Source organism: Eleutherodactylus coqui, chromosome 13, assembly GCF_035609145.1.
Source record: "Eleutherodactylus coqui strain aEleCoq1 chromosome 13, aEleCoq1.hap1, whole genome shotgun sequence".
Lineage (NCBI taxonomy): Eukaryota > Metazoa > Chordata > Amphibia > Anura > Eleutherodactylidae > Eleutherodactylus > Eleutherodactylus coqui.
The window spans coordinates 22852823-22997001 of NC_089849.1; the positions used below are offsets into that span (position 1 = coordinate 22852823).

At 44.0% G+C, this 144179-nt stretch overlaps 2 protein-coding genes across 2 annotated transcripts; both read left to right on the forward strand.

The window, feature by feature from the left end:
- The first annotated feature begins 36742 nt into the window (after positions 1-36742).
- On the forward strand, positions 36743-39367 carry LOC136587334 (cAMP-dependent protein kinase, catalytic subunit-like). The gene is made up of 2 exons (XM_066585901.1): positions 36743-37007; positions 37791-39367. Exons 1-2 carry the CDS (start codon positions 36743-36745, stop codon positions 39365-39367), a joined length of 1842 nt encoding a protein of 613 aa, XP_066441998.1.
- A 15895-nt stretch (positions 39368-55262) lies between these two features.
- On the forward strand, positions 55263-108369 carry LOC136587335 (translational activator of cytochrome c oxidase 1-like). Its single transcript, XM_066585903.1, has 6 exons — positions 55263-55735; positions 55816-55964; positions 56969-57021; positions 84190-84367; positions 106758-106935; positions 107973-108369. The coding sequence occupies exons 1-5, from the start codon at positions 55498-55500 to the stop codon at positions 106788-106790; spliced, it is 651 nt and encodes a 216-aa protein (XP_066442000.1). The 5' UTR covers positions 55263-55497; the 3' UTR covers positions 106791-106935; positions 107973-108369.
- The last annotated feature ends 35810 nt before the right edge of the window (positions 108370-144179 follow it).

Genomic DNA, 144179 nt, shown 5'->3' on the forward strand with positions numbered 1-144179 from the left:
ACAGCCCTTCAGATATTTGTGGACAGCTATTAAGTCTTTTCTCAGTCTTCTTTTTTGTAAGCTAAACATTCTCAGATCCTTTAACCATTCCTTATAGAACATGGTTTTGCAGACTGCTTACTATCGTGGTAGCTCTTCTCTGAATTTGCTCCAGTTTGTTAAATTGGGGTGCCCAGAACTGGACACAGTACTCCAGATGAGGTCTGAGCAAAGAGTAGTAGAGGGGAATAGTTAACTCATGTGATCTAGACTCTATGCTTCTCAGATACATCCCAGAATTGTGTTTGCTTTTTGCTGCTGCATCACACTGTTGACTCATGTTCAGTCTGTGATATATTAGTATACCCAAGTCATTTTGATGACGTGATGTAGAACTTTGCATTTCTCCCTGTTCAGCCTGGTTTAGACACAATGATTATCGATCAAAAGATGTATTTTGAGCGATAATCGTTGTGTGCATTCACAGGGCAAGGTGATCGCTCAAACGTTGAGCGGTCACTTTGCACTCCGAGCAGGGTATGCAGGAGACAAGTGGGGGGGAGCGCATGCTGAAAGAGACCGATCAGCGACTGGTTAACAAAAACTGCACGTTGTCAGTGCAGTTAGACAACGATTCTTGTTCAAAGACGGTTTTGAGCAATTTTTGAGCGAAAATCGTTGTCTAAATCAGCCGGTAAATACCATTCTATTGGTCCACTGTTCAAGTTTGTCTAGATCTTTTTGAATCCTCTGTCTCTTCCCTAGTCTTAGCTATCCCTCCTAGCTTTATGTCATTGGCAAATTTGATCAGTTTCCCATCAATTCCCCCCTCCAGATCATTTATAAAAATATTGAACTAAATTGGGTACTCCACTTGAGACATTTTTCCACAGGGGTGTGCAGCCATTTATGACATTTATGACCACTCTTCGAGTACGATCACCCCGCCAGTTGTGAATCCTCCTAACAGTTGCCTTATCAATCCCTTGTCAATTTTTTTCAATAAGGATGGTATGAGATACTTTGTCAAATGCTTTACTAAAGTCAAAACATACTATATCTAATGCACTTCCCTGATCAAGGCAGTTGATGATTCTATCATAGAAGGAAATTAGATTAGTCTGGCATGACTTGTTTCTTACAAACCCATGCTGGCTCTGGTTTATTACTCCATTCTCATCCATACATGCATTCACTGGGGCAGAAATAGTCCAGTAGTAGTGTATAATGCCCTTCACAGATTAGACTAATTAAAACTAAACTTTATTAAGACTTTGAAAACTAGGGCTGTATGACAGACACCCAATGAAAGGCGATAATTAGAAACCAGCATGCCTAAACAGACAAACACAAAACCAGTGGCATATAAACCCACCTTCTAAATGCAGGTGTATATATATAATCAAAGGGTAATAAAAAGACTCATAATCCCCTCATACAATGCAAGAAGGATGAGGGCAATAAATCTTGCCAGCTTCTTAATGCTTGTGCTCAACAACATTTACAGGAGCCACAAAGAACAGACTTTAGAGTGGGTGCCACCCCCTGATATGAAAAAATAATATATTCTAATGTGATAGTATAGTAGATAGAATAATTCTTAATTCAGGCTAAATAGGTCCTACGTGTTTCCCTGGAGGTCTCAGTTCATCAGGGACCCTAATGTCTCTCACAGGTAATAATATCAATCTCTCTAATAGAAAATAACTCAACTATGTATCTTTGATGAGAAAATAGAGAAAAAAGGTCTCACAGTTATAGAGGGAGTAAAGTCATAAATAGCTAAAAGATTACTAGTCCCCCAGAACCTATAGCTGACCACCTGCGCCTGGGTCTAATTACCCCCACACTATAGAGATACTTTCAGATGAGGAGCAATAATAAGTTAACTAGCTATAATGAATTCAATCATTCACCCCCAGCTACAGGGCTACCAGTAGGTAAAGACCTAGCTAAAAGCACCAATGGATTAACTAATGACTCCTAGATAAACTCAGTTGATTCTAAGTTGGCTAAAAAGATGAGCCATAAAAGATTTTCCTCACCATAACTCACTAGAATTCCCTTGGCGTAAGTTATATTCCTGCCTACAAGGCTATCTCACAATCAAGAACCAAAAATAAATCAATAAATAAATGATGAAAATACCAGCAGCCCTGATGGTGGACTGCTGGCATGTGTCTGACTGCATTGTGCAGTCTACCTTTATAGTCAGTCACCTGTTAGTACCTCCCAAATGGAGATGTGTGCGTTCATATCAAATGGGCAATCCTATCACTGTTAGCCACTCATAATGGAAATGTACTCCAGTTGTCATAGTGACGGGGACACTTCCTGCATACAGTGCATCATTATTAGTGATAATTAAAAGGATCTCTAAGCCAAAGAGTCTGTCATATAACCCTAGTTTCAAAAGTCGTAATAAAATTTAGTTTTACTTGCATACATGTGGTTTAATAATCTATATATATAAAATTGAATGTATGTCTGTCTGCGTGCGTGCGTGCGTGCGTGCGTGTTTGTCCTTTATGCGCTACTACACCATTCATCCGATCGCCATGAAACTTTGGGAAGTTGTTGAGTACACTCCTGGGAAGATTATAGGCATAGTACAAATATCCTACGATAAATGGCGCGCGAGCGTCGTCGAAAGTTACGCCCCACCCCCCACGTAGATCGAATAAGTAAGCCACCTGCTATTGTGATGTCATCACTGATGTCATCAACATCGGACGCCCTTGAACATGCCCCAACATCTATATATATAAAATTGAATGTATGTCTGTCTGCGTGCGTGCGTGCGTGCGTGTTTGTCCTTTATGCGCTACTACACCATTCATCCGATCGCCATGAAACTTTGGGAAGTTGTTGAGTACACTCCTGGGAAGATTATAGGCATAGTACAAATATCCTACGATAAATGGCGCGCGAGCGTCGTCGAAAGTTACGCCCCACCCCCCACGTAGATCGAATAAGTAAGCCACCTGCTATTGTGATGTCATCACTGATGTCATCAACATCGGACGCCCTTGAACATGCCCCAACATCTATATATATAAAATTGAATGTATGTCTGTCTGCGTGCGTGCGTGCGTGCGTGTTTGTCCTTTATGCGCTACTACACCATTCATCCGATCGCCATGAAACTTTGGGAAGTTGTTGAGTACACTCCTGGGAAGATTATAGGCATAGTACAAATATCCTACGATAAATGGCGCGCGAGCGTCGTCGAAAGTTACGCCCCACCCCCCACGTAGATCGAATAAGTAAGCCACCTGCTATTGTGATGTCATCACTGATGTCATCAACATCGGACGCCCTTGAACATGCCCCAACATGTTCTATAAAGCTGCATTGTGATGTCATTAAGGCTCTATTATGACACGTACAGCTTGGAACCACTAGAGCACGCCAGCCAATTACCATTGGAGTTGGAAGTGGGTAAACAAGTACTAGGATATCTTCCTAAGAAGCCACAGCAGCCGGATAAATTGTATGTTCCACCCAACGGCTATTTTATTCAGCCTGCAAGGGGGAAGCAGCGGCCTACAAAATCTAATTCTCTCATTTCCTGATGTCATAGATAGATAGATAGATAGATAGATAGACTGTATGCAATAACCCTGATAGATAGATAGATAGATAGATAGATAGATAGATAGATAGATAGATAGATAGATAGACTGTATGCAATGACACGTACAGCTTGAAACCATAAATACTAGAGCACGCCAGCCATTTACAGTCAGTCTCCATTGAAGTTGGAAGTGGGCAAACATGTACTAGGCCAGTGATGGCGAACCTTTTAGGGACCGAGTGCCCAAACTACAACCCAAAACCCACTTATGTATCGCAAAGTGCCAACACGTCAGGGGGCGGGGCTTATCACAACGTATGATTTTACCCCCGTCGTTCTAAAAAGGACAAGGCTGTTTCAGAATAGACCGGGTGCAGATTCTGACTGCTTTTTGGACGCGGAAATACTGCAGAATGTCCTCAGCGGAGATTTCTGTGGAAAATTCTGCAGCATTTCCGCATCTAAAAAGCAGTCAAAATCTGCACCCGGTCTATTCTGAAAGAGCCCTGCCCATTTCTGCCACATGTACACATACCCCAGCGGTAATAGTGACACCTTCACCCCAGCGATAATAGTGACATCCCACAGCAGTAATAATAGTGACACTCCCCCCATTAGTAATAAGAGTGACATACCCCAGCGGTAAACCTCAGTGGTCGCTGCTGCCGTCATCTAGATATATAAAAACGTAGTATGTATGTATGTCTGTCTTCGCAGCAACGCGCGAACATGCCCCAACATGTTCTCATAAGCTGCATTGTGATGTCATTAAGGCTCTATTATGACACGTACAGCTTGGAACCACTAGAGCACGCCAGCCAATTACCATTGGAGTTGGAAGTGGGTAAACAAGTACTAGAATATCTTCCTAAGAAGCCACAGCAGCCGGATAAATTGTATGTTCCACCCAACGGCTATTTTATTCAGCCCGCAAGGGGGAAGCAGCGGCCTACAAAATCTCATTCAGGTAGGTAGGTTCAGTTCTTGGAGGTTGGGGAATGCTTATGGGCAAGGCCTTATGTCTCATCCCAACTCGATTATTCAATTCTAAGCACAAAAGAATTAGCGTCCAAATTTTATGTACGGAATTTAATTCTCTCATTTCCCAATGTCATAGAAACTTGAAATTTGGCTCGAGCATTGATTATGTCATAAATAGGAAAAGTTAATGGGTCCCAACTTGATTATTCAATTCAAAGCGCCAAAGAATTAGCGTTCAAATTTTACGTACGGAATCTAATTCTCTCATTTCCTGATGTCATAGATAGATAGATAGATAGATAGATAGATAGACTGTATGCAATAACCCAGATAGATAGATAGATAGATAGATAGACAGACAGACTGTATGCAATAACCCAGATAGATAGATAGATAGATAGATAGACTGTATGCAATGACACGTACAGCTTGGAACCATAAATACTAGAGCACGCCAGCCATTTACAGTCAGTCTCCATTGGAGTTGGAAGTGGGCAAACATGTACTAGGCTATCTTCCCAAGAAGCCACAGCAGCCGGATAAATTGGATGTTCCACACAACGGCTATTTTATTCAGCCTGCAAGGGGGAAGCAGCGGCCTACAAAACCTCAGTGGTCGCTGCTGCCGTCATCTAGATATATAAAAACGAATGTATGTATGTCTGTCTGTCTTCGCAGCAACGCGCGACGGGTACGCTAGTCCTGCTATAGAAGTCAGGCTCACAGGCCTGAAGTTTCCTGGATCTACCTACTTTCTTAGGGCCCCCTGTCCATGACTGCGGGGGAGAAGGGTGGAGCACTGACAGGTCTCCGAGATAAGCCTATCTAATAGATAGGCTCACCACGGAGAAGAGCGCAATCGAAGCATGCCCCGATTTAAATCCCACGAGCGGAGAATCGCTATGATTCTCCGCTCGTGGACACCGGCGCTATGCTTTCCATAGTAATTCTATTGCAAGCAGATCATCGCCCTGTGGACAGGTAGACTAAATCAATTTGCACTGATACCTCAAAGCTGATGCAGCCACATAGAACCGGTCCAACATAACCAGATTTGAATTGCAAAATCCGCGATCGTCACCCACGTGGACAATCTGTGCCATTCTTCTGCATCCATTCAAAGGATAGAACATTCGCATGTGCTCTCAATTGAGCGGACAGTAATTGCAATTTCCAGTTGTGGAATCCTAAAATCTGTAAAAACAAACAACACTTACATTTTTCATTTTGGATGTCAGGATATGAAGAGGTCGCTGGTCGTGATGGAGACTCCCCTGAAAACAAAGTAATACCTCATGAGACAAGCTGGTTCTAACGTCAAATAAACATCTGTATGAAAAATCTGTTATTTGACTTCTCGGTTGGCATAAAAATCTAAGGGCAATGACCTATCTTCCATTTACTCTTCTTACTTCTTGAATAACTTGGTGAACTGTTTGGATGTTTAAGATTATTTCTCTGTGATGACAAGATAGATAGATAGATAGATAGATAGATAGATAGATAGATAGATAGATAGATAGATAGATAGATAGATAGATAGATAGATAGATAGATAGATAGATAGATAGATAGATAGATAGATAGATAGATAGATAGATAGATATGGGATAGATAGATAGATAGATAGATAGATAGATAGATAGATAGATAGATAGATAGAAAGATAGATAGGAGATAGATAGGTAGATATGGGATAGATAGATAGATAGATATGATATTAGATAGATAGATAGATAGATAGGAGATAGATAGATAGATAGATAGGAGATAGATAGATAGATAGGAGATAGATAGATAGGAGATAGATAGATAGATAGGAGATAGATAGATAGATAGATAGATATGTGATAGATACATATGAGATAGATAGATATGAGATAGATAGATATCAGATAGATAGATAGATAGATAGATAGGAGATAGATAGATATGGGATAGATAGATAGATAGATAGATAGATAGATAGATAGATAGGAGATAGATAGATAGATAGATAGATAGATAGATATGAGATAGATAGATATCAGATAGATAGATAGATATGAGATAAATATGAGATAGATGAATATGAGACAGATAGATTAATAGATATGAGATAGATAGATGTGAGATAGATAGATAAATAGATAGATATGAGATAGATAGATATGAGATAGATAGATAGGAGGTATACTGGAAAGGTTCATGTAGTTGTTACAGATTAGATGGATGTTCTGACATGCCCTGCCGGCGCTTGAAACAGCAGGCACAGCTCCCACTGACCTGAGGATAGATTATTAATATCATTTTGACTGAAAAATTACTTTAAAGTAGCCCTGAAAAAAAATCTAAACGTAGCCACATGTAGCAGCATCAATAATGATGGTGTAGACACACTATGCTATTTGTGTGCTACTGCCGCCATTCACTCTAAATGGTCAGCTGCATTATACAAACAGGGATGCCACTAGAGGTGAACAAGCATGCTCGTTCAAGCATGCAGCTCAATTCAGTATTGCTATAGCCGAGTAAATTCTTACTTGACAGCATGGGGGGGGGGGGGGGGAGAGAGAGAGATATAGGGAACGCTATTACTACTGAGGACACTCTACACGTGGCGGCATACCTGGAGAACACTTAAGTTATGTTTGTACGTGGTAGAAATACAGCAGAATGGCAAATTCCACAGCATATCCGTATTCAAAAGCAGTCCAAATCCACACCATTGGTGGAGATTTTGACTGGAAATCAGCTGTGTAATACCCACAGCTGATTTCATACTATGCGGCACTCCCCTCACCTCCTCTGAAGGTTTCCCGCTGTCAGTGCTCCCCAGCTTCTGGTTCCCAGTGGTCTGATGAGGTCTGGCATCGCTGGTCAGGTGTGGTACTACAGGCTGCTGGGAACTGGGGAGTCAAAGCAGTGGTGTAGAAAGGGGAGTGTGGCAGGTGCGGGCCGCCCTGGGTGCTCTCACTGAGGAGGGTGATAGCAGAGGCTGGAGGGAGCAGCAAGTAATGGGAGCAGTCTGCAGAGGAGAAGCATACAAAGCAGTGAACCTGAAAGTATATCTATTAGAGATGAGCAAGCACACTCGTCTGAGCTTGATGCTCGATCGAGTATTAGACTACTTGAGATGCTCGGTACTCGATTCGAGCACCATGCAGTGCTCGAGTAAATTTCATTTCCCTTCCCCACATGTTTAGCACCATTTTTTAGCCAATAAACATGCGGGGAAGGCTTTACCACTTCCTGCTGTGACGTGCCAACCCTCTGCACATCTACAGCAGTTAGTGGCTGGCGGGATCAGGTGACCGTCGAGTACTTAAACTGGTGCCGCCCTCAGACGCATGCTAGCAGAGTTTAGAGATAGAGCTGCTGAGATAGGGAAGGCGTTAGTGTAGGGATTAGGTTGCGGTTAGGCAGGAATCCTGACTACAAGAACTCAACAGTCCTTTTTAGGAGTACTCCTCTCATTGTGTGCATTAGCATTCTGGCTGTCTGGGACCAGTAGTGCACCAATTTTTTTATCAAACATCTTGGCTGTATTCTGCCCTCTGTTAGAGGTTTTATGCAGTGTACTTCCAGGGGTGTACACACAGTACGAAGCAATTTACCAATGAGCAGGGTGCATCGCGTGTGCGCCCATTTCAGGAAGTCCACACCAGTGTACACACTGCTTGACCCACGGTATAAGGAGAACCTTTCCACTCTCATACCCGAAGAGGAAAGGGGTTCGAGAGTGATGCTATACCACAGGACCCTGGCGGACAAACTGATGGTAAAATTCCCATCCTACAGCGCTAGTGGCAGAAGGCGCAGTTCCGAGGGCCAGGTAGCAGGGGAGGCGCGGAGATCAGGCAGCATGTACAGCGCAGGCAGGGGAACACTCTCCAAGGCCTTTGACAGCTTTATGGCTCCCCAGCAAGACTGTGTCACCGCTCCCCAGTCAAGGCTGAGTCGGCGGGAGCACTGTAAAAGGATGGTGAGGGAGTACGTAGCCGATCGCAGCACCATCCTCCGTGACGCCTCTGCTCCGTACAACTACTGGGTGTCGAAGCTGGACACATGGCCTGAACTCGCGCTGTATGCCCTGGAGGTGCTTGCTTGCCCTGCGGCTAGCGTCTTGTCAGAGAGGGTGTTTAGTGCAGCGGGGGGAATCATCATGGATAAGCGTACCCGCCTGTCAACCAACAGTGCCGACAGGCTTACACTCATAAAGATGAACAAAGCCTGGATTTCCCCTGACTTCTCTTCTCCACCAGCGGACAGCAGCGGTACCTAAACAATACGTAGGCTGCACCCGCGGATGGAAGCATCGTTCTCTATCACCATAAAAAATGGGGACCTTTTTGCTTCATCAATCTGTGTATTATATTCATCCTCCTCCTCCTGCTCCTCCTCCTGAAACCTCACGTAATCACGCCGAACGGGCAATTTTTCTTAGGCCCACAAGGCTCAGTCATATTACTTTTGTAAACCATGTTTATACGTTTCAATTCTCATTAGAGCGTTGAAACTTGCACCTGAACCAATTTTTATTTTAACTGGGCTGCCTCCAGGCCTAGTTACACATTAAGCCACATTAACCAAAGCGATTCACCTGCCCTCTTGGTTGGGCATGGGCAATTTTTCTGAGGTACATTAGTACTGTTGGTACACCAATTTTGTTTGGGTCTTCGCCTACAGTGTAATCCTAGTAGTTTTTATGGGCTTCGCCTGCACTCATGGTACAGCAAGGTGTGTGGGGTTGGCCTACACTTTTGCTACATAAATGTAACTGGGGCCTGTCTTGACTGCAACTACTACTGAAATGGGCGGTTGGGCAGCATGTTACCCAGGAGAAGTGGCAGCGGAGTGTCATGCAGGCAGTGATTGTGCTTTGTTGGAGGTAGTGTGGTGCTTAGCTAAGGTATGCCTTGCTAATGAGGGTTTTTCAGAAGTAAAAATTGTTGGGGGGGGGCCCACTCTTGCCGCTATTGTGGCTTAATAGTGGGACCTGGGAACTTGAGATGCAGCCCAACATGTAGCCCCTCGCCTGCCCTATCCATTTCTGTGTCGTTCCAATCACTTTCTTGAATTTCCCAGATTTTCACAAATGAAAACCTTAGCGAGCATCGGCGATATACAAAAATGCTCGGGTCGCCCATTGACTTCATTGGGGTTTGTTACTCGAAACAAACCCTCGAGCATCGCGGGAAGTTCGACTCGAGTAACTAGCACCCGAGCATTTTGGTGCTCGCTCATCTCTACTGTCTACACATCTCCACATACTATATACACTTGTCATCAGCATAAGAGTATTCATCGGGAGCTGGTAGAAGTCTGAGAAGCTGCCCATGAATGCTGCCATCCAGTAGGTGATGCTGTAGAGGTATTTTTCCATCTAGCTATACAACAGCTGAGCACTCCGAGCAGAGAACAGCTGGATGCAGAAGACAAGCGGACCCCTTTGTCTTCTGCATACCCGCTCTGAGGACAAGGTGATCGCTCAATGTTTGAGCGATCACCCTTGCCCTATAAATGCACACAATGATTATCGCTCAAAAGTCGCTCAAAAGACATCTTTTGAGTGATAATCGTTGTGTCTAAACCAGGCTTAACCCTTTCCAATCCAATTTGTATCCTGGTTTTCCTAGGGGGCTTACGCTTTTTCTGCCATTATACAATGGCAGCTATCTGCTAGCTAAAGCCAGTACTGCATGAGGTGACACATTGGATAGGCTCTGACAGCAGAGAGGCTGGCAATATACAGTAAGAGAACCCCGACGGACGTCTTCCAACATTGGAGCTGTACAGCGTTGAATCATAATATCTTCAGAGGTCAGACAGTGGATTGGAAAGGGTTAAGTCTCCTTACTCATTTTCTACATGTTCCCACACCCCTCTTGGGTGCTCTCCTTGGAAATCCAACAAATCTGTGCTTTTAACAGAGTCTTCCAGGTACCCGGAGCCGCCCAGACCCTTGTAAGATCTCCAAGGGACAGAATGAGGTAGAAAAAGCCCTGCAGCGCCGAAATTCAGGGAAGGGATGCCATGGGTGAGGCCTAGCTGGGCCGTCCGAGGCGGGGATTACATTTCTAGACACCAGCAGTCACGATAGACCGCGATGCTCCAGAAAATGATCAGAGCATAGCGCTACATAGAGGAGTCCCTTCACTCCTCCAACCCATAGCACCCACAGCTACTCAATGATTGGCCGAGGTGAACGAAATGCGTAGATACGAGGAGTTAATGAGCTGGGCAAATAGATCCCAGGAGACATTTTGCAGTATCTGGGGGCCTTGGTTAGGAAGATCTTATACATCTACCACCCAAGTACAGGACCAACTGGGATCATAGGCATCCTCGGTGCTATATGGAGTCAATCATTGCCATTCTTCTTCCTCCATATTTCAGGTGGCGTCTCTTACAAAATTTAAGTCACATGACCTCTTGTAATACACTGGTCTCCCCCCGTACCCCCCTACCATGCCCCCCTTTCCTATACCCCTGTAAAAGTGTAAAATCTACTTTTGCTATCTACACCTAAGATGTCTGTACAAGTTGGTATTTGCAATGTAACAAATGCTGAAATTAACCTGTAAACTTGTCATCTTACTAAAAAATAATAATTGACAACAAAAAATGCACTTTAGGCGACTGAGTTCTTCACCAAACAAAGTACTGTGCAAAAGTTTTAGGCAGGTGTGGAAGAAATGTTATAAAATAAGAATGCTTTCAGAAATAGAAGTGGTAATAGTTTATTTTTGTCAATTAAAGGGATTGTACTAAGGTCCAATCCTTCTGTCTCCTCATGTAATCCCAGACAGACTGGATGATGTGAGATCCGTATCATCACTTCCACTACTCTTTATTCTTCTTTACACTTAAGATAGTTCTTAATGACATTGGTCGATGTTTGGGGTTGTTGCCCTGCTGCAGAATAAATGTGGAGCCAATCAGATGCCTTGTTGATGGTATTACATGATGGATAATTATTAGAGATGAGCGAACGTACTCGGCCACGCCCCTTTTTCGCCCGAATACCGCGATTTTCGAGTACTTCCGTACTCGGGCGAAAAAATTCAGGGGGTGCCGTGAGTGAGTGGGGGGTTACAGCGGGGAGTGGGGGGAGAGGGAGAGAGAGAGGGCTCCCCCCTGTTCCCCGCTGCTAACCCCCTCCCACCCCGCGCCCCCCGAATCTTTTCACCCGAGTACTGAAGTACTCGAAAATCGCGGTGCTCGATCGAGTAATTACTAGAAACGAGTACATTCGCTCATCTATATATATAAAATTGAATGTATGTCTGTCTGCGTGCGTGCGTGCGTGCGTGTTTGTCCTTTATGCATTACTACACCATTCATCCGATCGCCATGAAACTTTGGGAAGTTGTTGAGTACACTCCTGGGAAGATTATAGGCATGGTACAAATATCCTACGATAAATGGCGCGCGAGCGTCGTCGAAAGTTACGCCCCCCCCCCACGTAGATCGAATAAGTAAGCCACCTGCTATTGTGATGTCATCACTGATGTCATCAACATCGGACGCCCTTGAACATGCCCCAACATGTTCTATAAAGCTGCATTGTGATGTCATTAAGGCTCTATTATGACACGTACAGCTTGGAACCACTAGAGCACGCCAGCCAATTACCATTGGAGTTGGAAGTGGGTAAACAAGTACTAGGATATCTTCCTAAGAAGCCACAGCAGCCGGATAAATTGTATGTTCCACCCAACGGCTATTTTATTCAGCCCGCAAGGGGGAAGCAGCGGCCTACAAAATCTAATTCTCTCATTTCCTGATGTCATAGATAGATAGACTGTATGCAATAACCCTGATAGATAGATAGATAGATAGATAGATAGATAGATAGATAGATAGACTGTATGCAATAACCCTGATAGATAGATGGATAGATAGATAGATAGATAGATAGATAGATAGATAGATAGATAGACTGTATGCAATGACACGTACAGCTTGAAACCATAAATACTAGAGCACGCCAGCCATTTACAGTCAGTCTCCATTGGAGTTGGAAGTGGGCAAACATGTACTAGGCCAGTGATGGCGAACCTTTTAGGGACCGAGTGCCCAAACTACAACCCAAAACCCACTTATGTATCGCAAAGTGCCAACACGTCAGGGGGCGGGGCTTATCACAACGTATGATTTTACCCCCGTCGTTCTAAAAAGGACAAGGCTGTTTCAGAATAGACCGGGTGCAGATTCTGACTGCTTTTTGGACGCGGAAATACTGCAGAATGTCCTCAGCGGAGATTTCTGTGGAAAATTCTGCAGCATTTCCGCATCTAAAAAGCAGTCAAAATCTGCACCCGGTCTATTCTGAAAGAGCCCTGCCCATTTCTGCCACATGTACACATACCCCAGCGGTAATAGTGACACCTTCACCCCAGCGATAATAGTGACATCCCACAGCAGTAATAATAGTGACACTCCCCCCATTAGTAATAAGAGTGACATACCCCAGCGGTCCCCCAGCAGTAATAATGCCCGCTCCCCCCCCCCCAGCGGTTCCCCCAGCAGTCATAATACCCCCCCCCCAGTGGTCCACCAGCAGTCACAATGCCACCCCCAGCTGTCCGCCAGCAATAATAATACCCCCCTCCCCCCAAGCGGTTCCCCCAGCAGTCATAATGGCTCCCCCCCAGCGGTTCTCCTGGCAGTCATCATGCCCCCCTTCCCCCACAGAGATTTTCTTGGCAGTCACCATGCCCCCCCTCCCCCCAACGATTCTCCCAGCAGTCATGCCTCCGCTCTCCCGCCAGCGATTCTCCCAGCAGTCAGAATGTCTCCCACCCCCCCCCCCAGCGATTCTCCCAGCAGTCAGAATGTCTCCCATCCCCCCCCCCAGCGATTCTCCCAGCAGTCAGAATGTCTCCGATCCCCCCCCCAGCGATTCTCCCAGCAGTCAGAATGTCTCCCATCCCCCCCCAGCGATTCTCCCAGCAGTCAGAATGTCTCCGATCCCCCCCCAGCGATTCTCCCAGCAGTCAGAATGTCTCCGATCCCCCCGCCATGTATGTCTGTCTGCGTGCGTGCGTGTCTGCGTGTCTGTTTGTCCTTTATGCGCTACTACACCATTCATCCGATCGCCATGAAACTTTGGGAAGTTGTTAAGTACACTCCTGGGAAGATTATAGGCATAGTACAAATATCCTACGATAAATGGCGCGTGAGCGTCGTCGAAAGTTACGCCCCCCCCCCACGTAGATCGAATAAGTAAGCCACCTGCTATTGTGATGTCATCACTGATGTCATCAACATCGGACGCCCTTGAACATGCCCCAACATGTTCTATAAAGCTGCATTGTGATGTCATTAAGGCTCTATTATGACACGTACAGCTTGAAACCACTAGAGCACGCCAGCCAATTACCATTGGAGTTGGAAGTGGGTAAACAAGTACTAGGATATCTTCCTAAGAAGCCACAGCAGCCGGATAAATTGTATGTTCCACCCAACGGCTATTTTATTCAGCCCGCAAGGGGGAAGCAGCGGCCTACAAAATCTCATTCAGGTAGGTAGGTTCAGTTCTTGGAGGTTGGGGAATGCTTATGGGCAAGGCCTTATGTCTCATCCCAACTCGATTATTCAATTCTAAGCGCAAAAGAATTAGCGTCCAAATTTTATGTACGGAATTTAATTCTCTCACTTCCCAATGTCATAGAAACTTGAAATTTGGCACGAGCATTGATTATGTCATAAATAGGAAAAGTTAATGGGTCCCAACTCGATTATTCAATTCAAAGCGCCAAAGAATTAGCGTTCAAATTTTACGTACGGAATCTAATTCTCTCATTTCCTGATGTCATAGATAGATAGATAGATAGATAGATAGACTGTATGCAATAACCTAGATAGATAGATAGATAGATAGATAGATAGATAGACTGTATGCAATGACACGTACAGCTTGAAACCATAAATACTAGAGCACGCCAGCCATTTACAGTCAGTCTCCATTGGAGTTGGAAGTGGGCAAACATGTACTAGGCTATCTTCCCAAGAAGCCACAGCAGCCGGATAAATTGGATGTTCCACACAACGGCTATTTTATTCAGCCTGCAAGGGGGAAGCAGCGGCCTACAAAACCTCAGTGGTCGCTGCTGCCGTCATCTAGATATATAAAAACGAATGTATGTATGTATGTCTGTCTTCGCAGCAACGCGCGACGGGTACGCTAGTGTTCTATAAAGCTGCATTGTGATGTCATTAAGGCTCTATTATGACACGTACAGCTTGGAACCACTAGAGCACGCCAGCCAATTACCATTGGAGTTGGAAGTGGGTAAACAAGTACTAGGATATCTTCCTAAGATGCCACAGCAGCCGGATAAATTGTATGTTCCACCCAACGGCTATTTTATTCAGCCCGCAAGGGGGAAGCAGCGGCCTACAAAATCTCATTCAGGTAGGTAGGTTCAGTTCTTGGAGGTTGGGGAATGCTTATGGGCAAGGCCTTATGTCTCATCCCAACTCGATTATTCAATTCTAAGCGCAAAAGAATTAGCGTCCAAATTTTACGTACGGAATTTAATTCTCTCACTTCCCAATGTCATAGAAACTTGAAATTTGGCACGAGCATTGATTATGTCATAAATAGGAAAAGTTAATGGGTCCCAACTTGATTATTCAATTCAAAGCGCCAAAGAATTAGCGTTCAAATTTTACGTACGGAATCTAATTCTCTCATTTCCTGATGTCATAGATAGATAGATAGATAGATAGATAGACTGTATGCAATAACCCAGATAGATAGATAGATAGATAGATAGATAGACAGACTGTATGCAATGACACGTACAGCTTGGAACCATAAATACTAGAGCACGCCAGCCATTTACAGTCAGTCTCCATTGGAGTTGGAAGTGGGCAAACATGTACTAGGCTATCTTCCCAAGAAGCCACAGCAGCCGGATAAATTGGATGTTCCACACAACGGCTATTTTATTCAGCCTGCAAGGGGGAAGCAGCGGCCTACAAAACCTCAGTGGTCGCTGCTGCCGTCATCTAGATATATAAAAACGAATGTATGTATGTCTCTCTGTCTTCGCAGCAACGCGCGACGGGTACGCTAGTCTCTAATAATTATCTGCCTGAATTTCTCAGCACTGAGGACACCATTAACCTGACCAAATCCCCAACTCCACCGCTCTCCACCACACTTCACTGCTGCCTGCAGACACTCGTTATTGTATCGCTCTCGACTATGCCTCACTGCTGCCTGCAGAAACTCAATATTGTACCACTCTTCACCATGCTTCACTGCTGCCTGCAGACACTCATTATTGTACCACTCTTCACCATGCTTCACTGCTGCCTGCAGACACTCATTATTGTACCGCTCTTCACCATGCTTCACTGCTGCCTGCAGATACTCATTATTGTACCGCTCTTCACCATGCTTCACTGCTACCTGAAGACATTCAATATTGTACCGCTCTCCACCATGCTTTACTGCTGCCTGCAGATACTCATGTATTGTCTCATTCTCCACCATACTTCACTGCTGCCTGCAGGTATACATTTATTGTACCGCTCTCCACCATGCCTCACTGCTCTCTGCAGACACTCATCATTGTACCACTCTCCACCATGCTTCACTGCTGCCTGCAGACACTCAGTATTGTACCGCTCTCCACCATGCTTCACTGCCGCTTGCAGACACTCATTATTTACCGCCCTCCAGCATGCTTGATTGCTGCTTCCAGACACATTATTGTACTGTTCTCCAGCCCTACGGCAAACTGCCTTCTGCTACAGCCAAATATTTAACATTATGACTCAGTGCAGAGCTCCTGCTGCATTTTTCTGCATCCTAGTTCTTATGTTTTCATGCATAGTTGAGGCACTTGGCCTTTTTTCTGTATTTAAAGTATGACTTCTTCCTGCAATTCTTCCAGGAAGACCACTTCTGGCCAGACTTCTCCGAACAGTGGATGGGTGTTATTTGTTGTACTAAGTTCCTTGGCCAACCACGTTGTCTACCGTTCTCAGCGTAATCCGTTTCTTTGTGCTTCTTCCGAACAGCGAATCTTAAAACCCCAAGTCTGTTTTGTAATCTTTACCTGGGAGAGACCTTGCTGATGCAGCACAACTACCAAGTGTCTTGTTGCTTCCATTAGAATAGCAAACCCGTGTTATAATACAATGGTGCCACCTAGTGGTCACACAAGTTTTCTAAATTCATTAAAGGAGATGTCCCGCGCCGAAACGGGTTTTTTTTTTTTTTAAACCCCCCCCCCCGTTCGGCGCGAGACAACCCCGATGCAGGGGTTAAAAAAACCACCCGCACAGCGCTTACCTGAATCCCGGCGGTCCGGCGTCTTCATACTCACCTGCTGAAGATGGCCGCCGGGATCCTCTGTCTTCATGGACCGCAGGGCTTCTGTGCGGTCCATTGCCGATTCCAGCCTCCTGATTGGCTGGAATCGGCACGTGACGGGGCGGAGCTACACGGAGCTACACGGAGCCCCATAGAGAAGAGGAGAAGACCCGGACTGCGCAAGCGCGGCTAATTTGGCCATCGGAGGGCGAAAATTAGTCGGCACCATGGAGACGAGGACGCCAGCAACGGAGCAGGTAAGTATAAAACTTTTTATAACTTCTGTATGGCTCATAATTAATGCACAATGTACATTACAAAGTGCATTATTATGGCCATGCAGAAGTGTATAGACCCACTTGCTGCCTCGGGACAACCCCTTTAAGGAACCAGACTGATGTACAATGGAGATAGTAAGAATAAGCTACTAGATACAAACTACAATTGATCTGTATGGAGTCGACCTCTTCACACGGTGTAAATGACGGCCCAGCAAAAATGATTAGCAAAAAGCCGCTATTAGATGGCGAACCAATCTGAAATGACTTACCTGCAGCTGCAATCCTTATAGTTTCTCCTCCTGCTGAAATATGGAATCTATAGATGCATCAATAACATCACCCGGCCTCCACTGCTGGAGAAACTTGGTATTACATGCTGGGTGAGCTCCATGTGATACCAGCCGAGTCCTCCAGAGCAGGAGCTCCAATCTGATTTAGTGAGCCTGAGACCCTCTGTTATGATGTCCATATGCCCAGCTACACTTCACATATCTATGTCAAAATTTATCATTTCCTTGGAGTTTACAAGATCTCTGCTTGCTGTCATTCATTGAAAACCTTTATTGTAGCTTCATTTGATACCATTTTTATGGTTTTATTAATTACCATCACTTTTTATAGTATTTTTAGGCATGAAGATGAATGTCAAACAGCAATTTCAGAATAGTTTCTTCTCTCCTTTAAGGCGCTCACTATACGGGATAACGGATAATGTGGAATATTTACTATTCAAAACATTTAAAATTGCACCAGAAAACTATCTTATGTGATTTGCGCCATATTTACTATGTATTTTTAGAAAGTTTTTGAACAATTTTCCCAACTTGTCTTATAAAGGGGCGTGGCCTAAATTGTTCCCAAACCTCCACAAAACCTTTGATACATTTTTTTGTCATAAACTAAGCTAACTAATAGCTATTCTAAACTTAGACCAGGGCAGCCTTAAAGTTTGACAGATTGATCATTAAGCAGAGTCACTTTGATAAATGGCGGTGTGCCTAAGTTTGCCCTGTCCAACATTTGGACTGTGCTAATAAATAAGCCCCTCCAGTCTTAAAACTTGTCTAAAACAAGTCTGACCACACACCTTTTATCAGCAGCAAAAGCACTAATACCCTTAACATGGCTCCAGCCTCAGGCACCAACCTACGCGCAATGGATGGCAAAGGTAAATGAAATACGCAGATTCGAGGAACTAACGAGTTGGTCATGCAGGACACATGCACAATTCAGGAAAACGTGGGAACACTGGCCAGGAAACCGACCTTCACCACACAAATAAAACAGCAATATACCTGGACCTTACTCTCTTACTCACTAGTACAGCCCAAAATCTCAAGCCACAGCTCTTCTCTTTAAAGAAATCTAGATTGTAAACCTAACATACCTGCCCACAGGTGTGAGACATCGTCAGATATAAGATATAAAAGATGCTTTTCCTTCCTTCTTCACCCCCCCCCATACCCATCCCTTCACATCCCTACCCTCTAAAAACTTGTTAAAATGTACTAAACATTGTACAACTATGTTTTGCTCAATATTGCATTGTAATGTGATTATAGTTGATTTTCTGTATCTTTCTACTATAATAAAATAAAGAATGAGAAAAAAAAATCTGTCAGCTTGTCAATGTGGATGGTAAATCTGTTAAATTGTTAGACTTTAGTTTATGCCAAAAATTGCACCTAAATTAGTACAATTTTTGGCACAATCTTGGCTTCACCCTTTTTTAGACAAGTCGGAAAAAGTGTTCAAAAGTGTCTAAAAGCACAATAGTGAACGTGGCACAAAGCATATAGGACAGTTACCTGAATAATAAATCTGCCCTAAAAATGATGTGACCTTATTTTATGCTTTACCTAAAACATGGTAGGTGTTCCATATAATACCTGGGCGTCTTATACAATGCTATACATTATGTGATGTCATCAACATTGGACGTACTTTAACTTTCCCCAACATGGATATAATAAATAAGCAGTATATTTATAGAACATGTTGGGGCATGTTGATGACATCACAATGGCAGTTATGACATCACAATGGAAGTGATGAAATCACAAAGGCATTTATGACATCACAAAGGCAGTTATGACATCACAATGGCAGTTATGACATCACAATGGCAGGTGGCTTACTTATTCTCTTGCACAGCCCATCAGCGTTGCATTCACTTGCTGCAGCCACGCAGAGAACAAGTGAGAGCTACACCCCCGCGGATTTCGATATCTTCTATACTTTGTCTTTGCGATAAAATGAAGGCGATAAAGAAGAGAAATCATTTGGAGGAAGAAGCAGAAAAGATTGAGGAGATACAAGAAGAACAGAAGGATGGTGCAGATGACGGCCAGGACAAGCCTGCTAAAGCTAAGAAAACCAGAAAGAACCGGTTCTTAGCGCGCCTGCGAAAATCTTGGGCGAGGTTTGCTGGTTGTTGCAGAAGCTGCATTTGCATCCGGAAAGAGGGAAGTTCTGAAGAACTCCCAGAACTCAGCGGCATTAGTATGGCGGACAGTAAAGGTAGGACATTATGTAATGGCTTAAACAGCCAAGGTTATAGTTATAGTCACCCCGTGTTACTGCCAATAGGATCCCAGTGACACAGCAACTAACTAGTAGACATATTTGGGAGAGCGCTATAAAAACTGGTTGCTTTGGGCTTCTCCGCTGCTTTTCCTTTGTGCCAGTTTAACCCCCCAGTTTAACACTTTCAAAAAAATCATAGCTGTTTTCCTTTCCAGTAACAATGCTACATGAGGGCTTGTTTTTTGTAGGATGAGTTGTATTTTTCAATGGTGCCATTTAAGGTATCATGTAAAGTGTTGGAAATCTTTCAAAAATTTCTTAATGTGCAGAAATGTGAAAAAATGCAAATGCACCATTTTGGGGGATTTGAACTTACGATGTTCACAGCGCAGTAAATATTACTTGTTAGCTTTATTCTGTGGGTCAGTATGGCGATTACGACGATACCAAATTTATGTCGTTTTTTTTTATGTTGTACAAGAAATGAAATATGTTTACAAAAAATTGCATTCTGCCGCCATCTCCTGACTCCCAAAACATTTTTATTTTTTTGTCAATCAGATTGCACAATGCCCTTTTTTTGTGCGCTAACCTGCAGTTTTTATTATTAACTTTTTGGGGTAGACAGGACTTTTTGATCACTTTTTATTCAATTTGTGTCTTGGATACGGGGTAACCAAAAAAGTCCAATTCTGGCATTGTGTAAATTTTATTTCTGATGGCATTCACCATAGTTGATGACATCACAATGGCAGTTTACAAGGTGACATCACAATGGCAGGTAGCCATTATATTTTAACGTGTTATTTTGTTTTCCTACAAACAGCCGCTTCATCTAAGGAGAAAAGTGACATTATAAACAACAATGAAGAGAGAGAAGACTGTAGAGCTGAGGAGTCAAGCAGAATTGGCTCCTCTCTAGAACTGGAGACATCAGAAGAGCTCTACAGAACCGCCAAGAACATTCAGAGCGACAGTAGTGACTCTAAAACTAATTACTCCTCTCTAGAACTGGAGACATCAGAAGAGCTCTACAGAACCGCCAAGACCATTCAGAGCGACAGTAGTGACTCTAAATCTGATTACTCTTCTCTAGAACTAGAGACATCAGAGGAGCTCTACAGAACCGCCAAGACCATTGAGAGCGACAGTAGTGACTCTAAATCTGATTACTCTTCTCTAGAACTAGAGACATCAGAGGAGCTCTACAGAACCGCCAAGACCATTGAGAGCGACAGTAGTGACTCTAAATCTGATTACTCTTCTCTAGAACTAGAGACATCAGAGGAGCTCTATAGAACCGCCAGCACCACTCAGAGTGACAGTAGTGATTCTAAAACTGATTACTCTTCTCTAGAACTGGAGACATCAGAGGAGCTCTACAGAACTGTTCAGACCATTCAGAGCGACAGTAGTGACTCTAAATCTGACTACTATTCTCTAGAACTGGACACATCAGATGAGCTCCACACATCTATCAAACCCTCCCAGAGCGACAGCAGTCATGATGAAACACCCACCACAAGTGATATCTCTTTGGATGAACCTGACCAGTCTGACGAGGAAAGATCTGGCACAGTACCCCTATCACTAGAGTCCTTCACTTTCCATCAGACACTGGGAGTAGGGGCCTTTGGAAAAGTCTTCCTGGCAAGAGATCTTATTCGAAAGGAATGTGTTGCCATTAAGGCTTCAACCAAACGGAATCTAACATGGACCAGGTCCAATTACATAGAGCGCCATATCCTAAAACTGTCCCATGAGAGTCCTTACCTCATTCACGGCCTGGCCGCCTTCCACACGCTAAGCTGTGTCTATTTTGTGATGGAATTCGCCAATGGAGGGCACCTCGATCATTTTATATTTAATAACTTTCCTATTGATTCCACCACAATAAAATTCATCACAGCAGAAGTGATCTGCGGCACAGAGTTCCTGCATAAGAAAGGCATTATACATCGGGACCTGAAGCCAGAAAACATTCTTCTGACCGCAGACGGCCATGTCAAAATAACTGACTTTGGCATTGCTGTAGTAGTGAGTGGAAATAAGAAGATCAAATTTAGGTGTAGAGGTACACCTGGATATGCAGCCCCAGAAATGGTGATGGACAAGAAACATGGGCGTGGGGTTGATTATTTCGCTATTGGCGTCATTCTGTACAAACTATGTACAAGTACAAGACCTTTTCCTGGATATCGTATGAGCGATATTCAGCATGCTGTCATCCATCATACTCCACACTACCCAAGGTCTCTGAATCGAGTCACACGGAACATCTTAAAAGGGCTGCTGTGCAAAAATCAGTTCAAGCGGCTGGGAGTGAAAGGGGATGTCAGAAAGCATCCATTTTTTGATGGCACAAATTGGGAAGATGTGGAAGCCAGGAGAGTGGTACCACCAGCAATAATGATAGCAGATTCTGTTGACCTGAATATTAACCGAACTCTGGACTATGCTGAACGGCCAAACAGAAGAATTACTGTAGACCCAAAGATCTTCAAAAGATTCAGCTTTGTATGTCCAGAATGGTCACGACACTATCATCCGGTCATCATGAAGACCACAGCTTAAACATCCAAGCAGTTTAGCAGGCATTCAAGAAGAAAGATAGGTAAGTGGAAGAGCTCCTACTTATGCCGTATATATGTGAGGAGATGATTATTCTTGTAAAGATTACAGGATGTGTGATGTGTTTATTCTATGAGATGCTGATCTGGACACTTGTATCTTTCTTTTTACAGTAACAACCAAATTCAACTAGACTTTCCTATTTACAGGGCTTAACAACCCCACCAAACATCCACCACTTAACATCCATGTAGATTCGAGCTCCAACAACCCAGGGATTGATTCCGATCGCCATATTTGGGGTCAGGGAGGAATTTTTTTCCCTTTATATGAGGATAAACCAACATTTAATCCTCAGGGGTTTTTTGCCTCCCTCTGGGTCAACATAGCAACTAATTACAGGTTGAAATAGAAGGACTTCTTTCAACTTTGCTTGCTATGTAACCATCTAAACCTCTCATCTACAATGTGGTGGCAACAACAGAAGGAAGCTGCTCAGATTTGAAGCAGCTCCTTCAATCATTGGAAATGACAAACAGAAGGCCCAAAGGCTGAACCTGGCGTGTTGCAGTTAGAACATTCTAAAGGAACTCAGGAAAACGTTACCTATGTGTGATCTAGACCTGGATTTCCAGAAGCAACAGAAGAGTTGAACCTGGCGTGTTGCAGTTATAACATTCTAAAGGAACTCAGGAAAACGTCACCTATGTGTGATCTAGACCTGGATTTCCAGAAGCAACAGAAGAGTTGAACCTGGCATGTTGCAGTTAGAACATTCTAAAGGAACTCAGGAAAACGTCACCTATGTGTGATCTAGACCTGGATTTCCAGAAGCAACAAAGGAACTCAGGAAAACGTCACCTATGTGTGATCTAGACCTGGATTTCCAGAAGCAACAGAAGAGTTGAACCTGGCGTGTTGCAGTTATAACATTCTAAAGGAACTCAGGAAAACGTCACCTATGTGTGATCTAGACCTGGATTTCCAGAAGCAACAGAAGAGTTGAACCTGGCGTGTTGCAGTTAGAACATTCTAAAGGAACTCAGGAAAACGTCACCTATGTGTGATCTAGACCTGGATTTCCAGAAGCAACAGAAGAGTAAGCCAAGGCCTGAAGAGCGGACTCACCATCATCTGCTCCTTTCTATTCACTGCATGATAATTACATCTTTTATGCATTAATAATAAATATACAAAAGATCTATAGAGAATTTGTCTTCGTTATTCCACCATACAATAAGAGATGTTTGCTCAGAATTAGTACCAGGGAGAGTCAAAAAATATAAGGGAGGGAGGCGACGGGTATACACTGACACCTGCCAATAAATGCAACCAAGGAACTGGCAAACCAACATAATTATCTGTCATGGAGTTGTCACAATTACCATTTCTGTTCTGAAATTATTAGTCATACTATGTGTGGCCATCCTCACAGGATCCTGCCATGTTCTAATTAACACCATGCCACCCAATAGGTACTTTCATTTGATGCTGCTCCAGGGTCATCGGGTCCAACCCCCTGCTCAATGCAGGATTCACTAAATCATCCCAGACAGATGTCTGTCCAGCCTTTGTTTCAAGACTTCCATTGAAGGAGAGCTCCCCACCTCCCATGGTAACCTGTTCCACTCATTGATCACCCTCACCGTCAGAAAGTTTTTTCTAATATCTAATCTGTGTCTCCCCCCTTTCTCAATACGTCTCAGTGGCTGACTGAGGCTGCTGCGGTCTTTTCGGAGGGCGAATTTAGGTCCACATACCAGAATCATTCCATTGAAAAGTGTTTCAAAGATCTCACATTTTCATATCGCGAATATATAAGAAATTGGTGGGAGGTACAGGGTCTACAGAAATATATTGAGCATCGTATTGTCCCTAGGGGCCTACGGAACCCGATTGTACCACCTAAACGTCTCCAAAATCCCACATTCCTCAAAAAATGGGAAGATGAATCTACTCTAGCATCTCTAAAGTTTATCAATCTTTTACTAGACAAAGAAAAATCTACGCTTGAAACAAACCAGAAAAAACTAGAAGAACATATAGAAAGAGCGAAAACCTTTAGTGCAGATCCCGAGTATTTAACAAAAGAAAAAACTTTACATCTGAATATTGAAAAATTTACGATCCAAATTAAAGATCGTAAACATACACAGTTCAGTCGAGATCTCCTTGATTTCAAGGATAATCGAGCCTATACCAACACCTTAGGCCGATCTGAAACTGAATTTAGCTCTTCAGATTTCTCAGAGAGCGAGTCACTTCCTTCTAGTCGTTCAACATCACGTCGTTTCAAAACACGTTTCCAACCTCGCAATAAAGGTCGCGGTAGAAAACCGCAGGAAACGGTTTTTGCAGAGCCTCCCATCTCCCAATATTTTTTGAGGGGGAGACGCGAAGGGCCTGACATCCTCTACTCTGTCTCTTCCCCCAATCTCTCACCCGGACCATAGAGACTACATAGGAACGAACTCGAACATGTTACCTACATCTGAGACGGACCTAATTCCCATTGAGGACAAGTTGCAAGTTGTCAACTTGTCTGATTATAATCTTACACCACAGGAGCTGGGCCTGTTGGAGAGGGGGCTGTCCTTCGTCCCCACGACCCGGTTTGACCCGTTCGTGTGGACGAAGGACATCTCCCTCTTCACCCGCAAATTAAGATGGAAAAAAATTTTTGCCATCAAAGATAAAGAACGACTCAGAGAAATGGGCCTGGATTTGGCTGATCTTCAGGGCCTTCAGATTCTACAGGATCTCGAGAATGAGAATATGAGAATTGAAGGCATGGGTCCTTTTACGGACCTTAAACCTTCCTGTAGAAACAACCCCCCGGCACTACATAGTCCGGAAATAGACATCTTCGAGAGATTGGTAAAAAATGATCTTAAAACTTTGAAAACCTTTTTAGGTCCACGTTCTAATCTGACACAAGGGGAAACTAAGGCACTTAAAAATCTTGAAAAAAATCCTGCGATTATTATAAAGCCAGCTGATAAAGGCGGCAATATTGTGATTCTTAATAGATCACAATATATTGACATGTGCTGCCGACTTTTGAATGATCCCTCCACCTATGGTACTCTCTCATGTGACCCAACAAATTCATTTTTGGTCCTACTGCGTGATCTTTTACAACGGGAATTGGCTGCCGGAAATATTGATACCAATGAATATTGTTTCATGTACCCTCCAACTCCAACCATCGCTACGTTTTACGCACTGCCAAAGGTGCATAAGGGTACTAACCCTATTAAGGCACGTCCTATCGTATCGGGGGTAAATAATCTCACCCAGAATGTTAGCATTTACATTGATAAGATCTTGCGCCCATACGTTCTATCATTGAGATCGTATGTTACAGATATGATGGACGTCCTGCGTATTCTTGATGGTATTACAATCGATTCCGATGTCATCCTAGCATCATTAGACATCAAAGCACTGTATAGCTCCATCCCTCATGACGGCGGTTTGACAGCAGTGTCTTCCTTTCTCCAACAAAGGGGTGCACATTACAATAGCCATAACCAGTGTGTCGTTGACCTACTTAAATTCATCTTGAAGCACAATTATTTTGTGTTTGACTCCGAGTACTTCCACCAGCTCAGGGGTACAGCGATGGGGACGCCATGTGCCCCATCTTATGCTAATCTGTACCTGGGCTGGTGGGAGGAAAGGGTCATCTATATATATAAAATTGAATGTATGTCTGTATGCGTGCGTGCGTGCGTGTCTGTTTGTCCTTTATGCGCTACTACACCATTCATCCGATCGCCATGAAACTTTGGGAAGTTGTTGAGTACACTCCTGGGAAGATTATAGGCATAGTACAACTATCCTACGATAAATGGCGCGCGCCAGCGTCGTCGAAAGTTACGACCCCCCCACGTAGATCGAATAAGTAAGCCACCTGCTATTGTGATGTCATCACTGATGTCATCAACATCGGACGCCCTTGAACATGCCCCAACATGTTCTATAAAGCTGCATTGTGATGTCATTAAGGCTCTATTATGACACGTACAGCTTGGAACCACTAGAGCACGCCAGCCAATTACCATTGGAGTTGGAAGTGGGTAAACAACTACTAGGATATCTTCCTAAGAAGCCACAGCAGCCGGATAAATTGTATGTTCCACCCAACGGCTATTTTATTCAGCCCGCAAGGGGGAAGCAGCGGCCTACAAAATCTCATTCAGGTAGGTAGGTTCAGTTCTTGGAGGTTGGGGAATGCTTATGGGCAAGGCCTTATGTCTCATCCCAACTTAATTCTCTCACTTCCCAATGTCATAGAAACTTAAAATTTGGCACGAGCATTGATTATGTCATAAATAGGAAAAGTTAATGGGTCCCAACTCGATTATTCAATTCAAAGCGCCAAAGAATTAGCGTTCAAATTTTACGTACGGAATCTAATTCTCTCATTTCCTGATGTCATAGATAGATAGATAGATAGATAGATAGATAGACTGTATGCAATGACACGTACAGCTTGAAACCATAAATACTAGAGCACGCCAGCCATTTACAGTCAGTCTCCATTGGAGTTGGAAGTGGGCAAACATGTACTAGGCTATCTTCCCAAGAAGCCACAGCAGCCGGATAAATTGGATGTTCCACACAACGGCTATTTTATTCAGCCTGCAAGGGGGAAGCAGCGGCCTACAAAACCTCTGTGGTCGCTGCAGCCATCATCTAGATATATAAAAACGAATATATGTATGTATGTCTGTCTACGCAGCAACGCGCGACGGGTACGCAAAAATAAATCAATAAATAAATGATGAAAATACCAGCAGCCCTGATGGTGGACTGCTGGCATGTGTCTGACTGCATTGTGCAGTCTACCTTTATAGTCACCTGTTAGTACCTCCCAAATGGAGATGTGTGCGTTCATATCAAATGGGCAATCCTATCACTGTTAGCCACTCATAATGGAAATGTACTCCAGTTGTCATAGTGACGGGGACACTTCCTGCATGCAGTGCATCATTATTAGTGATAATTAAAAGGATCTCTAAGCCAAAGAGTCTGTCATATAACCCTAGTTTCAAAAGTCGTAATAAAATTTAGTTTTACTTGCATACATGTGGTTTAATAATCCTGCTATAGAAGTCAGGCTCACAGGCCTGAAGTTTCCTAGATCTACCTACTTTCTTAGGGCCCCCTGTCCATGACTGCGGGGGAGAAGGGTGGAGCACTGACAGGGATAGGCTGTATAGATAGGCTCACCACGGAGAAGAGCGCAATAGAAGCATGCCCCGATTAAAATCCCACGAGCGGATTTATAGAGCTTTATAGAGCGTGATCCGCAGGCGATTTATTGCAAGCAGATCATCGCCCTGTGGACAGGTAGACTAAATCAATTTGCACTGATACCTCAAAGCTGATGCAGCCACATAGAACCGGTCCAACATAACCAGATTTGAATTGCAAAATCCGCGATCGTCACCCACGTGGACAATCTGTGCCATTCTTCTGCATCCATTCAAAGGATAGAACATTCGCATGTGCGCTCAATTGAGCGGACAGTAATTGCAATTTCCGGTTGTGGAATCCTAAAATCTGTAAAAATAAACAACACTTACATTTTTGATTTTGGATGTCAGGATATGAAGAGGTCGCTGGTCGTGATGGAGACTCCCCTGAAAACAAAGTAATACCTCATGAGACAAGCTGGTTCTAACGTCAAATAAACATCTGTATGAAAAATCTGTTATTTGACTTCTCGGTTGGCATAAAAATCTAAGGGCAATGACCTATCTTCCCGGTTGGCATAAAAATCTAAGGGCAATGACCTATCTTCCATTTACTCTTCTTACTTCTTGAATAACTTGGTGAACTGTTTGGATGTTTAAGATTATTTCTCTGTGATGACAAGATAGATAGATAGATAGATAGATAGATAGATAGATAGATAGATAGATAGATAGATAGATAGATAGATAGATATGGGATAGATAGATAGATAGATAGATAGATAGATAGATAGATAGATAGATATTAGATAGATAGATAGATATGATATTAGATAGATAGATAGATAGGAGATAGATAGATATGAGATAGATAGATATGAGATAGATAGATATCAGATAGATAGATAGATAGATAGATAGATAGATAGATAGATAGATAGATATGGGATAGATAGATAGATAGATATGATATTAGATAGATAGATAGATAGATAGGAGATAAATATGAGATAGATAAATATGAGACAGATAGATAAATAGATATGAGATAGATAGATAGATGTGAGATAGATAGACAGATAGATAAATAGATAGATATGAGATAGATAGATAGATAGATATGAGATAGATAGATAGATAGATAGATAGATAGATAGATAGGAGGTATACTGGAAAGGTTCATGTAGTTGTTACAGATTAGATGGATGTTCTGACATGCCCTGCCGGCGCTTGAAACAGCAGGCACAGCTCCCACTGACCTGAGGATAGATTATTAATATCATTTTGACTGAAAAATTACTTTAAAGTAGCCCTGAAAAAAATCTAAACGTGGCCACATGTAGCAGCATCAATAATGATGGTGTAGACACACTATGCTATTTGTGTGCTACTGCCGCCATTCACTCTAAATGGTCAGCTGCATTATACAAATAGGGATGCCACTAGAGGTGAACAAGCATGCTCGTTCAAGCATGCAGCTCAATTCAGTATCGCTATAGCCGAGTAAATTCTTACTTGACCAAACAGCATGCGGGGGGGGGGGGGGGGGGGGGAGAGAGAGATATAGGGAACGCTATTACTACTAAGGACACTCTACACGTGGCGGCATACCTGGAGAACACTTAAGTTATGTTTGTACGTGGTAGAAATACAGCAGAATGGCAACTTCCACAGCATATCCGTATTCAAAAGCAGTCCAAATCCACACCATTGGTGGAGATTTTGACTGGAAATCAGCTGTGTAATACCCACAGCTGATTTCATACTATGCGGCACTCCCCTCACCTCCTCTGAAGGTTTCCCGCTGTCAGTGCTCCCCAGCTTCTGGTTCCCAGTGGTCTGAACGCTGGTCAGGTGTGGTACTACAGGCTGCTGGGAACTGGGGAGTCAAAGCAGTGGTGTAGAAAGGGGAGTGTGGCAGGTGCGGGCCGCCCTGGGTGCTCTCACTGAGGAGGGTGATAGGGAGCAGCAAGTAATGGGAGCAGTCTGCAGAGGAGAAGCATACAAAGCAGTGAACCTGAAAGTATATCTATTACAGATGAGCAAGCACACTCGTCTGAGCTTGATGCTCGATCGAGTATTAGACTACTTGAGATGCTCGGTACTCGATTAGAGCACCATGCAGTGCTCGAGTAAATTTCATTTCCCTTCCCCACATGTTTAGCACCAGTTTTTAGCCAATAAACATGCGGGGAAGGCTTTACCACTTCCTGCTGTGACGTGCCAACCCTCTGCACGTCTACAGCAGTTAGTGGCTGGCGGGATCAGGTGACCGTCGAGTACTTAAACTGGTGCCGCCCTCAGACGCATGCTGGCAGAGTTTAGAGATAGAGCTGCTGAGATAGGGAAGGCGTTAGTGTAGGGATTAGGTTGCGGTTAGGCAGGAATCCTGACTACAAGAACTCAACAGTCCTTTTTAGGACTACTCCTCTCATTGTGTGCATTAGCATTCTGGCTGTCTGGGACCAGTAGTGCACCAATTTTTTTATCAAACATCTTGGCTGTATTCTGCCCTCTGTTAGAGGTTTTATGCAGTGTACTGCCAGGGGTGTACACACAGTACGAAGCAATTTACCAATGAGCAGGGTGCATCGCGTGTGCGCCCATTTCAGGAAGTCCACACCAGTGTACACACTTCTTGACCCACGGTATAAGGAGAACCTTTCCACTCTCATACCCGAAGAGGAAAGGGGTTCGAGAGTGATGCTATATACCACAGGACCCTGGCGGACAAACTGATGGTAAAATTCCCATCCTACAGCGCTAGTGGCAGAAGGCGCAGTTCCGAGGGCCAGGTAGCAGGGGAGGCATGGAGATCAGGCAGCATGTACAGCGCAGGCAGGGGAACACTCACTCTCCAAGGCCTTTGACAGCTTTATGGCTCCCCAGCAAGACTGTGTCACCGCTCCCCAGTCAAGGCTGAGTCGGCGGGAGCACTGTAAAAGGATGGTGAGGGAGTACGTAGCCGATCGCAGCACCATCCTCCGTGACGCCTCTGCTCCGTACAACTACTGGGTGTCGAAGCTGGACACATGGCCTGAACTCGCGCTGTATGCCCTGGAGGTGCTTGCTTGCCCTGCGGCTAGCGTCTTGTCAGAGAGGGTGTTTAGTGCGGCTGGGGGAATCATCATGGATAAGCGTACCCGCCTGTCAACCAACAGTGCCGACAGGCTTACACTCATAAAGATGAACAAAGCCTGGATTTCCCCTGACTTCTCTTCTCCACCAGCGGACAGCAGCGGTACCTAAACAATACGTAGGCTGCACCCGCGGATGGAAGCATCGTTCTCTATCACCATAAAAAATGGGGACCTTTTTGCTTCATCAATCTGTGTATTATATTCATCCTCCTCCTCCTGCTCCTCCTCCTGAAACCTCACGTAATCACGCCGAACGGGCAATTTTTCTTAGGCCCACAAGGCTCAGTCATATTACTTTTGTAAACCATGTTTATACGTTTCAATTCTCATTAGAGCGTTGAAACTTGCACCTGAACCAATTTTTATTTTAACTGGGCTGCCTCCAGGCCTAGTTACAAATTAAGCCACAGTACGCTAAGCGATTAATGGGTTTCGCCTGCCCTCTTGGTTGGGCATGGGCAATTTTTCTGAGGTACATTAGTACTGTTGGTACACCAATTTTGTTTGGGTCTTCGCCTAAAGTGTAATCCTAGTAATTTTTATGGGCTTCGCCTGCACTCATGGTACAGCAAGGTGTGTGGGGTTGGCCTACACTTTTGCTACATAAATGTAACTGGGGCCTGTCTTGACTGCAACTACTACTGAAATGGAACTAATACTGTGCTCCCCCTATACTGCTGCTTTGGAATTGTTACTGTGGCCTGTCTTGACTGCTACTATTACTGAAATGGGCGGTTGGGCAGCATGTTACCCAGGAGAAGTGGCAGCGGAGTGTCATGCAGGCAGTGATTGTGCTTTGTTGGAGGTAGTGTGGTGCTTTAGCTAAGGTATGCCTTGCTAATGAGGGTTTTTCAGAAGTAAAAATTGTTGGGGGGGGGGGCCACTCTTGCCGCTATTGTGGCTTAATAGTGGGACCTGGAAACTTGAGATGCAGCCCAACATGTAGCCCCTCGCCTGCCCTATCCATTTCTGTGTCGTTCCAATCACTTTCTTGAATTTCCCAGATTTTCACAAATGAAAACCTTAGCAAGCATCGGCGATATACAAAAATGCTCGGGTCGCCCATTGACTTCATTGGGGTTTGTTACTCGAAACAAACCCTCGAGCATCGCGGGAAGTTCGACTCGAGCAACTAGCACCCGAGCATTTTGGTGCTCGCTCATCTCTACTGTCTACACATCTCCACATACTATATACACTTGTCATCAGCATAAGAGTATTCATCGGGAGCTGGTAGAAGTCTGAGAAGTTGCCCATGAATGCTGCCATCCAGTAGGTGACGCTGCGAAGCTGCCCACGAATGCTGCCATCCAATAGGTGACGCTGCAGAGGTATTTTTCTATCTAGCTGTACAACAGCTGAGTGCTCCCAGCAGAGAACAGCTGGATGCAGAAGACAAGCGGCCCCGTTTGTCTTCTGCATACCCCGCTCTGAGCGCAAGATGATCGCTCAACGTTTGAGCGATCACCCTTGCCCTATAAATGCACACAATGATTATCGCTCAAAAGTCGCTCAAAAGGCATCTTTTGAGTGATAATCATTGTGTCTAAACCAGGCTTAACCCTTTCCAATCCAATTTGTATCCTGGTTTTCCTAGGGGGCTTACGCTTTTTCTGCCATTATACAATGGCAGCTATCTGCTAGCTAAAACCAGTACTGCATGAGGTGACACATTGGATAGGCTCCGACAGCAGAGAGGCTGGCAATATACAGTAAGAGAACCCCGACGGACGTCTTCCAACATCAGAGCTGTACAGCCTTGAATCATAATATCTTCAGAGGTCAGACAGTGGATTGGAAAGGGTTAAGTCTCCTTACTCATTTTCTACATGTTCCCACACCCCTCTTGGGTGCTCTCCTTGGAAATCCAACAAATCTGTGCTTTTAACACAGTCTTCCAGGTACCCAGAGCCCCCCGGACCCTTGTAAGATCTCCAAGGGACAGAATGAGGTAGAAAAAGCCCTGCAGCGCCGAAATTCAGAGAAGGGATGCCGCGGGAGACGCCTAGCTGGGCCCTCCGAGCCGGGGATTACATTTCTAGACACCAGCAGTCACGATAGACCGCGATGCTCCAGAAAATGATCAGAGGAGTCCCTTCACTCCTCCAACCCATAGCACCCACAGCTACTCAATGATTGGCCGAGGTGAACGAAATGCGTAGATACAAGGAGTTAATGAGCGGGGCAAATAGATCCCAGGAGACATTTTGCAGTATCTGGGGGCCTTGGTTAGGAAGATCTTATACATCTACCACCCAAGTACAGGACCAACTGGGATCATAGGCATCCTCGGTGCTATATGGAGTCAATCATTGCCATTCTTCTTCCTCCATATTTCAGGTGGCGTCTCTTACAAAATTTAAGTCACATGACCTCTTGTACTACACTGGTCTCCCCCCGTCCCCCCTACCATGCCCCCCCTTCCTATACCCCTGTAAAAGTGTAAAATCTACTTTTGCTATCTACACCTAAGATGTCTGTACAAGTTGGTATTTGCAATGTAACAAATGCTGAAATTAACCTGTAAACTTGTCATCTTACTAAAAAATAATAATTGACAACAAAAAATGCACTTTAGGCGACTGAGTTCTTCACCAAACAAAGTACTGTGCAAAAGTTTTAGGCAGGTGTGGAAGAAATGTTATAAAATAAGAATGCTTTCAGAAATAGAAGTGGTAATAGTTTATTTTTGTCAATTAAAGGGATTGTACTAAGATCCAATCCTTCTGTCTCCTCATGTAATCGGCCACGCCCCTTTTTCACCCGAATACCGCGATTTTTGAGTACTTCCGTACTCGGGCGAAAAAATTCAGGGGGTGCCGTGAGTGAGTGGGGGGTTACAGCGGGGAGTGGGGGGAGAGGGAGAGAGAGAGGGCTCCCCCCTGTTCCCCGCTGCTACCCCCTCCCCCCCCCCCTTGCACCCCCCAAATCTTTTCACCCGAGTACTGAAGTACTCGAAATTCGCGGTGCTCGATCGAGTAATTACTAGAAACGAGTACATTCGCTCATCTCTAATAATTATCTGCCTGAATTTCTCAGCACTGAGGACACCATTAACCTGACCAAATCCCCAACTCCACCGCTCTCCACCACACTTCACTGCTGCCTGCAGACACTCATTATTGTACTACTCTCCACCACACTTCACTGCTGCCTGCAGACACTCGTTATTGTATCGCTCTCGACTATGCCTCACTGCTGCCTGCAGACACTCATTATTGTACCGCTCTTGACTATGCCTCACTGCTGCCTGCAGACACTCATTATTGTACCACTCTTCACCATGCTTCACTGCTGCCTGCAGACACTCATTTTTGTACCACTCTTCACCATGCTTCACTGCTGCCTGCAGATACTCATTATTGTACCGCTCTTCACCATGCTTCACTGCTACCTGAAGACATTCATTATTGTACCGCTCTCCACCATGCTTTACTGCTGCCTGCAGATACTCATGTATTGTCTCATTCTCCACCATACTTCAATGCTGCCTGCAGGTATACATTTATTGTACCGCTCTCCACCATGCCTCACTGCTCTCTGCAGACACTCATCATTGTACCACTCTCCACCATGCTTCACTGCTGCCTGCAGATACTCAATATTTACTGTTCTCCACCATGCTTCACTGCTGCCTGCAGACACTCAGTATTGTACCACTCTCCACCATGCTTCACTGCTGCCTGCAGACACTCATTATTTACCGCTGTCCAGCATGCTTGATTGCTGCTTGCAGATACATTATTGTACTGCTCTCCAGGCTTCGGCAAACTACTTCTGCTACAGCCAAATATTTAACATTTTGACTCAGTGCAGAACTCCTGCTACATTTTTCTGCATCCTAGTTCTTATGTTTTCATGCATAGTTGAGCCACTTGGCCTTTTTTCTGTATTTACAGTATGACTTCTTCCTGCAATTCTTCCAGGAAGACCACTTCTGGCCAGACTTCTCCGAACAGTGGATGGGTGTTATTTGTTGTACTAAGTTCCTTGGCCAACCACGTTGTCTACCGTTCTCAACGTTATCCGTTTCTTTGTGCTTCTTCAGAACAGCGAATCTTAAAACCCCAAGTCTGTTTTGTAATTTTTACCGGGGAGAGACCTTGCTGATGCAGCACAACTACCAAGTGTCTTGTTGCTTCCATTAGAATAGCAAACCCGTGTTATAATACAATGGTGCCACCTAGTGGTCACACAAGTTTTCTAAATTTATTAAGGAACCAGACTGACGTACAATGGAGATAGTAAGAATAAGCTACTAGATACAAACTACAATTGATCTGTATTGAGTCGACCACTTCACACGGTGTAAATGACGGCCCAGCAAAAATGATTAGCAAAAAGCCGCTATTAGGTGGCGAACCAATCTAAACTGACTCACCTGCAGCTGCAATCCTTATAGTTTCTCCTCCTGCTGAAATATGGAATCTATATATGCATCAATAACATCACCCGGCCTCCACTGCTGGAGAAACTTGGTATTACATGCTGGATGAGCTCAATGTAATACCAGCCGAGTCCTCCAGAGCAGGAGCTCCAATCTGATTTAGTGAGTCAGAGACCCTCTGTTATGATGTCCATATGCCCAGCTACACTTCACATATCTATGTCAAAATTTATCATTTCCTTGGAGTTTACAAGATCTCTGCTTGCTGTCATTCATTGAAAACCTTTATTGTAGCTTCATGTGATACCATTGTTATGGTTTTATTAATTACCATCACTTTTTATAGTATTTTTAGGCATGAAGATGAATGTGAAACAGCAATTTCAGAATAGTTTCTTCTCTCCTTTAAGGCGCTCACTATACGGGATAACGGATAATGTGGAATATTTACTATTCAAAACATTTAAAATTGCACCAGAAAACTATCTTATGTGATTTGCGCCATATTTACTACGTATTTTTAGAAAGTTTTTGAAGAATTTTTCCAACTTGTCTTTAAAGGGGCGTGGCCTAAATTGTTCCCAAACCTCCACAAAACATTTGATACATTTTTTTTGTCATAAACTAAGCTAACTAATAGCTATTCTAAACTTAGACTAGGGCAGCCTTAAAATTTGACAGATTTATCATTAAGCAGAGCCACTTTGATAAATGACGGTCTGTCTAAGTTTGTCCTGTCCAACATTTGGACTGTGCTAAAAAATAAGCCCCTCCAGTCTTAAAATATGTCAGCTTGTCAATGCAGATGGTAAATCTGTTAAATTGTTAGACTTTAGTTTATGCCAAAAATTGCACCTAAATTAGTACAATTTTTGGCACAATCTTGGCTTCACCCTTTTTTAGACAAGTCGGAAAAAGTGTTCAAAAGTGTCTAAAAGCACGATAGTGAATGTGGCACAAAGCATATAGGACAGTTACCTGAATAATAAATCTGCCCTAAAAATGATGTGACCTTATTTTATGCTTTACCTAAAACATGGTAGGTGTTCCATATAATACCTGGGCGTCCTAGAGCCACTTTGATAAATGACGGTATGTCTAAGTTTGTCCTGTCCAACATTTGGACTGTGCTAAAAAATAAGCCCCTCCAGTCTTAAAATATGTCAGCTTGTCAATGCAGATGGTAAATCTGTTAAATTGTTAGACTTTAGTTTATGCCAAAAATTGCACCTAAATTAGTACAATTTTTGGCACAATCTTGGCTTCACCCTTTTTTAGACAAGTCGGAAAAAGTGTTCAAAAGTGTCTAAAAGCACGATAGTGAATGTGGCACAAAGCATATAGGACAGTTACCTGAATAATAAATCTGCCCTAAAAATGATGTGACCTTATTTTATGCTTTACCTAAAACATGGTAGGTGTTCCATATAATACCTGGGCGTCCTATACAATGCTATACATTATGTGATGTCATCAACATTGGACGTACTTTAACTTTCCCCAACATGGATATAATAAATAAGCAGTATATTTATAGAACATGTTGGGGCATGTTGATGACATCACAATGGCAGTTATGACATCACAATGGCAGTTATGACATCACAAAGGCAGTTATGACATCACAATGGCAGTTATGACATCACAATGGCAGGTGGCTTACTTATTCTCTTGCACAGCCAATCAGCGTTGCATTCACTTGCTGCAGCCACGCAGAGAACAAGTGAGAGCTACACCCCCGCGGATTTCGATATCTTCTATACTTTGTCTTTGCGATAAAATGAAGGCAATAAAGAAGAGAAATCATTTGGAGGAAGAAGCAGAAAAGATTGAGGAGATACCAGAAGAACAGAAGGATGGTGCAGATGACGGCCAGGACAAGCCTGCTAAAGCTAAGAAAACCAGAAAGAACCGGTTCTTAGCGCGCCTACGAAAATCTTGGGCGAGGTTTGCTGGTTGTTTCAGAAGCTGCATTTGCATCCGGAAAGAGGGAAGTTCTGAAGAACTCCCAGAACTCAGCGGCATTAGTATGGCGGACAGTAAAGGTAGGACATTATGTAATGGCTTATACAGCCAAGGTTATGGTTATAGTCATATTTGGGAGAGCGCTATAAAAACTGGTTGCTTTGGGCTTCTCCGCTGCTTTTCCTTTGTGCCAGTTTAACCCCCCAGTTTAACACTTTCAAAAAAAATCATAGCTCTTCCCTTTCCAGTAACAATGCTACATGAGGGCTTGTTTTTTGTAGGATGAGTTGTATTTTTCAATGGTGCCATTTAAGGTATCATGTAAAGTGTTGGAAATCTTTCAAAAATTTCTTAATGTGCAGAAATGTGAAAAAATGCAAATGCACCATTTTTTGGGATTTGAACTTATGATGTTCACAGCGCAGTAAATATTACTTGTTAGCTTTATTCTGTGGGTCAGTATGGCGATTACGACGATACCAAATTTATGTAGTTTTTTTTTTTTTTATGTTGCACAAGAAATGAAATATGTTTACAAAAAATTGCATTCTGCCGCCATCTCCTGACGCCCGAAACATTTTAATTTTTTTGTCAATCATATTGCATGATACCCTTTTTTCTGCGCTAACCTGCAGTTTTTATTATTAACATTTTGGGGTAGACAGGACTTTTTGATCACTTTTTATTCAATTTGTGTCTTGGATACGGGGTGACCAAAAAAGTCCAATTCTGGCATTGTGTAAATTTTATTTCTGACGGCATTCACCATAGTTGATGACATCACAATGGCAGTTTACAAGGTGACATCACAATGGCAGGTAGCCATTATATTTTAACGTGTTATTTTATTTTCCTACAAACAGCCGCTTCATCTAAGGAGAAAAGTCGCATTATAAACAACAATGAAGAGAAGAGAGAAGGCTGTAGAGCTGAGGAGTCAAGCAGAATTGGCTCCTCTCTAGAACTGAAGACATCAGAGGAGCTCTACAGAAGCGCCAATACCATTCAGAGTGACAGTAGTGACTCTAAATCTGATAACTCTTCTCTAGAGCTGGAGACATCAGAGGAGCTCTACAGAAGCGCCAATACCATTCAGAGCGACAGTAGTTACTCTAAAACTGCTTACTCTTCTCTAGAACTACAGACATCAGAGGAGCTCTACAGAACCGCCAAGACCACTCAGAGTGACAGTGGTGACTCTAAAACTGATTACTCTTCTCTAGAACTGGAGACATCAGAGGAGCTCTACAGAATTGTTCAGACCATTCAGAGCGACAGTAGTGACTCTAAATCTGACTACTATTCTCTAGAACTGGAGACATCAGATGAGCTCCACACATCTATCAAACCCTCCCAGAGCGACAGCAGTCTTGATCAAACACCCACCACAAGTGATATGTGTTTGGATGAACCTGACCAGTCTGACGAGGAAAGATCTGGCACAGTACCCCTATCACTAGAGTCCTTCACTTTCCATCAGACGCTGGGAGTAGGGGCCTTTGGAAAAGTCTTCCTGGCAAGAGATCTTATCCGAAAGGAATGTGTTGCCATTAAGGCTTCAACCAAACGGAATCTAACATGGACCAGGTCCAATTACATAGAGCGCCATGTCCTAAAGCTGTCCCACGAGAGCCCTTACCTCATTCACGGCCTGGCCGCCTTCCACACGCTAAACTGTGTCTATTTTGTGATGGAATTGGCCAATGGAGGGAACCTCGATCATTTTATATTTAATAACTTTCCTCTTGATACCACCACAATAAAATTCATCACAGCAGAAGTGATCTGCGGCACAGAGTTCCTGCATAAGAAATATATTATACACCGGGACCTAAAGCCAGAAAACATTCTTCTGACCGCAGACGGCCATGTCAAAATAACTGACTTTGGCATTGCTGTAGTAGTGAGTGCAAATAAGAAGACCAAATTTAGGTGTAGAGGTACACCTGGATATGCGGCCCCAGAAATGGTGATGGACAAGGAACATGGACGTGGGGTTGATTATTTCGCTATTGGCGTCATTCTGTACAAACTATGTACAAGTACAAGACCTTTTCCTGGATATCGTATCAGCGATATTCAGCATGCTGTCATCCATCATACTCCACGCTACCCAAGGTCTCTGAATCGAGTCACACGGAACATCTTAAAAGGGCTGATGTGCAAAAATCAGTTCAAGCGGCTGGGAGTGAAAGGAGATGTCAGAAAGCATCCATTTTTTGATGGCACAAATTGGGAAGATGTGGAAGCCAGGAGAGTGGTACCACCAGCAATAATGATAGCAGATTCTGTTGACCTGAATATTAACCGAACTCTGGACTATGCTGAACGGCCAAACAGAAGAATTACTGTAGACCCAAAGATCTTCAAAAGATTCAGTTTTGTATGTCCAGAATGGTCACGACACTATCATCCGGTCATCATCAAGACCACAGCTTAAACATCCAAGCAGTTTAGCAGGCATTCAAGAAGAAAGATAGGTAAGTGGAAGAGCTCCCACGTAAACAGTATATATGTGAGGAGATGATTATTCTTGTAGAGATTACAGGATGTGTGATGTGTTTATTCTATGAGATGCTGATCTGGACACGTGTATCTTTCTTTTTACAGTAACAACCAAATTCAACTAGACTTTCCTATTTACAGGGCTTAACAACCCAACCAAACATCCACCACTTAACATCCATGTAGATTCGAGCTCCAACAACCCAGGGATTGATTCCGATCGCCATATTTGGGGTCAGGGAGGAATTTTTTTCCCTTTATATGAGGATAAACCAACATTTAATGCTCAGGGGTTTTTTGCCTCCCTCTGGGTCAACATAGCAACTAATTACAGGTTGAAATTGAAGGACTTCTTTCAACTTTGCTTGCTATGTAACCATCTAAACCTCTCATCTACAATGTGGTGGCAACAACAGAAGGAAGCTGCTCAGATTTGAAGCAGCTCCTTCAATCATTGGAAATGACAAACAGAAGGCCCAAAGGCTGAACCTGGCGTGTTGCAGTTAGAACATTCTAAAGGAACTCAGGAAAACGTCACCTATGTGTGATCTAGACCTGGATTTCCAGAAGCAACAGAAGAGTTGAACCTGGCGTGTTGCAGTTATAACATTCTAAAGGAACTCAGGAAAACGTCACCTATGTGTGATCTAGACCTGGATTTCCAGAAGCAACAGAAGAGTTGAACCTGGCATGTTGCAGTTAGAACATTCTAAAGGAACTCAGGAAAACGTCACCTATGTGTGATCTAGACCTGGATTTCCAGAAGCAACAAAGGAACTCAGGAAAACGTCACCTATGTGTGATCTAGACCTGGATTTCCAGAAGCAACAGAAGAGTTGAACCTGGCGTGTTGCAGTTAGAACATTCTAAAGGAACTCAGGAAAACGTCACCTATGTGTGATCTAGACCTGGATTTCCAGAAGCAACAGAAGAGTTGAACCTGGCATGTTGCAGTTAGAACATTCTAAAGGAACTCAGGAAAACGTCACCTATGTGTGACCTAGACCTGGATTTCCAGAAGCAACAGAAGAGTAAGCCAAGGCCTGAAGAGCGGACTCACCATCATCTGCTCCTTTCTATTCACTGCATGATAATTACATCTTTTATGCATTAATAATAAATATACAAAAGATCTATAGAGAATTTGTCTTCGTTATTCCACCATACAATAAGAGATGTTTGCTTAGAATTAGTACCAGGGAGAGTCAAAATATAAGGGAGGGAGGCGACGGGTATACACTGACACCTGCCAATAAATGCAACCAAGGAACTGGCAAACCAACATAATTATCTGTCATGGAGTTGTCACAATAACCATTTCTGTTCTGAAATTATTAGTCATACTATGTGTGGCCATCCTCACAGGATCCTGCCATATTCTAATTAACACCATGCCACCCAATAGGTACTTTCATTTGATGCTGCTCCAGGGTCATCGGGTCCAACCCCCTGCTCAATGCAGGATTCACTAAATCATCCCAGACAGATGTCTGTCCAGCCTTTGTTTCAAGACTTCTATTGAAGGAGAGCTCCCCACCTCCCATGGTAACCTGTTCCACTCATTGATCACCCTCACCGTCAGAAAGTTTTTTCTAATATCTAATCTGTGTCTCCCCCCTTTCAGTTTCATCCTATTGATTCTAGTCTTTCCTTGTACAAATGAGAATAGGGCTGATCCCTCTGCACTGTGACAGCCCTTCAGATATTTGTGGACAGCTATTAAGTCTCTTCTCAGTCTTCTTTTTTGTAAGCTAAACATTCTCAGATCCTTTAACCGTTCCTTATAGAATATGGTTTTGCAGACCGCTTACTATCGTGGTAGCTCTTCTCTGAATTTGCTCCAGTTTGTTAAATTGGGGTGCCCAGAACTGGACACAGTACTCCAGATGAGGTCTGAGCAAAGAGTAGTAGAGGGGAATAGTTAACTCATGTGATCTAGACTCTATGCCTCTCCTAATACATCCCAGAATTGTGTTTTCTTTTTGCTGCTGCATCACACTGTTGACTCATGTTCAGTCTGTGATATATTAGTATACCCAAGTCATTTACTCCCGTTCTCTATGTGCTTCTTTAATGTTTCTTGCCGTGATGTAGAACTTTCCATTTCTCCCTGTTCAGCCTGGTTTAGACACAATGATTATCGATCAAAAGATGTATTTTGAGCGATAATCGTTGTGTGCATTCACAGGGCAAGGTGATCGCTGAAACGTTGAGCGGTCACTTTGCACTCCGAGCGGGGTATGCAGAAGACAAGTGGGGGGGGGAGCGCATGCTGAAAGAGACCGATCAGCGACTGGTTAACAAAAACTGCATGTTGTCAGTGCAGTTAGACAACGATTCTTGTTCAAAAACGGTTTTGAGCAATTTTTGAGCGAAAATCGTTGTCTAAATCAGCCGGTAAATACCATTCTATTGGTCGCAGCCCACTGTTCAAGTTTGTCTAGATCTTTTTGAATCCTCTCTCTCTTCCCTAGTCTTAGCTATCCCTCCTAGCTTTGTGTCATTGGCAAATTTGATCAGTTTCCCATCAATTCCCTCCTCCAGATCATTTATAAAAATACTAGCGTACCCGTCGCGCGTTGCTGCGAAGACAGACAGACATACATACATTCGTTTTTATATATCTAGATGACGGCAGCAGCGACCACTGAGGTTTTGTAGGCCGCTGCTTCCCCCTTGCAGGCTGAATAAAATAGCCGTTGTGTGGAACATCCAATTTATCCGGCTGCTGTGGCTTCTTGGGAAGATAGCCTAGTACATGTTTGCCCACTTCCAACTCCAATGGAGACTGACTGTAAATGGCTGGCGTGCTCTAGTATTTATGGTTCCAAGCTGTACGTGTCATTGCATACAGTCTATCTATCTATCTATCTATCTATCTATCTATCTAGGTTATTGCATACAGTCTGTCTATCTATCTATCTATCTATCTATCTGGGTTATTGCATACAGTCTATCTATCTATCTATCTATCTATCTATCTATCAGGATTATTGCATACAGTCTATCTATCTATCTATCTATCAGGATTATTGCATACAGTCTATCTATCTATCTATCTATCAGGGTTATTGCATACAGTCTATCTATCTATCTATCTATGACATCAGGAAATGAGAGAATTAGATTCCGTACGTAAAATTTGAACGCTAATTCTTTGGCGCTTTGAATTGAATAATCGAGTTGGGACCCATTAACTTTTCCTATTTATGACATAATCAATGCTCGAGCCAAATTTCAAGTTTCTATGACATTGGGAAATGAGAGAATTAAATTCCGTACATAAAATTTGGACGCTAATTCTTTTGCGCTTAGAATTGAATAATCGAGTTGGGATGAGACATAAGGCCTTGCCCATAAGCATTCCCCAACCTCCAAGAACTGAACCTACCTACCTGAATGAGATTTTGTAGGCCGCTGCTTCCCCCTTGCGGGCTGAATAAAATAGCCGTTGGGTGGAACATACAATTTATCCGGCTGCTGTGGCTTCTTAGGAAGATATCCTAGTACTTGTTTACCCACTTCCAACTCCAATGGTAATTGGCTGGCGTGCTCTAGTGGTTCCAAGCTGTACGTGTCATAATACAGCCTTAATGACATCACAATGCAGCTTTATAGAACATGTTGGGGCATGTTCAAGGGCGTCAGATGTTGATGACATCAGTGATGACATCACAATAGCAGGTGGCTTACTTATTCGATCTACGTGGGGGGGGGGCGTAACTTTCGACGACGCTCGCGCGCCATTTATCGTAGGATATTTGTACTATGCCTATAATCTTCCCAGGGGTGTACTTAACAACTTCCCAAAGTTTCATGGCGATCGGATGAATGGTGTAGTAGCGCATAAAGGACAAACAGACACGCACGCACGCAGACACGCACGCACGCAGACAGACATACATTCAATTTTATATATATAGATTGAACTAAACTGGGTACTCCACTTGAGACATTTTTCCACAGGGGTGTGCAGCCATTTATGTAATAAGGATGGTATGAGATACTTTGTCAAATGCTTTACTAAAGTCAAAACATACTATATGTAATGCACTTCCCTGATCAAGCCAGTTGGTGATTCTATCATAGAAGGAAATTAGATTCGTCTGGCATGGATTGTTTCTTACAAACCCATGCTGGCTCTGGTTTATTACTCCATTCTCATCCATACATGCATTCACTGGGGCAGAAATAGTCCAGTAGTAGTGTATAATGCCCTTCACAGATTAGACTAATTAAAACTAAACTTTATTAAGACTTTGAAAACTTGGGTTATATGACAGACACCCAATGAAAGGCGATAATTAGAAACCAGCATGCGTAAACAGACAAACACAAAACCAGTGGCATATAAACCCAGCTTCTAAATGCAGGTGTATATATATAATCAAAGGGTAATAAAAAGACTCATAATCCCCTCATACAATGCAAGGAGGATGAGGGCAATAAATCTTGCTAGCTTCTTAATGCTTGTGCTCAACAACATTCACAGGAGCCACAACGAACAGACTTTAGAGTGGGTGCCACCCCCTGATATGAAAAAATAATATATTCTAATGTGATAGTATAGTAGATAGAATAATTCTTAATTCAGACTAAATAGGTCCTACGTGTTTCCCTGGAGGTCTCAGTTCATCAGGGACCCTAATGTCTCTCACAGGTAATAATATCAATCTCTCTAATAGAAAATAACTCAACTATGTATCTTTGATGGGAAAATAGAGAAAAAAGGTCTCACAGTTATAGAGGGAGTAAAGTCATAAATAGCTAAAAGATTACTAGTCCCCCAGAACCTATAGCTGACCACCTGCGCCTGGGTCTAATTACCCCCACACTATAGAGATACTTTCAGATGAGGAGCAATAATAAGTTAACTAGCTATAATGAATTCAATCATTCACCCCCAGCTACAGGGCTACCAGTAGGTAAAGACCTAGCACCAATGGATTAACTAATGACTCCTAGATAAACTCAGTTGATTCTAAGTTGGCTAAAAAGATGAGCCATAAAAGATTTTCCTCACCATAACTCACTAGAATTCCCTTGGCGTAAGTTATATTCCTGCCTACAAGGCTATCTCACAATCAAGAACCAAAAATAAATCAATAAATAAATGATGAAAATACCAGCAGCCCTGATGGTGGACTGCTGGCATGTGTCTGACTGCATTGTGCAGTCTACCTTTATAGTCACCTGTTAGTTCCTCCCAAATGGAGATGTGTGCGTTCATATCAAATGGGCAATCCTATCACTGTTAGCCACTCATAATGGAAATGTACTCCAGTTGTCATAGTGACGGGGACACTTCCTGCATACAGTGCATCATTATTAGTGATAATTAAAAGGATCTCTAAGCCAAAGAGTCTGTCATATAACCCTAGTTTCAAAAGTCGTAATAAAATTTAGTTTTACTTGCATACATGTGGTTTAATAATCCTGCTATAGAAGTCAGGCTCACAGGCCTGAAGTTTCCTGGATCTACCTACTTTCTTAGGGCCCCCTGTCCATGACTGCGGGGGAGAAGGGTGGGGCACTGACAGGTCTCCGAGATAAGCCTATCTAATAGATAGGCTCACCACGGAGAAGAGCGCAATCGAAGCATGCCCCGATTTAAATCCCACGAGCGGAGAATCGCTATGATTCTCCGCTCGTGGACACCGGCGCTATGCTTTCCATAGTAATTCTATGGAAAGCTTTATAGAGCGTGATCCGCAGGCGATTTATTGCAAGCAGATCATCGCCCTGTGGACAGGTAGACTAAATCAATTTGCACTGATACCTCAAAGCTGATGCAGCCACATAGAACCGGTCCAACATAACCAGATTTGAATTGCAAAATCCGCAATCGTCACCCACGTGGACAATCTGTGCCATTCTTCTGCATCCATTCAAAGGATAGAACATTCGCATGTGCGCTCAATTGAGCAGACAGTTATTGCAATTTCCGGTTGTGGAATCCTAAAATCTGTAAAAACAAACAACACTTACATTTTTCATTTTGGATGTCAGGATATGAAGAGGTCGCTGGTCGTGATGGAGACTCCCCTGAAAACAAAGTAATACCTCATGAGACAAGCTGGTTCTAACGTCAAATAAACATCTGTATGAAAAATCTGCTATTTGACTTCTCGGTTGGCATAAAAATCTAAGGGCAATGACCTATCTTCCATTTACTCTTCTTACTTCTTGAATAACTTGGTGAACTGTTTGGATGTTTAAGATTATTTCTCTGTGATGACAAGATAGATAGATAGATAGATAGATAGATAGATAGATAGATAGATAGATAGATAGATAGATAGATATGAGATAGATATGAGATAGATAGATAGATAGATAGATAGATAGATATGAGGTAGATAGTTATGAGATAGGCCGCCTGCACACGAGCGTTCCGGATTCCACTCGCGGATTTTCACGCGCGTATGGTACCTAAATGTGCTTGCGGATAGGTGCGGATGCGTGAAAAATCACGCGCGGATATACGCGGATGTTTTGCGGAAAAAAACACGCAGAAAAATCCGGAAGACACCCTTATTGTAAACCCAACCCCTAGAGAACTGCCCATTCCCTGGAAAACAGCTTAAAAACCAACACCCAGACTCCGTTCTGTCCCTCTTGCTTGTGTGAGCACTGTTAAATTATTCTGGCAACATGCTTTCACCCGGTGGGCATGGTTGATCCATGTAACTTTTTTCGGACGTACTGCGGTAACGGAGGAGGAAGAGCCCCCCAGGAAAAAAAGGAGGTACTGGGTGCACCCTGGCTGGTGTCTGCTGGCTGCTCTCTGGTAGATGAGGGGACTGAAAGGACAGATCTGCAGTTGAAATGTGCCTGTGAAGCTCTGTGCTGGGTGTTGGGACGCCTCCTACCATGCCTACTTCCTGTAGTCATAGCAACCAGTGACTCCATCCGCAGCTGCACTCCGGATGTACTGCGTGAAAAAACGCACCCATTCACTTGTATTGGAGGCTTCACGCGCATGATCCGACCAAAATTAGAACAGGTCGCAGATTTTTTCACTCGCGTGAAAAAACGCGATACGCATCCGTCCGTCTGGGGACAACTGCGGATCCTCATAGGAGTATATTGGCTGCGGTCTGGGGCGGATTATGTGCCTAAAATCACGCGCTTGAAATTCTGCTCGTGTGCAGGCACCCATAGATAGATATGATATTAGATAGATAGATAGATAGATAGATAGATAGAAAGATAGGAGATAGATAGATATGAGATAGATAGATGTGAGATAGATAGATAGATAGATAGATAGATAGATATGAAATAGATAGATAGATAGATATGAGACAGATAGATAAATAGATATGAGATAGATAGATGTGAGATAGATAGATAGATAGATAGATATGAGATAAATAGATAGATAGATTGATAGATATGAGATAGATAGATATGAAATAGATAGATAGATATGAGATAGATAGATAGATAAATAGATATGAGATAGATAGATGTGAGATAGATAGATAGATAGATAGATAGGAGATAGATATGATATTAGATAGATAGATATGAGATAGATAGATAGATATGTGATAGATAGATAGATAGATAGATAGATAGATAGATATGAAATAGATAGATAGATATGAGATAAATAGATATGAGATAGATATATGTGAGATAGATAGATATGAGATAGATAGATAGATAGATATGAGATAGATAGATAGATATGAAATAGATAGATAGATCGATATGAGATAGATAGATATAAGACAGATAGATAAATAGATATGAGATAGATAGATGTGAGATAGATAGATATGAGATAGATAGATAGATAGATAGATTGATAAGAGGCAGACAGATATGATATATATAAATTTGAGATCGATAGATAGATAGATAGATACATAGATAGATACATAGATAGATACATAGATAGATAGATATGAGGTAGATAGATATGAGATAGATAGATAGATAGATAGATATGAGGTAGATAGATATGAGATAGATAGATAGATATATAGATAGATATGAGATAGATATATAGATAGATATGAGATAGATATGAGATAGATAGATTGATAAGAGGCAGATAGATATGAGATATATAAATGTGAGCTAGATAGATATGAAATTGAGAGATAGATAAGAGATAGAGAAATAGATAGATATGAGAGAGATAAATAAATAGATATGAGATAGATAGATAGATAGATAGATAGATAGATAGATAGATAGATAGGAGGTATACTGGAAAGGTTTATGTAGTTGTTACAGATTAGATGGATGTTCTGACATGCCCTGCCGGCGCTTGAAACAGCAGGCGCAGCTCCCACTGACCTGAGGATAGATTATTAATATCATTTTGACTGAAAAATTACTTTAAAGTAGCCCTGAAAAAAAATCTAAACGTGGCCACATGTAGCAGCATCAATAATGATGGTGTAGACACACTATGCTATTTGTGTGCTACTGCCGCCATTCACTCTAAATGGTCAGCTGCATTATACAATAGGGATGCCACTAGAGGTGAACAAGCATGCTCGTTCAAGCATGCAGCTCAATTCAGTATCGCTATAGCCGAGTAAATGCTTACTCGACCAAACAACATGCGGGGGGGGGGGGGGGGTGGTAGGGGGGGAGAGAGAGATATAGGGAACGCTATTACTACTGAGGACACTCTACACGTGGCGGCATACCTTAAGAACACTTGAGTTATGTTTGTACGTGGTAGAAATACAGCAGAATGGTAAATTCCACAGCATATCCGTATTTAAAAGCAGTCCAAATCCACACCATTGGTGGAGATTTTGACTGGAAATCAGCTGTGTAATACCCACAGCTGATTTCATACTATGCGGCACTCCCCTCACCTCCTCTGAAGGTTTCCCGCTGTCAGTGCTCCCCAGCTTCTGGTTCCCAGTGGTCTGATGAGGTTTGGCATCGCTGGTCAGGTGTGGTACTACAGGCTGCTGGGAACTGGGGAGTCAAAGCAGTGGTGTAGAAAGGGGAGTGTGGCAGGTGCGAGCCGCCCTGGGTGCTCTCACTGAGGAGGGTGATAGCAGAGGCTGGAGGGAGCAGCGAGTAATGGGAGCAGTCTGCAGAGGAGAAGCATACAAAGCAGTGAACCTGAAAGTATATCTATTAGAGATGAGCAAGCACACTCGTCTGAGCTTGATGCTCGATCGAGTATTAGACTACTTGAGATGCTCGGTACTCGATTAGAGCACCATGCAGTGCTCGAGTAAATTTCATTTCCCTTCCCCACATGTTTAGCACCATTTTTTAGCCAATAAACATGCGGAGAAGGCTTTACCACTTCCTGCTGTGACGTGCCAACCCTCTGCACGTCTACTACAGCAGTTAGTGGCTGGCGGGATCAGGTGACCGTCGAGTACTTAAACTGGTGCCGCCCTCAGACGCATGCTGGCAGAGTTTAGAGATAGAGCTGCTGAGATAGGGAAGGCGTTAGTGTAGGGATTAGGTTGCGGTTAGGCAGGAATCCTGACTACAAGAACTCAACAGTCCTTTTTAGGACTACTCTCATTGTGTGCATTAGCATTCTGGCTGTCTGGGACCCGTAGTGCACCAATTTTTTTATCAAACATCTTGGCTGTATTCTGCCCTCTGTTAGAGGTTTTATGCAGTGTACTGCCAGGGGTGTACACACAGTACGAAGCAATTTACCAATGAGCAGGGTGCATTGCGTGTGCGCCCATTTCAGGAAGTCCACCACAGATGCTGTCACCCTTCGGACACTGCAACATCGCTTCCAGCTGCCAGTGCACCGACTGCTGTGCGACGTCCCCACATGCTGGAATTCTACGTTGCACATGTTGGCTAGGCTGTATGAAAAGCGTAGAGCCATAGTAGAATACCAGCTGTAACATGGCCGGCGGAGTGGTAGTCAGCCTCTGCAGTTCTTCACAGAGGAGTGGACATGGATGGTAGACATCTGTCAGGTCCTAGGAAACTTTGAGGAGTCTACACAAATGGTGAGCGGCGCTGCAGCCATTATCAGCATTACCATCCTGCTGCTTTGCCTGCTGAGAAGTTCGCTGCTAAGCATAAAGGCCGACGCTTTGCGGCTAGAACAGGAGATGGGGGATGACAATATGTCGCTTGATAGCCAGACCACCCTCACACCTGTTTTTTAGCACGTATTGGAGGAGCAGGAGGAGGAGGAGGAGGAGGGGGAAGAGACTGCTGCCAACACTGCAGAGGGTACCCATGCTACTTCCTTCACATCTGTTCAACGTGTATGGGCTGAACAGGAGGATCATGAAAGTCATCCTCCTAGTGAGAACAGCGATGTGTTGCGTACTGGGACTCTGGCACACATGGCTGACTTCATGTTAGGCTGCCTTTCCCATGACGCTCACGTTAGACGCATTCTGGCCGACCAGGATTACTGGGTGTTCACCCTTCTCGGCCCATGGTATAAGGAGAACCTTTCCACTTTCATTCCCGAAGAGGAAAGGAGTACAAAAGTGATGCAATACCACAAGGCCCTGGTGGAAAAGCTGATGCTAAGGTTCCCATCTGATGAGGCTAGCAGTAGAGAATGTACTTCAGTGGACCAAGTAGCAGAGAAAGCGCGGGGATCAGGCAGCATGTCCAGTGTAGGCAGGGGAACACGTTTCCAGCGTATTATCAGGGAGGGTGTTTAGTGCTGCTGGGGGGTCCTCACAGATAAGCGTACCCGCCTGTCAACTGACAGCGCTGACAGGCTTACACTCATTAAGATGAACAAAGGCTGGATTTCCCCTGATTTCTTTTCTTCACCTGTGGAAAGCAGCGGAACATAAAGATTCTTTCAGCTGGAACAGGAGAACCACGCATCCTCTGTCACCCCAAAAAAGGGGAGACGTTGCTTGGTCTATACCTCTCTGATCTTCCTCCTCCTCCTCCTAAACCAGCATGTCATCATGCTGAACAGCCAATTTTTGAGAGCGCCAAAAGACGCTGTTAAAACTAATTTTTTCGGAGGGCTGCCTCCAGGCTCTGTTAGCAAATTAGGCAACTACAAGCTCTATCTTTAAAAAATGTTTCTGGGTTTCACCTACACCGTGGGTAAACCAATTTTTCAGGGGTACACACATTTTTCCGCACTTCACCTATACTAAGAGCAAACCAATTTTTCAAGCTTTCGCCTATATTCAGAGCAAACCAATTTTTCAGGCCTTCGCCTACACTCTCGGTACACCAATTTTTCAGGAGTTCACCTATACTCTTGGTACACCAATTTTTGCGGGAGTCGGCTGTGGGGGGTTAATTCAGGTTTATGCCTTTAAATAGAGAATGATAAGTGTATTTCACAGAATACTTATGTGTTTATAATTTGCATCTTCTTCTGCTAAAGGTTTAAGCTTATACGTGTAAGGGCTGACGCTTTAAAAATAGACTACAGAGACTCCATTTTGTATTTCTTTGCTTGTCTGCTTTAATACATATATATCTGTATTAATTTCAACTTTCACTTGAGAAAGATGTTAGATCCCAATTATAATGACCCTGAATCTGTTCCCATATGCCTTATCAGTTCTCTCCCATGTCTTTTTCCTTGAGAAACTCACTCCTTTCTGAAATCTTACCAAGGACATGTTCTTCTTTGATACAACTATCACCGGGCGTTGATATATTGTTTATGTAGGAGACGTCTTTGAAAGATGTATTGTTAATTATAAAATTCCAGATGTCCAGCAGCTTCGGACATGCGCAGTGATTAGATCTTACGCAAGCATTTTCTGTTTCTATAAAGTTCTGTACTTTGCAAATAAACTCACTTCTTCTTTGACTAACCGCATACCGTGTGGTCATCCATCTAAGTCGTCTGAGTACTCATATCTTTGACTAATTCGGAAGCAGACAGCATCAGCCGAACGGTCCGTTTGGACCCCCCTAACACGGCTATTCTCTTTGTGCACAATGTTTTAGGGGTTCGCCTATACTCTTGCTACAGAAATGTTTTAGGGGTTCGTCTATACTCTTGCTACAGAAATGTTTTAGGGGTTTGTCTATACTTTTGCTACAGAAAGGTTTCAGGGGAAATGTTTTCTGCAAAAAGTGCATGCAGCATGGTAGGGAGCTGGGTAACGCCGCTGGACAGCAGCCTCCGGGGAACACTGAGCGCTGAAGCCACCAGGTGACGGCACAGGACTGCTTAGAGCCAAATGTGCGTGCAGCGGGATCTATCTATCTATCGGTACTGGTGTACCTTGACACCACCGGAAGCAAGGGGTTTGACAGGAGGAATGCCCCTGTCACACCCCTAGCTCCCAATTGGATGAACACCCAGCACAGCTCTGGAGGCAGAGAGCAGCATGCCGTGATTTCTGACAGGAATGGAGGGTTAGTCTAAGGGTAAGTGCAACAGTTAGCCTTACTTAATATAAGGCTAACTGTTACACTTACTCCTCACCCTAACCCTCCATCCCTTCCACAAATTGCCGAATGGTGCCTTCCCCCTGGCGTACCGCTCCTCCGCTGACCCCCACTGAACTGGATTATATTTTTCTCCTGCAGGTTTCAAGGTAATCTGTAGCCTCCTAATTGTATAGTGTGCACACATCATCGACCAGATCAGACACAAGCGATGACTCTCAGGTCTAAGCTGGGTCTGGCATACAATGCTCAGAGCCTCAGGTTTATTGAAACACATAATACCTGCCCTTTATGGGCGTATAACAGATTACATCAGTAATGTGTAGGATTCCCATACGTTGGCCATATGGAATTCCCTGCCCCCCTCCCCACCTCTCTCAAGTCCAGTGTATAAGCCAGTCTTTGTATTCTCAACATGTGGTCAAGCGAAAGTAATTCCTTTTGTTTCAGCAGTTGAGAGTGGGGGAAGGGCTGGGAAGACACCCAAAATGGATACACTTAAAACACACAGTATAGGAATGTGATTTTAACCCTTAGAGGCTGGAAAAGAGCTTTACATTAGGCTAAAGTTATAAAACACACATCTTTCAGCATGCCATTGTCCAGCAATTACCATAATGAAATTATGCAGCCATTAGCCTCTACAGAGTTAAATCACTACAGCTGCGTAATACATGTAATTTATTACAAATCAATAGACATTTTACGCTAACTAATCATCATGTCTACAACACCACTCTCGTCTCCTGGCCCTTCAGCCGAAGCTACCGGGAGTGCTATAAATGCCGTCCCCGCTGCTGTTTTCCCTGGGTCGCACTCCCCCTGCACAGCCACTCGCGTTTCCCGCTGCCGCTCTCCCTGCAGGCCAACCGGTAGTAGGAACATTTGGCTGAATGCAATGCTGCCCGCTCACCTCCCGCCTCCTGCTCTGACTGTTCCTCAGAGGCTGTTCTCCAACTGCCGACCACGCTGCTGTAAGTTTCGTCCCAAGCCGTCCTGGCCGCTCACCTCCCCGTTCCTCCGCTGCTGACTGTGCATCTCCGCGGCTTGTCACTGCGAGTCTGTCTATCTATCTCATATCTATCTATCTATCTATCTATCTATCTATCTATCTGTCTCATATCTACCTACCTACTGTATCTATCTGTCTTAGGTCCACTATAAGTCAAGCTTTGCTCTCTGGCTTAGGCCAAATGCACAGAGGCGTATTTGCACTGCCCAAAGACAAGCTATGTGAAATCGCTTTTCCCTGTCCATGAGCGGAAGTCAACTGTGATTTTCCACTCACAGGGGGAAATCACAGCATGTTCTGTTTTGATGTAAATGGAAGCTGTGTGTCTCGCGGACCGTCCGCAGTGAGTAGTGCACACGGGCCACAGGATTTGCGTCATCGCCGCCACATATTGTACTGTGCACGTGCACCAAAATCTCGCAGCCGGAATCTGATCTGTTGATGCGCATTCGGCCTTAGCCATATTGTCAAAGTAGTGAAATGGAATTGATTTCGATGATGTGATTTCAAAATTTGCAGAGCACAAAGTCAGGAGACAGAGGATGTAAGTGTTTATACTCACAGTGTTAAGGAAATAAGCCAGAAAGTTACACTTACAACTGCAAGTAACTTGTTTTACCTTCTTTTAATTATTTTAAAGGTGTGGTGGGGGAGGGGGGTGTAACAAAAAAAATTTCTGCACCTGGTACCACCTGACTTTGCTACGCCACTGAGCCAGAGTAGTTCTGGGCATGACAGATGGCATCAAAGTGGGCAGTCACTTTTTGACGGTGTTGATCTGGTTGGCCCTCTGGTCGCTGACTTTGAGGACATTGCTGCTGTCATTATCTGGTTGTCACTCACTGTGGGGGCACTCTGACTGTTACTGTCATTATGGGGGTGTCACTCACTGTGGGGGCACTCTGACTGTTGCTGTCATTATGGGGGTGTCTGGGTGTCACTCACTGTGGGGGCACTCTGATGGTTGCTGTCATTATGGGGGTGTCTGGGTGTCACTCACTGTGGGGGCACTCTGATGGTTGCTGTCATTATGGGGGTGTCTGGGTGTCACTCACTGTGGGGGCACTCTGATGGTTGCTGTCATTATGGGGGTGTAACTCACTGTGGGGGCACTCTGACTGTTGCTGTCATTATGGGGGTGTCTGGGTGTCACTCACTGTGGGGGCACTCTGACTGTTGCAGTCATTATGGGGGTGTCTGGGTGTCATTCACTGTGGGGGCACTCTTACTGTTGCAGTCATTATGGGGTGTCTGGGTGTCTCACTGTGGGGGCACTCTGACTGTTACTGTCATTATGGGGGTGTCTGGGTGTCATTTACTGTGGGGGCACTCTGACTGTTGCAGTCGTTATGGGGGTGTCTGGGTGTCACTCACTGTGGGGGCACTCTGACTGTTGCTGTCATTATGGGGGTGTCTGGGTGTCACTCACTGTGGGGGCACTCTGACTGTTGCTGTCATTATGGGGGTGTCTGGGTGTCACACTGTGGGGGCACTCTGACTGCAGTCATTATGGGGTGTCTGGGTGTCACTCACTGTGGGGGCACTCTAACTGTTGCTGTCATTATGGGGTGTCCAGGTATCACTCACTGTGGGGGCACTCTGTTGCTATCATTATGGGGTGTCCAGGTATCACTCATTGTGGGGGCACTCTGACTGTTGCTGTCATTATGGGGGTGTCTGGGTGTCAGACATGGTAGAAAGAAGCAACAAATACGCATCTAGTAAACTGCACTGCAAGTACGGAACTAAATGACATGGATCTTGTTTCCGGGAGGACCGGTGCACCGGCTGCACATTCCCCCTGTGTGTCCTGCACACCGACTGTTTTCAGCAAGAGGAGAGCAGACAGAGGAAGATGTGAGCCGGGAGGTCAGTGGTATATATGGGGCGCACTATACATTACATGCGGTCTCCATGGTTACCAGTGTTACTATGTACAGTGTCACTTTACGGCATGTCTGAGGGTCGTGAAGCTGCTGCACACAGGGGCAGAGAATGTCATGACTTCCAAACTCCAGGACAATCATTAGACTCCGTCGCACAGTGGTGGGCAGAACTTGTGAAACTACATATCCCAGCATGGCCTATAAGATGGGAGCGAGGGGGGGGGGGGGGGGAGAGAGCTGCCGGTGGGGGGCGCCGTTCTAATGAAGTTATTTGACCCTCTGTTTACTGAGCAGCCGCCTGAAAATAGGTTGCTTAGCAACCAGAGTCATAGTGCCTGGGTGATGCATTCGGATCCCTGCACTTTGGCGTCACTCAGAAGGGGGAAAGGTGGCGCTTGGGCAAGGTCTCTTCTCTTTTCTGAGGCGAGTGGGTCACCGCATTTCGGTCACATCTCTGAGCTGCGTCCCCTGCCTCGGGAGCCCCGGCGTTCCAGCGCCCCATGTCGCGGGGGCCTCAACGGCGGGCCTCACAACCTTCCCAGATCTGCAGGTTAGTTCCGAATGTGAAACGCTGTCCCGCAGTCCTGGACAGCAGGAGGCATGTCCCCCTGAGCCAATGGCGGATTATAATAGGGGTGGTAGGGGCGGGTCCCCGGGTCTGAGGCTCCAGGGGGCCAGCGGTATCCAAACTGCCGATTGATAACCTGCTGCTGCAGCAAAAATAGAAAGCCGCTACATTCAGACCGGGCTCATGTAAATGTATCTTGTATCATTCCGGCTGTGAGAGATACGCGTGCAGCACAGTACACAATGACATTGTGCCCTGCCTGCGTGCTGCCAAGCGCCGTTTACTACATTGGCGGAGGTCTGGATAGATCCCGTGCTCCTGCTCTGCGCCCTCAGGAGGTGGCGGTTCTTCATACATCTGCCGTAGCCTCAGCGGGACATAATAAATGGTCCAAAGTGAGGCACATAAAGGGACCGAAGGATGCGGCGCGGTCCCGAGTGTTCGCCAAGCTCACCATGATGATCAAAGCGGCAGTGAGAGGTATGGTGGATGAGGGTTCTTAATCCGGGACTGTTAGAGATGGACACTACATGATCCTTTCATTTCACCATTTCTTACAGAAGGAGGACCGAACCCCGACTTCAATCCATACTTGTACCAACTGGTTGAGCAGGGCCGTCAGAGGAACATGCCGAAAACTTCCATTGAAGCTGCTATTAACCCCTTAACGTTCGAGGGCGTAAGTTTACGTCCTGGCAGCGGGGTACTTCCCGCAACAGGGCATAAACTTACGTCCTGGGGATAGCGCGAGATCAATTATGACCTCGCGCTATCCCGCAGCGCGAGCCAGCTGTCAGTCACAGCCGGAGATGCGCCCCCCGCTGTTAACCCCTTCCCTGCCGCGATCTACGTAGATGGCGGCATGGGAAGTGTTCACAGAGGGAGCGCACTCCATCTGTGACGTCACCGGGCTCTCACAATATAATCGCAGAGAGCCCGACACTGGCGTCCTGTAGTGCCATAGCCTATGATCGCTGTATAAGCGATAAGGCATGGCAGGGCAGTAGCCCTGCCATGCCTTATCACAGCGATCATGAGTGATGTGCTGCAGGTCCATCAGAGGGACTCAAATTAAAAAAAAATTAAAAATGAATAAAAATTAAAATGTAAAATTTTTAAATGCTTTTTCTCATATTAGCATAAAAAAATGTTTAAAAAAATTAAACCCCACATATTTGGTATTGTCGCGTCCGTTACGATGCATACAATAACTTGCACATGCTTTTGACTGTGCACGGAAAAAAGCGTTTAAAAAAAACGCTAAAAGACTGAGGCAAAATGCTAATTTTTAGCATTTTGCCTCACTAAAAACTCAATAAAAGTGATCAAAAAAGCTGTATGTACCAATAAAAACTACAGCTCGTCTCACAAAAAATAAGCCCTTACAGAGCTCCGTACATAAAAAAATAAAAAATTTACAGGACTTTGAATGCAGCGATTTAGAAAAAAAAAGATTTTTAATAAAAGGGGTTTTATTGCAGAAAAGTGGAAAAACCTAAAAAAATGTAAGAATTTTGGTGACGTTGTAATCGTACCGACCCGCAGAAAAAATGGATTGTGTCATTTATGCTGCGTGATTATCCAAATGTAGTGACAGCAGCACAAGTCCAGGTGCATGAAAAGAATTTTCTTTATTCCAGCAGTAAAATATGCAACGTTTCCATGCAGGTGAACATATATCAGAATGGTCTGGCACCCTGTATCCACTGTTAGGGTCAAACCGACCGTGGAGCTGATGCTGTCTGCTTCCGAATTAATCTTAAGATGTGAGTACTCAGATGACACAAATGGACAGCCACATACACCATGGGGTTGTCATGAGTGAAGTGAAAGTTTATTCACAGAGTTACAGAAGTTATAGAAGAAGTTTGCTGACGTAATGATTTGATTACTGCGCATGCCCAAGGCATGCTCAAGGCTACTAAACATCTGCAGATTTTTAATGAACAATATATCTTTCAAAGACATTTCTTACAGGAACAATACATCAATGCCCGGTGACAACTCTATCAAAACATAGTGTCCTTGGACAGGCTTCTTTAGAAGGGAATGAGCTCAAGGAAGGAGACCATGGGACAGAACTGATAAGGCATATGGGAACATATTCAGGGTCATATAGCGAGAACAAACAGAAAGGAAGTGAATTTGGAAAAATAAATTAAATGTATTTTCTAAGACAAGGGAAAATCTAGAATTAACCCCTCACATTCCCCCATTTGGACATAGGGTCCACCATCATGCTAGGTACGTTCACCCGAGTGGTGCCAGCTCCTGCCAGATTCCCTAGATTCATGTGGTGGTCCCAAAGTCCACCTGGGTTAAAGTTTAGTAAAAGCTTTTTCACTACATCGTGTGATACAAGACATGATTAACTTTAAAGCAATATATATGACGAGCAAAATCATCACTATTTGAAGCATACCTTGTAGAATTCCCATGAACTACCCTCCTAGACCAGAGAACCAATTGGCGGGGTTAAGAAAGCTAAACCATCCCTGATCTTCGTCTTGTTTTATACTGGTTGCTATTTTCCCTAGGTTATTGATTCTTTGGTGTATGGATTCTGAGTTATCGGAGAGATTGAAACAACACATTCCCTCAAATTCCTCACATCTGTGATTTAGTTCGAGTAGCAAGTAATCTATGGTGGCTCTATTTTGTAGGGCTGCTTTTCTAACTCCTTGTATATCTAATAGGAGAAGATCCAAAGCCTGGGAAGTGGCATTTAAACCTTTTACCATGTCACATGCTAAACCATTAATTACTCTTGCATTATATTGGGCCAACGCGGGAACACCCACAATACTGAAAGCAAGTGCTGTGTGTTCCGAAAAACTCAGTAGAGTGGGTGGTCCTTCACACTCGCTGTCTAGTCCCTTCACCTTCCGCTTCTGTCTTCCCACAGGTCCCAAGCTGTTAGGTTTTTGGTACATTAGTATACTTAGTCTGGACAATGCACACGGCCCTCCTGTAATGTTAGCAGGGACGTATGTGTAAGTAAGATTCCCACACGACAGAACCCAACCTGTTTGTAGTTTAACATGTTTGATATGGCTAGGGCTCTTAACTGTTTGATTACATTTCATATGACTGACTAACTTTCTACATTGGCTTGTGGTGCGGTTACAGAGAATCTAAGGGGCGTCTATTGCCTGACTAGGGGTCAATTTAACTTGTTGGCATTTTCCAATTTCATCAGGATCACAGGTGAAATTATAACATACCTCAGCCTCAGCTACATTCTTTACCTGGAACTTAGTCATGTTAGTTCATCCCGTGTGGGAAACTTCTTTACAATGCGGACAATATTCATACACATTCACAAAGGTATTCACGGCAGTTATATCAGCTGCTTCTACATCACTATCATTATGTACCATTGAGTATATACGTCGAAGAGTTTTCACAGGAGTGGGAACGGATAGTAAACAAGTCTGCAAAATGTCCTCTCCACTCCTGAAGTTAGGCATACACATGTGAGAAATCTTCAATACGTCCTTTGCCAGATATTCCCACATGTTTGGATGTCCTTCTGCCCAACCAGTCCATCTCTTTTCAACATGGATTATTTGAGGTGGTCCCCAATGAGAGGACAGTCCAATAAGACAAAACACAGTCACTGTGGAAACAATTATGGCACACATGTTCCCTCAGGTGTCTCTTTAGGTGTTGGAACCTTTTTGCAGTGTGAAGCGTAGATCCAGGTGCCTTTTCCTTCAAATTTTACCGAGGTAGGTGTAGTCAACAGGACTTGGTAAGGCCCCTCGAATCTGGGTTCCAGAGACTTTCTGACGTGTCTCTTAACGACCACCCAGTCTCCAGGCTGTAGGGAGTGAGATCCCTCTAGGTTGTCTGGGTCTAGAATGGAAGAAAACACTAAATTGTGCGTTACTTTCAATTGGTCGCATAAGTGCTTTACGTAACCAGCAACAGTGTCATAGCCCTGCTGTAGGGCCTGCGGATGATACAGCCCTAATCTTGGCACAGAGCCAAACAAAACCTCATAAGGGGACAGACCCGTTTTTCTGTTTGGTGTGGTACGGACTGAATACAGTGCTATAGGCAAACACTCTGGCCATGGTTTCTTAGTCTCAGCCATGGCCTTCTGGATTTTTAACTTGAGCGTACCATTTAGTCTCTCCACCTTGCCTGAACTCTGCGGGTGGTATGGGGTGTGAAATGCTTGTTCCACCCCAAGGGCTGACATTACCTCTTGCATCACTTCACCTGTAAAATGTGTACCTCTGTCACTCTCGATTGTTTCCGGTACCCCAAATCTACACACAAGTTCTGACACAAGTTTCTTTGCCGTGCATTGCGCAGTGGCCCTGCCCACCGGGTAGGCCTCGACTCACCCAGAGAACAGGTCCAGGCACACGAGGACGTACTCATACCTGCCTGACTTGGGAAGCTGGATGTAATTGATTTGTAATCTCTGAAAGGGATACAGCAGCCTGGGGGTGCGCTTCCGGGGGGTCCTTACCATTTGACATGGATTGTGCAGGGCGCAAACTTCACATGCCTTCACATATGCCTTCGCCATTCTGTCAAACCCCGGAGCATACCATACCTTGTCCACGATGGAAACCATGGCATTCCTAGAGGCGTGCACTTTTCCATGAGCTAGGACGGCGAGGTGGGGGTAGGCAGCCGCCGGTAAACACATTCTGTCTCCCATCATCCACACATCCTCTTTCTTCCCTCCTGCCATGGCCCATCTCTCCTCTTCCCTCCTGGAGGGGTGTAGTACCGCCTCTGGCTCGGTAGGAGCAGCAAAAGAAGAAATGCTGGCAGGTACCCCGGTGTCCTCCTCAGGTGGGCAGGATCTTAGCCGGGTACTAACCCTGCACACATGGTCCTCTCTGTCCAGCAGGGCTGCAGCCTTGGCTGCTCTATCGGCTTTTTCGTTGCCCTTGCTTTCCATGGACTGACCCTGGGTGTGTGCTTTAACCTTTATTATGGCCACCTGTTCTGGTAACATGATGGCCTGCATTAATCTACCTACTGATACACCATTCTTAATGGGCTTGCCTTGTGCCGTGAGAAAGCTCCTGGACCGCCAGATGGTCCATAATCGTGTGCAATACCAAAGGCGTACCTGGAATCAGTGTAGATGTTAGCAGTGGTATCCTTCGCGATTGTACAGGCCTCAGCTAGAGCACAGAGCTCAGCCTCCTGCGCTGACATGTGTGGCGGCAGTGGTCTTTGTACAAGTATCTCATTCAGTGTGACTACTGCAAAACCTGTTACAAACTTTCCCTCGTCATTTAGGTATCTGGATCCGTCCACAAACAGCTCAAACTGGGGGTTCTGCAGGGGCTTGTCTGTGACATGCGCAAATCCAGCCGTTTCCTGGGCCATGAGGGCCACACAGTCATGCTGGTTTCCGATGTCAAATGCCTCCTGTTCGTCAGTCAGGGAGTTGTAAAACAACTGATCCCCCGTACTGACTCCCCCATTTGAATCTACGTCACCTAATGGAAGTAAGGTGGCTGGATTCAAGGTGGTGCACCTTTGGAATGAGATGTTGGAGGAGGAATGCACTGCGAGTTCCATTTTTATCTGTCTGGCAAGAGACAGATGTCTACGGCTTACCTGAGTCAGAATACCATGTATGTCATGTGGGGTGTAGATCACCATGGTGTGATCTAGGACAACGTCAGAACTTTTGTCCAGTAGTGCCTGGACTGCTAGAACCGCTCGGACGCATGATGGAGACCCTCTAGCCACCGCATCAAGATGGGCACTGTAGTATGCTACAGGTCGTTTTTTGTCACCATGCATTTGTGTCAGTACAGCGGTGGCGTGTCCCGCCATCTCAGTGACGTACATTAGGAAAGGTTTGTCATAGTCTGGCAGCCCCAGTGTGGGTGCACTGGTTATCTGTACTTTCAGCTGATGGAAGGCTGACTCGGCCTGCGGGGTCAGGGCAAATGGCCGTGAGCCCAAACAGTCGTACAGAGGCTGCATGGTCATGGAGGCAGAGCGTATCCACGGCCGACAGTAAGAAACCAGTCCCAAGAAGGTACACAACTGAGCATGGGAGGTGGGAAGTTGCATGTCACTTACCACCTTCGTGCGCTCTGGCGTCAGGTGTTTAGTACCTGGACCTAGGCAGTGGCCCAAGAACACTACGTGAGATTTGCAGAACTGAAGTTTGTCTTTGCTTGCCTTGCAGCCATTCTGATGGAGGAAACACAAAAGGCTTAGTGATGCATCGAGGCAGCTTGCCGGGTCAGAAGCACATAAAAGCAAGTCATCAACATATTGTAAGAGGGCGATGCCCTCAGGGATTGGCCAGGCGTCCAATACCAGCTTCATGCATCTGGTGAACTGGTTTGGGCTGTTTTGTGCCCCTTGTGGCAATACTGTCCAGCAGTACTGCTTGCCCCTGAAAGTGAATGCAAACAAGTATTGACAATCGGGGTGCAACGGAACTGAAAAGAAGGCGTTTGCCAAGTCGATCAGTGTGTAGCATTTGGTGCCTGATGGAATTGTAGATAACAAGGTAAATGGATTAGGGACAACGGGAGTTTCTAGCACTGTGACCTTGTTAACCTCCCGTAGATCATGAACCATTCTGTATGTGTCTGGCTGGCCTTTTATACCTTTCTTCTTAACGGGGAACAAAGGGGTATTGGCTGGGGAGACACATTACTTAAGGGCTTTAAGATAAGAAAAGACGGTGTCTGCAATGGCATCTTCCTAGGCATGTGCCAGGGGGTACTGACGGACCATGGGGGCTTTCTCCCCTTCTTTTAGATAAACCATTACTGGTGGGACTGACAGTCTACCGAGGTCTGTTTTGCTAGTGGCCCAAAGGCCTGAAGGAACGATACTAAGAGCTTGCTCCTCTGTGTGTGTGAGGGTGAAAACGGAGAGGTGTCACTAGGTCTGCTGCCATCCGACAAAAAGTCGGGTGGCTTTCAGACCTGGGGTGTATACGAGCCTCACCGGACGGGTGAAGTTCGATACAGCACCCCAAGGGTCCCATCACGTCAGTTCCTAATATGCTTTCAGGACCTTCCAGCACAAGGAAGCGCGTGAGGCATCGCGACCCTTTAAACATAACCTCTAGGGGTTCAGTTTCTGCCAGTTGAATTGGCACTCCTGAAACCCCTTGTACCGTCTGAGTATCTGTGGAGACAGGAATGTTAAGATCTTGTACTACCCGTGAGCTGATACAGGATTTGGTAGCCCCAGTGTCTATGAGGAAAGGCACCTCCCCCCCTCCTATGGAAACAGGCTCGAAAATCTGGATGCCTCTGTCTTCTGCTTCCAATAGGGACACTGGGGCGGGATTGCCGGAACTTCATTGGGACGGATTTGGGCGACGCGGCGCATCGTTGCTGCTGGGATTGGCGCCCTGGTCCGTCTCCTGGTTACGAGGTTTCTTGGGACAGCGGCAATGCTTGGCCAGGTGGCCCGTCTTGCCGCAGTTGTAACACTTGCGTGTTTCTTTGTTGGGTTTGTCTTGGAGCTGCACCTTCCCCCCCTGGTTGCTATAGTATTTGACCGCCACTGCAGGGCGCTTCTCATCCATAGCAAACCCTACTGCCTTTTTATACAAGTCTCTTGGTTTGGCTTGTCGCCAGTCGGTGGTGCATGCTTTTAATTTGTCTGCCAATGATGGGCCAATGCCTTGCATGAACGCTTCACACATCATTGGGTAGTACACTTCATCTGCACAGAGGGTGAGGCCCATGTCTCTAGCCTTTGTTTCTAGTCTGCCAAAATAGCATTCAACGGTTTCATTCTTTTCCCGTCTACACATAGTTAAAGCTGTTTGTTTTTCTTTATTTTGTTGACTGGTCCAACGCTTTAACCGTGTGAGGAACTCTTGTCCGCTCTCACTGGTTATAAGGTTACCGGGGACTTGGTAGTCTAGACCACTTTCTGAGATGATTGTGGAATACAATCCCTCAGGTAACTTTATGTGTAGTAGTGATGACAAATCAGACCATGTTGCTTGATAGTTTTTCTGAATTATCTCTAATCTACGATGGAACGCTGCTGGTTCAGCCTCTGGATCAGGCAGCTGCTGGCATATGGCCATTTGCTCTGTCACGCTCCAGGGGCGCCAGGCCGAGGTATTCTTGTAGACTGTTGTCTCAGCTTCTTGCGGGGGTGACTGTTGAGAAGTGGACGAAGCAGCTTCCTCTTCTCCATTCTCCCCCGCGGGCGCAGTTGATGCAGTTGGCACGACGCGGCGAGTGGAGGACTGCTCTACTCCGAAGGTAATCGGGTAGAGCTCTTGTTTGTGGGGTCTAGGAGTCCCACAGACAGTACAGGTGTTTCGGCTTGAAGGGTTCTGTTGTCCGCACCTGGGGCAATCCCAATAAGGTTTTCCTCTTTGGGACTCCTGTGGTGGAGCTGTAGCAGTACAACTCTGATAATCAGGAAGAATGTCAGAGCTGTTTGCGGTTGGTAAGATCGGGTACATTCTGGCTGGATCGGGCACCGGGGATGCATACACAAGTACGCCCTCTTTCCTCGGCTCACAATCCCACTGTCAGGGTAATTCTAAGTACAGCACCAATCAGGCCCACCCCACCTGCCCCGCTGCCGGCGATAAGAAGAAAACACCACACGGAGGTCTGGTATTGTTTCTCACATGGGACATGACTGCGCTTCCCGCTTTATTTCAGATTACATGAGATCTTATACCCTTTGTCTCATCACCAGCAAGGGGTGATGGGCTCATAACCATATATGGGAAGTCCGGATTTCCGGCCTGAAACAGTGAAGGTTCAGATGCATAGTTGAACATCTTGATATCTTGCTACGGCGCCTCTGGAAAAACAGCCAACTACGCGTCCTTGTGTCTGGTTCTTCCTTTGCTGGGTTTTAAGATACATTTTGTCTTCGCCTGGCAAGGCCTTTGGCATATCTGGTATAAGGCGACGTATTAAGTTTTTTCATAGAGTTAGTACAAATGAGAATAAAGTTGGTATACATAAAAAGAAAGGCATATAACTATACCTATGTAAATGTATATATTCCAGTGTTTTCCTTTCTACCTACAAGGGTGTAATATATATATATATATATATATATATATATATATATATATATATATACACATATATCCTTCTCAAACCCCCCTAAAAAACTTAATATGGAGATCAAGTACCAGACCTTGCACTCTTCCTCGGTCGTCTCTCCCTTGCGTCAGGGTTTCTCCACTTGCCCGTAAGTCCCTACTCCTAGGAGGGGGGATCCCTACCTCACCTCAAAGGGAGGCCATGGATTCCCTGGGCTCATTTCCGGGCATCCATACCCTCTATCTGTACGAGTTAACACCCCGCAGGGTGTGCCCTCGCCGGAACCTAAGGTCTTCTGCACTATCCCTAGGCAAATGGGAAGTCCACTGACAGTCCATCTTATGAGACCGGGGCAGGCGCAGTACTAGTAAATTTCTCCATTCTTCTGGTAACGTATCTGGTTGGCATTATCGGAACTGGCTCTTCATCTTTTTTCAAACAAGGGAAACGTTGGTCACATTATCCAGTCCCTTACTCATACTCTTTTTGATCAAAGGGATAATACACATACAGGAAATTACATACCCCACCTCTTTCTGCTAAAATCATATCCAGGGCCACTCTAGAGCCATGGATGCAGTGGGCCCTAACTGGTCAGCTAACCCTTTCAAAGCATGCCTGGTGTAGTTTACAAACCTCTGCTGATTGTAATAGATATTCATCCAATCTACATTATTATTAACAGTGACAATAGCAAATAAGGACTCAAAAGCTGCTTTAACCTGATCTCTAGAATTAAATTAATCTGGCACCCCCCTTGGCACTCCTATTGCATCTATGTATACATGTGGATCAAAGTTACCACCTTGAGCGTCAATGTCTCTCTTAGCATGATGCGGTGTTGGATTCTCACCCTCAGTGTAGGATTCATATTGCACATTTGATTGTATTAATTTGTTCTGATCCCAGAAACAGGGGGCTAGTGTACAGTAGTCAAAGGTGTGTGTTAGAGGAATTGTACCACATTATAGCATGTAAAGGATATGCAGGATCATTAGTTTTTTCAGTGCGAAGTGTGGATCCAAGTGGGCTTTCCTTCAGCTTGACTGCAGTTGGGGTGGTAAGCAACATCTTGTAAGGACATTCAAACGGGGTTTCTCGCTCAAACTTTTTCACATAGACCCTGTCACCTAGTTTCAGATAGTGACACTCATCTGTAGGACCTGGGAGAAAAGCAGAGACTGCAGAATGCATTATTGACAATTCCTTAGAGAGGCCTATGACAAAATTAACAAGAAAATCATTTCCCAAACTCAGCTACTGTGGCATGTATCCTCCTAGAAAAAGAAAAACTAATAGAAGACACTCAATTCAAGATTTGCCCATTTTCTTCATTGCCTTTTGTATCTACTTTCCCACAACTCCGCGGATGGTAGGGTGTGTGAAAAGCCTGAAATATACCCAAAGCAGACATGATGTGTTGCATTATTTCACCTGTGAAGTGTGTACCTTTGTTTGACTCAATCACTTCCGGTACCCCGTATCTGCAGATTACCTCGTTCATGAGCTCCTGTGTGATTACCTGCTTATTTACTTTGGTAACAGAGTAGGTCTCCAACCTGAAAAGAAATCAACAACGACAAGCACATATTCATGCTTCCCAACCGGTGGGAGCTGAGTGTAGCCAATTTGCAATCTCTGAAATGGGTAGAGTGGCCCTGGCAAGTGTTATGTGGCAAATTTTACTTCTGCCCTGTTGCTTTACGGCAAAGATCATGCAAAATTGGACAAATGATGCAGCAGCTACAGAAAACCAAGGAGCCACCCGTCCTTGTTCAAGCGTTGACATCATTACTGCTTTGAGAGGTGCGTCTTTCCGTGCGTCAGCTGGGCCATCATGGGGCACAGGGATCGTGGTGGGCAAGTGCTGTTGACTGTTCACCATACACCATCCCTTTTTAGTCCATTTTTCCTTTTCTTCCTTGCTGGCTTGTAACTGTAAAGTCTTTAGCATATCAAAGTCCAAATTTTTATCAAAGTCCAAGTTTTTATCAAAGTCCAAGTTCATATCAAAGTCCAAAGTTATTGTTAAATTCTTCTTTTCTTCTTTCTTCCACGGCTTAAGGGCCGCTGCTTTTGCTGTGTGGCCTGTGATGGCGTTGCCTCTCGCTTCTCCGGTGTAGGAATTGGTGTGAGCTTTCCACCTTGTCAGGTAGAAGTAGGGTCTCCATGAGACTCTGCACCGCTGCATCATTCTTAATTGGCTGTCCTGCTGAGGTAAAAAACTGTCTGGCCTTCCATGTTGGGCCGTAATCATGAGCTATGCCAAATGCATACCGGGAGTCAGTGTAAAGGGTTGCCGTCTTACCTTCTACCACTCTACACGCCTCCGTGAGTGCCTTTAGTTCCGCTTCTTGTACTGCGACATGTGGAGACATTCTGCTTTTAGGACATCTTGTTGTGTAACCACTGTATATCCAGTGTGGAGTCGTCAATCACCCTGGTACCATCTATAAAAAACAACTCAAAATATGCATTATTAACAAGGGCTTTCAGTAACTTTTTAAAACTTAAATTTTCTTGTTGCTGTTGCATCACTGCTAGACAATCAGGCTGGTATTCTATTTGAAAAAGATCAGAACCTTTTTTGCAAAAAAAAATTTTAAAATGGCTTGCAAAAAATTTAAAAATGGCTGATGATTTGCAAAAAAATAAATTTAAAAATGGCTGATTTGCAATACCTAGATCACCTATGCCTTCTGCTCCCCCCCTTTGAACCCGGGTACGCAATTGGAAGAAATAGTAGCCGGGTTCAAGTTAGTACAACATTGTAAAAAGATTTGATGGATGCAGATAAGGCCTGTAAGATACTACCACCAATAACAGACACATGAGTTACATCAGGGCAGAATAATCTATAAACACCTATTAATATTTGAAATGTGATATCCCTTTAAGCAAATTCATTATTAGTCTGTTCCTGCCTGCAATGTCTTATCAAATTTGAGACAGGAGAAAAAACAAAACAAAAACTTTTACTAGCTGCTCAAGATCCTCACCCCCTCCCTTGTCGAGAAGAGGGATGAAACATTACGTACTATTACATCATCTAGCTCCACCCCTTCGATATTGGCTCCTTGCGTCTTACTTCTCAGCTTAATTTCAGCTGTACAGTCTACACGTCCACATCTCAACCAAGCAAAGTCCCATGCATGGGGGGGGTCACTAACTCTCATCCATTCATGCGCTCAAGTCTGCTCCGTCACCCCCTATTGAAGGTGTACCAGTACATACAGATGCACAGACAAAACAGTGTGACAAACATACATACATCAGTTGAAAAACATTGAGGTGAGTAATGTTATAAAGTACATGATTCTATTGAGATGAGATTGTGAATGAGCGCTATCTTTGACAAATTATGTGGAAAAAAGTTTGCTGAGTGACTGAGACATTCTATCTTTCTTATTTACTGAAGCTATTATATGCTGTATTAAACGCTGAAGTATTTTAGAATACGTGGGTATTTTTCAGCCCCCCTCGTCTTTCTTTCTCTGTATTTGACCCTGAACAAAAAGTGAAGTCTGAAAGCCCCCACCTTTTCAAAACATGTCTTATCTCTCTACGAATATGAAACACAGACTTAATTGTTTTAGCTTAACTATTCCCTGCATTTGAACTTATAATTAACACATATGCTGGGACCTTGCAACATTCATTTTCAACCCTGTATAAGTAAGAATATACCTTAGAAATTGCTGTATTTCCTGCCTACTAAGACGGTATAATTAATTAAATTCATTTCAAGCCTTCATTCCTTTACAGCAAGCAGAGATATTATCCAGGGTTATTATTGCATTTTCTGTCGCTTCGTTATCTCTTGACCTTGAAAACTAAACACAAGCTCGCAGCTACATGTCAACAAACCCTTCTCTTCTAAAAGCAAGCTCAGTTAACTATTTGCACATACAGTATATACATATATACACACATATATATCCATATCTATTATCTATCTTGTATTATACACCTTTTCTTCTTTCTCTCTGCCAACAAATCACATGCATTGTAACTTTCTTCTCGACTTTGCTTGTTCCCCTTATTTCTCTCCCCTACCTAACTGCCAATATAACCTTCAATAGACACTCTCCTGACGCCCTCTTGATCACTTACTGTACTTTTCAACATTTCACTTACGGATACTTTCTTAAACAAATAATGTGTACATACAACTTTCTCTGACTGTCTCTCTCTCTCCTCCTCCTCCAGCACTTTCTAGCAAACCTTGATCTTCCAAGGCGCCTCTTGGTCCTAAAGACCTCCCCTCCCAGACACCATTTTTGTAATCTACCGTGCGGGTCGATGTCACACATTTTCATAAGTTTTCTTACATTCTACAAATTCATCCACACGGCGGCAGCCCTTGAGGGGCTCTATCTTCTTTAATAAGGTCTTACGCATATTACAACAACAACAATAATAATAATAACACGCTCCATAGAGTGCATCCTTCTGACCCGAATTGTCAGCCCCTTATATATGGCAAAACAACCGAAGGCATCTTCTTCTATGGAACCAGTCCCAAAGAGTGCATCCCTCTCCTCAGCTAAACCATCAACAACTAAACTAAACTAAAACGGAGGGTTCCTTCGTCTATGGGACCTATCTCACAGAGTGCTTCCCTCTCCTTAGCTAAACCATCAACAACTAAAATAAACAAGGGTTCCTTCTTCTGTGAGACCAAATGAAAAGAAAAAGAGAAAAAAAAACTTCTGCAGATACAACAAACAACCTTCACTATCGTTAAAACGCTACGGACTTCAAAGTACAAATAAACTACAGACTAGTTTCTGGGTGACCTATTGGTGCGCATATCACGGTCAGTGGTCCATGACGGCAAACCCGAAGCCCACACGAGTTACCGTGTAGAACTCTTAACCCAACCCATCCGGTCACAAACCACAGATAGTCAGTCCTGCTGCAAGACTCTCAGCGTAAAACACAACATAAATATATGCTGGTCTTACCTGGAGTTCTGTGAGTTGATCAGGCTCGGTTTGCAGCAGGACGGCTTTTCCGTGGCGTGGATCCGGGTGGAATGCGTTGTAGGCTCTGGCTTTGTCGCCCCAGTTGGTTGCACCATTTGTCAGGGTAATTCTAAGTACAGCACCAATCAGGCCCACCCCACCTGCCCCGCTGCCGGCGATAAGAAGAAAACACCACACGGAGGTCTGGTATCGTTTCTCACACGGGACATGACTGCGCTTCCCGCTTTATTTCAGATTACATGAGATCTTATACCCTTTGTCTCATCACCAGCAAGGGGTGATGGGCTCATAACCATATATGGGAAGTCCGGATTTCCGGCCTGAAACAGTGAAGGTTCAGATGCATAGTTGAACATCTTGATATCTTGCTACGGCGCCTCTGGAAAAACAGCCAACTACGCGTCCTTGTGTCTGGTTCTTCCTTTGCTGGGTTTTAAGATACATTTTGTTTTCACCTGGCAAGGCCTTTGGCATATCTGGTATAAGGCGACGTATTAAGTTTTTTCATAGAGTTAGTACAAATGAGAATAAAGTTAGTATACATAAAAAGAAAGGCATATAACTATACCTATGTAAATGTATATATTCCAGTGTTTTCCTTTCTACCTACAAGGGTGTATATATATATATATATATCCTTCCCACCACCGTTCTACGTTTACCTTTCTACTATATTTGATTATGGCCTCTATTCCTTTATCTAGACCGGCGTCTTTGATAGCTTTCATGTGTTTTGTTTCGTACTGCCACCAGAACTCATAGTTAAAAGTCCTGCTTTTCTAAGCCCTATCCGCTTGTAGACTTTACAGGCTTGCCTATAAATGTCCTCCCCCTCTCTCTCCCTAATTATCTCAATAGGGGTCAAGAAAGTCTTAGACTGTCCGGACCCCATACTAATAATTGGACTTACCGTTTTTGATTTACCACAATCACAGAGTAGTGAGGATGCACAAAGCGTCCTCTGGGTAAATCTGGCGGTCACAAAGACCTTTTAGTCCCTTCTGCCAGGTCCGCGGCTGGCAGGACACTTATTTGTCACATAGACTTTTTTTTTTATGGAGAGTGAGGAGACCACGGCTTGCCTCTACACGCGGCTTTTGTAATCTTATAACAAATTACAGCTAAGAAAATGAGTGCGGCAGTCAAAGTACAACAAAAAGTTATCAGTTCAATGCTTGCAGCAGACAGCATGGCAATATACACATATGGGTTCTTCCGTCTAGCACGGTTACCAAGAACACCGTAAATAACAGGCAGAAGTATCCTATAAACATGCAGCAACAAACCGTCTGACGACACGTGACTTGAAGACAGGGGAACTCAGATCTAGAGTGGTAAGTCAAGGGCTTACCTTACACCGGTGTTTTGTAGATCTGGGGTCCCGTGGCCTCTGGTCCAGCTGGTCGGCAGGCAGGGTCGGCAGGTATTGGCTGCAGGTAAGGAGTTAATTTCTGGCCCTCGTTGGTAGGCCAAGTAATGTTAGGGTCAAACCGTCCGTGAAGCTGATGCTGTCTGCTTCCGAATTAATATTAAGATGTGAGTACTCAGATGACACAAATGGACAGCCACATACACCACCATAGGGTTGTCATGAGTGAAGTGAAAGTTTATTCACAGAGTTACAGAAGTTATAGAAGAAGTTTGCTGACGTAATGATTTGATTACTGCGCATGCTCAAGGCTACTAAACATCTGCAGATTTTTAATCTATATATATAAAATTGAATGTATGTCTGTCTGTCTGTTTGTCCTTTATGCGCTACTACACCATTCATCCGATCGCCATGAAACTTTGGGAAGTTCTTGAGTACACTCCTGGGAAGATTATAGGCATAGTACAACTATCCTACGATAAATGGCGCGCGCGCGAGCGTCATCGTAAGTTACGACCCCCCCCACGTAGATCGAATAAGTAAGCCACCTGCTATTGTGCTGTCATCACTGCCATTGTGATGTCATCACTGCCATTGTGATGTCATCAACATCGGACACCCTTGAACATGCCCCAAGTCATAACTGCCTTTGTGATGTCATAACTGCCATTGTGATGTCATCAACATCGGACGCCCTTGAACATGCCCCAACATGTTCTATAAAGCTGCATTGTGTCTGCGTGGCTATGATAAATGGCGCGCGTGCGAGCGTCATCGACAGTGATGCCCCCCCCCCCCACGTAGATCGTTTGATTTCCATCACTGCCACTAATTCTCTCACTTAGCGATGTCGTAGAAACATGAAATTTGGCAAGAGCACTGATTATGTGATAAATAGGAAAAGTTAATGGGTCCCAACTCGATTATTCGATTCTAAGCGCAAAAGAATTATCGTCCAAACTTTACATACGGAATCTAATTTTCTCACTTCCCAATGTCATAGAAACTTGAAATTTGGCACGAGCATTGATTATGTCATAATTAGGAAAAGCTAATAGGTCCCAACTCGATTATTCAATTCTAAGCGCCAAAGAATTAGCGTCCAAATTTTACATACGGCATCTAATTTTCTCGCTTCCCAATGTCATAGAAACTTGAAATTTGGCACAAGCACTGCTTATGTCATAAATAGGAAAAGTTAATGGGTCCCAACTCGATTATTCAATTCTAAGCACCAAAGAATTAGCGTCCAAATTTTACGTATGGAATCTAATTCTCTCACTTCCTGATGTCATCTATATATATAAAAAGGAATGTATGTCTGTCTGTCTGTCCTTTTTGCGCTACTACTCCATTCATCTAATCGCCATGAAACTTTGGCAGACAGACATACATTCAATTTTATATATATAGAAAAGGAATGTATGTCTGTCTGTCTGTCCTTTTTGCGCTACTACTCCATTCATCTAATCGCCATGAAACTTTGTGAAGTTGTTGAGTACACTCCTGGGAAGATTACTGGCATAGTACAACTATCCTGCGAGCATCGTCGACAGTTATGCCCCCCAGACAAAGATCGTTTGATTTCCATCTCAAGCACGAAAGCAAAAGGCATTACGAGCAACGGGATGAGTGTTCAACTACAAAATGATGCATCCGCCGAACGTTTCGCAAGACAATTGCTGGATATTGAGAATGCTGAGGTAAAATGAAAGCTGTGCTGTTACTTTTTGCAATTTCTTATACTGCTGAGGTAACATGAAAGCTGTGCTCTGATTGGTTGCTATTTCTTATTTTGCTGAGGTAACATGAAAGCTGTGCTGTGATTGGTTGCTATATATTATCCCGCTGAGGTAACATGAAAGCTGTGCTGTGATTGGTTGCTATATATTATACTGCTGAGGTAACATGAAAGCTGCTGTGCTGTGATGGGTTGTTATATATTATACCGCTGAGGTTACTTGAAAGCTGCGCTGTGATTGGTTGTTATCTAGATATATAAAAACGAATGTATGTATGTATGTCTGTCTTCGCAGCAACGCGCGACGGGTACGCTAGTGAACAATATATCTTTCAAAGACATTTCTTACAGGAACAATACATGCCCGGTGACAACTGTATCAAAACATAATGTCCTTGGACAGGCTTCTTTAGAAGGGAGTGAGCTTCTCAAGGAAGGAGACCATGGGACAGAACTGATAAGGCATATGGGAACATATTCAGGGTCATATAGCGAGAACAAACAGAAAAGAAGTGAATTTGGAAAAAGAAATTAAATGTATTTTCTAAGACAAGGGAAAATCTAGAATTAACCCCTCACACCACTATGTGTGGGAGTATACGCCAAGCATCCACCCCCCTCATTATCAGGAGGCAATGTGAGTGGTTGTCTCATCGGTCTCCTGCACAGGTGTTATTGGCTCCTCCATTTGGCAGTCAGCTACCTGCATGGTGAGAGGAGGATACATCTATATGCACTCCTCAGTCAGTAAGTAACGGCCATTTTTCTGTGATTGTTTTTAATTCTTGATTTCCCCTTCTGTGAAGAATGAAGAAGGAGGGTGGAACCCGAGCGCAGATGTGAAACCACCCCGACATCACTTGGACTTTCTTGCTTTCTTTTTGTTTTTTGTTTTTTCTGCAAGCGTGAAAAACAGATGCATCATGGACTTAAAAAATGCACCTCTGCAGCAATAATGCAAGTAACACGCACAGTAACAGCGGTGCATTTTTTACGGACTGTTATTGCATACGCCAGTGTGAACGAGGCCTAAGGCACTAAGGGTTTTCCCGTGAAGGGGAAGGTCTGGGTGCGGCCAAATTTTTTTTTTAATTGCTGCAAATATGGTAAAACAATAATAGCAGCCATACTCGCTTACTTGTTCCTCCGGCGATCAAGCGCTGCAGCTTCCACGGTCCTCCTCGTCTTTATTTAAGAACGGCTATTACCTGAGCGCTCCTGAGGTCGCAGCAGTCATGTTCCCTTCTCCTGGCATCACAGCTCAGATGCTGGGAGCCATGATGCCAGGGGAACAGCACATGATTGCTGTGGCCTCTGATTGGCTGCAATGGTCGGCTGGTAGCTGTTTGTAAACGGACCGGAAGTACGCAGCATATTTACACCAAAATGCACTTTAGTCCGTGTGAATGAGCACTAATAGTGACCCCCATAGTACTCCCAGTAGTAATAGTGACCCCCCCTGCATGGCAGTATCCCTACACGCCTCAACTTACCCTGACTGCAGGCCCGATACGGTGGCGACAGCAGCCGCTGCTGATTCTGTGACCGCTGACTTCTCACCTCGGTATCTGCGCTGCGTACAGGATGGCGGTCACAGACTCTGCACTGCCACACCACAACTGCAGGCGGGGAGAGTTGAATGCCCGTTAGGTTTGCTGCATGGTGGGCTGGATTCGCGCCGCGGGCCTTGTGCTTGTGTGCTCAAACACACTTGCAGCAATTTTTTAAAAATCACCCACAGCTTTAACCCCTTAATGACGTGGCCCCCTATTTTTTTCCATTTTCGTCCGCCCCCCTTTAAAAAAATCGTAACTCCTTTATTTATCCATCGACGGCGGTGTACGAAGGCTTGTTTTTTGCGGTACGAGTTGTAGTTTTCAATGGAGCTATTGAAAGTACCGTATAATGTACTGAAAACTTTCAAAAAATTCTAAGTGGAGTAAAAATTTTTAAAAAACCACATTCCGCTAACTTTCGGTGCGTCTTGTTTCTACAGCGCACAAACTGCAACAAAGACGATATGATAACTTTATTCTATGGGTCAGTACAATTACTACGATACCAAATGTGTATAGTGTTTTTTTACTGTACTACTCTTTTTATTTTTTTTCTATTATGTTTTTCTATTATTCTCTGCGGTCATCTTGTACGCACAATAACTTTTCTTTTGTCGACGTAGTTGAGTGAGGGCTCATTTTTTTCGGGATGTTCTGTAGTTTCCGTTCGTACCAATATGGAATACATACGACTTTCTGATCGCTTCTTATTGCGTTTTTTTCTGGGAGACAGGGTGACTGAAAAAGTGCATTTCTGATGACACTTGAAAAAGGCCGTGCGGCCGAAACGCGTTGTGTATTATATTTTTATTTTATTTTATTTTATTAAAATCGTGGAACCTGTTCATCATTGTTGATCGGTACCATATTTGATACGCCTATTTGGATTAGGAGGCGCCTACCCTAAAGGCGCCTCCTTGAAGTAAGTGATATAACTTTAGTCTCTTCAGTATATTCTATTTCCACCTATTCCACGGTGCGAGCGCTGAGGTTTTTTTCCTTTTATTTCATTTATATCTTCCTCCTTCATGCCATGATTGGAGTTTCCCTCTAGCCGCTCTCTCCTATGAGATTGTTTACAGCACCTAGGAATATACGTCTTCACCTGGCAATCAAGACCCCTCACCTACTACACTTTTCAGTATCCTTCCAGTGAGCGCCAAATCCTTACTCATCTCTATTAGAATATGTAGATAAACTTGACAAACTTGTATCCCACACATACACCCTAACTTGATGGCCCCAGCTCTGTTCATGCTTTTTGTCTCTTTTTAAATCCAACATTTTTGGATTTAAAATTGAGGCCAACCAAAAGCTTGACTATAGCACCAAAAAGACTGAGCTACGACCATTTGAAGTGAGAGTTCCAATACTGAATTTATTGATGTCACTTCAGTCTATGTATAGAGCAGAAGAGGTAGAGGCTGGGAGAAGGCAGCACACAACATATGTGATTCTCCTTTCTGTCCCAGGCAAGGGATAACTGAAACTTTTGCTTATGTTATCACCAACTCCACCTATCAATCGGAGAGCATATTTGCTCTCTGATTGTCACATATGGGGGTCTTGTTTCTAGAAATGAGTAAAGACGATCACCTGCTTATCTGATCACTCCTCTATCCCTCTTAAGGGCTATCTCAGACGGCCGTATATCGGCTCGGTTTTCACGCCGGGCCGATATACGGTGTCCTTGTCTGCAGGGGGGGGGAGGATGGAAGAGCCAGGAGCAGGAACTGAGCTCCTGCCCCCTCTCCGCCCCTCTCCACTATTTGCAATAGGAAAGGGCGAGATGGGGGCGGAGCTAAGGCCTAGCGCTTGGCTCTGCCCCCGTCCCGCCCCTCCCATTGGCTGAAGCAGTCAGCCAATCACAATTAGAGCTACCAGCAGGCTTGGATTTTAAATCCCCGGCTGCTAATGGCAGAGAGCTACAGAGCCAGAGACAGCGCCAGAAGTCGCGGCTGAGCCCTGACAGCTGAAGGGAGGTGAGTTTTGTTTTTTTTTAAATACACTTTTTTAAATGGCATTTCAGGGAAGGGCTTATGAAGGAGCCTGAGCTGCAGGAGCGGATGAGTGCTGTGCTGCTCTCTGCAGACACTCGGGTTGGCGCCCCGCTGTGAGAATTCTCGCAGCCGGATCCGACCCGGCCGTCTGCAAGCGGCCTAAAAGTAGAATTATTTCTATCATTGTTATAAATTCATTCATGAAAACCGTTTTCTGGAACAATCTAACAATATATTAGATAAATTGCTGGAAACCGATCATATATCATCTAAAATTATGTTAAACACGAACATTATAAAATATGTATAAGCATTTTATAGGACATATTAATAACAACTAACCATCATAAATATGAAAAAATATATTTAAAATATTATGTTACGGTATATTTAAATGTTTTATGATTTTTTATATATTTTTTCTAAAACTTCATTAACCCCTTAGTGACGAAGCCTGTTTGCGCCTTAGTGACGGAGCCAAATTTTGGAAATCTGACATGCGTCGTTCAACGTAGCATAACTCCGTAAAGGCTTTACATATCCAAGTGATTCTGACATTGTTTTTTCGCCACATGTTGTACTTCATTTTGGTTGTAAAAAGAGACCGATATAATTTGTGTATATTTATTAAAAGTACCAATATTGGAAAAATGTTGAAAAAAATGGTCATTTTTTTCAAATTTTCAACTGTAACATCTCAAATATGTCCAAACATGCTGTACAAATTTTTGATAAGATATATATTTCCATCTGTTTACTTTATTCTGAATGCACACTTGAAAAACTTTTGTGTTTTTTTTTAACCATTTATAGGACGTAGAAATTTAACATTACTTTTCAGCATTTAAGGGAACACTTTGTTTTCCTGCAACAAGCCAAGTTTGCAAAGGCTCATGAGTGTCAGAATAATAGATACCCCCCCCCCCAAATGACCCCATTTTAAAAACTACACCCCTTAATGTATTCACTGAGGGGTGCCAGGAGTATTTTGACCCTACCAGTTTTTTCAGGAATTAATTCAATTTAGAGGAGAAAAAATAAAATTTCATAGTTTTGCAAATATGTCATTTTAAAGACATATTTTTTTCCTATATTGCCCATGAAAATGAGGATTTACACCCCCAAATGGATACCCCCGTTTCTCCCGTGTTCAGAAACATACCCATTGTGGCCCTAATCTTATGTCTGGATGCACAATGGGACCCAAAATGAAAGGAGTAGTCGGTGGCTTTCAGAACATAAATTTTGCTTGAAGGCGTTTTAGGCCCCATAGCACTTTTGTAGAGCTCTTGAGTGGCCAAAACCAAAGAGAACCCCCACAAGTGACCCCATTTTGAAAACTAGACCCCTTAACGAATTTATCTAGGGGTGTACTGCCCATTTTGACCCCACAGTTTTTGAATGAATTCAAGCAAAGCAAAAGGAAAAAAATGTGATTTTCGTTTTTTTTGGCAATTCTGTCGTTTTAAAAACTGCTTTTTTGGTACAGCACACACATGAATGAAGACTTGCACCCCAAAATGGATACCCCTGTTTGTCCCATGTACAGAGACATACCCATTGTGGCCCTAATCTTTTGTCAGGATGTACAACGGGGCCCAAAATGAAAGAAGTAGTCGGTGGCTTTCAGAACAGAAATTTAGCATGAAGGTGATTTAGGCCCCATTGCCCACTTGTAGAGCCCTTGAGCGGCCAAAACGACAGAGAACCCCCACAAATGACCCCATTTTGAAAACTAGACCCCTTAACGAATTAATCTAGGGGTGTACTGTGTATCTTTACCCTACAATTTCTGAATAAATCTAAGCAAAGCAGTAGGAAAAAAATTACAATTTTCATTTTTTTGGCATTTGTATCAATTTAAAAACTGTTTTTTTTGTACAGCACACATAGGAATGAAGACTTTCACCCCAAAATGGATATCCCTGTTTGTCCCGTGTTCAGAAACATTCCTGTTGTGGCCCTAATCTACTTACAGGACACGTGGCTAGGCCTATAATGGAAGGAGCACCCGTTTGATTTCAGGGTACAACGGGATAAATTCCAGGCCCCATTGCCCACTTGTAGAGCCATTGAGCGTCCAAAACGATAGAGAACCCCCACAAATGACCCCATTTTAAAAACTAGACCCCTTAATGAATTCATCTAGGGGTGTACTGTGTATTTTGACCCCACAGTATTTGAATAAATCTAATTTTGGCAATTTAAAAACTTTTTTTTGTACAGTTTACATAGGAATGAAGACCTTCACCCCAAAATGGATCCCCCCATTTGTCCCGTGTTCAAAAACATACCCATTGTGGCCCTAATCTACTTATAGGACACATGGTTAGGCCTGTAATGCAGAGAACACCCGTTGGATTGCAGGGCACAACTGAATAAATCCCAGGCCCCATTGTTCATTTGTACGGAATAAAAATTGACTCCCTAAAAATCCCCCTTCCCCTCCCCTCCGCGCCCTTTTCGGCGTTCCTCAAATCTTAGATAAAAGTAATAATGTGAACTGTGTGGTATTTCCGAAGACAGGGGTAATTACGGAGGCTGGTTGGGATGGGTACATGGGGCAATAAAACCGTGTATCCTCCCTCCTCTCATGCTTTTTGGGGGTCATTTCTTGACCTCAGTGGTGGGTATGGGGTGTAAAAAGTGGCGCTCTGTGAGTCTCCGTAAGCTTGATGAGGTGCGGCGGTCTCACACAGAAGGCGCTCAACAAGCTGCTCCTGGAACTGCAGGAAGGCGAACGTTCCCGGGGCTTCTTGTAAATTGCGTATTACAGGTAGCGGTCTGAATAATGCCGGGCTCACGCAGCCGTAGGTGGAATCCGCTTGCGGAAGCCCGCAGCGGATCCCAGCGGTGAGCCCGGCTGTGTCCCTGCATACGGCCGCCTATTGTACTGCGCATAACTGCCTACTCACACAGGCGGTCATGCGCAGTATATATATATTTTTTTGTTGTTTGTATTTTCCGCACTGTCACTTAGCGATGACGCGGGTAACCGCAGCTCGTATACAACGTAGTTGCGTATGGGCTGCGGGTATATCTGCGACCATGGAGCACAATGGGGTCTATGTTGCGGATATCCGCGGTAAAATAGAACCTGCTGCGTTCTCTTTTCTGCGAGTGGATTACGCATTTCCGACCTGCTAATGTGAGCGGAATTGTGTAATCAAATGCGATTGATCTGCGTATTACCGTGGATAAGACGCATGCGGAATCTGTAATTCCTATCCGGTCATGTGAGACCGACCTAAGGTAGATTGCTACCTTTTTATCACGTGATCGGGGACCACTCAACGAGGCCACCCGTCACTGCGCCAGACTCTCGGCAACCGTTGGTTAAATTTCCTGTGCTCCCCCACTCCTGCGCATGTGTTCGCTGTTTTGCCGGCGGTCGCATGCGCAGGATCCGGGAAAGTTCACGGAGGAGGATCGCGTCGGGGTGCAAATATGGAGGCCTCTGGTAAAAAGTTTCATCTCCTCTCACCGATCGCATCGATGAGGGGAGATGAAGCTTCACCTTTTTTTTACTTTTACGTGATCGCCATTATCCATTGGATAACGGCGAACACGTGACGAGGAACCGCTCACCGCGGCCCCCCGTGAAAACTCCAGGCTCTCGGTTCAGTTTTGTAGCCAGGAGCAGGGAGATTTTAAATTATCCTGGCAATCCACGGCTTTTGCGCATGCGTCTGCCATTGTGGCGATGGGCGTGTGTGCAGAAGCTGGGGTAAGGTCCGCGGATAAATCCGCGGGCCTTAGGTACGTCATTTCATCCTCCCTCACGGATATGATCCGTGGGGGGAGATGAAACGCAAGTTTTTTTTAACTTTTTAAAACTTTTTTTTTAACTTTTTACACTTTTTTTTAACTTTACATGATCACTGTCATCCATTGGATAACAGTGATCATGTCCCCGGTATAATCTCTCTGTTCCTGGCTACACATGGCAGCCAAGAGCAGAGGGATTTTAAATTTCCCGGGGCTCGAGCCCGTCTGTGCACGCGCCCGATGTCAATCATCGGGCGCGCATGCGCAGACGGGGATTCGGGTCCCGGGACATCGGGGAGGACTTAGGTGAGTATTTTCACCTCCCCTCATGGATCCGATCCATGAGGGGAGGTGAAACTGACTTTTTTCTTAACTTTTTCGCGATCGCCGCTATCCGATGGGATTGCGTGCCCGGGGACCGCTCACAGACCCGATCTCCGGGGGACGCCACCGACAAGCCATGTAAGAATTTTCAGCTGCTTTGATGGATCCGATCCATCAGGGCAGCTAAATACCTAACTGTTTACGCACTTTTCTTTACTTTTTTGCGATCGGCGCTATCCATTGGACAGCGCCGATCGCAATGCCGGGGGTGACTGCCCGCATCCTGGGATGACAGCTCCATGCTGTCAGCTACCTGCGGGCACCGACAGCATGGAGCTGTCACGTCCTCAGGCAAGTGGGCATCAATCCAAAGAGGATGCATAAAATTACGTCCTCTAGGATTAAAGCCCACTTACTGAGGACGTAGTTTCCCGATGGGGCGGTCGTTAAGAGGTTAAAGCCGTTGGGTATCAATGTATGTGGTGCGGGTATGTTTTAAATAGCATATAGAGATAATCCTGAACTGGCTTTGATACCCTGGACACTTCTCCTCTACCAAGGAGATAGTGGACGAAAATAAAACTTCTTAAAGCCAACATGTAACAACACGTGCCAGAGGGTTTTCACAGGCAAACGGGTTAACACTTCGAGCACCAGGGGAGTTACATAGTCGCTTCCACTATAATTGATATATGTAAAATAGCCTGAGGCACATTCTGATTTAATATTTATGTTTGAATTTACGGTCTTCTGGATATTGGGTGAATCAGATTATTTTTAGAATATGTCGACTCATGCACACCAGGACAGATTACAGCAAGAATGGGAAAGGATCCCAGTGAGAATTTGCAGTGCAGTTGATCAACAGAGAAGTGACCTGAAAGAGATCAGTACTTCAGATATTCCCAAGTCATTGAGAGATTTTTGGCCTACGAAAGAAGAGATAAACACATATGATGCAACAGCATATAAAAAGAAACATTTGAGAAGACTCTATTGTGATCTTTGGAGGCATTCCATAGATTGGTTAATGCTGAAAATGATGTGTCCAACCAACTGACTCTGAGAGGACTCAGAATCCCACATAGATCGGCTTTTCCTCTTGATGAAACATGTTCAGGGGAATGGCAATCTATGCTACAAACGTTCACATCAGTAATGTTGGATAAACTAATTGATAAAAGGAAACACTAATGTCTCAATGTATCATGAACAGAATATCGTGTTCCGAGATAAATAATATGACAATCAAATTGCAGGACTCTAATTATATTGAACTACCCAAAATCTTTCAACAGATTGGGAAATTAAAAAGGGATTATGATGATTATAAACACAAATATTTTCCTTACTAGAGATGAGCGAACGTACTCGGATAGGCACTACTCGTCCGAGTAATGTGCCTTATCCGAGTACCGCTGTACTCGTGCAGAAAGATTCGGGACGCGCTGCGGAGCGGGGAGCTGCAGGGGAGAGCGGGGAGGAACGGAGGGGAGATCTTTCTCTCCTCTCCCGGCCGCTCTGCCCCGCTCCCCGCTGCGACTCACCTGTCAGCAGCGGAGCGTCCCGAATCTTTCTGCACGAGTACAGCGGTACTCGGATAAGGCACATTACTCGGACGAGTAGTGCCTATCCGAGTACGTTCGCTCATCTCTATTCCTTACTAGTATAAAAAGATTAAAAAGGGCAAAATATCAAGGGAAGATTTAAGACAAGAGAACGAAAAGCATGAACAGAACCACTTAGAAGAAAATGACATATTGGACAGGGGAGACCAGAGTATTTAATAGAAGCAGTAAAGAAATGTCACAAGAAGAAAAAACAAGAACAAATGCAGCAATAATAACAAATAAACACGATACTAATATAAAAAATCCTAAGAAAAACAATGAAAAGGATGATGAAGTACCAAACATAAGAAATGTCCAAAACTATATTGTCCCCTCACAACTTCCTCCGCTCACATATACTTCCCCCATAGAAATAGAAAATATAGAAACTTCATTTCTAAACTTACCAATAATAAATTCACCCGCAAACTTTGAAGAAATAAAAAAATATAAAAGATCAGAAAAAGAAGAAAAAGGATAAGAAAAAATAAAATCTACAAAAGAAACTGCATCCATAACAAATCAACGGAAAATATAAATTATTTTTTAGGTGCTCAACCCAAAGAACGATCCCCACAAAGATTACAAGCAGATACAATACCGATAAAGAAAATCACAACACAAAGATTTACTCCCCCAGTAACCAGATCGAAAATCAGTCATTTTTTTTCAAACCCCACTGAAAAAAACACCAATCATCAGAAAGAGTATAAACGAAAAAGAGGGAAGAGAGGAGGTAAAAAGAAGCACTCTGCCAGCGAATGAAAGACGAACAACATCAATCCGAATGAGGAAGTAACAAACGAAGAAGCATTAAAAATGGGGATATTCAACATATCGAGTAGACAACTGAAACGAGGAGAAACAGATCTACTATCTAAAGGACATTCGTATTGTCCAACTACACGTTCGTCTATGTTTGATTTATCTGTGGATCTTAATAATTATGTCAAAAAACTCACCCAAAATAGATATTTTTTCATTAATGATGATAAAACTAAAACTGAAAACACCATAGAATTTAATGTAGACACACCCATCACAACAGAACTCCAACCAATAAGTACATTTTATCCAGTAGAGTCAAAAGAGTCCACATCTAGAATGATTTTATAAAAACACCCTACAAGAGCGCACTAATATGTATAATAAAAAGAAAAAAATCAGCAAAAACCTCACTAGGGAAGAAAAATTAACTCTTAACCCCTTCATGACGTGGCCCTTTTTTTTCCATTTTCGTTTTTTCCTCACCCCTTTAAAAAGATCCTAACTCCTTTATTTATCCATCGACGTCGCTCTATGAGGGCTTGTGTTTTGCGGGACGAGTTGTATTTTTCAATGGTGCTATTTAATGTACCTTATAATGTACTGAAAAACGTTTAAAAAATTCTAAGTGGAGAAAAATGAAAAAAAAAAAACACTGTCCGTCATCTTTTTAGTGCGTCTTGTTTCTTCGGCGCACAAACTGCAACAAAAATGACGTGATAACTTTATTCTATGGCTCGGTAAGATTACTAGGATACCAAACTTGTATAGCTTTTTTTTTTTACTGCACTACTCTTTTTTTTTTTCAAAGACATTTAATTTTTTTCAATTATTTTCTGCGGTCATCTTGTGCGCACAATAACCTTTTTATTTGTCTGTCGACGTAGTTGAGTGTGGGCTCATTTTTTGCGGGATGTCCTGTATTTTCAGATAGTACTAGAACACATAAGACTTTTTGATAGTTTTTTATTGCGTTTTTTCTGAAACAGGGTGACTGAAAAAGTGCATTTCTGGCGGGTTTTTTTTGCTTCGGACGACGTTCATCGTGTGGGAAAAATAATGCACTACTTTGATAGATCGAACTTTTACGGACGCGGTGATACCAAATATGTATTTTTATTTAATGATTTAGATTTTTTATTTACAGATATGGCAAAGGGGGGTGATTTAAACTTTTATTACTTTTTTTTATAAATGAAAAAACTTAATTGATCTTTTTTTCACTTAACTTTTAAGTTCCTCTGGGGGACTGCAATATGCGATGCTTTGATCGCTCCTGTAGTATGATGTAATGCTATAGCATTACGTCATACTGCATTCTGACAGGCAGCCTATTAAGCCACACCACGGGAATGATTTCCCGGCAGCCATGACACCTGCACGGCTCCCCCGATCTCACGGCGGGGAGGGGGGGGGGCGTACGGGACCCCTGAGCATCGTTTGGGGGCTTTAAATACCGTGATCACAATTGACAGCGGCATTTAAAGGGTTAATGGCCGATATCAGCGGAATGACCGATCGTGGCTATTGCCCGCGGGTGTCAGCTGTAGTAAACAGCTGACGCCCGCACTGTATGCAGAGAGGTCGCCCCACTGTTATTTTAGTGTCCGGGAAAGGGGTTGTACCAAGATGTTACAATTTGGACCTTTAATGGCTTTTTACATGGCTGGGCGGGTCCATCTTACTTTATCTTATGGCTGTCAGGATTAGTTTATGAGTTTTCACATTAAAGCAACAATGTCGCCTCTTCTCTTTATGGTTTTCAGAGGAACTCACACCGATGCGCTGCATTGTTTTGACAAAAAGGGGGTAGTTATCGTCCAATCCCAAGATCAGGATGGCAAACCCTTGCGAATGGAGCAGACTATTGACTTGGCGATACAGGCCGGAGCTGAGGATGTGCAGGAGACGCAGGACGAGGAGGAGGAGAAGGATGTGTACAAGGTGGGTTAACAAGGTGTCCTATTTAGGGAACGCCAAGGATGAGTTTTGGGGTTTATTGAATATATAGAAGCGCAATGAAAAATGGAAACTGCAGAGAGAGAAAATACAAGTATGCAAATGAGGTGGAGGAACACAAATGCAATTGTGCCATTTTTGGGGATTTGAACTTACGATGTTCACAGTGCAGTAAATATTACTTGTTATCTTTATTCTGTGGGTCAGTATGGCGATTACGACGATACCAAATTTTTTGTAGTTTTTCTTTTTTTATGTTGTACAAGAAATGAAATAAGTTTACAAAAACATGCTTTCTGCCGCCATCTCCTGACCCCCAAAGCTTTTTTTATTTTTTTGTCAATCATATTGCATGATGCCCTTTTTTTGTGCGGTAGCTTGCAGTTTTTATTATTAACTAGAGATGAGTGAGCACCCAAATGCTCGGGTCCGCGTTATTTGAGTCGAGCTTTTCGTAAAATCCGAGAGCTCTACTCGAGTAACGAACCTCATTGACTATAATGGGAGACTCAAGCATTATGTGGGACGCTGAGTCCCGAGTTTTTTTTAAATCTTTTCTTGGTTCGTGTTTCTTCTTCTCTCTCTCTCCCCTCCCTTCCCCTTCCTGCCAGACCAAAAATGTTCGAATGACGCGTGATGCCGCAGGGAGGGACCCAAACAGGCATGTCACAGCGGGGAGGAGCCAAAAGCTGGGGCGAGGAGCCAAAAGCTATTTGATGCTCGTTCGAGTAACGAGCACCATCGAGTACGCTAATACTCGAACAAGCATCAAGCTTGACAGAGTATGTTCACTCAACTCTATTATTAACATTTTGGGATAGACAGGACTTTTTGATCACTTTTTATTCAATTTGTATCTTGGATACGGGGTGAACAAAGAAGTCCAATTCTAGCAATGTGTATATTTTCTTTCTGACGGCATTCACCATAGTTGATGACATCACGATGGCAGTTTACAGGGTGACATCACAATGGCAGGCAGCCATTATATTTTAATGTGCTATTTTGTTTCCTATAAACAGATGTTTTATCTAAGGAGGAAAGTCACATCATAAACACCAATGAAGAGAGAGAAAACTTCTAGATCTCTAGAACTGGAGACACCACTACAAAACCGCCAAGATCACTCAGAGCGACAGCAGTGAATCTAAATCTGATTACTGTTCTCTAGAACTGGAGACACCAGAGGAGCTATACAGAACTGCCAAGATCACTCAGAGCGACAGTAGAGACTCTAAATCTGATTACTGTGCTCTATAACTGGAGACACCAGAGGAGCTCCACACACCTATCAAACCCTTCCAGAGCGAAAGTAGCCATGATGAAACACCCACCACAAGTGATATCTGTTTGGAGGAACCCCATCCGAAAGGAATGCGTTGCTATTAAAGCTTCAGCCAAAGGGAATCTCACATGGACCAGGTTCAATTACATAGAGCGCCATATCCTAAAACTATCCCATGAGAGTCCGTACCTTATTCATGGTCTTTCCACCTTCCACACGCTAAACTGTCTATTTTGGGATGGAATCGGCCAATGGAGAAAACCTTGATCATTTTATATTTAATAACTTTGCTCTTGATACCACCACAATAAAATTCATCACAGCAGAAGTGATCTGCGGCACAGAGTTCTTGCATAAGAAAGGCATTATACATCGGGACCTGAAGACAGAGAATATTTTTCTGACTGCAGACGGCCATGTAAGAATAACAGGCTTTGGCATCGCTGTAGTACTGGGTGGATATAAGAAATCCAAATACAGGTGTAGAGGTACACCTGCATACGCAGCTCCAGCAATGGTGAAGGAGAAGGAACAACGACGTGGGGTAGACTATTTTGCTATTGGCGTCATTTTCTATAAACTAGTCACAGGTATGAGACCTTTTCCTGGATATCGTATCAACAATGACAAAGCAAAGCTGCTGATATTGGAAGCAGCTCCTTCACCCATCGGACATAACAAACAGTACGCCCTGAGGTCTTAGTCAGACGGGCGTTTTTTCGCGCGATTTGCGCATCGCATGTCGCATGCGCAAATCGCGTGACCGGCGGCGAAAAATCGCGGGAAAAATCTGCACCTAGCCGCGTTAATCGTCACAGCAAAACGCCCGTCTGACCGGAGAAAAATCGCCGTGCGCATCAAAATGCGCATGAAACTTAGACTGACCGGCGAAAAAAATGATTTTGGTGCGCACATAAAACGCCGAATGCAGATAGGCGCGATCTGCGAATCGTCGTGTCCTATAATTTATCGCATATCCGCATAAAAAGCGGACATGTGACCGATACCATAGCGAACCATTGGTTCTATATATGCGCGAATCGCATGCGCATGCGCAAATCGCGCGAAAAAACGCCCGTCTGACTAAGGCCTAAGGCTGAACCTGGTGTGTTACAGTTAGAACATCCTAAAGGAACTCAGGAAAACGTCACCTCTGTGTGATCTAGACCTAGATTTCCAGAAGCAACAGAAGAGTAAGCCAAGGCCTGAAGAGTGGAATCACCAATATCTACTCCTTTCTATTCACTGCTTGATAATTACATCTTTTATGCATTAATAATAAATATACAAAAGATCTATAGAGAATTTGTCTTCATTATTCCACCATACAATAAGAGATGTTTGCTTGGAATCGGTACCAGAGAGAGTCAAAATATAAGGGAGGGAGGTGACGGGTATACACTGACACCTGCCAATAAATGCAAACAAGGGGCTGCCAAACCAACATAATTCTCTGTCATGAAGTTGTCACAATTACCATTTCAGTTCTGAAATTATTAGTCATACTATGTGTGGCCATCCTTACAGGTCCCCGCCATGTTATAATTAACACCATGCCTTCCAATAGATAGTTTAATTTAATGCTGCTTAGAAATGTAGAATGGTAGAGTTGGGAGGAACCTCCGGGGTCATCGGGTTCAACCCCTTGCTCAACGCAGGATTCACTAAAACATCCCAGACAGATGCCTGTCCAGCCTTTGTTTGAAGACTTTTTCTAATATCTAATCTGTGTCTGCTCCCTTTCAGTTTCACCCCATTGCTTCTAGTCTTTCCTTGTGCAAATGAGAATAGGGCTGATCCCTCTGCACTATAGCAGCCCATCAGATATTTGTAGACGGCTATTGTCTCCTCTCAGCCTTCTTTTTTTGTAAGTTAAACATTCCCAGATCCTTTGACCGTTCCTCATAGGACATGGTTTACAGACCGCTTACTATCCTGATAGCTCTTCTCTGAATTTGCTCCAGTTTGTTAAATTGGGGTGCCCAGAACTGGGCACAGTACTCCAGATGAGGTCTGAGCAAAGAGTAGTAAAGGGGGATAGTTACCTCATGTGATCTAGACTCTATGCTTCTCTTAACACATCCCAGAATTGTGTTTGCTTTTTGCTGCTGCATCACACTATTGACTCAAGTTCAGTCTGTGATCTATTAGTATACCCAAGTCTTTTTCACATGTGTGCTGCTTAGCCCAATTCCTCTCGTTCTGTATATGCTTCTTTAATTTTTCTTGCCAAATGTAGAACTTTGCATTTCGTCCTGTTAAGCCTGGTTTTGACACGATGATTTTCGCTCAAAAGATGTCTTTTGAGCGATAATCGTTGTGTTCATTTACAGGGCAAGGTGATCGCTCAAACGTTGAGCAATCACTTTGCGGTCCGAGTGGGGTATGCAGAAGACAAGCAGGGGCGCTTGTCTTCTGCATCCAGCTGTTATCTGGTATACAGCGACTGGTTAACGAAAACTGCACGATGTCAGTGCAGATAGACAACGATTTTTGCTCAAATATGGCTTTGAGCGATTTTTGGGGGAAGGAATCGTTGTGTTTTAATCAGCCTTTAAATACCATTCTATTGCTTGCAGCCCTCTGTTCAAGTTTGTCTAGATCTTTTTGAATCCTCTCTCACTGCTCTAGTCCTAGCTGTGTCTCCTAGCTTTGTGTCATTGGCAAATTTGATCAGCTTCCTATCAATTCCCTCCTCCAGATCATTTATAAAAATGTTGAACAAAACTGGGTACTCCACTTGAGACATTTTTCCACTGGGATTATGACCACTCTTTGAGTACGATCACTCAGCCAGTTGTGAATCCACCTAACAGTTGCCTTTTCAATCCCTTGTCTATTTTTTCAATAAAGATGGTATCAGATACTTTGTCAAATGCTTTACTAAAGTCAAAACATACTATATCTAACGCACTTCCCTGATCAAGCCAGTTGGTGATTCTGTCATAGAAGAAAATTAGATTAGTCTGGCATGACTTGTTTGTTATAAACCCATGCTCGCTCTGGTTTATTACTCCATTCTCATCCAAGTACTTCCATACACGCATTCACGGGGGCAGAAATAGTCCAGTAGTAGTGTATAAAGGCCTTAACTAATTAAAACTAAATTTTATTAAGACTTTGAAAACTAGGGCTGTATGAGAGACACACAATGAAAGGCACGATATTTGGAAACCAGCGTGCCTAAACAGACAAACACAAAACCAGTGGCATATAAACCCACCTTCTAAATGCAGGTGTATATATATATAATCAAAGGGTAATAAAAAGACTCATAATCCCCTCATATAATGAAAGGAGGATGAGGGCAAGAAATGTTGCTAGCTTCTTAATGCTTGTGCTCAACAACATTCACAGGAGCCACAACGAACAGATTTTAGAGTGGAGACACCCATTATTGTACCGCTCTTCACCATGCTTCACTGCTGCCTGCAGACACTCATTATTGTACCGCTCTTTATCATGCTTCACTGCTGCCTGCAGACACTCATTATTGTACCGCTCTCCACCATGCTTCACTGCTGCCTGCAGACACTCATTATTGTACCGCTCTTCACAATGCTTCACTGCTGCCTGCAGACACTCATTATTGTACTGCTCTCCACCATGCTTCACTGCTGCCTGCAGACACTCATTATTGTACCGCTCTTCACCATGCTTCACTGCTGCCTGCAGACACTCATTATTGTACCGCTCTTCACCATGCTTCACTGCTGCCTGCAGACACTCATTATTGTACCGCTCTTCACCATGCTCCAGGCCGCCAACTCTGACCCTACTCTTACTGAGGGGGGGGGGGATAGGCAGGGACCGCAGTACCTATGCAAGAGACAACTACCCACTAGCACCGTCAGGAAAGGCAGATGACAAGAATCAACATGAAACAATACAAACAGAACAGAGGCAGATGGTAAGGCCTGGCTGATAACAGCGAGGTCTAGCAGACAAGCTGACAGAAGCAGGACATCAAACGAGGCAGACAGGCTAGAAGACTGAGGGAATGGCACAAAGTACCAGGGCCAGATTATCAGCAGGTCAGAGTATCTGGAAAACTCAGCAGACCCTGAAAACTGAAAATTAAAACAAGGTCTAACGGACAGGCCTGGCAGATAACAGAAAGTTAAGCAGACAATAGCAAGGTCCAAACGGACAGGAGAATCAGAACATGAAAGCAAGGGCTAGCGGACAGGAAAATCAGAACAATATTCGGCAACTCCCAAGCAGCATGAGCTGGATCTTATAGGGAGGCAGGAGGAGCCGATAGGTGAATAGACCTGTCAATCACCAGCACACATCTCAGACACCTAGCAGGGTAATTAACCTGACTGGAAGGCACAGGAGATGTTAACCCTGGCTCGTCGGGACAGAACAAGCTTGCAATGAATCTAGGGACAGAACAAGGTGTGCTGGCAAGGCTAACTATGAGCAGACAGGCGTAACACTACCACTGCTTTGTGGATGGTACGGAGCATAAAAGGCCAGTTCTATCCCCAACACTTTCATTACTTTCTGCATCACTTCTCCCATGGAGGGAGTCCCTCAGTCACTCTCAGTTGTCTCTGGTACTCTGTACCTGTATTCCACCTCAGAAGTCAGTTTTTGTTGGTGGCGTTTGTGAGCGGGTATGTCAGACTGGCTACCCTGAGAACAGGTCTAGGCAGATCAGACCGAACTTGTACCTGCCCACCCTTGGCAGTTGGAAGTAGTCTACTTGAAGACACTGGAATGGGTAGTCAGGATGAGGGGTGCATGGGAGCTTATACAGACTTGCCCACGTTGTTCTGTGCACAAATCAGGCAGCCCTGTGTGTGTGTGGCTGCCCTGACGCTAAATCCTGGTGCAGACCAGTGACTAGTGGCCACAGCTGTTTGTGACAGGTGTGTAGTAGGCGGGTTCAAAGTAGTACAACATTGGAAAAAGATGCTATGAGGCATGAAGAGGCCTGGATCTGACCGACCAGAGATTAAGTGCTTGGGTTGCACTTGTGTGCATATGCTCTGGATATCATGAGGGGTGAGGACCATTAGGGGGTAGTCCAGAACCGTAACCTTATTCCCCTCGCAGAAGTCATGGACCATGAGGTAGGTATCCACATGGACACCTCTTTGTGTCTTTTCTTGACTGGAAAAGAAAGGTGTTTGCTGGAGGACATATCTCACGTTAAACCTCATTGGAACCAAGTCTCCCACAAATCTCCAACATCTCTTGTGGGAAACTAAAAGGATACTGTTTGACCCAGGGCTGTGTATCTTGGTTTCAAAGACATCATCATAGGGGATACATTCAATTTCCCTATGCCTGTCTTGGAGGTGGCCAACAATTTGTCAGGACCTGCGGAAAACTGAGTTTCTGCAGCGGCAGTCAGGGCAAACACATGAGCCGGATCCACCAAGAGAGCAGTTAGTTTCCAAAACTCTTCTGAACTGGCACCTGAGGTCTCAACCCTTAGGGCTCATGTCCACGGGGAAAAGAAGAATTAAAATCCGCAGCGGATTTTAACTCTTCTCCCGCGCGCGGATCCGCACCCCATAGGGATGCATTGACCACCCGCGGGTAGATAAATACCCGCGGATCGTCAATAAAAGTGATTTAAAAAAAAATGGAGCATGAAAAAATCCGGACCATGCTCCATTTTCATGCGGGTCTCCCGCGGGGACGGCTCCCGCGGGCTTCTATTGAAGCCTATGGAAGCCGTCCGGATCCGCGGGACACAAAAATCACATTTTACTTACCCGCTCCGGTTCTTCTCTTCGGCGCCGCGCCATCCTCTCTCAGCCGCGGCCGGATCATTTTGCTTCGGCCCGGCGCATGCGCGGGGCACGTCACCGACGTCATCGTGCACATCCGCCGAGCCGAAGAATGAAGATCCGGCCGCGACGAGAGAAGATGACGCCGCCGCGAAGAGAAGAAACGGAGCGGATCGGAGGTAAGTTTATTCTCATTTATTTGTATTTTCAGCGCTCATGTCCGCGGGGCAGGAGGGACCCGCTGCAGATTCTACATGTAGAATCCGTAGCGGGCCCGATTTTCCCCGTGGACATGAGGCCTTACCGATCCATCCGGTAAAAATTTGATGGATGCAGATAAGGCTTGTAAGATGTCAGCACCAATAACAGAGACATGATATACAACTGGGCAGAATAATCTACAAACATCTATCCATATTGGATATATGATATCCTTTAAGCAAATAAATCCATTATTAATCTGATCCTGCCTGCAATGTTTCATCAAATTTGAGAATAAAAAAAAAAACTTTTACTGGCTGCCCAAGATTCTCACCGCCTCCTTTGTGGACAAGAGAGGGATGACCCATTATGTATTTTTACATCATCTAGCTCCACCCCTTCGATACTGCTCGTTTGCGTCTTTCTTCATACTTTCATTTAAACTTTACAGTCTGCCCAGCCACATCTCAAACAAGTAAAGTCTTACGGAGAGGGGGATGGGGGGAGAAGGTTTTAATACCCAGTCAATATCTGCATCACACATTTTACATTCATCACAGCCTGAACACGGGTCATTAACTCTCATCCATCCATGTGGTCAAGTTTGCCCCGCAAACCCCCCCCCCCCATTTGAAGGTGTACCAGTACATACAGATATACAGAAGAAAGTGTGACATCAGTTGAAAAACATTGAGGTGAGTGCTATAATGTTATAAAGTACATGATTCTATTGAGATGAGATTGTGAATGAGTGCTATTTTTGACAACTTGTGTGAAAAAGTTTGCTGAGTGACTGAGATATTCTATCTCTCTTATTTACTGAAGTTATTATATGCTATATTAAACGCTGACGTATTTTAGAATGCGCGGCAATCTTTTAGCCCCTACCTTTGCAAAATAACTGTTATCTCTCTGCGAATATGAAACACAGACTGAACAAAAGTTGTTTTAGTTTACCTATTCCCTGCATTTAAACTCATAAATAATACAAATGTTGGGACTAGAGATAAGGGAACCTACTCGGCCACGCCCCTTTTTCGCCCGAGCACCGCGATTTTCGAGTACTTCAGTACTTGGATGAAAAGATTCGGGGGGCGCCGTGGGTGAGTGGGGGTTGCAGCGGGGAGTGAGGGGGAGAGGGAGAGAGAGAGGGCTCCCCCTCTTCCACGCTGCTACCCCCCGCTCCGCCACGCCACCCCTGCCCCCCGGCGCCCCCCGAATCTTTTCACCCGAGTACTGAAGTACTCGAAAATCGCGGTGCTCGATCGAGTAATTACTCGAAATGAGTAGATTCGCTCATCTCTAGTTGGGACCTCCTGACAGCGCAACATGTTGTGCATTTTCAAACCCTGTATTCTTAAAATTCCCCACAGGATGTGAGTGGGGTATAACTTTCTTAGACCTGTATAAAAGAGACCAAGACGTGTCTATTTGTGACCTCAGAACCCAGCAAGAATGTACCTTAAAATTCCTATCTTTCCTGCCTTCTAAGACAGTATAATTCATTAGATTCATTACAAGCTTCTATCCCATTAAAGCAAACTAAGCTACTTCCCTAGGTTAGTATCACATTCCGCTCTTATCTCTTGGCCTTGGAGGAGAAGAAGACAGAAACAAGGGGGGGCTCTGCATCTTCAAGTAAACAATCTTTCTCCCACTAAAAGCGAGCTCAGCTAACCATTTGTGTGTGTGTGTATATATATATATATATATATATATATATATATATACACACACACACACACACATCTATATCTATCTACCTAGTATTATATACCTTTTCTTATATATCTATAGGTGACACAATCACGTATTGATCCTCTCTCCAATAATGCACATTTAACCTATATACTTTGATCTGAGGACAGTCCTCTACTAGTGGGCCAATCCCACAATGAGCCACTGTGTACTGTGCATCAATCTTGGCTATAACCCAACCAATGCATACTTATTGCCAACAACCATTCCTTCTTACAGTTTGAGCAGGACATACATACACATAAACACATAGACTGAGCACTGGTATAATTGGGGTTGTCTCACTGCCCTGCTGGGAGTTAACAGGTTGACTCATTTCAACCCTAACACCGTCCGTCAGCACCCTCTATCTTCCCAGAGAAACTATTGGTCTCTCCCCGGAGAAGAGTCTGTTTGGACACACTGTCTGGCAGCACCCTCTATCTCCCCAGAGAAACCACCTGTTCCTCCCCGGAGAAGAGTCTACCAAGACAAATTCAATAAATTTTACCCTCCCGTGACCAGTCTGTTGACTCTGCTGATTAACCCGTACTCTCAAAACAACAGGTATGCAAACCATTCCTTTTAAAATATGACAGGTTCTGTATAGCGTGGTCGAGACATAAGGTCTGGACTGACCGGATCGGGCACGGACGCACAGACAAGCCTTGAACTGGCCACACAGGTATAGATAATTTATCTCACCGCGTTCAGAGTTTTTGGTTGAGCCCACCAGTTCTGCTAGGATTGTCCCGTGCGCCCACGTCCTTCAAAGTCTGGTCCCTCTGGATCCAAATCGACCACGGCCCCAGTTGGGCACCAAATGTCGTGCATTTATTTTGGGGTCCACGGTGTAATCAATAGGAATGTTTGCACCCTTCCGGATTTATGTTTAGAGTTTGTGCGCACAATGGAAGAGATCACACGGAGACAAGACTGTCACTGTAGAAACTCTTCCTAACTCTGTTTATTAGTAGGCGTATAGCATCTTATATAGCATGATGAGTTAAATGCCCTTTATGGGGAGCAGGAAGCGATACGTGGTCGGGAATCAAAGCATGGGATTGGATGGTCCAAATATGGTCTTTTTGCATCTGGTTCTGTGTGAATTGCTGTCGTCATGGACGTCCGACATCACATGTTTTCAGATAAAGAGCCAGCGCCATCTTTCTGAGTTCGATGGAGGGGGTAGGGGCGGGAATGAGCAATGTATCGTCAAATGTCGCCTGAGGACTATGTGCGGGTAAGAAGTGTGCCCTGAGGTTATGAGAGTGTGTTTCTATCAAGCTGCATATTCTAATAACAGTTAGCAGTATAAGAGGTGCCAGCACATTCCATTCTGTTCTTCTGGCTCAGATAGTGAAATAGACATTTCACCTTGGATAGACATAAGGATATATATATATATATATTCTCCACAGCTTTGACAGAACTTTTTGGCGTTTTGGAGAGTGGCAGCTCGCTTGGCATCAGCATCTGCCTCTCTTTTTCCCTGTGCAACAAGTTAGTCTCCCTTCTGTTTTTCTTTGCAGTGAATGACCCACACCTCTTCTTACAGTTCTGTAATGAAAGAAGCATGCTTCACTTCTTGACCCGCTGAAGGGATTGGACTCTTTTCTTTTTTTTAGGGCCCCATGAACATGGAGCGTGAGGAAAGCATACTTTGACTCAGTGAAGATATTGACTTTAACCCCAGCTGCCAGCCGTAGTGCTCTGATAAGTAAAATAAGTTCTGGCTTTTGAGTGGAAGTTCCTTTGGGCAGCAGTTCTGCTTTTGTAGTAGTCTGTAGGGTGACCACTGAATATTCAACATAGCATATGCCTTCATCAATGAAGATGCTACCAGCTGTGTTCTATTCAACAACATCAGGAGCTTCAAGCAGTGTGTCCCGTAGATCAGGATGGCTGTTGAAGACTTCATCCATCACCTCCCAGCAGTTATAGTCAGGGGTTTCAGTTCTGGGTCTTCCCATTGGAAGGCAAAGATAAGCTGACTGTCCTTTGTCAGCCTGATGGTGAATAAAGCATCTTTCAAATTCAGCACAGTAAAGTGAGTAGCTTCTCCAGGTATCAGTCCAACCAGTGTGTACGGCCAGCTAGACACTGTTTGATGCAAAGTAACCACAGCTTGAATCACTGATTTGAGATCCTGGACTGGGAGATACTTTGTTCTTCTAGGTTTCTTACAGGCCAGAGAGGGGAGTTCCAGGGTAATTGGCATCTCTCAGAATACAATACTTCAGAAACGTTTCCAGATGCAGTGTGATGCCCTGGCAGGCCACAGATGGTAGTATTGCTTGATGGACACTGGTTGTGCCCCTGGCTTCAGCTGCACTGAGACTGGAGGTATATTCTTGTTATGTATTCAGGTGTGGAACCACTGTGTCATCCCTCTAGCCAGGAAAACCACTTGGTGGAACTGACAGCTGACCCAGAGACCAGATACTCACTCCTCAGCGTGTAGCTTGATATGAGGTGAAAACTAGGACTAAGCTAACCCTGCACTGCTGAGGAATATGAAATCCCTGCCTAACATAGAGCAGGGTCATCGTCCTGACAAGAACGGCCCTGAGCTGGAACCTGGGCGCTGACTAACCCTGTCTCAACCCTAACATCAGAACAGGTCATACCAAGCAGGAACAGAGATCGAGGGTGAGAGTAGGTAACAAAGAACCTGGACGGTACATAAGTTGCAAATAGCTACGGCAAACTGGAGATCAGTAGCATCAGAGATCACTGTAGAAGCAGTAGCTAGAAGCTGTCATACAATTCTGAGCTAGTCCTGGTGGATCATCTTCCGCCCATACTCCACTCCTAGCAGCTTCATTACTAGGTCCAGGGTGGGACTTGAGTGATCTGGCTCATGAAGACAGCAAACAATCTCCATTCCTCCTCCTGAGGCACTGTGAGTGGTGAGAGGATGTGGGTGGGAGTTGGAACATTTTTTTCAAGTTGTAAAGGCATCTGTCCTTCTAGTCCAAAGGACACTTGGGCCTATAGTTTTCTCATCATATCCTGTTCCAATTTTGATATTGGACAGTCCGGTGGATACAGGAATTGATAAGTGACTTCTTTAAGTTATAACTGAATATTCAGCTTCGGTATCAACCATAAAGTTCACAAAAAGACCCCATACATTTACTCTGACCATAGCTTCCTGGGGGCCCAGCAGATAGGAACCTGGTCATCCTCATTCATTATCTTCATACAGCAGAACAATAGGAGAAAAACAAGATGGAGGTTGTGAAGGCAGACCTGAGTGGCTCTGCCATGTGCTCATCTCTGGTAGCAGCCATTTTGGGCCAGGCCCCTTTCTCCTTCTCTTCCTGTATGATCAGAGGAAGTAAGGGGGCAGTGTCCACTCCAGTGACCATGCTTCCTGCACCTTCTGCATTGGTCTCCAGCAAGGGGGCGGTGTTGGGGCCCCCGCTTCTATACATATGAAACAGGTGGGTTGTTTTGTGCGTTATACGAGGGTTGGGCTGTCTTGACTGGATTGCTGCAGGCCATCTTTTTCATTTTTTTTTTTTAACAGTCCTTTGTCACTATTAGCATTTCAGTTCGGGTCGACATCAGAACGCTATGCGTTTGCTATATCATGTTGGATTATGCTCAGTCAAAAAACTCACCAAAACTTGACAATCCCCTTTCTCCAGATTTTTAATTAACCTTCCTATTTGCATAAAGTTATAATAAAGTCAGTAATTCACTTCATTATAAGTTTTTTAAATCCAATAACGTAAACGAGTACTGCTGCGAGAATTATTACATTAGAAGTTCAACACACATTCCTCCCCCTCACTTTTTTTCCACTGGACTGTCTAACTGAAAGGGGAGGGGGGTGACGGGGAAAAGTGAAACTGCAGGGCTCACACTGTGTGGTATGATAAGAAATAGAGCATGCTGCGATCTATTTCTCGCATGTATCTACACGCAGTGTTTACACACTCATGCGACTGGATCAATGAAAGTCCACTCACTTACATTGAATCCATTCACAGAGTATCACACAGCCATGCATTCCACACACAATATGCATTGAAAAAACGCCCGTGGTCACGAGGCCTAAAGGTAACCAAGTGTTTACAACATATGGTAAACACCGTAAAAATTACTGACATAAAATATGGTGAAAAATGTTTTGTTTTTTTTAACTCCAGTAAAGAAATTTAATAAAAGTTATTCAATACACTATATCTACCCAAAATTGGTTTCTATAAAAACTAAATCTCTTTCTCCACCGGTACTCGATTTCCCCCTCACCAGTCTCTGTTTATAGCTGCAGTCTCATCATGGTTTACAGGATGTCACAGAAGCTGTAGCCAATAACAGAGTTCAGCGATCGATTGCTGAGATTGGAGCCTGGGGGCCGAGCACCGATGCTGGAGCCTGGGGGCCGAGCACCGATGCTGGAGCTTGGGGGCCGAGCACCGATGCTGGAGCCTGGGGGCCGAGCACCGATGCTGGAGCAAGAGGTGGCTGAGCACCGCTACTGGAGTCTGGGGGAATGGGACGAGCACCGCTGCTGGAGTCCGGGAGAGTGGGTGGGTATAAGAAGACCAAATTTAGGTGTAGAGGTATACCTGGATATAGGGCCCCAGAAATGCTGAGGGGCAAGGAACACGGACAATGAGTTGATTATTTTGCTATTAGCGTCATTCTGTATAAACTATGCACAGGTACGAGACCTTTTAAAGGAGTTGCCATTAAAGCTTCAGCCAAAAGGAATCTCACATGGACCAGGTCCAATCACATAGAGCACCATATCCTAAAACTATCCCATTAGAGTCCTTACCTCATTCACGGCCTGGCCGCCTTCCACACACTAAGCTGTGTCTATTTTGTGATGGAATCGGCCAATGGAGAAAACCTTGATCATTTTATATTTAATAACTTTGCTCTTGATACCACCACAATAAAATTCATCACAGCAGAAGTGATCTGCGGCACAGAGTTCCTGCATAAGAAAGGCATTATACATCGGGACCTGAAGACAGAAAACATTCTTCTGACATTTTTTCTAAAACTTCATTAACCCCTTAGTGACGAAGCCTGTTTGCGCCTTAGTGACTGAGCCAAATTTTGGAAATCTGACATGTGTCGTTCAACGTAGCATAACTCCGTAAAGGCTTTACATATCCAAGTTATTCTGACATTGTTTTTTCGCCACATGTTGTACTTCATTTTGGTTGTAAAAAGAGACCGATATAATTTGTGTATATTTATTAAAAGTACCAATATTGGAAAAATTTTGAAAAAATTGTCATTTTTTCAAATTTTCAACTGTAATATCTAGAGATGAGCGAACGTACTCGTAATGAGTACTTACGCACCCGAGTACCGCCATTTTCGAGTACTTCAGTACTCGGGCGTAAAGATTCGGGGGGCGCCGGGGGCCGGGAGAGGCGCGGCGGTGCGGGGGGGAGCAGCGGGGAACAGGGGGGAGCCCTCTCTCTCTCCCCCCCACTCCCCACTGCTACCCCCCGTGCCGCCACGGCGCCCCCCGAATCTTTACGCGCGAGTACTGCTGTACTCGAAAATGGCGGTGCTCGGGTGCGTAAGTACTCGTAACAAGTACGTTCGCTCATCTCTAGTAATATCTCAAATATGTCCAAACATGCTGTACAAATTTTTGATAAGATATATATTTCCATCTGTTTACTTTATTCTGAATGCACACTTGAAAAACTTTTGTTTTTTTTAACCATTTATAGGACGTAGAAATTTAACATTACTTTTCAGCATTTTAAGGGAACACTTTGTTTTCCTGCACCAAGCCAAGTTTGCAAAGGCTCATGAGTGTCAGAATAATAGATACCCCCCCAAATGACCCCATTTTAAAAACTACACCCCTTAATGTATTCACTGAGGGGTGTCAGGAGTATTTTGACCCTACCAGTTTTTTTCAGGAATTAATTCAATTTAGAGGAGAAAAAATAAAATTTCATAGTTTTGCAAATATGTCATTTTAAAGACATATTTTTTTCCTATATTGCCCATGAAAATGAGGATTTACACCCCCAAATGGATACCCCCGTTTCTCCCGTGTTCAGAAACATACCCATTGTGGCCCTAATCTTATGTCTGGATGCACAATGAGACCCAAAATGAAAGGAGTAGTCGGTGGCTTTCAGAACATAAATTTTGCTTGAAGGCGTTTTAGGCCCCATAGCACTTTTGTAGAGCTCTTGAGTGGCCAAAACCAAAGAGAACCCCCACAAGTGACCCCATTTTGAAAACTAGACCCCTTAACGAATTTATCTAGGGGTGTACTGCCCATTTTGACCCCACAGTTTTTGAATGAATTCAAGCAAAGCAAAAGGAAAAAAAATGTGATTTTCGTTTTTTTGGCAATTCTGTCGTTTTAAAAACTGCTTTTTTGGTACAGCACACACATGAATGAAGACTTGCACCCCAAAATGGATACCCCTGTTTGTCCCATGTACAGAGACATACCCATTGTGGCCCTAATCTTTTGTCAGGATGCACAACGGGGCCCAAAATGAAAGAAGTAGTCGGTGGCTTTCAGAACAGAAATTTAGCATGAAGGTGATTTAGGCCCCATTGCCCACTTGTAGAGCTCTTGAGCAGCCCAAATGACAGAGAACCCCCACAAATGACCCCATTTTGAAAACTAGACCCCTTAACGAATTAATCTAGGGGTGTACTGTGTATCTTTACCCTACAATTTTTGAATAAATCTAAGCAAAGCAGTAGGAAAAAAATTACAATTTTCATTTTTTTGGCATTTGTATCAATTTAAAAACAGGTTTTTTTGTACAGCACACATAGGAATGAAGACTTTCACCCCAAAATGGATACCCTTGTTTGTCCCGTGTTCAGAAACATTCCTGTTGTGGCCCTAATCTACTTACAGGACACATGGCTAGGCCTATAATGGAAGGAGCACCCATTTGATTTCAGGGTACAACAGGATAAATTCCAGGCCCCATTGCCCACTTGTAGAGCCATTGAGCGTCCAAAACAATAGAGAACCCCCCACAAATGACCCCATTTTAAAAACTAGACCCCTTAATGAATTCATCTAGGGGTGTACTGTGTATTTTGACCCCACAGTATTTGAATAAATCTAAGCAAAGCAGAAGGAAAAAATTACGTTTTTCATTTTTTTGGCAATTTTGTCAATTTAAAAACAGTTTTTTTTCTACAGTTTACATAGGAATGAAGACGTTCACCCCCAAATGGATCCCCCCATTTGTCCCGTGTTCAAAAACATACCCATTGTGGCCCTAATCTACTTATAGGACACATGGTTAGGCCTGTAATGCAGGGAACACCCGTTGGATTGCAGGACACAACTGAATAAATCCCAGGCCCCATTGTTCATTTGTACGGAATAAAAATTGACTTCCTAAAAGTATCCCCTCCCCCACACACACACACACACACACACACTCCGCACCCTTTTCAGCGTTCCTCAAATCTTAGATAAAAGTAATAATGTGAACTGTGTGGTATTTCCGAAGACAGGGGTAATTACGGAGGCTGGTTGGGATGGGTACATGGGGCAATAAAACCGTGTATCCCCCCTCCTCTGATGCTTTTTGGGGGTCATTTCTTGACCTCAGTGGTGGGTATGGGGTGTAAAAAGTGGCGCTCTGTGAGTCTCCGTAAGCTTGATGAGGTGCGGCGGTCTCACACAGAAGGTGCTCAACAAGCTGCTCCTGGAACTGCAGGAAGGCGAGCGTTCCCGGGGCTTCTTGTAAATTGCGTATTACAGGTAGCGGTCTGAATAACGCCGGGCTCACGCAGCCGTAGGTGGAATCCGCTTGCGGAAGCCCGCAGCGGATCCCAGCTGTGAGCCCGGCTGTGTCCCTGCATACGGCCGCCTATTGTACTGCACATAACTGCCTACTCACACAGGCGGTCATGCGCAGTATATATATATTTTTTTGTTGTTTGTATTTCCCGCACCATCACTTAGCGATGACGCGGGTAACCGCAGCTCGTATACAACGTAGTTGCATATGGGCTGCGGGTATATCTGCGACCATGGAGCACAATGGGGTCTATGTTGCGGATATCCGCGGTAAAATAGAACCTGCTGCGTTCTCTTTTCTGCGAGTGGATTACGCATTTCCGACCTGCTAATGTGAGCGGAATTGTATAATCAAATGCGATTGATCTGCGTATTACCGTGGATCAGACGCATGCGGAATCCGTAATTCCTATCCGGTCATGTGAGACCGACCTAAGGTAGATTGCTACCTTTTTATCACGTGATCGGGGACCACTCAACGAGGCCACCCGTCACTGCTCCAGACTCTCGGCGACCGTTGGTCGCTGGGAGCAAGGAGATTTTAAATTTCCTGTGCTCCCCCACTCCTGCGCATGTGTTCGCTGTTTTGCCGGCGGTCGCATGCGCAGGATCCGGGAAAGTTCACGGAGGAGGATCGCGTCGGGGTGCAGAAATATAGAGGCCTCTGGTAAAAAGTTTCATCTCCTCTCACCGATCACATTGGTGAAGGGAGATGAAGCTTCACCTCTTTTTTTACTTTTACGTGATCGCCATTATCCATTGGATAACGGCGAACACGTGACGAGGAACCGCTCACCGCGGCCCCCCGTGAAATCTCCAGGCTCTCGGCTCAGTTTTGTAGCCAGGAGCAGGGAGATTTTTAATTATCCTGGCAATCCACGGCTTTTGCGCATGCGTCTGCCATTTTGGCGACGGGCGCGTGCGCAGAAGCTGGGGTAAGGTCCGCGGATAAATCCGCGGGCCTTAGGTACGTCATTTCGTCCTCCCTCACGGATATGATCCGTGGGGGGAGATGAAACGAAAGTTTTTTAAACTATTTTTTAACTTTTTAAAACTTTTTTAAAACTTTTTTTTTTACTTTTACACTTTTTTTTTACTTTACATGATCACTGTCATCCATTGGATAACAGTGATCATGTCCCCGGTATAATCTCTCTGTTCCTGGCTACACATGGCAGCCAAGAGCAGAGGGATTTTAAATTTCCCGGGGCTCGAGCCTGTCTGTGCACGCGCCCGATGTCAATCATCGGGCGCGCATGCGCAGATGGGGATTCGGGTCCCGGGACATTGGGGAGGACTTAGGTGAGTATTTTCACCTCCCCTCATGGATCCGATCTATGAGGGGAGGCGAAACTGACTTTTTTTAAAACTTTTTCGCGATCGCCGCTATCCGATGGATAGCGGCGATCGCGTGCCCAGGGACCGCTCACAGCGGTCCCCGGTAACACCTCCTCGTTCCCGGCTACCTTCAGGAGCTGGGAGCCAGGAGATTTCAAATTTGCCGGGGCTCCCGGGCTTCTGCGCATGCGCCTGACGTCATCGTCTGGCGCGCATGCGCAGAAGACCGCCGGCGGGTCCGGGAGGACCCGATCTCCGGGGGACGCCGCCAACAAGCCAGGTAAGAATTTTCAGCTGCTCTGATGGATCCGATCCATCAGGGCAGCTGAATACCTAACTGTTTACGCACTTTTCTTTACTTTTTTGCGATCGGCGCTATCCATTGGACAGCGCCGATCGCAATACCGGGGGTGACTGCCTGCATCCTGGGATGACAGCTCCATGCTGTCGGCTACCTGCGGGCACCGACAGCTTGGAGCTGTCACGTCCTCAGGCAAGTGGGCATCAATCCAAAGAGGATGCATAAAACTACGTCCTCTAGGATTAAAGCCCACTTACTGAGGACGTAGTTTCCCGATGGGGCGGTCGTTAAGGGGTTAAAGCCGTTGGGTATCAATGTATGTGGTGCGGGTATGTTTTAAATAGCATATAGAGATAATCCTGAACTGGCTTTGATACCCTGGACACCTCTCCTCTACCAAGGAGATAGTGGACGAAAACAAAACTTCTTAAAGCCAACATGTAACAACACGTGCCAGAGGGTTTTCACAGGCAAACGGGTTAACCCTTCGAGCACCAGGGGAGTTACATAGTCGCTTCCACTATAATTGATATATGTAAAATAGCCTGAGGCACATTCTGATTTAATATTTATGTTTGAATTTACGGTCTTCTGGATATTGGGTGAATCAGATTATTTTTAGAATATGTCGACTCATGCACACCAGGACAGATTACAGCAAGAATGGGAAAGGATCCCAGTGAGAATTTGCAGTGCAATTGATCAACAGAGAAGTGACCTGAAAGAGATCAGTACTTCAGATATTCCCAAGTCATTGAGAGATTTTTGGCCTACGAAAGAAGAGATAAACACATATGATGCAACAGCATATAAAAAGAAAAATTTGAGAAGACTCTATTGTGATCTTTGGAGGCATTCCATATTGGTTAATGCTGAAAATGATGTGTCCAACCAACCGACTGACTCCGAGAGGATTCAGAATCCCACATAGATCGGCTTTTCCTCTTGATGAAACATGTTCAGGGGAATGGCAATCTATGCTACAAACGTTCACATCAGTGATGTTGGATAAACTAATTGATAAAAGGAAACACTAATGTCTCAATGTATCATGAACAGAATATCGTGTTCCGAGATAAATAATATGACAATCAAATTGCAGGACTCTAATTATATTGAACTACCCAAAATCTTTCAACAGATTGGGAAATTAAAAAGGGATTATGATGATTATAAACACAAATATTTTCCTTACTAGAGATGAGCGAACGTACTCGGATAGGCACTACTCGTCCGAGTAATGTGCCTTATCCGAGTACCGCTGTACTCGTGCAGAAAGATTCGGGACACGCTGCGGAGCGCGGAGCTGCAGGGGAGAGCGGGGAGGAACGGAGGGGAGATCTTTCTCTCCTCTCCCGGCCGCTCTGCCCCGCTCGCCGCTGCGACTCACCTGTCAGCAGCGGAGCGTCCCGAATCTTTCTGCACGAGTACAGCGGTACTCGGATAAGGCACATTACTCGGACGAGTAGTGCCTATCCGAGTACGTTCGCTCATCTCTATTCCTTACTAGTATAAAAAGATTAAAAAGGGCAAAATATCAAGGGAAGATTTAAGACAAGAGAACGAAAAGCATGAACAGAACCACTTAGAAGAAAATGACATATTGGACAGGGGAGACCAGAGTATTTAATAGAAGCAGTAAAGAAATGTCACAAGAAGAAAAAACAAGAACAAATGCAGCAATAATAACAAATAAACACGATACTAATATAAAAAATCCTAAGAAAAACAATGAAAAGGATGATGAAGTACCAAACATAAGAAATGTCCAAAACTATATTGTCCCCTCACAACTTCCTCCGCTCACATATACTTCCCCCATAGAAATAGAAAATATAGAAACTTCATTTCTAAACTTACCAATAATAAATTCACCCGCAAACTTTGAAGAAATAAAAAAATATAAAAGATCAGAAAAAGAAGAAAAAGGATAAGAAAAAATAAAATCTACAAAAGAAACTGCATCCATAACAAATCAACGGAAAATATAAATTATTTTTTAGGTGCTCAACCCAAAGAACGATCCCCACAAAGATTACAAGCAGATACAATACCGATAAAGAAAATCACAACACAAAGATTTACTCCCCCAGTAACCAGATCGAAAATCAGTCATTTTTTTTCAAACCCCACTGAAAAAAACACCAATCATCAGAAAGAGTATAAACGAAAAAGAGGGAAGAGAGGAGGTAAAAAGAAGCACTCTGCCAGCGAATGAAAGACGAACAACATCAATCCGAATGAGGAAGTAACAAACGAAGAAGCATTAAAAATGGGGATATTCAACATATCGAGTAGACAACTGAAACGAGGAGAAATAGATCTACTATCTAAAGGACTTTCGTATTGTCCAACTACACGTTCGTCTATGTTTGATTTATCTGTGGATCTTAATAATTATGTCAAAAAACTCACCCAAAATAGATATTTTTTCATTAATGATGATAAAACTAAAACTGAAAACACCATAGAATTTAATGTAGACACACCCATCACAACAGAACTCGAACCAATAAGTACATTTTATCCAGTAGAGTCAAAAGAGTCCACATCTAGAATGATTTTATAAAAACACCCTACAAGAGCGCACTAATATGTATAATAAAAAGAAAAAAATCAGCAAAAACCTCACTAGGGAAGAAAAAGTAACTCTTAACCCCTTCATGACGTGGCCCTTTTTTTTCCATTTTCGTTTTTTCCTCACCCCTTTAAAAAGATCCTAACTCCTTTATTTATCCATCGACGTCGCTCTATGAGGGCTTGTGTTTTGCGGGACGAGTTGTATTTTTCAATGGTGCTATTTAATGTACCTTATAATGTACTGAAAAACGTTTAAAAAATTCTAAGTGGAGAAAAATGAAAAAAAAAAAAACACTGTCCGTCATCTTTTTAGTGCGTCTTGTTTCTTCGGCGCACAAACTGCAACAAAAATGACGTGATAACTTTATTCTATGGCTCGGTAAGATTACTAGGATACCAAACTTGTATAGCTTTTTTTTTTTACTGCACTACTCTTTTTTTTTTTTCAAAGACATTTAATTTTTTTCAATTATTTTCTGCGGTCATCTTGTGCGCACAATAACCTTTTTATTTGTCTGTCGACGTAGTTGAGTGTGGGCTCATTTTTTGCGGGATGTCCTGTATTTTCAGATAGTACTAGAACACATAAGACTTTTTGATAGTTTTTTATTGCGTTTTTTCTGAAACAGGGTGACTGAAAAAGTGCATTTCTGGCGGGTTTTTTTTGCTTCGGACGACGTTCATCGTGTGGGAAAAATAATGCACTACTTTGATAGATCGAACTTTTACGGACGCGGTGATACCAAATATGTATTTTTATTTAATGATTTAGATTTTTTATTTACAGATATGGCAAAGGGGGGTGATTTAAACTTTTATTACTTTTTTTTATAAATGAAAAAACTTAATTGATCTTTTTTTCACTTAACTTTTAAGTTCCTCTGGGGGACTGCAATATGCGATGCTTTGATCGCTCCTGTAGTATGATGTAATGCTATAGCATTACGTCATACTGCATTCTGACAGGCAGCCTATTAAGCCACACCACGGGAATGATTTCCCGGCAGCCATGACACCTGCACGGCTCCCCCGATCTCACGGCGGGGAGGGGGGGGGGCGTACGGGACCCCTGAGCATCGTTTGGGGGCTTTAAATACCGTGATCACAATTGACAGCGGCATTTAAAGGGTTAATGGCCGATATCAGCGGAATGACCGATCGTGGCTATTGCCCGCGGGTGTCAGCTGTAGTAAACAGCTGACGCCCGCACTGTATGCAGAGAGGTCGCCCCACTGTTATTTTAGTGTCCGGGAAAGGGGTTGTACCAAGATGTTACAATTTGGACCTTTAATGGCTTTTTACATGGCTGGGCGGGTCCATCTTACTTTATCTTATGGCTGTCAGGATTAGTTTATGAGTTTTCACATTAAAGCAACAATGTCGCCTCTTCTCTTTATGGTTTTCAGAGGAACTCACACCGATGCGCTGCATTGTTTTGACAAAAAGGGGGTAGTTATCGTCCAATCCCAAGATCAGGATGGCAAACCCTTGCGAATAGAGCAGACTATTGACTTGGCGATACAGGCCGGAGCTGAGGATGTGCAGGAGACGCAGGACGAGGAGGAGGAGAAGGATGTGTACAAGGTGGGTTAACAAGGTGTCCTATTTAGGGAACGCCAAGGATGAGTTTTGGGGTTTATTGAATATATAGAAGCGCAATGAAAAATGGAAACTGCAGAGAGAGAAAATACAAGTATGCAAATGAGGTGGAGGAACACAAATGCAATTGTGCCATTTTTGGGGATTTGAACTTACGATGTTCACAGTGCAGTAAATATTACTTGTTATCTTTATTCTGTGGGTCAGTATGGCGATTACGACGATACCAAATTTTTTGTAGTTTTTCTTTTTTTATGTTGTACAAGAAATGAAATAAGTTTACAAAAACATGCTTTCTGCCGCCATCTCCTGACCCCCAAAGCTTTTTTTATTTTTTTGTCAATCATATTGCATGATGCCCTTTTTTTGTGCGGTAGCTTGCAGTTTTTATTATTAACTAGAGATGAGTGAGCACCCAAATGCTCGGGTCCGCGTTATTTGAGTCGAGCTTTTCGTAAAATCCGAGAGCTCTACTCGAGTAACGAACCTCATTGACTATAATGGGAGACTCAAGCATTATGTGGGACGCTGAGTCCCGAGTTTTTTTTAAATCTTTTCTTGGTTCGTGTTTCTTCTTCTCTCTCTCTCCCCTCCCTTCCCCTTTCTGCCAGACCAAAAATGTTCGAATGACGCGTGATGCCGCAGGGAGGGACCCAAACAGGCATGTCACAGCGGGGAGGAGCCAAAAGCTGGGGCGAGGAGCCAAAAGCTATTTGATGCTCGTTCGAGTAACGAGCACCATCGAGTACGCTAATACTCGAACAAGCATCAAGCTTGACAGAGTATGTTCACTCAACTCTATTATTAACATTTTGGGATAGACAGGACTTTTTGATCACTTTTTATTCAATTTGTATCTTGGATACGGGGTGAACAAAGAAGTCCAATTCTAGCAATGTGTATATTTTCTTTCTGACGGCATTCACCATAGTTGATGACATCACGATGGCAGTTTACAGGGTGACATCACAATGGCAGGTAGCCATTATATTTTAATGTGTTATTTTGTTTCCTATAAACAGATGTTTTATCTAAGGAGGAAAGTCACATCATAAACACCAATGAAGAGAGAGAAAACTTCTAGATCTCTAGAACTGGAGACACCATAGGAGCTCTACAGAAGCGCCAAGATCACTCAGAGCGACAGCGGTGATTCTAAATTTGATTACTGTTCTCTAGAACTGGAGGCACCAGTAGATCTCTACAAAACCGCCAAGATCACTCAGAGCGACAGCGGTGAATCTAAATCTGATTACTGTTCTCTAGAACTGGAGGCACCAGTAGATCTCTACAGAACTGCCAAGATCACTCAGAGCGACAGTAGAGACTCTAAATCTGATTACTGTGCTCTATAACTGGAGACACCAGAGGAGCTCCACACACCTATCAAACCCTTCCAGAGCGAAAGTAGCCATGATGAAACACCCACCACAAGTGATATCTGTTTGGAGGAACCCCATCCGAAAGGAATGCGTTGCTATTAAAGCTTCAGCCAAAGGGAATCTCACATGGACCAGGTTCAATTACATAGAGCGCCATATCCTAAAACTATCCCATGAGAGTCCTTACCTTATTCATGGTCTTTCCACCTTCCACACGGTCTATTTTGGGATGGAATCGGCCAATGGAGAAAACCTTGATCATTTTATATTTAATAACTTTGCTCTTGATACCAACACAATAAAATTCATCACAGCAGAAGTGATCTGCGGCACAGAGTTCTTGCATAAGAAAGGCATTATACATCGGGACCTGAAGACAGAGAATATTTTTCTGACTGCAGACGGCCATGTAAGAATAACAGGCTTTGGCATCGCTGTAGTACTGGGTGGATATAAGAAATCCAAATACAGGTGTAGAGGTACACCTGCATACGCAGCTCCAGCAATGGTGAAGGAGAAGGAACAACAACGTGGGGTAGACTATTTTGCTATTGGCGTCATTTTCTATAAACTATGCACAGGTATGAGACCTTTTCCTGGATATCGTATCAGCAATGACAAAGCAAAGCTGCTGATATTGGAAGCAGCTCCTTCACCCATCGGACATAACAAACAGTACGCCCTGAGGCCTTAGTCAGACGGGCGTTTTTCCGCGCGATTTGCGCATCGCATGTCGCATGCGCAAATCGCGTGACCGGCGTCGAAAAATCGCGGGAAAAATCTGCACCTAGCCGCGTTAATCGTCGCAGCAAAACGCCCGTCTGACCGGAGAAAAATCGCCGTGCGCATCAAAATGCGCATGAAACTTAGACTGACCGTCGAAAAAAATGATTTTGGTGCGCACATAAGACGCCAAACGCAGGTAGGCGCGATCTGCGAATCGTCGTGTCCTATAATTTATCGCATATCCGCATAAAAAGCGGACATGTGACCGATACCATAGCGAACCATTGGTTCTATATATGCGCGAATCGCATGCGCATATCGCGCGCAAAAACGCCGTCTGACTAAGGCCTAAGGCTGAACCTGGTGTGTTACAGTTAGAACATCCTAAAGGAACTCAGGAAAACGTCACCTCTGTGTGATCTAGACCTAGATTTCCAGAAGCAACAGAAGAGTAAGCCAAGGCCTGAAGAGTGGAATCACCAATATCTACTCCTTTCTATTCACTGCTTGATAATTACATCTTTTATGCATTAATAATAAATATACAAAAGATCTATAGAGAATTTGTCTTCATTATTCCACCATACAATATGAGATGTTTGCTTGGAATCGGTACCAGAGAGAGTCAAAATATAAGGGAGGGAGGTGACGGGTATACACTGACACCTGCCAATAAATGCAAACAAGGGGCTGGCAAACCAACATAATTCTCTGTCATGAAGTTGTCACAATTACCATTTCAGTTCTGAAATTATTAGTCATACTATGTGTGGCCATCCTTACAGGTCCCCGCCATGTTATAATTAACACCATGCCTTCCAATAGATAGTTTAATTTAATGCTGCTTAGAAATGTAGAATGGTAGAGTTGGGAGGAACCTCCGGGGTCATCGGGTTCAACCCCTTGCTCAACGCAGGATTCACTAAAACATCCCAGACAGATGCCTGTCCAGCCTTTGTTTGAAGACTTTTTCTAATATCTAATCTGTGTCTGCTCCCTTTCAGTTTCACCCCATTGCTTCTAGTCTTTCCTTGTGCAAATGAGAATAGGGCTGATCCCTCTGCACTATAGCAGCCCATCAGATATTTGTAGACGGCTATTAAGTCTCCTCTCAGCCTTCTTTTTTTGTAAGTTAAACATTCCCAGATCCTTTGACCGTTCCTCATAGGACATGGTTTACAGACCGCTTACTATCCTGATAGCTCTTCTCTGAATTTGCTCCAGTTTGTTAAATTGGGGTGCCCAGAACTGGGCACAGTACTCCAGATGAGGTCTGAGCAAAGAGTAGTAAAGGGGGATAGTTACCTCATGTGATCTAGACTCTATGCTTCTCTTAACACATCCCAGAATTGTGTTTGCTTTTTGCTGCTGCATCACACTATTGACTCAAGTTCAGTCTGTGATCTATTAGTATACCCAAGTCTTTTTCACATGTGTGCTGCTTAACCCAATTCCTCTCGTTCTGTATATGCTTCTTTAATTTTTCTTGCCAAATGTAGAACTTTGCATTTCGTCCTGTTAAGCCTGGTTTTGACACGATGATTTTCGCTCAAAAGATGTCTTTTGAGCGATAATCGTTGTGTTCATTTACAGGGCAAGGTGATCGCTCAAACGTTGAGCAATCACTTTGCGCTCCGAGTGGGGTATGCAGAAGACAAGCAGGGGCGCTTGTCTTCTGCATCCAGCTGTTATCTGGTATACAGCGACTGGTTAACGAAAACTGCACGATGTCAGTGCAGATAGACAACGATTTTTGCTCAAATATGGCTTTGAGCGATTTTTGGGGGAAGGAATCGTTGTGTTTTAATCAGCCTTTAAATACCATTCTATTGCTTGCAGCCCTCTGTTCAAGTTTGTCTAGATCTTTTTGAATCCTCTCTCACTGCTCTAGTCTTAGCTGTGTCTCCTAGCTTTGTGTCATTGGCAAATTTGATCAGCTTCCTATCAATTCCCTCCTCCAGATCATTTATAAAAATGTTGAACAAAACTGGGTACTCCACTTGAGACATTTTTCCACTGGGATTATGACCACTCTTTGAGTACGATCACTCAGCCAGTTGTGAATCCACCTAACAGTTGCCTTTTCAATCCCTTGTCTATTTTTTCAATAAAGATGGTATCAGATACTTTGTCAAATGCTTTACTAAAGTCAAAACATACTATATCTAACGCACTTCCCTGATCAAGCCAGTTGGTGATTCTGTCATAGAAGGAAATTAGATTAGTCTGGCATGACTTGTTTGTTATAAACCCATGCTCGCTCTGGTTTATTACTCCATTCTCATCCAAGTACTTCCATACACGCATTCACGGGGGCAGAAATAGTCCAGTAGTAGTGTATAAAGGCCTTAACTAATTAAAACTAAATTTTATTAAGACTTTGAAAACTAGGGCTGTATGAGAGACACACAATGAAAGGTACGATATTTGGAAACCAGCGTGCCTAAACAGACAAACACAAAACCAGTGGCATATAAACCCACCTTCTAAATGCAGGTGTATATATATAATCAAAGGGTAATAAAAAGACTCATAATCCCCTCATATAATGAAAGGAGGATGAGGGCAAGAAATGTTGCTAGCTTCTTAATGCTTGTGCTCAACAACATTCACAGGAGCCACAACGAACAGATTTTAGAGTGGAGACACCCATTATTGTACCGCTCTCCACCATGCTTCACTGCTGCCTGAAGACACTCATTATTGTACCGATCTTCACCATGCTTCATTGCTGCCTGCAAACACTCATTATTGTACCGCTCTCCACCATGCTTCACTGCTGCCTGCAGACACTCATTATTATACCGCTCTCCACCATGCTTCACAGCTGCCTACAGACATTCATTATTGTACCGCTCTCCGCCATGCTTCACTGCTGCCTGCAGACACTCATTATTGTACCGCTCTTCACCATGCTTCACTGCTGCCTGCAGACACTCATTATTGTACCGCTCTCCACCATGCTTCACTGCTGCCTGCAGACACCCATTATTGTACCCCCCCCCTTTTTGTAGTTTTTCTTTTTTTATGTTGTACAAGAAATGAAATAAGTTTACAAAAACTTGCTTTCTGCCGCCATCTCCTGACCCCCAAAGCTTTTTTTATTTTTTTTGTCAATCATATTGCATGATGCCCTTTTTTTGTGCGGTAGCTTGCAGTTTTTATTATTAACTAGAGATGAGTGAGCACCCAAATGCTCGGGTCCGCGTTATTTGAGTCGAGCTTTTCGGAAAATCCGAGAGCTCTACTCGAGTAACGAACCTCATTGACTATAATGGGAGACTCAAGCATTATGTGGGACGCTGAGTCCCGAGTTTTTTTTAAATGTTTTCTTGGTTCGTGTTTCTTCTTCTCTCTCTCTCTCTCTCTCTCCCCTCCCTTCCCCTTCCTGCCAGACCAAAAATGTTCGAATGACGCGTGATGCCGCAGGGAGGGGCCCAAACAGGCATGTCACAGCGGGGAGGAGCCAAAAGCTGGGGCGAGGAGCCAAAAGCTATTTGATGCTTGTTCGAGTAACGAGCACCATCGAGTACGCTAATACTCGAACGAGCATCAAGCTTGACAGAGTATGTTCACTCAACTCTATTATTAACATTTTGGGATAGACAGGACTTTTTGATCACTTTTTATTCAATTTGTATCTTGGATACGGGGTGAACAAAGAAGTCCAATTCTAGCAATGTGTATATTTTCTTTCTGACGGCATTCACCATAGTTGATGACATCACGATGGCAGTTTACAGGGTGACATCACAATGGCAGGCAGCCATTATATTTTAATGTGTTATTTTGTTTCCTATAAACAGATGTTTTATCTAAGGAGGAAAGTCACATCATAAACACCAATGAAGAGAGAGAAAACTTCTAGATCTCTAGAACTGGAGACACCATAGGAGCTGTACAGAAGCGCCAAGATCACTCAGAGCGACAGCAGTGATTCTAAATTTGATTACTGTTCTCTAGAACTGGAGACATCAGAGGAGCTCTACAAAACCGCCAAGATCACTCAGAGCGACAGCGGTGAATCTAAATCTGATTACTGTTCTCTAGAACTGGAGGCACCAGAGGAGCTCTACAAAACCGCCAAGATCACTCAGAGCGACAGCAGTGAATCTAAATCTGATTACTGTGCTCTATAACTGGAGACACCAGAGGAGCTCTACAGAACTGCCAAGATCACTCAGAGCGACAGTAGAGACTCTAAATCTGATTACTGTGCTCTATAACTGGAGACACCAGAGGAGCTCCACACACCTATCAAACCCTTCCAGAGCGAAAGTAGTCATGATGAAACACCCACCACAAGTGATATCTGTTTGGAGGAACCCCATCCGAAAAGAATGCGTTGCTATTAAAGCTTCAGCCAAAGGGAATCTTACATGGACCAGGTTCAATTACATAGAGCGCCATATCCTAAAACTATCCCATGAGAGTCCTTACCTTATTCATGGTCTTTCCACCTTCCACACGGTCTATTTTGGGATGGAATCGGCCAATGGAGAAAACCTTGATCATTTTATATTTAATAACTTTGCTCTTGATACCACCACAATAAAATTCATCACAGCAGAAGTGATCTGCGGCACAGAGTTCTTGCATAAGAAAGGCATTATACATCGGGACCTGAAGACAGAGAATATTTTTCTGACTGCAGACGGCCATGTAAGAATAACAGGCTTTGGCATCGCTGTAGTACTGGGTGGATATAAGAAATCCAAATACAGGTGTAGAGGTACACCTGCATACGCAGCTCCAGCAATGGTGAAGGAGAAGGAACAACGACGTGGGGTAGACTATTTTGCTATTGGCGTCATTTTCTATAAACTATGCACAGGTATGAGACCTTTTCCTGGATATCGTATCAGCAATGACAAAGCAAAGCTGCTGATATTGGAAGCAGCTCCTTCACCCATCGGACATAACAAACAGTACGCCCTGAGGCCTTAGTCAGACGGGCGTTTTTCCGCGCGATTTGCGCATCGCATGTCGCATGCGCAAATCGCGTGACCGGCGGCGAAAAATCGCGGGAAAAATCTGCACCTAGCCGCGTTAATCGTCGCAGCAAAACGCCCGTCTGACCGGAGAAAAATCGCCGTGCGCATCAAAATGCGCATGAAACTTAGACTGACCGGCGAAAAAAATGATTTTGGTGCGCACATAAAACGCCAAACACAGGTAGGCGCGATCTGCGAATCGTCGTGTCCTATAATTTATCGCATATCCGCATAAAAAGCGGACATGTGACCGATACCATAGCGAACCATTGGTTCTATATATGCGCGAATCGCATGCGCAAATCGCGCGAAAAAACGCCCGTCTGACTAAGGCCTAAGGCTGAACCTGGTGTGTTACAGTTAGAACATCCTAAAGGAACTCAGGAAAACGTCACCTCTGTGTGATCTAGACCTAGATTTCCAGAAGCAACAGAAGAGTAAGCCAAGGCCTGAAGAGTGGAATCACCAATATCTACTCCTTTCTATTCACTGCTTGATAATTACATCTTTTATGCATTAATAATAAATATACAAAAGATCTATAGAGAATGTGTCTTCATTATTCCACCATACAATAAGAGATGTTTGCTTGGAATCGGTACCAGAGAGAGTCAAAATATAAGGGAGGGAGGTGACGGGTATACACTGACACCTGCCAATAAATGCAAACAAGGGGCTGGCAAACCAACATAATTCTCTGTCATGAAGTTGTCACAATTACCATTTCAGTTCTGAAATTATTAGTCATACTATGTGTGGCCATCCTTACAGGTCCCCGCCATGTTCTAATTAACACCATGCCTTCCAATAGATAGTTTAATTTAATGCTGCTTAGAAATGTAGAATGGTAGAGTTGGGAGGAACCTCCGGGGTCATCGGGTCCAACCCCTTGCTCAACGCAGGATTCACTAAAACATCCCAGACAGATGCCTGTCCAGCCTTTGTTTGAAGACTTTTTCTAATATCTAATCTGTGTCTGCTCCCTTTCAGTTTCACCCCATTGCTTCTAGTCTTTCCTTGTGCAAATGAGAATAGGGCTGATCCCTCTGCACTATAGCAGCCCATCAGATATTTGTAGACGGCTATTAAGTTTCCTCTCAGCCTTCTTTTTTTGTAAGTTAAACATTCCCAGATCCTTTGACCGTTCCTCATAGGACATGGTTTACAGACCGCTTACTATCCTGATAGCTCTTCTCTGAATTTGCTCCAGTTTGTTAAATTGGGGTGCCCAGAACTGGGCACAGTACTCCAGATGAGGTCTGAGCAAAGAGTAGTAAAGGGGGATAGTTACCTCATGTGATCTAGACTCTATGCTTCTCTTAACACATCCCAGAATTGTGTTTGCTTTTTGCTGCTGCATCACACTATTGACTCAAGTTCAGTCTGTGATCTATTAGTATACCCAAGTCTTTTTCACATGTGTGCTGCTTAACCCAATTCCTCTCATTCTGTATATGCTTCTTTAATTTTTCTTGCCAAATGTAGAACTTTGCATTTCGTCCTGTTAAGCCTGGTTTTGACACGATGATTTTCGCTCAAAAGATGTCTTTTGAGCGATAATCGTTGTGTTCATTTACAGGGCAAGGTGATCGCTCAAACGTTGAGCAATCACTTTGCGGTCCGAGTGGGGTATGCAGAAGACAAGCAGGGGCGCTTGTCTTCTGCATCCAGCTGTTATCTGGTATACAGCGACTGGTTAACGAAAACTGCACGATGTCAGTGCAGATAGACAACGATTTTTGCTCAAATATGGCTCTGAGCGATTTTTGGGGGAAGGAATCGTTGTGTTTTAATCAGCCTTTAAATACCATTCTATTGCTTGCAGCCCTCTGTTCAAGTTTGTCTAGATCTTTTTGAATCCTCTCTCACTGCTCTAGTCTTAGCTGTGTCTCCTAGCTTTGTGTCATTGGCAAATTTGATCAGCTTCCTATCAATTCCCTCCTCCAGATCATTTATAAAAATGTTGAACAAAACTGGGTACTCCACTTGAGACATTTTTCCACTGGGATTATGACTACTCTTTGAGTACGATCACTCAGCCAGTTGTGAATCCACCTAACAGTTGCCTTTTCAATCCCTTGTCTATTTTTTCAATAAAGATGGTATCAGATACTTTGTCAAATGCTTTACTAAAGTCAAAACATACTATATCTAACGCACTTCACTGATCAAGCCAGTTGGTGATTCTGTCATAGAAGGAAATTAGATTAGTCTGGCATGACTTGTTTGTTATAAACCCATGCTCGCTCTGGTTTATTACTCCATTCTCATCCAAGTACTTCCATACACGCATTCACGGGGGCAGAAATAGTCCAGTAGTAGTGTATAAAGGTCTTAACTAATTAAAACTAAATTTTATTAAGACTTTGAAAACTAGGGCTGTATGACAGACACACAATGAAAGGTACGATATTTGGAAACCAGCGTGCCTAAACAGACAAACACAAAACCAGTGGCATATAAACCCACCTTCTAAATGCAGGTGTATATATATAATCAAAGGGTAATAAAAAGACTCATAATCCCCTCATATAATGAAAGGAGGATGAGGGCAAGAAATGTTGCTAGCTTCTTAATCCTTGTGCTCAACAACATTCACAGGAGCCACAACGAACAGATTTTAGAGTGGAGACACCCATTATTGTACCGCTCTCCACCATGCTTCACTGCTGCCTGCAGACACTCATCATTGTACTGCTCTCCACCATGCTTCACTGCTGCCTGCAAACACTCATTATTGTACCGCTCTTCACCATGCTTCACTGCTGCCTGCAGACACTCATTATTATACCGCTCTCCACCATGCTTCACTGCTGCCTGCAGACACTCATTATTGTACCGCTCTTCACCATGCTTCACTGCTGCCTGCAGACACTCATTATTGTACCGCTCTTCACCATGCTCCAGGCCGCCAACTCTGACCCTACTCTTACTGAGGGGGGGGGGGGGGATAGGCAGGGACCGCAGTACCTATGCAAGAGACAACTACCCACTAGCACCGTCAGGAAAGGCAGATGACAAGAATCAACATGAAACAATACAAACAGAACAGAGGCAGATGGTAAGGCCTGGCTGATAACAGCGAGGTCTAGCAGACAAGCTGACAGAAGCAGGACATCAAACGAGGCAGACAGGCTAGAAGACTGAGGGAATGGCACAAAGTACCAGGGCCAGATTATCAGCAGGTCAGAGTATCTGGAAAACTCAGCAGACCCTGAAAACTGAAAATTAAAACAAGGTCTAACGGACAGGCCTGGCAGATAACAGAAAGTTAAGCAGACAATAGCAAGGTCCAACGGACAGGAGAATCAGAACATGAAAGCAAGGACTAGCGGACAGGAAAATCAGAACAATATTCGGCAACTCCCAAGCAGCATGAGCTGGATCTTATAGGGAGGCAGGAGGAGCCGATAGGTGAATAGACCTGTCAATCACCAGCACACATCTCAGACACCTAGCAGGGTAATTAACCTGACTGGAAGGCACAGGAGATGTTAACCCTGGCTCGTCGGGACAGAACAAGCTTGCAATGAATCTAGGGACAGAACAAGGTGTGCTGGCAAGGCTAACTATGAGCAGACAGGCGTAACACTACCACTGCTTTGTGGATGGTACGGAGCATAAAAGGCCAGTTCTATCCCCAACACTTTCATTACTTTCTGCATCACTTCTCCCATGGAGGGAGTCCCTCAGTCACTCTCAGTTGTCTCTGGTACTCTGTACCTGTATTCCACCTCAGAAGTCAGTTTTTGTTGGTGGCGTTTGTGAGCGGGTATGTCAGACTGGCTACCCTGAGAACAGGTCTAGGCAGATCAGACCGAACTTGTACCTGCCCACCCTTGGCAGTTGGAAGTAGTCTACTTGAAGACACTGGAATGGGTAGTCAGGATGAGGGGTGCATGGGAGCTTATACAGACTTGCCCACGTTGTTCTGTGCACAAATCAGGCAGCCCTGTGTGTGTGTGGCTGCCCTGACGCTAAATCCTGGTGCAGACCAGTGACTAGTGGCCACAGCTGTTTGTGACAGGTGTGTAGTAGGCGGGTTCAAAGTAGTACAACATTGGAAAAAGATGCTATGAGGCATGAAGAGGCCTGGATCTGACCGACCAGAGATTAAGTGCTTGGGTTGCACTTGTGTGCATATGCTCTGGATATCATGAGGGGTGAGGACCATTAGGGGGTAGTCCAGAACCGTAACCTTATTCCCCTCGCAGAAGTCATGGACCATGAGGTAGGTATCCACATGGACACCTCTTTGTGTCTTTTCTTGACTGGAAAAGAAAGGTGTTTGCTGGAGGACATATCTCACGTTAAACCTCATTGGAACCAAGTCTCCCACAAATCTCCAACATCTCTTGTGGGAAACTAAAAGGATACTGTTTGACCCAGGGCTGTGTATCTTGGTTTCAAAGACATCATCATAGGGGATACATTCAATTTCCCTATGCCTGTCTTGGAGGTGGCCAACAATTTGTCAGGACCTGCGGAAAACTGAGTTTCTGCAGCGGCAGTCAGGGCAAACACATGAGCCGGATCCACCAAGAGAGCAGTTAGTTTCCAAAACTCTTCTGAACTGGCACCTGAGGTCTCAACCCTTACCGATCCATCCGGTAAAAATTTGATGGATGCAGATAAGGCTTGTAAGATGTCAGCACCAATAACAGAGACATGATATACAACTGGGCAGAATAATCTACAAACATCTATCCATATTGGATATATGATATCCTTTAAGCAAATAAATCCATTATTAATCTGATCCTGCCTGCAATGTTTCATCAAATTTGAGAATAAAAAAAAAAACTTTTACTGGCTGCCCAAGATTCTCACCGCCTCCTTTGTGGACAAGAGAGGGATGACCCATTATGTATTTTTACATCATCTAGCTCCACCCCTTCAATACTGCTCGTTTGCGTCTTTCTTCATACTTTCATTTAAACTTTACAGTCTGCCCAACCACATCTCAAACAAGTAAAGTCTTACGGAGAGGGGGATGGGGGGAGGAGGTTTTAATACCCAGTCAATATCTGCATCACACATTTTACATTCATCACAGCCTGAACACGGGTCATTAACTCTCATCCATCCATGTGGTCAAGTTTGCCCCGCAAACCCCCCCCCCCCCATTTGAAGGTGTACCAGTACATACAGATATACAGAAGAAAGTGTGACATCAGTTGAAAAACATTTAGGTGAGTGCTATAATGTTATAAAGTACATGATTCTATTGAGATGAGATTGTGAATGAGTGCTATTTTTGACAACTTGTGTGAAAAAGTTTGCTGAGTGACTGAGATATTCTATCTCTCTTATTTACTGAAGCTATTATATGCTATATTAAACGCTGACGTATTTTAGAATGCGCGGCAATCTTTTAGCCCCTACCTTTGCAAAATAACTGTTATCTCTCTGCGAATATGAAACACAGACTGAACAAAAGTTGTTTTAGTTTACCTATTCCATGCATTTAAACTCATAAATAATACAAATGTTGGGACTAGAGATAAGGGAACCTACTCGGCCACGCCCCTTTTTCGCCCGAGCACCGCGATTTTCGAGTACTTCAGTACTTGGATGAAAAGATTCGGGGGGCGCCGTGGGTGAGTGGGGGTTGCAGCGGGGAGTGAGGGGGAGAGGGAGAGAGAGAGGGCTCCCCCCTCTTCCACGCTGCTACCCCCCGCTCCGCCACGCCACCCCTGCCCCCCGGCGCCCCCCGAATCTTTTCACCCGAGTACTGAAGTACTCGAAAATCGCGGTGCTCGATCGAGTAATTACTCGAAATGAGTAGATTCGCTCATCTCTAGTTGGGACCTTCTGACAGCGCAACATGTTGTGCATTTTCAAACCCTGTATTCTTAAAATTCCCCACAGGATGTGAGTGGGGTATAACTTTCTTAGACCTGTATAAAAGAGACCAAGACGTGTCTATTTGTGACCTCAGAACCCAGCAAGAATGTACCTTAAAATTCCTATCTTTCCTGCCTTCTAAGACAGTATAATTCATTAGATTCATTACAAGCTTCTATCCCATTAAAGCAAACTAAGCTACTTCCCTAGGTTAGTATCACATTCCGCTCTTATCTCTTGGCCTTGGAGGAGAAGAAGACAGAAACAAGGGGGGGCTCTGCATCTTCAAGTAAACAATCTTTCTCCCACTAAAAGCGAGCTCAGCTAACCATTTGTGTGTGTGTGTGTATATGTATATATATATATATATATATATATATATATATATATATATACACACACACACACATCTATATCTATCTACCTAGTATTATATACCTTTTCTTATATATCTATAGGTGACACAATCACGTATTGATCCTCTCTCCAATAATGCACATTTAACCTATATACTTTGATCTGAGGACAGTCCTCTACTAGTGGGCCAATCCCACAATGAGCCACTGTGTACTGTGCATCAATCTTGGCTATAACCCAACCAATGCATACTTATTGCCAACAACAATCCCTTCTTACAGTTTGAGCAGGACATACATACACATAAACACATAGACTGAGCACTGGTATAATTGGGGTTGTCTCACTGCCCTGCTGGGAGTGAACAGGTTGACTCATTTCAACCCTAACACCGTCCGTCAGCACCCTCTATCTTCCCAGAGAAACTATTGGTCTCTCCCCGGAGAAGAGTCTGTTTGGACACACTGTCTGGCAGCACCCTCTATCTCCCCAGAGAAACCACCTGTTCCTCCCCGGAGAAGAGTCTACCAAGACAAATTCAATAAATTTTACCCTCCCGTGACCAGTCTGTTGACTCTGCTGATTAACCCGTACTCTCAAAACAACAGGTATGCAAACCATTCCTTTTAAAATATGACAGGTTCTGTATAGCGTGGTCGAGACATAAGGTCTGGACTGACCGGATCGGGCACGGACGCACAGACAAGCCTTGAACTGGCCACACAGGTATAGATAATTTATCTCACCGCGTTCAGAGTTTTTGGTTGAGCCCACCAGTTCTGCTAGGATTGTCCCGTGCGCCCACGTCCTTCAAAGTCCGGTCCCTCTGGATCCAAATCGACCACGGCCCCAGTTGGGCACCAAATGTCGTGCATTTATTTTGGGGTCCACGGTGTAATCAATAGGAATGTTTGCACCCTTCCGGATTTATGTTTAGAGTTTGTGCGCACAATGGAAGAGATCACACGGAGACAAGACTGTCACTGTAGAAACTCTTCCTAACTCTGTTTATTAGTAGGCGTATAGCATCTTATATAGCATGATGAGTTAAATGCCCTTTATGGGGAGCAGGAAGCGATACGTGGTCGGGAATCAAAGCATGGGATTGGATGGTCCAAATATGGTCTTTTTGCATCTGGTTCTGTGTGAATTGCTGTCGTCATGGACGTCCGACATCACATGTTTTCAGATAAAGAGCCAGCGCCATCTTTCTGACTTCGATGGAGGGGGTAGGGGCGGGAATGAGCAATGTATCGTCAAATGACGCCTGAGGATTATGTGCGGGTAAGAAGTGTGCCCTGAGGTTATGAGCGTGTGTTTCTATCAAGCTGCATATTCTAATAACAGTTAGCAGTATAAGAGGTGCCAGCACATTCCATTCTGTTCTTCTGGCTCAGATAGTGAAATAGACATTTCACCTTGGATAGACATAAGGATATATATATATATATATTCTCCACAGCTTTGACAGAACTTTTTGGCGTTTTGGAGAGTGGCAGCTCGCTTGGCATCAGCATCTGCCTCTCTTTTTCCCTGTGCAACAAGTTAGTCTCCCTTCTGTTTTTCTTTGCAGTGAATGACCCACACCTCTTCTTACAGTTCTGTAATGAAAGAGGCATGCTTCACTTCTTGACCCGCTGAAGGGATTGGACTCTTCTTTTTTTAGGGCCCCATGAACATGGAGCGTGAGGAAAGCATACTTTGACTCAGTGAAGATATTGACTTTAACCCCAGCTGCCAGCCGTAGTGCTCTGATAAGTAAAATAAGTTCTGGCTTTTGAGTGGAAGTTCCTTTGGGCAGCAGTTCTGCTTTTGTAGTAGTCTGTAGGGTGACCACTGAATATTCAACATAGCATATGCCTTCATCAATGAAGATGCTACCAGCTGTGTTCTATTCAACAACATCAGGAGCTTCAAGCAGTGTGTCCCGTAGATCAGGATGGCTGTTGAAGACTTCATCCATCACCTCCCAGCAGTTATAGTCAGGGGTTTCAGTTCTGGGTCTTCCCATTGGAAGGCAAAGATAAGCTGACTGTCCTTTGTCAGCCTGATGGTGAATAAAGCATCTTTCAAATTCAGCACAGTAAAGTGAGTAGCTTCTCCAGGTATCAGTCCAACCAGTGTGTACGGCCGGCTAGACACTGTTTGATGCAAAGTAACCACAGTTTGAATCACTGATTTGAGATCCTGGACTGGGAGATACTTTGTTCTTCTAGGTTTCTTACAGGCCAGAGAGGGGAGTTCCAGGGTAATTGGCATCTCTCAGAATACAATACTTCAGAAACGTTTCCAGATGCAGTGTGATGCCCTGGCAGGCCACAGATGGTAGTATTGCTTGATGGACACTGGTTGTGCCCCTGGCTTCAGCTGCACTGAGACTGGAGGTATATTCTTGTTATGTATTCAGGTGTGGAACCACTGTGTCATCCCTCTAGCCAGGAAAACCACTTGGTGGAACTGACAGCTGACCCAGAGACCAGATACTCACTCCTCAGCGTGTAGCTTGATATGAGGTGAAAACTAGGACTAAGCTAACCCTGCACTGCTGAGGAATATGAAATCCCTGCCTAACATAGAGCAGGGTCATCGTCCTGACAAGAACGGCCCTGAGCTGGAACCTGGGCGCTGACTAACCCTGTCTCAACCCTAACATCAGAACAGGTCATACCAAGCAGGAACAGAGATCGAGGGTGAGAGTAGGTAACAAAGAACCTGGACGGTACATAAGTTGCAAATAGCTACGGCAAACTGGAGATCAGTAGCATCAGAGATCACTGTAGAAGCAGTAGCTAGAAGCTGTCATACAATTCTGAGCTAGTCCTGGTGGATCATCTTCCGCCCATACTCCACTCCTAGCAGCTTCATTACTAGGTCCAGGGTGGGACTTGAGTGATCTGGCTCATGAAGACAGCAAACAATCTCCATTCCTCCTCCTGAGGCACTGTGAGTGGTGAGAGGATGTGGGTGGGAGTTGGAACATTTTTTTCAAGTTGTAAAGGCATCTGTCCTTCTAGTCCAAAGGACACTTGGGCCTATAGTTTTCTCATCATATCCTGTTCCAATTTTGATATTGGACAGTCCGGTGGATACAGGAATTGATAAGTGACTTCTTTAAGTTATAACTGAATATTCAGCTTCGGTATCAACCATAAAGTTCACAAAAAGACCCCATACATTTACTCTGACCATAGCTTCCTGGGGGCCCAGCAGATAGGAACCTGGTCATCCTCATTCATTATCTTCATACAGCAGAACAATAGGAGAAAAACAAGATGGAGGTTGTGAAGGCAGACCTGAGTGGCTCTGCCATGTGCTCATCTCTGGTAGCAGCCATTTTGGGCCAGGCCCCTTTCTCCTTCTCTTCCTGTATGATCAGAGGAAGTAAGGGGGCAGTGTCCACTCCAGTGACCATGCTTCCTGCACCTTCTGCATTGGTCTCCAGCAAGGGGGCGGTGTTGGGGCCCACGCTTCTATACATATGAAACAGGTGGGTTGTTTTGTGCGTTATACGAGGGTTGGGCTGTCTTGACTGGATTGCTGCAGGCCATCTTTTTCATTATTTTTTTTTAACAGTCCTTTGTCACTATTAGCATTTCAGTTCGGGTCGACATCAGAACGCTATGCGTTTGCTATATCATGTTGGATTATGCTCAGTCAAAAAACTCACCAAAACTTGACAATCCCCTTTCTCCAGATTTTTAATTAACCTTCCTATTTGCATAAAGTTATAATAAAGTCAGTAATTCACTTCATTATAAGTTTTTTAAATCCAATAACGTAAACGAGTACTGCTGCGAGAATTATTACATTAGAAGTTCAACACACATTCCTCCCCCTCACTTTTTTTCCACTGGACTGTCTAACTGAAAGGGGAGGGGGGTGACGGGGAAAAGTGAAACTGCAGGGCTCACACTGTGTGGTATGATGAGAAATAGAGCATGCTGCGATCTATTTCTCGCATGTATCTACACGCAGTGTTTACACACTCATGCGACTGGATCAATGAAAGTCCATTCACTTACATTGAATCCATTCACAGAGTATCACACAGCCATGCATTCTACACACAATATGCATTGAAAAAACGCCCGTAATCACGAGGCCTAAAGGTAACCAAGTGTTTACAACATATGGTAAACACCGTAAAAATTACTGACATAAAATATGGTGAAAAATGTTTTGTTTTTTTTAACTCCAGCAAAGAAATTTAATAAAAGTTATTCAATACACTATATCTACCCAAAATTGGTTTCTATAAAAACTAAATCTCTTTCTCCACCAGTACTCGATTTCCCCCTCACCAGTCTCTGTTTATAGCTGCAGTCTCATCATGGTTTACAGGATGTCACAGAAGCTGTAGCCAATAACAGAGTTCAGCGATCGATTGCTGAGATTGGAGCCTGGGGGCCGAGCACCGATGCTGGAGCCTGGGGACCGAGCACCGATGCTGGAGCCTGGGGGCCGAGCACCGATGCTGGAGCCTGGGGGCCGAGCACCGATGCTGGAGCCTGGGGGCCGAGCACCGATGCTGGAGCAAGAGGTGGCTGAGCACCGCTACTGGAGTCTGGGGGAATGGGACGAGCACCGCTGCTGGAGTCCGGGAGAGTGGGTGGGTATAAGAAGACCAAATTTAGGTGTAGAGGTATACCTGGATATAGGGCCCCAGAAATGCTGAGGGGCAAGGAACACGGACAATGAGTTGATTATTTTGCTATTAGCGTCATTCTGTATAAACTATGCACAGGTACGAGACCTTTTAAAGGAGTTGCCATTAAAGCTTCAGCCAAAAGGAATCTCACATGGACCAGGTCCAATCACATAGAGCACCATATCCTAAAACTATCCCATTAGAGTCCTTACCTCATTCACGGCCTGGCCGCCTTCCACACGCTAAGCTGTGTCTATTTTGTGATGGAATTGGCCAATGGAGGGAACCTTGATCATTTTATATTTAATAACTTTGCTCTTGATACCACCACAATAAAATTCATCACAGCAGAAGTGATCTGCGGCACAGAGTTCCTGCATAAGAAAGGCATTATACATCGGGACCTGAAGACAGAAAACATTCTTCTGACATTTTTTCTAAAACTTCATTAACCCCTTAGTGACGAAGCCTGTTTGCGCCTTAGTGACGGAGCCAAATTTTGGAAATCTGACATGCGTCGTTCAACGTAGCATAACTCCGTAAAGGCTTTACATATCCAAGTGATTCTGACATTGTTTTTTCGCCACATGTTGTACTTCATTTTGGTTGTAAAAAGAGACCGATATAATTTGTGTATATTTATTAAAAGTACCAATATTGGAAAAATGTTGAAAAAATTGTCATTTTTTCAAATTTTCAACTGTAATATCTAGAGATGAGCGAACGTACTCGTAATGAGTACTTACGCACCCGAGTACCGCCATTTTCGAGTACTTCAGTACTCGGGCGTAAAGATTCGGGGGGCGCCGGGGGCCGGGAGAGGCGCGGCGGTGCGGGGGGGAGCAGCGGGGAACAGGGGGGAGCCCTCTCTCTCTCCCTCTCCCCCCCACTCCCCACTGCTACCCCCCGTGCCGCCACGGCGCCCCCCGAATCTTTACGCGCGAGTACTGCTGTACTCGAAAATGGCGGTGCTCGGGTGCGTAAGTACTCGTAACGAGTACGTTCGCTCATCTCTAGTAATATCTCAAATATGTCCAAACATGCTGTACAAATTTTTGATAAGATATATATTTCCATCTGTTTACTTTATTCTGAATGCACACTTGAAAAACTTTTGGTTTTTTTAACCATTTATAGGACGTAGAAATTTAACATTACTTTTCAGCATTTTAAGGGAACACTTTGTTTTCCTGCACCAAGCCAAGTTTGCAAAGGCTCATGAGTGTCAGAATAATAGATACCCCCCCCAAATGACCCCATTTTAAAAACTACACCCCTTAGTGTATTCACTGAGGGGTGTCAGGAGTATTTTGACCCTACCAGTTTTTTTCAGGAATTAATTCAATTTAGAGGAGAAAAAATAAAATTTCATAGTTTTGCAAATATGTCATTTTAAAGACATATTTTTTTCCTATATTGCCCATGAAAATGAGGATTTACACCCCAAAATGGATACCCCCGTTTCTCCCGTGTTCAGAAACATACCCATTGTGGCCCTAATCTTATGTCTGGATGCACAATGAGACCCAAAATGAAAGGAGTAGTCGGTGGCTTTCAGAACATAAATTTTGCTTGAAGGCGTTTTAGGCCCCATAGCACTTTTGTAGAGCTCTTGAGTGGCCAAAACCAAAGAGAACCCCCACAAGTGACCCCATTTTGAAAACTAGACCCCTTAACGAATTTATCTAGGGGTGTACTGACCATTTTGACCCCACAGTTTTGGAATGAATTCAAGCAAAGCAAAAGGAAAAAAAATGTGATTTTCGTTTTTTTGGCAATTCTGTCGTTTTAAAAACTGCTTTTTTGGTACAGCACACACATGAATGAAGACTTGCACCCCAAAATGGATACCCCTGTTTGTCCCATGTACAGAGACATACCCATTGTGGCCCTAATCTTTTGTCAGGATGCACAACGGGGCCCAAAATGAAAGAAGTAGTCGGTGGCTTTCAGAACAGAAATTTAGCATGAAGGTGATTTAGGCCCCATTGCCCACTTGTAGAGCTCTTGAGCAGCCCAAATGACAGAGAACCCCCACAAATGACCCCATTTTGAAAACTAGACCCCTTAACGAATTAATCTAGGGGTGTACTGTGTATCTTTACCCTACAATTTTTGAATAAATCTAAGCAAAGCAGTAGGAAAAAAATTACAATTTTCATTTTTTTGGCATTTGTATCAATTTAAAAACAGGTTTTTTTTGTACAGCACACATAGGAATGAAGACTTTCACACCAAAATGGATACCCTTGTTTGTCCCGTGTTCAGAAACATTCCTGTTGTGGCCCTAATCTACTTACAGGACACATGGCTAGGCCTATAATGGAAGGAGCACCCGTTTGATTTCAGGGTACAACAGGATAAATTCCAGGCCCCATTGCCCACTTGTAGAGCCATTGAGCGTCCAAAACAATAGAGAACCCCCACAAATGACCCCATTTTAAAAACTAGACCCCTTAATGAATTCATCTAGGGGTGTACTGTGTATTTTGACCCCACAGTATTTGAATAAATCTAAGCAAAGCAGAAGGAAAAAATTACGTTTTTCATTTTTTTGGCAATTTTGTCAATTTAAAAACAGTTTTTTTTCTACAGTTTACATAGGAATGAAGACGTTCACCCCCAAATGGATCCCCCCATTTGTCCCGTGTTCAAAAACATACCCATTGTGGCCCTAATCTACTTATAGGACACATGGTTAGGCCTGTAATGCAGGGAACACCCGTTGGATTGCAGGACACAACTGAATAAATCCCAGGCCCCATTGTTCATTTGTACGGAATAAAAATTGACTTCCTAAAAGTATCCCCCCCCCCCCCCCCCACACACACACACACACTCCGCGCCCTTTTCAGCGTTCCTCAAATCTTAGATAAAAGTAATAATGTGAACTGTGTGGTATTTCCGAAGACAGGGGTAATTACGGAGGCTGGTTGGGATGGGTACATGGGGCAATAAAACCGTGTATCCCCCCTCCTCTGATGCTTTTTGGGGGTCATTTCTTGACCTCAGTGGTGGGTATGGGGTGTAAAAAGTGGCGCTCTGTGAGTCTCCGTAAGCTTGATGAGGTGCGGCGCTCTCACACAGAAGGTGCTCAACAAGCTGCTCCTGGAACTGCAGGAAGGCGAACGTTCCCGGGGCTTCTTGTAAATTGCGTATTACAGGTAGCGGTCTGAATAACGCCGGGCTCATGCAGCCGTAGGTGGAATCCGCTTGCGGAAGCCCGCAGCGGATCCCAGCTGTGAGCCCGGCTGTGTCCCTGCATACGGCCGCCTATTGTACTGCACATAACTGCCTACTCACACAGGCGGTCATGCGCAGTATATATATATTTTTTTGTTGTTTGTATTTCCCGCACCATCACTTAGCGATGACGCGGGTAACCGCAGCCCGTATACAACGTAGTTGCATATGGGCTGCGGGTATATCTGCGACCATGGAGCACAATGGGGTCTATGTTGCGGATATCCGCGGTAAAATAGAACCTGCTGCGTTCTCTTTTCTGCGAGTGGATTACGCATTTCCGACCTGCTAATGTGAGCGGAATTGTGTAATCAAATGCGATTGATCTGCGTATTACCGTGGATCAGACGCATGCGGAATCCGTAATTCCTATCCGGTCATGTGAGACCGACCTAAGGTAGATTGCTACCTTTTTATCACGTGATCGGGGACCACTCAACGAGGCCACCCGTCACTGCTCCAGACTCTCGGCGACCGTTGGTCGCTGGGAGCAAGGAGATTTTAAATTTCCTGTGCTCCCCCACTCCTGCGCATGTGTTCGCTGTTTTGCCGGCGGTCGCATGCGCAGGATCCGGGAAAGTTCACGGAGGAGGATCGCGTCGGGGGGCAGAAATATAGAGGCCTCTGGTAAAAAGTTTCATCTCCTCTCACCGATCACATTGGTGAGGGGAGATGAAGCTTCACCTCTTTTTTTACTTTTACGTGATCGCCATTATCCATTGGATAACGGCGAACACGTGACGAGGAACCGCTCACCGCGGCCCCCCGTGAAATCTCCAGGCTCTCGGCTCAGTTTTGTAGCCAGGAGCAGGGAGATTTTTAATTATCCTGGCAATCCACGGCTTTTGCGCATGCGTCTGCCATTTTGGCGACGGGCGCGTGCGCAGAAGCTGGGGTAAGGTCCGCGGATAAATCCGCGGGCCTTAGGTACGTCATTTCATCCTCCCTCACAGATATGATCCGTGGGGGGAGATGAAACGCAAGTTTTTTAAACTATTTTTTAACTTTTTAAAACTTTTTTTTTACTTTTACACTTTTTTTTTACTTTACATGATCACTGTCATCCATTGGATAACAGTGATCATGTCCCCGGTATAATCTCTCTGTTCCTGGCTACACATGGCAGCCAAGAGCAGAGGGATTTTAAATTTCCCGGGGCTCGAGCCTGTCTGTGCACGCGCCCGATGTCAATCATCGGGCGCGCATGCGCAGACGGGGATTCGGGTCCCGGGACATTGGGGAGGACTTAGGTGAGTATTTTCACCTCCCCTCATGGATGCGATCTATGAGGGGAGGCGAAACTGACTTTTTTTAAAACTTTTTCGCGATCGCCGCTATCCGATGGATAGCGACGATCGCGTGCCCAGGGACCGCTCACAGCGGTCCCCGGTAACACCTCCTCGTTCCCGGCTACCTTCAGGAGCTGGGAGCCAGGAGATTTCAAATTTGCCGGGGCTCCCGGGCTTCTGCGCATGCGCCTGACGTCATCGTCTGGCGCGCATGCGCAGAAGACCGCCGGCGGGTCCGGGAGGACCCGATCTCCGGGGAACGCCGCCAACAAGCCAGGTAAGAATTTTCAGCTGCTCTGATGGATCCGATCCATCAGAAACACACTTAGAAGAAAATGACATATTGGACAGGGGAGACCAGAGTATTTAATAGAAGCAGTAAAGAAATGTCACAAGAAGAAAAAACAAATGCAGCAATAATAACAAATAAACACGATACTAATATAAAAAATCCTAAGAAAAACAATGAAAAGGATGATGAAGTACCAAACATAATAAATGTCCAAAACTATATTGTCCCCTCACAACTTCCTCCGCTCACACATACTTCCCCCATAGAAATAGAAAATATAGAAACTTCATTTCTAAACTTACCAATAATAAATTCACCCGCAAACTTTGAAGAAATAAAAAAATATAAAACATCAGCAAAAGAAGAAAAAGGATAAGAAAAAATAAAATCTACAAAACAAACTGCATCCATAACAAATCAACGGAAAATATAAATTATTTTTTAGGTGCTCGACCCAAAGAACGATCCCCACAAAGATTACAAGCAGATACAATACCGATAAAGAAAATCACAACACAAAGATTTACTCCCCCAGTAACCAGATCGAAAATCAGTCATTTTTTTTCAAACCCCACTGAAAAAAACACCAATCATCAGAAAGAGTATAAACGAAAAAGAGGGAAGAGAGGAGGTAAAAAGAAGCACTCTGCCAGCGAATGAAAGACGAACAACATCAATCCGAATGAGGAAGTAACAAACGAAGAAGCATTAAAAATGGGGATATTCAACATATCGAGTAGACAACTGAAACGAGGAGAAATAGATCTACTATCTAAAGGACTTTCGTATTGTCCAACTACACGTTCATCTATGTTTGATTTATCTGTGGCTCTTAATAATTATGTCAAAAAACTCACCCAAAATAGATATTTTTTCATTAATGATGATAAAACTAAAACTGAAAACACCATAGAATTTAATGTAGACACACCCATCACAACAGAACTCGAACCAATAAGTACATTTTATCCAGTAGAGTCAAAAGAGTCCACATCTAGAATGATTTTATAAAAACACCCTACAAGAGCGCACTAATATGTATAATAAAAAGAAAAAAATCAGCAAAAACCTCACTAGGGAAGAAAAAGTAACTCTTAACCCCTTCATGACGTGGCCCTTTTTTTTTCCATTTTCGTTTTTTTCTCACCCCTTTAAAAAGATCCTAACTCCTTTATTTATCCATCGACGTCGCTCTATGAGGGCTTGTGTTTTGCGGGACGAGTTGTATTTTTCAATGGTGCTATTTAATGTACCTTATAATGTACTGAAAAACGTTTAAAAAATTCTAAGTGGAGAAAAATGGAAAAAAAACAAACCACTGTCCGTCATCTTTTTAGTGCGTCTTGTTTCTTCGGCGCACAAACTGCAACAAAAACGACATGATAACTTTATTCCATGGGTTGGTAAGATTACTAGGATACCAAACTTGTATAGCTTTTTTTTTTTACTGCACTACTCTTTTTTTTTTCAAAGACATTTAATTTTTTTCAATTATTTTCTGCGGTCATCTTGTGCGCACAATAACCTTTTTATTTGTCTGTCGACGTAGTTGAGTGTGGGCTCATTTTTTGCGGGATGTCCTGTATTTTCAGATAGTACTAAAACACATAAGACTTTTTGATAGTTTTTTATTGCGTTTTTTCTGAAACAGGGTGACTGAAAAAGTGCATTTCTGGCGGGTTTTTTTTCTCCTTCGGACGACGTTCATCGTGTGGGAAAAATAATGCACTACTTTGATAGATCGAACTTTTACGGACGCGGTGATACCAAATATGTATTTTTATTTAATGATTTAGATTTTTTATTTACAGATATGGCAAAGGGGGGTGATTTAAACTTTTATTACTTTTTTTTATAAATGAAAAAACTTAATTGATCTTTTTTTCACTTAACTTTTAAGTTCCTCTGGGGGACTGCAATATGCGATGCTTTGATCGCTCCTGTAGTATGACGTAATGCTATAGCATTACATCATACTGCATTCTGACAGGCAGCCTATTAAGCCACCCCACGGGAATGACTTGATAGGTAGTCTCTCAAGGCAGCCTTGGGGCCTTTCAGAAGGTTCCCGGCAGCCATGACACCTGCACGGCTCCCCCGATCTCACCGCGGGGAGGGGGGGGCGTACGGGACCCCTGAGCATCGTTTGGGGGCTTTAAATACCGTGGTCACAATTGACAGCGGCATTTAAAGGGTTAATAGCCGATATCAGCGGAATGACCGATCGTGGCTATTGCCCGCGGGTGTCAGCTGTAGTAAACAGCTGACGCCCGCACTGTATGCAGAGAGGTCGCCCCACTGTTATTTTAGTGTCCGGGAAAGGGGTTATACAAAGATGTTACAATTTGGACCTTTAATGGCTTTTTACGTGGCTGGGCGGGTCCATCTTACTTTATCTTATGGCTGTCAGGATTAGTTTATGAGTTTTCACATTAAAGCAACAATGTCGCCTCTTCTCTTTATGGTTTTCAGAGGAACTCACACCGATGCGCTGCATTGTTTTGACAAAAAGGGGGTAGTTATCGTCCAATCCCAAGATCAGGATGGCAAACCCTTGCGAATGGAGCAGACTATTGACTTGGCGATACAGGCCGGAGCTGAGGATGTGCAGGAGACGCAGGACGAGGAGGAGGAGAAGGATGTGTACAAGGTGGGTTAACAAGGTGTCCTATTTAGGGAACGCCAAGGATGAGTTTTGGGGTTTATTGAATATATAGAAGCGCAATGAAAAATGGATGCTGCAGAGAGACAAAATACAAGTATGCAAATGAGGTGGAGGAACACAAATGCAATTGTGCCATTTTTGGGGATTTGAACTTACGATGTTCACAGTGCAGTAAATATTACTTGTTATCTTTATTCTGTGGGTCAGTATGGCGATTACGACGATACCAAATTTTTTGTAGTTTTTCTTTTTTTATGTTGTACAGGAAATGAAATAAGTTTACAAAAACTTGCTTTCTGCCGCCATCTCCTGACCCCCAAAGCTTTTTTTATTTTTTTGTCAATCATATTGCATGATGCCCTTTTTTTGTGCGGTAGCTTGCAGTTTTTATTATTAACTAGAGATGAGTGAGCACCCAAATGCTCGGGTCCGCGTTATTTGAGTCGAGCTTTTCGGAAAATCCGAGAGCTCTACTCGAGTAACGAACCTCATTGACTATAATGGGAGACTCAAGCATTATGTGGGACGCTGAGTCTCGAGTTTTTTAAAAATCTTTTCTTGGTTTGTGTTTCTTCTTCTTCTTCTTCTTCTTCTTCTTCTTCTCTCTCTCTCTCTTCCCTCCCTTCCCCTTCCTGCCAGACCAAAAATGTTCGAATGACGCGTGCTGCCACAGGGAGGGGCCCAAACAAGCACGTCACAGCGGGGCGGAGCCAAAAGCTGGGGCGAGGAGCCAAAAGCTATTTGATGCTCGTTCGAGTAACGAGCACCATCGAGTACGCTAATACTCGAACAAGCATCAAGCTTGACAGAGTATGTTCACTCAACTATTATTAACATTTTGGGATAGACAGGACTTTTTGATCACTTTTTATTCAATTTGTATCTTGGATACGGGGTGAACAAAGAAGTCCAATTCTAGCAATGTGTATATTTTCTTTCTGACGGCATTCACCATAGTTGATGACATCACGATGGCAGTTTACAGGGTGACATCACAATGGCAGGCAGCCATTATATTTTAATGTGTTATTTTGTTTCCTATAAACAGATGTTTTATCTAAGGAGGAAAGTCACATCATAAACACCAATGAAGAGAGAGAAAACTTCTAGATCTCTAGAACTGGAGACACCATAGGAGCTCTACAGAAGCGCCAAGATCACTCAGAGCGACAGCAGTGATTCTAAATTTGATTACTGTTCTCTAGAACTGGAGACACCAGAGGAGCTATACAGAACTGCCAAGATCACTCAGAGCGACAGCAGTGATTCTAAATTTGATTACTGTTCTCTAGAACTGGAGACACCATAGGAGCTCTACAAAACCGCCAAGATCACTCAGAGCGACAGCGGTGAATCTAAATCTGATTACTGTTCTCTAGAACTGGAGGCACCAGAGGAGCTCTACAAAACCGCCAAGATCACTCAGAGCGACAGCGGTGAATCTAAATCTGATTACTGTTCTCTAGAACTGGAGGCACCAGTAGATCTCTACAGAACTGCCAAGATCACTCAGAGCGACAGTAGAGACTCTAAATCTGATTACTGTGCTCTATAACTGGAGACACCAGAGGAGCTCCACACACCTATCAAACCCTTCCAGAGCGAAAGTAGCCATGATGAAACACCCACCACAAGTGATATCTGTTTGGAGGAACCCCATCCGAAAGGAATGCGTTGCTATTAAAGCTTCAGCCAAAGGGAATCTCACATGGACAAGGTTCAATTACATAGAGCGCCATATCCTAAAACTATCCCATGAGAGTCCTTACCTTATTCATGGTCTTTCCACCTTCCACACGGTCTATTTTGGGATGGAATCGGCCAATGGAGAAAACCTTGATCATTTTATATTTAATAACTTTGCTCTTGATACCACCACAATAAAATTCATCACAGCAGAAGTGATCTGCGGCACAGAGTTCTTGCATAAGAAAGGCATTATACATCGGGACCTGAAGACAGAGAATATTTTTCTGACTGCAGACGGCCATGTAAGAATAACAGGCTTTGGCATCGCTGTAGTACTGGGTGGATATAAGAAATCCAAATACAGGTGTAGAGGTACACCTGCATACGCAGCTCCAGCAATGGTGAAGGAGAAGGAACAACGACGTGGGGTAGATTGTTTTGCTATTGGCATCATTTTCTATAAACTATGCACAGGTATGAGACCTTTTCCTGGATATCGTATCAACAATGACAAAGCAAAGCTGCTGATATTGGAAGCAGCTCCTTCACCCATCGGACATAACAAACAGTACGCCCTGAGGCCTTAGTCAGACGGGCGTTTTTTCGCGCGATTTGCGCATCGCATGTCGCATGCGCAAATCGCGTGACCGGCGGCGAAAAATCGCGGGAAAAATCTGCACCCAGCCGCGTTAATCGTCGCAGCAAAACGCCCGTCTGACCGGAGAAAAATCGCCGTGCGCATCAGAATGCGCATGAAACTTAGACTGACCGGCGAAAAAAATGATTTTGGTGCGCACATAAAACGCCGAACGCAGATAGGCGCGATCTGCGAATCGTCGTGTCCTATAATTTATCGCATATCCGCATAAAAAGCGGACATGTGACCGATACCATAGCGAACCATTGGTTCTATATATGCGCGAATCGCATGCGCAAATCGCGCGAAAAACCGCCCGTCTGACTAAGGCCTAAGGCTGAACCTGGTGTGTTACAGTTAGAACATCCTAAAGGAACTCAGGAAAACGTCACCTCTGTGTGATCTAGACCTAGATTTCCAGAAGCAACAGAAGAGTAAGCCAAGGCCTGAAGAGTGCAATCACCAATATCTACTCCTTTCTATTCACTGCTTGATAATTACATCTTTTATGCATTAATAATAAATATACAAAAGATCTATAGAGAATTTGTCTTCATTATTCCACCATACAATAAGAGATGTTTGCTTGGAATCGGTACCAGAGAGAGTCAAAATATAAGGGAGGGAGGTGACGGGTATACACTGACACCTGCCAATAAATGCAAACAAGGGGCTGGCAAACCAACATAATTCTCTGTCATGAAGTTGTCACAATTACCATTTCAGTTCTGAAATTATTAGTCATACTATGTGTGGCCATCCTTACAGGTCCCCGCCATGTTATAATTAACACCATGCCACCCAATAGATAGTTTAATTTAATGCTGCTTAGAAATGTAGAATGGTAGAGTTGGGAGGAACCTCCGGGGTCATCGGGTTCAACCCCTTGCTCAACGCAGGATTCACTAAAACATCCCAGACAGATGCCTGTCCAGCCTTTGTTTGAAGACTTTTTCTAATATCTAATCTGTGTCTGCTCCCTTTCAGTTTCACCCCATTGCTTCTAGTCTTTCCTTGTGCAAATGAGAATAGGGCTGATCCCTCTGCACTATAGCAGCCCATCAGATATTTGTAGACGGCTATTAAGTCTCCTCTCAGCCTTCTTTTTTTGTAAGTTAAACATTCCCAGATCCTTTGACCGTTCCTCATAGGACATGGTTTACAGACCGCTTACTATCCTGATAGCTCTTCTCTGAATTTGCTCCAGTTTGTTAAATTGGGGTGCCCAGAACTGGGCACAGTACTCCAGATGAGGTCTGAGCAAAGAGTAGTAAAGGGGGATAGTTACCTCATGTGATCTAGACTCTATGCTTCTCTTAACACATCCCAGAATTGTGTTTGCTTTTTGCTGCTGCATCACACTATTGACTCAAGTTCAGTCTGTGATCTATTAGTATACCCAAGTCTTTTTCACATGTGTGCTGCTTAACCCAATTCCTCTCGTTCTGTATATGCTTCTTTAATTTTTCTTGCCAAATGTAGAACTTTGCATTTCGTCCTGTTAAGCCTGGTTTTGACACGATGATTTTCGCTCAAAAGATGTCTTTTGAGCGATAATCGTTGTGTTCATTTACAGGGCAAGGTGATCGCTCAAACGTTGGGCAATCACTTTGCGGTCCGAGTGGGGTATGCAGAAGACAAGCAGGGGCGCTTGTCTTCTACATCCAGCTGTTATCTGGTATACAGCGACTGGTTAACGAAAACTGCACGATGTCAGTGCAGATAGACAACGATTTTTGCTGAAATATGGCTTTGAGCGATTTTTGGGGGAAGGAATCGTTGTGTTTTAATCAGCCTTTAAATACCATTCTATTGCTTGCAGCCCTCTGTTCAAGTTTGTCTAGATCTTTTTGAATCCTCTCTCACTACTCTAGTCTTAGCTGTGTCTCCTAGCTTTGTGTCATTGGCAAATTTGATCAGCTTCCTATCAATTCCCTCCTCCAGATCATTTATAAAAATGTTGAACAAAACTGGGTACTCCACTTGAGACATTTTTCCACTGGGATTATGACCACTCTTTGAGTACGATCACTCAGCCAGTTGTGAATCCACCTAACAGTTGCCTTTTCAATCCCTTGTCTATTTTTTCACTAAAGATGGTATCAGATACTTTATCAAATGCTTTACTAAAGTCAAAACATACTATATCTAACGAACTTCCCTGATCAAGCCAGTTGGTGATTCTGTCATAGAAGGAAATTAGATTAGTCTGGCATGACTTGTTTGTTATAAACCCATGCTCGCTCTGGTTTATTACTCCATTCTCATCCAAGTACTTCCATACACGCATTCACGGGGGCAGAAATAGTCCAGTAGTAGTGTATAAAGGCCTTAACTAATTAAAACTAAATTTTATTAAGACTTTGAAAACTAGGGCTGTATGACAGACACACAATGAAAGGTACGATATTTGGAAACCAGCGTGCCTAAACAGACAAACACAAAACCAGTGGCATATAAACCCACCTTCTAAATGCAGGTGTATATATATAATCAAAGGGTAATAAAAAGACTCATAATCCCCTCATATAATGAAAGGAGGATGAGGGCAAGAAATGTTGCTAGCTTCTTAATGCTTGTGCTCAACAACATTCACAGGAGCCACAACGAACAGATTTTAGAGTGGAAACACCCATTATTGTACCGCTCTCCACCATGCTTCACTGCTGCCTGCAGACACTCATTATTGTACCGCTTTTCACCATGCTTCACTGCTGCCTGCAGACACTCATTATTGTACCGCTCTTCACCATGCTTCACTGCTGCCTGCAGACACTCATTATTGTACCGCTCTTCACCATGCTTCACTGCTGCCTGCAGACACTCATTATTGTACCGCTCTTCACCATGCTTCACTGCTGCCTGCAGACACTCATTATTGCACCGCTCTTTACCATGCTTCACTGCTGCCTGCAGACACTCATTATTATACCGCTCTTCACCATGCTTCACTGCTGCCTGCAGACACTCATTGTTGTACCGCTCTTCTCCATGCTTCACTGCTGCCTTCAGACACTCATTATTGTACCGCTCTTCACCATGCTTCACTGCTGCCTGCAGACACTCATTATTGTACCGCTCTTCACCATGCTTCACTGCTGCCTGCAGACACTCATTATTGTACCGCTGTTCACCATGCTTCACTGCTGCCTGCAGACACACATTATTGTACCGCTCTCCACCATGCTTCATTGCTGCCTGCAAACACTCATTATTGTACTGCTCTTCACCATGCTTCACTGCTGCCTGCAGACACTCATTATTGTACCGCTCTTCACCATGCTTCACTGCTGCCTGCAGACACACATTATTGTACCGCTCTCCACCATGCTTCATTGCTGCCTGCAAACACTCATTATTGTACCGCTCTCCGTCATGCTTCACTGCTGCCTGCAGACACTCATTATTGTACCGCTCTCCGCCATGCTTCACTGCTGCCTGCAGACACCCATTATTGTACCCCCCCCTTTTGTAGTTTTTCTTTTTTTATGTTGTACAAGAAATGAAATAAGTTTACAAAAACTTGCTTTCTGCCGCCATCTCCTGACCCCCAAAGCTTTTTTTATTTTTTTGTCAATCATATTGCATGATGCCCTTTTTTTGTGCGGTAGCTTGCAGTTTTTATTATTAACTAGAGATGAGTGAGCACCCAAATGCTCGGGTCCGCGTTATTTGAGTCGAGCTTTTCGTAAAATCCGAGAGCTCTACTCGAGTAACGAACCTCATTGACTATAATGGGAGACTCAAGCATTATGTGGGACGCTGACTCCCGAGTTTTTTTAAAATCTTTTCTTGGTTCGTGTTTCTTCTTCTCTCTCTCTCTCTCTCCCCTCCCTTCCCCTTCCTGCCAGACCAAAAATGTTCGAATGACGCGTGATGCCGCAGGGAGGGGCCCAAACAGGCATGTCACAGCGGGGAGGAGCCAAAAGCTGGGGCGAGGAGCCAAAAGCTATTTGATGCTCGTTCGAGTAACGAGCACCATCGAGTACGCTAATACTCGAACAAGTATCAAACTTGACAGAGTATGTTCACTCAACTCTATTATTAACATTTTGGGATAGACACGACTTTTTGATCACTTTTTATTCAATTTGTATCTTGGATACGGGGTGAACAAAGAAGTCCAATTCTAGCAATGTGTATATTTTCTTTCTGACGGCATTCACCATAGTTGATGACATCACGATGGCAGTTTACAGGGTGACATCACAATGGCAGGCAGCCATTATATTTTAATGTGTTATTTTGTTTCCTATAAACAGATGTTTTATCTAAGGAGGAAAGTCACATCATAAACACCAATGAAGAGAGAGAAAACTTCTAGATCTCTAGAACTGGAGACACCATAGGAGCTCTACAGAAGCGCCAAGATCACTCAGAGCGACAGCAGGGATTCTAAATTTGATTACTGTTCTCTAGAACTGGAGACATCAGAGGAGCTATACAGAACTGCCAAGATCACTCAGAGCGACAGCAGTGAATCTAAATCTGATTACTGTTCTCTAGAACTGGAGGCACCAGTAGATCTCTACAGAACCGCCAAGATCACTCAGAGCGACAGTAGAGACTCTAAATCTGATTACTGTGCTCTATAACTGGAGACACCAGAGGAGCTCCACACACCTATCAAACCCTTCCAGAGCGAAAGTAGCCATGATGAAACACCCACCACAAGTGATATCTGTTTGGAGGAACCCCATCTGAAAGGAATGCGTTGCTATTAAAGCTTCAGCCAAAGGGAATCTCACATGGACAAGGTTCAATTACATAGAGCGCCATATCCTAAAACTATCCCATGAGAGTCCTTACCTTATTCATGGTCTTTCCACCTTCCACACGGTCTATTTTGGGATGGAATCGGCCAATGGAGAAAACCTTGATCATTTTATATTTAATAACTTTGCTCTTGATACCACCACAATAAAATTCATCACAGCAGAAGTGATCTGCGGCACAGAGTTCTTGCATAAGAAAGGCATTATACATCGGGACCTGAAGACAGAGAATATTTTTCTGACTGCAGACGGCCATGTAAGAATAACAGACTTTGGCATCGCTGTAGTACTGGGTGGGTATAAGAAATCCAAATACAGGTGTAGAGGTACACCTGCATACGCAGCTCCAGCAATGGTGAAGGAGAAGGAACAACGACGTGGGGTAGATTATTTTGCTATTGGCGTCATTTTCTATAAACTATGCACAGGTATGAGACCTTTTCCTGGATATCGTATCAGCAATGACAAAGCAAAGCTGCTGATATTGGAAGCAGATCGTTCACTCATTACAGCATCGCTGTAGTACTGGGTGGGTATAAGAAGTCCAAATACAGGTGTAGAGGTACACCTGCATACGCAGCTCCAGCAATGGTGAAGGAGAAGGAACAACGACGTGGGGTAGATTATTTTGCGATTGGCGTCATTTTCTATAAACTAGTCACAGGTATGAGACCTTTTCCTGGATATCGTATCAACAATGACAAAGCAAAGCTGCTGATATTGGAAGCAGCTCCTTCACCCATCGGACATAACAAACAGTACGCCCTGAGACCTTAGTCAGACGGGCGTTTTTTCGCGCGATTTGCGCATCGCATGTCGCATGCGCAAATCGCGTGACCGGCGGCGAAAAATCGCGGGAAAAATCTGCACCCAGCCGCGTTAATCGTCGCAGCAAAACGCCCGTCTGACCGGAGAAAAATCGCCGTGCGCATCAGAATGCGCATGAAACTTAGACTGACCGGCGAAAAAAATGATTTTGGTGCGCACATAAAACGCCGAACGCAGATAGGCGCGATCTGCGAATCGTCGTGTCCTATAATTTATCGCATATCCGCATAAAAAGCGGACATGTGACCGATACCATAGCGAACCATTGGTTCTATATATGCGCGAATCGCATGCGCAAATCGCGCGAAAAAACGCCCGTCTGACTAAGGCCTAAGGCTGAACCTGGTGTGTTACAGTTAGAACATCCTAAAGGAACTCAGGAAAACGTCACCTCTGTGTGATCTAGACCTAGATTTCCAGAAGCAACAGAAGAGTAAGCCAAGGCCTGAAGAGTGGAATCACCAATATCTACTCCTTTCTATTCACTGCTTGATAATTACATCTTTTATGCATTAATAATAAATATACAAAAGATCTATAGAGAATTTGTCTTCATTATTCCACCATACAATAAGAGATGTTTGCTTGGAATCGGTACCAGAGAGAGTCAAAATATAAGGGAGGGAGGTGACGGGTATACACTGACACCTGCGAATAAATGCAAACAAGGGGCTGGCAAACCAACATAATTCTCTGTCATGAAGTTGTCACAATTACCATTTCAGTTCTGAAATTATTAGTCATACTATGTGTGGCCATCCTTACAGGTCCCCGCCATGTTATAATTAACACCATGCCTTCCAATAGATAGTTTAATTTAATGCTGCTTAGAAATGTAGAATGGTAGAGTTGGGAGGAACCTCCGGGGTCATCGGGTTCAACCCCTTGCTCAACGCAGGATTCACTAAAACATCCCAGACAGATGCCTGTCCAGCCTTTGTTTGAAGACTTTTTCTAATATCTAATCTGTGTCTGCTCCCTTTCAGTTTCACCCCATTGCTTCTAGTCTTTCCTTGTGCAAATGAGAATAGGGCTGATCCCTCTGCACTATAGCAGCCCATCAGATATTTGTAGACGGCTATTAAGTCTCCTCTCAGCCTTCTTTTTTTGTAAGTTAAACATTCCCAGATCCTTTGACCGTTCTTCATAGGACATGGTTTACAGACCGCTTACTATCCTGATAGCTCTTCTCTGAATTTGCTCCAGTTTGTTAAATTGGGGTGCCCAGAACTGGGCACAGTACTCCAGATGAGGTCTGAGCAAAGAGTAGTAAAGGGGGATAGTTACCTCATGTGATCTAGACTCTATGCTTCTCTTAACACATCCCAGAATTGTGTTTGCTTTTTGCTGCTGCATCACACTATTGACTCAAGTTCAGTCTGTGATCTATTAGTATACCCAAGTCTTTTTCACATGTGTGCTGCTTAACCCAATTCCTCTCGTTCTGTATATGCTTCTTTAATTTTTCTTGCCAAATGTAGAACTTTGCATTTCGTCCTGTTAAGCCTGGTTTTGACACGATGATTTTCGCTCAAAAGATGTCTTTTGAGCGATAATCGTTGTGTTCATTTACAGGGCAAGGTGATCGCTCAAACGTTGAGCAATCACTTTGCGCTCCGAGTGGGGTATGCAGAAGACAAGCAGGGGCGCTTGTCTTCTGCATCCAGCTGTTATCTGGTATACAGCGACTGGTTAACGAAAACTGCACGATGTCAGTGCAGATAGACAACGATTTTTGCTCAAATATGGCTTTGAGCGATTTTTGGGGGAAGGAATCGTTGTGTTTTAATCAGCCTTTAAATACCATTCTATTGCTTGCAGCCCTCTGTTCAAGTTTGTCTAGATCTTTTTGAATCCTCTCTCACTGCTCTAGTCTTAGCTGTGTCTCCTAGCTTTGTGTCATTGGCAAATTTGATCAGCTTCCTATCAATTCCCTCCTCCAGATCATTTATAAAAATGTTGAACAAAACTGGGTACTCCACTTGAGACATTTTTCCACTGGGATTATGACCACTCTTTGAGTACGATCACTCAGCCAGTTGTGAATCCACCTAACAGTTGCCTTTTCAATCCCTTGTCTATTTTTTCAATAAAGATGGTATCAGATACTTTGTCAAATGCTTTACTAAAGTCAAAACATACTATATCTAACGCACTTCCCTGATCAAGCCAGTTGGTGATTCTGTCATAGAAGGAAATTAGATTAGTCTGGCATGACTTGTTTGTTATAAACCCATGCTCGCTCTGGTTTATTACTCCATTCTCATCCAAGTACTTCCATACACGCATTCACGGGGGCAGAAATAGTCCAGTAGTAGTGTATAAAGGCCTTAACTAATTAAAACTAAATTTTATTAAGACTTTGAAAACTAGGGCTGTATGACAGACACACAATGAAAGGTACGATATTTGGAAACCAGCGTGCCTAAACAGACAAACACAAAACCAGTGGCATATAAACCCACCTTCTAAATGCAGGTGTATATATATAATCAAAGGGTAATAAAAAGACCCATAATCCCCTCATATAATGAAAGGAGGATGAGGGCAAGAAATGTTGCTAGCTTCTTAATGCTTGTGCTCAACAACATTCACAGGAGCCACAACGAACAGATTTTAGAGTGGAGACACCCATTATTGTACCGCTCTCCACCATGCTTCACTGCTGCCTGCAGACACTCATTATTGTACCGATCTTCACCATGCTTCATTGCTGCCTGCAAACACTCATTATTGTAACGCTCTCCACCATGCTTCACTGCTGCCTGCAGACACTCATTATTATACCGCTCTCCACCATGCTTCACAGCTGCCTACAGACATTCATTATTGTACCGCTCTCCGCCATGCTTCACTGCTGCCTGCAGACACTCATTATTGTACCGCTCTTCACCATGCTTCACTGCTGCCTGCAGACACTCATTATTGTACCGCTCTCCACCATGCTTCACTGCTGCCTGCAGACACTCATTATTGTACCGCTCTTCACCATGCTTCACTGCTGCCTGCAGACACTCATTATTGTACCGCTCTTCACCATGCTCCAGGCCGCCAACTCTGACCCTACTCTTACTGAGGGGGGGGGGGGGGATAGGCAGGGACCGCAGTACCTATGCAAGAGACAACTACTCACTAGCACCGTCAGGAAAGGCAGATGACAAGAATCAACATGAAACAATACAAACAGAACAGAGGCAGATGGTAAGGCCTGGCTGATAACAGCGAGGTCTAGCAGACAAGCTGACAGAAGCAGGACATCAAACGAGGCAGACAGGCTAGAAGACTGAGGGAATGGCACAAAGTACCAGGGCCAGATTATCAGCAGGTCAGAGTATCTGGAAAACTCAGCAGACCCTGAAAACTGAAAATTAAAACAAGGTCTAACGGACAGGCCTGGCAGATAACAGAAAGTTAAGCAGACAATAGCAAGGTCCAACGGACAGGAGAATCAGAACATGAAAGCAAGGGCTAGCGGACAGGAAAATCAGAACAATATTCGGCAACTCCCAAGCAGCATGAGCTGGATCTTATAGGGAGGCAGGAGGAGCCGATAGGTGAATAGACCTGTCAATCACCAGCACACATCTCAGACACCTAACAGGGTAATTAACCTGACTGGAAGGCACAGGAGATGTTAACCCTGGCTCGTCGGGACAGAACAAGCTTGCAATGAATCTAGGGAAAGAACAAGGTGTGCTGGCAAGGCTAACTATGAGCAGACAGGCGTAACACTACCACTGCTTTGTGGATGGTACGGAGCATAAAAGGCCAGTTCTATCCCCAACACTTTCATTACTTTCTGCATCACTTCTCCCATGGAGGGAGTCCCTCAGTCACTCTCAGTTGTCTCTGGTACT

Excerpts from the sequence above, each read along its gene's own strand:
- LOC136587334 (XM_066585901.1), top strand. The coding sequence starts at position 36,743 with ATGAAGGCAATAAAGAAGAGAAATCATTTGGAGGAAGAAGCAGAAAAG. Across the intron at positions 37,008-37,790 it reads TAGTATGGCGGACAGTAAAG|CCGCTTCATCTAAGGAGAAA; the intron begins GTAGGACATTAT and ends TCCTACAAACAG.
- LOC136587335 (XM_066585903.1), top strand. The coding sequence starts at position 55,498 with ATGACATTGTGCCCTGCCTGCGTGCTGCCAAGCGCCGTTTACTACATT. Across the intron at positions 55,736-55,815 it reads GATCAAAGCGGCAGTGAGAG|AAGGAGGACCGAACCCCGAC; the intron begins GTATGGTGGATG and ends CATTTCTTACAG. Across the intron at positions 84,368-106,757 it reads AGGAGAAGGATGTGTACAAG|AGGAACTCACACCGATGCGC; the intron begins GTGGGTTAACAA and ends TATGGTTTTCAG.